This window comes from Onychomys torridus, chromosome 3, assembly GCF_903995425.1.
Source record: "Onychomys torridus chromosome 3, mOncTor1.1, whole genome shotgun sequence".
Taxonomy (NCBI): Eukaryota; Metazoa; Chordata; class Mammalia; order Rodentia; family Cricetidae; genus Onychomys; species Onychomys torridus.
The window spans coordinates 31,501,774-31,627,728 of NC_050445.1; the positions used below are offsets into that span (position 1 = coordinate 31,501,774).

Here is a 125,955-nt window from a genome sequence, read left to right on the forward strand (position 1 = left end):
CCCTGAGGGCACATGGACCCAGTCTTCTATGGATGGCACCAAGAGCTGAGTATGAATATGTACCCAGCAGTAGCAGGGGATAATAGTAGGGTTAGGATGAGCCCTCCGACTTCCTATGTACATTAGGGGAGAGAGAGAGAGAGAGAGAGAGAGAGAGAGAGAGAGAGAGATTTTGTATATCTTCCTCTTAAAAGCACTTTTTGTCCCAAAGATGAAAGTGTGCCTAGCCCCAGGGAAAAGTAGAGAATTTGTTTTAAAAGCCTTCACTCATAAAATAATGATCCGGGAGGTTTGGGATAGAGGAAGATCCACAGACTGAATCACCAGAATAGCCCAAGGTGAAGGGCACTCAGCTGGGTCAGATGCTCCCAGAGGTTGAGCGGAAGTGTCAGGGCCCAGACTGGAAAGAGCATGAGTGAGTTCCTAGGGCCTCTGAGGGGATGGCTCTGCAGGGCAGGCAGAGGCGAGGGCTTTCAGTACCCACACGTGAAGGGGAGGGCGTCTGAGTCCTAAAGACATTAGACCCGTGCCTGAAAACTGCATTCGCTTTGGGTGGGAGGATGGAAAACGGAGCTTCGGACCAAAGAATGAATGGCCTCTCTCAGGACTCACGTAAGTTCTGGGATCCTTGTATAATTCCCGGAACACAGGCAGCCCTGCAAATGGATTCATGGTGAAGCTACACACCCTCGTAAGAATTGAACGAACATAATTTGGGGGAAAGGAGGTGGCATTTCTTACGCCTAAATCATGTCCGGGAAAGCACATTACTACCCACGGCTGACCTTTGAGATCCTGTCCATCAAAGAGATCATAACAATGCTGCAATGAGAAAGGAAGTAGATAGGACTCAGCTAGCAGAGTTCGTCTCCAAAGCTACTCCCTAAGGTGAGGGGTTGCATTTCAAAGTCAGGCAGATGTCAGGGAGGGCATTTGAACCAGTTGGGATTTCTCAGCTCTCACCTGAAAAAAGCAGATGAACACCCAGCCACACAGACGGCCCCTCCTCTCCGTGCAAGAAGCTGCCCGAAAGAAAGACTCAAGACTAGACTGAGAAATCAAGAGAGATGAGGAGCCCAGGACACCAAGCATACAGGAGAGAAGAAAGACACAGGCCCTTCAGGCGGATCCAGTCCACGAAACCAGCCTGGCTTTCGGTGATGGCTTTCATCACAGATTAAAGGGCCCAGCAATCCAAGTCCATGCGGGAGGGAGGCTGGCCAGGAGCCATGAGGGGACGATTAGCAGTTGTTGGCCAGGCTTCAGAGTGTGGCTAGGAACTTCAGAAGGGCCTAGGTGGGAAGAGGGGCCTCGAATCTGGGCTGAAGCCAGGGAAGGAGGGAGAGCAGCCTGCTTGTGGGGCTGGATGGGGAAGCAACTACTCACACATCCACACTGAAGGGCCCAGCGCCTCCCAGCCTGGCTCCTACTCATGTTGCCTCAGAGTCTTGGCAGCAGGTGGCCTGGGGCAGGCAAGGGTGCCCTGTCTGAGGGGATGGGACTAGCTGTTGTATCTCCATCTTGGCCAGTACTGGAAAAGCATGCTGGACTCTTGCGCTTAAGAGAGCTCGCATATACTACTCTCCCCCAAATGCCGCCACCAATCCCTGAGGACCTGGTTCCTCCAGAATCTGTGGCTACTCCCCCTCTGTCTTGAACCACATTGTGCGGCTGCCAATACGTTTGATTAACCCATTGTTCCTACCATTGTCGTGACTCCCTGGTGACACACTCTGTGCCCTTCTATTAGACCTTTGCAAGGTGACTTGAGGTAGGAAACCCCCTGCCTAATGAATGGCTGATTTATTTCACAAGAGGACTATATCCCCATCCTTGGTGAGCCCTCTGCCCACAAGATGTTCCTAGGACATATGTCTCCTCCCCCAGACTCTGACACTATATACCCGGCCAGCCTGTCAGAAAAAGCCTCCTATAACCCGTGATGTGAGGAGGGGGCTGCTTCCCGTGCCTTGTGTCCCCCTGGTTGGACTGTAGGACTTTGTTCCTCCTGAGTCTTTTGGACCTACCTGGTCCTAACTCGATCTTTCTAAGCATTGAACCTCAGACCCAGAAAGATCGGCTGCGACTGGGGACATTAATCCACGGTACAGGGAAGAGTCAGCGGTGCACCTATCAGCTATGATCCCACCTTCCAGGAGACTGGGGATCCAAAAGGGGTGCTCAGTCAGCTTTGGGGCACTATGGCAGAATATCTGAGAGAGAAAAAAAAATGAATTGAGAGATGTTAAGGTTGAAGGGAGAGCTGGACAGTGGAGAAGATAAGATTCCCCCCCTGGGGTATGAGAGAGTTAAGCCAGCCGAGATGGGAGGGAGGAGAGGGGTGAGGAAAAACAACAGCACAGCCAGTCTAGACAGGTTCTGGTGGGCACTCACAACCCACTCACTGAGAGGTACTACACTCTACTTAGCTTTCCCCGCGTCTAAGAGAGGGACCATCTGGGGTACCAGGGGCCAGAGGAGGGGAATTGATGGATCAAGAGTTGTAAGCTGGGGACTGGGGACATGGCTCAGTGGTTAAGACCACTGATTCTTCTTCCAGACAGTGCCCAGAGTTCAATTCCCAGCACTCACACAGTGGCTTTGCGAGCGTCAATAACTCCAGTTCTGGGGGATCTGATGTCTTTGTCTGCCTTCCTTGAGCACTGAATGCACAGGATACACAGGCTTACATGCAGACAAAACACCCATACAAATAAAATGAATGAATGAAAGTTTGTTGTTGTTTTTTTTTTTTTTTTTTAAAGAGGTGTAAGCCAAACACTAGAGAGAGAGGCGCTGGTCCACGCCCCACCCTGGGAAGTGATCTTTGTTTTTGCTTGCTTACCTACTAAAAACAAACTGGGAGTACTCGCTTGGCCTACCTGTACCCTGGCGTGAGCTCTCCCTCCAGAGCATGAGATCCCAGCAGCTGGGGTCAGAAGGAATTTGGGCAGAGGGATCTCCCCACCCAAAGCAGAGGACGATTCTAATGGTTCCTGTCCAGGACTGGCAGGTAGGCGATAGAAGACTGTGGCCAAAGGTGCTGCTCACCTCCTGACAGCTGAGGAGGTGAGGAGGGACAGGGCAAATAGTACTCTTCCAAGGGTAGTCCCCAGTGACCTGTTTCCTCCAGCCAGGCCCATCTCCTTAGAGCCCATTCCAGTAGGCACTCACCAATGGATGAACCCATTGATAAGGTTAGCACTCCAGGGACCTAATCACCATTTAATGGCACCTTTAGCACATGAACCTTCTTGGAGGCCACTTCATAAGGCAACCATAACAGGGGTGGGGCTTCCAACAAGGGTGATGCATGTTCTAACATTTAGATGACTCAGGGAGGTGTTTCTCCTTCTGTGTGTGGCTCTTCTCCAGCAGCAAGGGTCCATGCACACAGCAGGAATGTTTTCTAAAGCCCATGGCTGCCTCATCAGCACGCCTGGTGGGAAGCCACCTTTTGGGTCTCCGCCAGAGACTCACTCTTCTCCACAAGGCCCAGCCCAGCTGCGGGTGGGTCCTTTACTAAATAAGAGTTGCCTTATGGCTCCCAATTAAGAACAAACACCCCGAGAGTTACAGGAGCTAAGCACAGGAGGCCTGGGCTTAAAGGAACTTGAAAGTGAAGGCTGATCTGCTGAGGGGCTAGCCAGGACCTCTCCTCCATACCAGCCCAGGACCTGCAGAAACCAGATCAGCCAGCATGAGGATGGCATGCCTGGGAAGCAGGGGGACTGGGTGCTGGCATCTGTTTGGCACCTGCTCCTTTTGCTGCGTCACGATATGGTGGAGAGTTCCCCATGGTAAGACCAGGAAAGCATGCAAACCAGAGCTTGGTTTTTATAACAACGCCACTCCTGGGAGAAGCCATCAACCCACAAGTGGGTTTAAATTAAAATGTTTTCAATCTATTTTATCCTTTTATGTGTATGCCTGCTTTGCTTGTATATGTTTAAGTGCTCCATGTGCATACCTGGTGCCTGGGAAGGTCAGAAGAGAATGTCAGATCCCCTGGTACTGGAGTTACAGATGGTTGTGAGCTGCCATGTGGGTGCAGGAGATGGAGCCTGTGTCCTCTGCAAGAGCAGCCAGTTTTCTTAACCTCTGAGCCATCTCTCCAGCTCCAGTGAGTGGATTTAGCCATTCTGACTGAGGGTTCCTGCCTGATCATCTCCCCAAAGCCCCATCTCCAAAATACCAAGAATTTGGAACCTGGGGAGTATGTTTCCCACACGTGAATTTGGGATTCAAACCATTGAAAGGACTTTCTGGTGTTATTGCAAAGAGTAAATGGACCCAATGGCTGGATGGGGTGTGGCACCTTTGAAGGGAACCAGGTTTGAAAAGCACTGAAATAAGTTAACCACGGTCTCTAGTGTGGGGACACTGTTGTGAGAAGAGAATGGTGCCGGTGCTTTGAAGGAGGGAGCTTCAGAAGGCTTTCCCTCCCCATCAAGAACATCAGAGAGCCCGTTTGCATGGAAACAGACAAACAAAACAGGTATTATGAAATCCAAGCTGCAGGATCTAGGTGGGAGGTATATTTTGGCTGGTGTATTCATACTGAGAAAATACATAACTAAAGCTATGGGAGGAAGGGAGGGACAGAGGGAGGAAGAGAGGGAGGGAGGGAGGGAGGAAGGAGAGAGGGAGGGAGGGAGGGAGGGAGGAGAGAGGGAGGGAGGGGACACTGATTTGGGCTCATACTTTGAGGACACAGTCCATTTTGGTGGTGAAATGAATAGCAGTAGGAACCTGAGGCAGCTGGTCACACTGTGTTCAGAGTCAGGAAGCCGAGAGCAGTGGATGCCGGTGCTCATTCCTTCAGTTTCTGCTCTTATTCAGTCCAGGACCCCAGCCCATGGGATGGTGCCACCACACTTAGGGCAGGTCTTCCCCAGAGTTAAACCTCTCTGGAGAAACCAGGGGTGTATCCCCACGGTGACTCTAAGATTCAGTCAAATTGACAATGAAGAATAGTTACAATATTTTGTATTTTTTCCACTTTCCTTAATGTTTAAATTTTGTCAAGTAAAAACTAGGAGAGAAAGAATAAATGAGACATGGTATGCCAAGCACCCTGCCCGATGCCTTAGTTTGGCATTATTTATTAGCAAATATTCACTGAACCACTGGGTGACATCATCCCAGAAGCAGAATGGGCGTGTCAGACCTGGATCTCAGACACAGCAAGTCCTTCTAGAGAACCAGAGACTAGCATTAAATGAGCATGCTGGCCACTCACATTGCTCAGAGTTGTCCAGAATGAGATGAGGGTTAGGGGTCACACTAGCATGGATGTCTCCAAACCTCTGAGCAATAAAGGAACCACCCACTTGTCCTGTGGCCCTAGAAAGGCCTAGGATGCCCCAGGGAGGCAACATAGCCACAAATTCAAGTGGTCAGGTTTGTTCCTCTATGGGGAATCCAGCTGAGGTACCACACACAGCTCTTCTGTCTAAGCAGACAAGCCAGATACCATCAGGCTTCCTTGACCAGTGAACTCTGTGGTGTGACCAGGGTTCCCGCTGGGCCACTTCCTGGAACCAGCTAGTGATCTGGAACTGGCACTAGGTGATCTCAGTGGCCCTTCAGCCAGGTAATGAGGCTGGCCCAGACAAGTCTCAGGAACACCATTAGCAAATGAAAAGACATTCAACCTCACACTCATGCATAATTAAAGAAATGCACATTGAAATCCAATCTTTTCACCTATCTGCTGTTTAAAAGCTAACGAGATTGATTACATGGGGCCCTGGTGAGGCTGCAGGGAACAACCCTTAGAGACCTGTTTGCCCAACCATCACATTTGAAATTGTGACCAGCCTTCAGCTCAGCTGTTTCACTTGACTGAATCTAGGCTGAGATAGAGACATGCTCTTTCGAAAACGCAGTACAAGAATGGTAATGGTGCCGGGCGGTGGTGGCGCACACCTTTAACCCCAGCACTCAGGACACAGAGGCAGGCAGATCTCTGTGAGTTCGAGGCCAGTCTGGACTCCAAAGCGAGTTCCAGGACAGGCGCAAAGCTACACAGAGAAATCCTGTCTCAAAAAAAAAAAAAAAAAAAAATGGAGTTACACCCACAGCTTGGGCAGCTCGGATGGATTTTCACAGTAACAGTTCAAATGTTCACCAGCAGGGGCAGAGTATTAAAAAGAAAGCCGTGTGTAGCTACAACCGAGAGCAGTTGACATCACCCAGGAGACTGCAGCATCAACATCACTCATGATGAGAACAAGAGACAGAAACTGGACAGGCAGCTGGGGCAGGGCCCAGAAGCAGCAGCTTCATTGCCCTTGGCTCTCTGGTCTTACCAAGGGAGAGCTCTGGTTTCTTATCTCCTGAATGAGCGTCCCTGCTTTGAGGCTATACGCAAGGGTCTGACTTTAGTGCAGACACTAATACCCAGAAATCGTGAAATTTAATCTCTAGATTTTCATGATGGAAATGGATTCTATCTATTCCCCAATTTCAGCCTATCTCCTAAATGATGTTAGACTAACCTCTTTAGAAAGGAAGATGTTATGGTAGCCTTGATCAGGCTCTACTGAAACCCACTAAGGGAAATCTATTTCTTCCTGTCAAAAGAATGGACTCCATCTCTAGCTTTGGGTGGAGACCTAACATTCCAAGCTATCAAAAACATAAGAGTTAATCCATTGACTTATCAATCATCTGGCCAAGGGACCACCCCTCAGAACAGCTGACTCACCTTAGGCCATGCTAAAGAAATGGGAAAAATAATTATTCCCTTAAATGAAATAATGTGCTTTTCCTTCCCAGAAGCCCCAGTCCTTTGAACGATCAATACAGAACCAGAGGCTATGTTAGAGCTGACCCCTTGAATGAGTCTTGACTCAGAAAGATGCAACTTCCTCCTTGTCTTCTTTTCTGTCTCTTCCTGATGCTGGCCAGAGCCCAAGTACACTTCCCCATGGACTTTGGGCCTTTCATTCTTTCTCTGATGCTACACCAACACCTCTCTCTGTGTGTCTCTCTGTCTGTCTCTCTCTGTCTCTCTGTCTCTCTGTCTCTCTCTCTTTCTCTCTACACACACACACACACACACACACACACACACACACACACGCACATACAATGGTTGTTTGCCAAACCTCAGGGAGAGAGAGAAGAAGAAGAAGGAAGGACCACAGTGGATATTTGTCCTTCTGTCTAGCATCTGACCCATCTCCTCAAGAGATCTGGGTAACTCACCTAGCTTAGGGTGTTCCACCAAGGAGTTGGAAATGGCCTTCTGGCACCAGGGCTATTGTGACACCAAAGTTTAGCTCTTATTTCAAAGGGACAAGAAGACTTGGTAGGACTTGGGCTTTCAGCCATTTGCATTTGAGTAAAGGATATGCTACCTTTGATGACATGTTAACCTGACAAAATTACCTAGAATTACCTAGGATGAGTCTTAATTGAGGAACTATGTAGATCAGGTTAGCCTGTGGGGATATGTGTGGGGAAATGTCTTGATTAGCAATTGATGTGGAAAGACTCAGCCCACTGTGGGTGGCATTATTCCCTAAGCAGGGAGTTCTGAACTGTATAGGAGAAGTCAAGCTAAGCCCAAGCAAACAAAGAACATAAACACATGTATTTCTCTCTGCTCTAGACTGTGGATGTGATGTGACTAGCTGCTTTGATTTCCTGCCTTGACTTCTCTTCAGTGATGGACTGTAACCTGGAATAAACTTTCTCCTCTAAGTTGCTTTTTGTCATTTTATCACAGCAATTGAAATGAAACTAGAACACTAAAGTGCAGCAAAAGGAAAGGATACACATAAGAAAGATACACAGTGATACACATGAGGATACACAGTGATACACATGGGAAGGATACACAGTGATACACATGGGAAGGATACATAGAGATACACACAGGAAGGATACACAGTGATACACATGAAAAGGATACACAGTGATACACATGGGAAGGATACACAGTGATACACATGAGAAGGATACACAGTGATACACATGGGAAGGATACACAGTGATACACATGGGAAGGATACACAGTGATACACATGGGAAGGATACACAGTGATACACATGGGAAGGATACACAGTGATACACATGGGAAGGATACACAGTGATACACATGGGAAGGATACATAGAGATACACACAGGAAGGATACACAGTGATACACATGAAAAGGATACACAGTGATGCACATGAGAAGGATACACAGTGATACACATGAGAAGGATACACAGTGATACACATGAGAAGGATACACAGTGATACACATGGGAAGGATACACAGTGATACACATGGGAAGGATACACAGTGATACACAGGAAAAGGATACACAGTGATACACATGGGAAGGATACACAGTGATACACATGGGAAGGATACACAGTGATACACATGGGAAGGATACACAGTGATACACATGAGAAGGATACACAGTGATACACATGAGAAGGATACACAGTGATACACATGGGAAGGATACACAGTGATACACAGGAAAAGGATACACAGTGATACACAGGAAAAGGATACACAGTGATACACATGAGAAGGATACACAGTGTCTCATGAAGCCCAGAATTGAACTCATGAGATCAGGGGCCCAGTTGAAACCAGGAACCTGGAGACTGGGGCAGTGTTTGTAGAACTGCTCCCTGGAGCTGCTCCCCCTTTGTTTCTGACTCTTCAGCTCTGTCCTTCTCACATCAATTTCTCACAATCTCACATCAGATTCCTGCAAAGGAGCATGTCACAGGCACCTGCCACAAACATGCTGTGCCGACCACCCAGGGTTGCAGAGCCCTCCCAGGAAGACAGCTTACTAGGTCAGGAGGGCTGCCAGGGCAGTCCCACAGACTGAGTGGCTTCAATTATCCCCTCAATTCTGAAGACCAGAAGTTCGAGATCACAGTATCAGGAGGGTTCGTTTCAGAAAGCATCTACTCTTTGCCCTTTTAGCTTTCTGGAATCCCTCATAATTGATTTGGTGTGTTTGTCTGTCTGTCTGTCTTCTGTGTGCACTATCCTGATCTCTGCCTTCAAGCTCTGGCATTTTTCTCTGTACACAGGTCTCTGTGTACATAAATGTCTTCTTTTTCTGGAGACACCAGCTATATAGTGTTAGTATGGGCTCCTCTCAGCTAAATGACCCTGTTTTCAGCTAAGGTCCTTGGAGAGAAGACTTCAATATATAAATTTGTTGGGTGGGAAACAGTTTCCACTGAAAAATGAAAAATGGGGGGAAGCTGGGGCAGCAGAGCCAAATGAGAGGAGGGAACCCAGTTGGCTTTGGTGTTGGCAAAGGTGTGAGCGAGAGGGATTCTGCCCGGGTGTAGTGATGCTGTTTGACCCTACCTAGCACCTTTGTCACCGTCAACCTTCTCTAACAGATCTGTCCCCACACGCTGCCTCTGTTCATGTCCCAAGTACATTTCAAACTACTGCTGCCTTTTCTGTCCTTTCTACCTTGCCAAAACATTCCTTGTAAAGGGCCATCCCTTCGTCACCAATTCCAGCAGGTGCTGTTCGTACATTGTGTCCCTTAGAAGCCTTTGATGGTTTTGACACCCGCCTCTTTCATCATTTCCTCCTCCTTTTCCTGTGTTTTGATTTATTAGGTTTTAGGTTTTGTTTTTGGTTTTTTCAAGACAAGGTCTTTCTGTATAGTCTTGGCTGTCTTGGAACTCGCTCTGTAGACCAGGCTGGCCTTAAATTCATAGGGATCCACCTGCCTCTGCCTCCTATAGAATATTATTTTAAAATGTGTTACATTTGTTTTTGCTGTGGAATATTTGTTTAATGATGCAAACATGTGTTGCAGTCTTTTACATTACATCTGTTTAACTCTGTGAAGCTGTGTTACTGTGCCTGTCTAAAACACCTGATAGTCTAGTAAAGAGCTGAATAGTCAATAGGCTGCCAGGAAGAGAGAATAAATAGGAGGAGAAATCTGGGGAAAGAAAGATCAAGGAATGAGAGAGAAAGGAGGAGGACTTCAGGGGCCAGCCACCCAGCCAGACACAGAGTAAGAAGGGAAGAAAAGGTATAGGAATGGAGAGATATAAAAGCCCCGAGGCCAAAGATAGACGGGATAATTTAAATTAGGAAAAGCTGGCAAGAAACAAGCCAAGCTAAGGCTGGGCATTTATAATTAAGAATAAGCCTCCATGTGTGATTTATTTGGAAGCTGGGTGGCGGGGGCCCCCAAAAGAGCAGAAACCACCACCAACAGCTTCCTGAGTGCTGGGATTAAGGGAGTGCACCACCATAGCCCAGCTGTTTTGTGTGGTCTTTGTTGTTGTTGTTGTTGTTGTTGTAGAAAGAGTTTTTCCTTGAAATCTATGCAGATGAAGATGGTTTTAAACTCCTGATCCTGCTGCCTCCACCTCTCAGCACTGGGATTACAGGCATTGGCCACCCCATGCCCCACCTGGAAATCACAGTTCCAAGCCTTTTAAGATGCATTTTCATGGTGTTAGGGAGAAAATAGCTCAGCTGGCAAGGTGCCCATCACACAAACATGAGACTTGAGTTTGACCTGCAGAAGGAACATGTCTTGCTCACCAGAAGTCAGATTTAACTGAATCATCTCTCTTAGCTGATAACCCTACCCTAGAGCACTGGTTAAAATAGTAGTGGCCTCCTCAAGCCTCTGCAGACTCGGGAGGTGTGGAAGGAACCTCCAAGGTATCTGTATTTTAAACGGCTATTCAGGAGCTGGAGAGATGGTTCAACAGTAAGAACTTGCTGCTGTATCATGAGGAATCGAGTTCAAATCCCAACACTAACATCAGGCAGTTCACAAATATCTGTAACTCCAGGTTCAGTATACCCGAGCTTCAAGAGAGCGCCATAGGCAACCTGCCACACACACTTGAATGCTAAAAGAAAATCCACACTAGTAAACACCATATGCAGACCAAACGTGGTGGTGCATGCCTTTAGTCCCAGCACTCAGTGCCTCTGTGGTTCTGTAGTTTGAGGCTAGCCTGATCTACTTGGCAAATTCAAGATAGCCAGGACCTAGAGAGATTGCCTCAAAAAACAAAGGCAGAACAAAATAAAAACCCAACAACAACAAAAACACAAAACAAACGAAAAACCCCACCAAACTATTTAGACCATGCTACCTCACTAGGATGGTGGAGTGCCCAACACTTCATGGGAGTATGAGCATTCACTCCTCGTTTCTTTTTGTTACTGTTGTTGTTTGTTTTGGTGAGACAGGGTTTCGCTATAAAACCCTGGCTGTCCTGGAATGCGCTTTGTAGACCAGGCTGGCCTTAAACTCACAGAGATGACTCAGCCTCTAGAGTGATGGGATTAAAGGCATGGGCCGAGGCTCATTCCTCATTCTCCAAATGTCTACTAGTAGTCAAGCTCCCAGACTTGGAATCAGCCTTTCCCCCTCTTCCAAATTGTGCAACCAGTGACCCTCTGCTACTGTTTAGAAGAACATCCCTTTCCTTTGCTCTGATACTTCTGAAGTTTTGTCTATGAGGATTTAGCCAATCGCTTCCCGCTCAATCTACAACAGCAATCTACAACAGAACCCACGCGCGGTACCGTGCCAACACTGGGAACGGGTGGGGCCCGGGATGAAGGAGAGGGAAGAATCTGCAAGTCTCTGGTTCCCAGGGCTGCTTTTAGAGCCACCCCACCCTATCTATGACTCGCTCAGCCCGCCCCTCCCAGCAACCTGTGCCACGGAAAGGCGGGGCTGGAGCTCCGAGAGGCGTGGCCAATCCGTAGCCACAGCCAATCACAGAGGGGTCCTCTAGTGAAGGGTGCGGTTGACAACCTCAGGCATGCGAAGCTTTGGGGACTCCGCCTAGTACGGCGCTCAGCGAGTCTCGGGGGGCGGGGGTGCTCGGCGCACGGGATGGAGCGGACCCGGGAAGCTTCTGGGGGAGGCCAGGCCGAAGCCAGGTCCCCAGAAGAGTCCTTGGCAAGCCCGGAAACGGAGCAGCCGCAGATCCCCGTGGAGGCTCCGCAAGCCGGGGTTCCCGACGGCAACCCGAGGCCGGAGCGGACCGGGAGGGAGGCGGCGGACGCGGAGCTGCAGGTACTCTCGGAGGAGAAGCCGCAGCCTCCGGCTCTGTCCGGGTCCCCGCGCTTGCCGCCGCTCAGCCTGGGCTATGGCGCTTTCCGCCGCCTGGGCTCATGCAGCCGCGAGCTACCGTCGCCGAGCCCCTCGTGGGCCGAGCAGCCCCCGGACGGCGGGGTCGAGCCGCAGCCCTGGGCGGCGTCAGGAGAGCCCACGCCCGGGTCCTGGGCGCCCGTGGAGCTGCAGGTAGACGTGCGCGTTAAACCCGTGGGCGCGGCGGGAGCCAGCCGCGCGCCCTCGCCCGCGCCGTCCACGCGCTTCCTCACCGTGCCGGTGCCGGAATCGCCCGCCTTCGCCCGCCGCTCGGCGCCCACGCTCCCGCGCCTGCCACGCGCCCCGTCGCCGGGCTCCACGTGGGGCCGTGGATCGCCGCTTGCCGCGCCCCCGACCGAGCGCATCGGCCCCACCGAGGGCAGCGCGGTCGCCCCGGGCTCGCCCACTTGCCGCTGTCGCTGCCGCTGCCAGGAGCCCGGGCTGACCAAAGAAGACGCCGCGCTGCTGCAGCGCGCAGGCGTGGACAGCAAGAAACTGCCGCGGGCCATCACGCTCATAGGTGAGTGCTCAGCGGTGGTGCCGGGTGTCCCGCCCCTGAACTAGACTAACCAGGAGCCCACTTAGCTGCCCCCAAGCCCATACTCCTTCTCCGACTCAGAATTGTTACAAAACAAAACAGGGCCTGCCCCTCCCCTGGGGAACTTTCTCATTCCTTCTCAGCATCTTGGAGAAGTGGTGGAAGGAACTTCGGATGAGGGGAAGTGATTCAGAATCACGTGGCAGTGGTGGCCTGGGTACACATCCTAGGACTCCTTTCTTTCCACCTAGAGGAGGGTCACCCATCTGCACACAACTGAGCTGGCCCGGTGCCAGACGGCTGGGGTGTGCGTGTGTGTTTTGCTTTGCTTGTGAAGGAGGGGCGGGTGGAGCGTTGAAGAAAGTTTGCTTTAGTTTGCTAAACTGTTAGTTCGCTTTCTCTTACTGTGATAAAACACAAAAAACAACTTGGGGAAGAAAGGGTTTGTTTAGCTTACAGTTCATCATCAAGGGAAGCCAGGGCAGGAACCTGTAAGCAAGAACTGAAGCCAAACCACAGAGGAAGGCTGCTTCCTGGCTTGCTTTCTTAACTGCCCCGCCGCCGTCTGCACCTCCAACCCACCCCCGTGGTACCGCCCACGGTAGACTGGGGCCTTCCCACATCTGTCATTAGTTAAGAAAATGCCCAACAGACTTGCCTACAGGCCATCCTAATGGAGACATTTTCTCAAGGGAGGTTCCTCTTTTCCAGGACCCTAGCTTGTCTCAAGTTGACAAAACACTAAGCAGCACAGCCCCTAAAGGTTGTAAGTCCCACTGAGTGAGGAATGGCTCTGTTGTGGTTGGTTTACTGCGCCACCCTGGGTTGGGGGTGGTGAAGGTTCATTAGAGACTGTCAAGAACAGAGGCCTGCCTGAAGGGGCTAGTGCCTTGCCCAGCAGGCAAACTGCCCAAGTTCAGGGCAATGGAAGGGTAGTCCTCAGATAGAGAGAGGGCACCAATACTTAAAATGATCGCTAACACCTTTGAGAATCCTGTTGTAAGTTTCCCACACACTCCGGGCCTCTTGCTGATACAAATGTATCTTACAGCGTGAACATCTGAGGTCCGACTGGGCTCCCTAGTCTCTAAGGTGGTGGTATCAGCAGGGCTGTGCCTCTCACTCAGGCTCCTGGGGCAGGCCCCTTACTTTGCCTGAGTGCTAGATCCTCTGCTCTCAGCCCCAGTTTTGTCAGGCTGGGTTATTCTGCCCCCCAGCTTTGCCTCCCTCCTCTTGGGTAAGGACCCTCACGATCCTGCTGCCAGGACAGTCTCCATTTCAGGGTCAACTGATCAGCAACCTCACCTCCGTCTGGACCTTAATTCCTCTTTGCTAAATGGCCTAGAATATTATTGGTTCTAAGGATCTAGGGACATCTTTGGAGTGATGGTATACCAGCCTCTAGCGTTTTACCAAGTTCTTTCATGTTAATTTTATGTGTATGAGTGTCTGCATGTACGTCTGTGTATCACTCACATTCCTGGTGCCTACAGAGGCCAGAAAAGGCTATTAGATCCCCTGGAACTGGCATTACAGGCAGTTGTAAGCCCTACCTTGTGGGTGCTGCAACCCACCTCAGGCCCTCTGCAAGAGTAGCCAGTGAGCTCTAACCACTGAGCCATCTCTCCAGCTCCTCTGTCAGCTTCTTTAAAAATCTGTGACTTAGGAACCGGTGCTGAAGTGACACTATTGGATTTGTTCTGGGAATTAAGCTCTGTCTGGTGGAGGAAGGCTGAGGAGGCCCTAGGCCGAGAAGGACAGGATTTATGGTAGAGGATGGGGCTCAGGAGGCAGAGTCAGTAATCAGGACCACACACAGGTGGGATACAGCTAGGCTACAAGGATGGAGATCTGTCCCAGGTTTCTGACTATCTGGATGGTCGCTTTTCCACAAAGAACAACGTGAGAAGAGATGGAGAAATAAACAAAGATGTGCCTTGGTCTGCAGGATCCTGCTTGGATAAGGAAACTCTCCTGATTCACGAGAGGCCATGTAAGCAAGACTCAGTGACTTGCTGGCCAGCTGCTTCTCGGTCCTGTGTGAACTTGGAAGGAGCCAGCCCCTGGGGAGAGGGTTTGGAATATCACTGCTTTGTCTCATCCCTTGTTTCTTTGGGCAGGTGCCCTGAAGGAGCTGTCTAGCTGTTAGTGAAGGTACCGAAGGCTGGAGACATATTTTAAGACAAGGTCTCATGTGTGCTAGCTAGGCTGGCCTCCAACTCACTAGGTAGTCGAAGAGTGACCTTGAACTTCTGATTCTCTTGCCTCTGTCCTCAAAGTGCTGGAGTTACAGAGATACGCCACCACACCTGGTTTATGTGGTGCTGGAGATCAAACCTGGGGCTTCAGGTATGATAGGCAAGTACTGTGCCAACTGTTCAGGCAGCCAGCAGGAGAGAGAGGGGTTTGTAAAGCGGTGAAGGACTGTAGCCTCATGTGGTGAGTGCTTCTCCCTCAGCTCTTGGCTTGGACTTACCTTCTCTTATCCCCCAGGCAACTTAGGGATCTCTATCTTACCCTCTCCTTTGGATTGACTTCATTATCCCAGGATTCTCCACCCAGGCTATGATTGCTTCCTAAGTATCTCCTGGGGGGCGGGGGGAGGGGGGGAGAGGTAGACGCACGGACTTGCCCACATCTCAGTACCGGGCACATCAGTGGTTTCTCAGTCTATTTGTACAAGTCAGAACTTATTATTCCCTGGATCCCTCTGGGGAGAAGATGGAGCGTTTGATCTCGGTGGTTGTCTTGCAGTTGACACATCTCTTAAGGAGAAGGATCGCCCCACCCAGCCCCTGGCCTCCAGGAGTCCATACTGCCAGGTAGCCGCCTGTCCCCCATATTGTCCATGCAGTGGGGAACATTCACAAAGTGAAAGCAGTCTGAGTGTAGTGTAGAGGACAGGGAGGCTGTTGGCAATGAGGCAGGGGGATGAGAGCTCTTGGAGAAGGTGAGACAGAATTAGGATGGCAAAGATGATCCAGGTTTGACGGGTCTCGGTAGAGTGGTTAGGATTTTGAAGCTCAGTCAGAGGAAGACAGCAGTGCCACATGAAGAGGAGCAGAGGCCCTGAGCAGAAGATGTGACTGCTAAGCCTCACACTGGCATAAGCCCTGATGCTCTTTTGGGGACATATGTCCCTTTAGCAGTAACTGCAGGGCTGGGGGAAGGGAGAAGACATGTTAAGGGAACCCAGATGTGTCTGTGTTTTTGCAAGCTGAGTCTGTATAGAGTGTATTTGTGTAACTTGTGTGACCACAAGTTGTCCTGCAGCCCAGCAAGGTGGCTCACCCCTGCCATCCCAGCACTCAGGAAGCTGAAGGAGGGGACTAAGAGCTTTTGTCCACCCTGGGCTACATGTTGAGACCCCATCTTTAAAAAAAACAAAACAAAACAAAACAAAAACGTGGCATGTGTGGTGAAGCCCATAATCCCAGCTTGCAAGATTGTTGCAAGTTCACAGGTAGCCTGGACCAGAATCCTCCAGGCCAGCTGCTCTATACAGACCCTATTTTCAAAAACTAAAACAGGGGCTGGAGAGATGGCTCAGAGGTTAAGAGAACTGACTGTTCTTCCAGAGGTCCTGAGTTCAATTCCCAGCAACCACATGGTGGCTCACAACCATCTGTAATGAGATCTGGCATCCTCTTCTGTGTACATAATAAATAAATAAATCTTTGAAATCTAGATGGGTCCCCGACCTGGTTTGAGAGAACTTACTCACCCACTGGGCTTCTGCCATGCTTTCTGAAGGTCAGAGCTAAACAAAGGTTCAGCCACAAGAATTACAGTGACTGGTGAGTTTATCTTCCTTGTCTTGGCCGAGCTTTCCAGTTCTGCTTTTATTATTTGCGAGCCATACTTTAGGGCTGGGACATAGCTCAATGGTAGAGCACTTGTCTAGCATGAACAAGACCCTGGTAGTTCAATGCCTTGTGGGAAAAAAAATCATAAATCTTAGTTTATACATATTTTTGGTAGTGGGTTCTTAAAATGTGTGTGAGTGGGCTGGAGAGATGGCTCAGAGGTTAAGAGCACTGACTGTTCTTCCAGAGGTCCTGAGTTCAATTCCCAGCAACCACATGGTGGCTCACAACCATCTATAATGAGATCTGGCACCCTCTTCTGTATACTAAATAAATAAACCTTTAAAAAAGTGTGTGTGAGTGTTTGGCCTACATTTATGTCTGTGCATCATGTGCCTGGTGCCTGCAGAGGCCAGAAGAGGGTGTCTGATGCCTTGGAATTGGAATTAAACAAAATTGTGAGTCACTGTGTGGGTGCTGGGAATTGAACTCGGGGATCCTCTGGAAGAGCAGCCAGTGAGAATGTGTGTGTATGTGTGTGTGTTCTTAAGATAAGGTCTAGCTGTATAGCTCTGGCTGACCTGGAACTTGCTATGTTAAACCAAGCTTTTTCAAGTTCCCCCTTCTTTTGGTAACAGGTATATCAAGATATATCAAGATGCAATTCATATACCATACAAGGCACCATCTTACAGTGTAATATTCAAGGAGTGTTGCATACTCAGTGTTGTGTTCATGCTGAAAACAAACCTTCCACCCCCAGACCCCACCAGTCTCTTGTCTCTAAACACTGTCCTCTGGACACCCATGTCCCTGGGTTCATATAACACGAACTCTTTCGTCTGGCTTCTTTCTGTTTTGTTTGTTGACAAGGTTTTGCCATGTAGTTCAGGCAGGCCTGAAACTCTTTTTTCTAATTAATTTACTTTTATGTGTATGAATGTCTGCCAGGTGTGTGCCTAGGGCCCAGAATAGGGCTTGTGATCCTTTGAGACTGGAGTTGTGAGCTGCCATGTGGGTACTGGGAATTGAAGGCCCTCTGGAAAGGGAGCCACTGTTCTTAATTCTTGAGCCATCTCTCAAGCCCCTGGCCTGAAACTCTTAATGCCCCTGCCTCAGCCTCCTGAATGCTGGGGCGAAAGGCCTATGCCACCACACTTGACTGCCTGACTTCTTTGGCTTAACCTGTTTTCAAAGTTTTTTATGCTGTAGCATGAACTTGGCATTTCATTCTTTTTTGCTGGATAGTATTCCATGGCATGAATATATTGTTTCGATTATCTATCACTTGATAGAAATCTTGGAAAATACCTTTAAAAGTGTGTGTTTAAAAATTCCACAGGGGCTGGAAAGATGGCTCAGCACTTGTGTTTCCAGCACCCACAGCGAGATGCTCACAATCACCTCTAACTCCAGTCTGTGGGATCCAGCACCTTCTTCTGGCCTCCGAGGGCATATGCAAACACACACACACACACATGGCCATAGTTAAAAATAAATCTGAAAAAAAATATATCTCAGGGCTGTATTTAGGACTTAATGGATGAACACCCAGCATGCTTGAGGGTCTGGGTTGGTTCCCTAGCACCAAACTAAAAAAATAAAAATCTGAATAGGTTACAGTGTTTAATCCCCCGACCCCTACCCTTTTTTTTTTTTTTTTCCCCCCTAAGACAAGGTTTCCCTGTGAAGTTCTCTGCCTGTCTGGAACTAACTCTGTAGCCCAGGCTGGCCTCAAACTCAGAGATCTACCTGCCTCTGCCTCCCAGATGCTCAGATTAAAGGCGTGTGCCACCACCACCTGGCTTCATACATCTCTTTGACAGATTTCTGATCGCTGAAGCAAGTGTTTTCTCCAATGCAAATGAAAAAATGGGAGTTTGAAAAGTTCCTGAGACTTTGAAGTTGAGCGACAGTGAATGTGTTCTATTAAAATCTTGAAAACTCATCTCTCTGTGTAGACACTTAGCATTCATATATGAGTGTACGTACATTCTGCTACACGAATTCTTTCTCAGTTTTTTGTTTTTCTGTTTTTTTTTTTTTTTTTTTTTTTTTGAGGCAGTTTTTCTACATAGTCCTGGCTGGCCTTGAACTCACTATGTAGAACCAGGCTGGCCTGGAACTCACAAAGATCTGCCTGCCTCTTCTTCCCGAGTCCTGGGATCAAAGGTGTGCGCCAGCAAGCCAGGCACAATTATTCATTTCAAATAAAATCCTGCTGCAGTATAATCTTTTGTTTTCCTTGCGGTTTCCGCCCTCACCCTTCCTCCCATGACTACACTCAACTGCTGCCCCTCATCCCTGAGAAGTGACGATCCCGAGGGCATGGAAGCCAGGTTCGAGGAGGGGGCACTCCTCTTTGCTATAACCCGTCAAGCTTCTGTGTCCAGAGAGATCTGGTTTCGGAGGGTGTCATGGCTTCAGAGGGGTGAGCACCGGTGCTGTTGTGACTCTGCTGATGCACTTACATCGATGCTGCTGCTGCTGCTGCTGCTGCTGCTGCTGTTCATTGTGACCTCTCCATCTGCCACTCCACCTTTCCAGGTGTGATGGCTAATGGGATTTGTCAGCTTGACGGGATCTAGACTCAGGCAGGGAGATGGGCCTCCCGGCAGGCAGCCTCTGGGACTACCTTGATTGTGTTTGTTGATGTGGGAAGTCCTGTCTCAGTTATGGGCAGAACAATTCCCTATGCTGTGGACCTTGGACTGTATAAAGGGGATGCAAAACTGTATGCTAGCATGCATTCATTCCTCACTGTTTCCTTGTTGTGGAAGTGATGTGACCTATGGCTTCAGGCTCCTGCCGCCCCGATTCCCCGCCATGATGGACTGTACACTTGAACTGTGAACCAGAACAAACCTTTCTCCCCTGAGTTGCTTTTGTCAGAGTATTTATCACAGCAACAGGAAAAGCAACTAAGATACCTTGGTACTCACTATCAGGGTCATTCAGCATTTAAAAGTGTGCCTTGGGCCAGGCATGATAATTGCTTCTTAAAAATTACATTTCTATTTCTTTTTATTGGTGGTAGGTATCGTGCATGCAGCACAGCATGTGTGTGAAGGTCAGGGGACAACTTGTGAGAGTTGATTTTTCTCCTTCTGCCAGGAGGGTTCCAGAGATCAAGCATCAGGCTTGGTGGCTCGCCTGTGAACCCTCTGCCAGCCTTGGTCACAGCCTGTAATCCCAGCTTCTCGAGGGGCTGAGGCGGGAGGGTCACATGAGTGTGGGATACATACTGAGACCCTGTCTCAAAACAGAAGGATAGCTGGACGGTGGTGGCGCACGCCTTTAATCCCAGCACTCAGGAGGCAGAGCCAAGCGGATCTCTCTGAGTTCGAGGCCAGCCTGGGCTACAGAGGAAGATCCAGGACAGTCAGGACTACATAGAGCAGCGATTCTCAACCTGTGAGTCACAACCCCTTTCACAGGGGTCCCCTAAGACCATCGGAAAACACAGATATTTATACTATGATTCATAACAGTGATAAAATTATAGTTATAAAGTAGCAACATGAGAAACTGTATTGAAGGGTCGCAGCATTAGGAAGTTTGAGAACCACTAACAGAGAGACCCTATTTCAAACAACCAAACCCATGAGGATAGGATAACAGGAAACAGGTGGGTGTGTCCTGTCTCCTGTCCCTCACACTCATTTCCTGCCTGCAGCCTCCCCAACTACCTGGTGCCCTTGGCCTTTGAGCCATAGACAAGGCCCGTGGCTGATGACTACCCACGGCTGTGGAGAACTGCGTCTGCCCCCTGTCTTCAGTCATGGCAAAGGCCTGGAGAGACTAGAGAGACCACTGAGAGTTTGAGGAGAAAATGTGCAGAGTCAGGACTTGACCTTCATTGACTTTGACCTTGTAGAGCTGCAGTCTGGTCCCTGCTCTTTCTCCCGTGGCATGTTGCCCACGGTGTCCTGGATTCTCTGTCACCTGCTGCCTGAAGGCCCCTTGCCCACATCTGTGGCAGCGACACTGTCTGGCACACGGGTACACCATGCACGGTGTGCGGCACATTGCTTGCTGTGTCTCATGGAGCCCTTATCTTCTAGCCATGTGAGAAAAAAGCAGAGCGTATTCTAGCAGGTCTCCTAAATAAGAAGTTCGGATCTAACCTGGGTGCTTGAGCCAAGATGACCTTGGAGCTGGTGTGGGGGCAGGGTGAGGGGAGTGGAGGCCAGGGTGGTGCCGGGTTGAACGCAGTTCGGGTGATCTCTTCCAACTTGTCTCTGTTTTCTTCTCTCCAGGGCTGCCCCTGTACATGAAGTCCCTGCGCTGGGCTCTGGTGGTCATGGCTGTGTTCCTGGCTGTCTGCACTGTGGCCATCGTGGCACTGGCCTCTAGAGGTGGTATAGTATCTCGTCCCTATTCCGTGTACTTAGGACACCTCTGAGACTCATAGCATGAAGACACGGGCCTTGCTTAGCAAAGAGGAGAAAGCTTGACCCTAGCCTCCCTTCAGTCAGTTTGTGACTTGACTGGTAATGCAAATACCAGCCCCTCTCCAGGAGAACTTTGCACAGTGCAGGCTGTACGACCTAGGGCTCTCTCTGCCCATCATCCTTCCCACCTGGATGCTTGTGAGCTCCCTACCCATAGATTCACCCCCTCAGCCAGGGTCATGGCTGGGTTTTGTTTTTACAGTATTCATGCATAGCCCCTTAGAATTGCCCCAACTCACAGATCTCTTCTTTCAGGAGCCAGGTGCCAGCCATGCCCTCAGGGCTGGTTGTGGTCTCAGGAACACTGTTACTACCTCTCCGAAGAAGCTCAAGACTGGGAGGGCAGCCAGGCATTCTGCTCAACCCACCATGCCACACTGCCCCTGCTGAGCCACACCCAGGTGAGAAAGGCTGGCTAGGAGAGGGTGTGTATCACCCTAGATCCTTGAACTTAGCCCTGGAAGGACTCTCTAGATCAAGTCCTTCACACTGTGGGAGTCACCAAAGCCCAAAGGAATACAGTGACATGCACAGGGACCAGCTATCAGGTGTTCAGGGGTTTATTCTAAGAAGAAGGTAGAGCTAAAATGGTGCCATCCAACCTGAGTTACTCAGTTAGCAGTGGAGCCAGGCCTGCTGGGAGAGACCCACGAGTCCTCCCAGGATGTGGTGGAGACAATACAGCATGTTTAGTGTATGTAAGTGTCAGGTAATGGCTGTAGGTGCTGGGGAACAAAGCGTCTCAGAAATTACTTAGTGCCTTGGGGCCAGAAGTACTTCTCTCTTTTTCTTTCCTTCTTTTCTCTTTTCTAAGACAGCCTCACTGTGTTGTCTTGGCTGGCCTGAAACTCACAGAGATCCACCTGCCTCTGCCTCCTGGGTGCCAAAATTCACCACCACACTCCGCTTAAAATATTTCTTATTTATGTGTGAGTGTGTCTGCACATGGAGGCTTAAATGGTCAAAGTCCCCGGAGCTGGAATTATAGTTGGTTGTGAGCCACCTGATATAGATTCTGGGAACCAAATTCAGGTCCTCTGAAAAAGCAAGTGCAAAGCCACCCATCTCTCCAACCATGTGATTAACTGGTGTGTGTGTGTGTGTGTGTGTGTGTGTGTGTGTGTGTGTGTGTGTGTTAAGAGTTTCTACTGCTGTGATAAAATACCATGACCAAAGGCAACTTGGGGAGGAAAGAAAAAGTTTATTTCATTTTACAGTTTGTACACCATCCATGGAAGTCAGGGCAGAAACCTAGAAACCTTGGGGTGGAAACCGAGGCAGAAGCCACAGAGGAGTGCTGTTTACTGGTTTGCTCTTTATGGCTTGCCTGCTTTTATGCTATCCAGAACCATTTGCCCAGGGTAGTACCACCTACAGGGGGCTGGGCCCTTCCACATCAATCATTAAGTCAAGAGAATACCCTGGAGGCAGAGGTCGGTGGATCTCTGTGAATTCAAAGCCAGCATGGTCTACATAATAAATTTCAGGCCAGCCAGGGGTAAGTAGCAAGACCCTGTCTTAAAAACAAAACAAAACATCAACAAAAGATACCCCTTTATCCAGATATGCCTAGGTGTGTGTCAGGTTGACAAAACAATCAGCACAATCGACCCCTCATCAACTTGACACACAAACGTACCACTTATTAACTCAGAACCTTTCCTTGTTCATCCCCAAAGGCTCGTATTAATATAAATACCACAATACATTATACCAAGAAGAAAGAATCAGGGCACAGTCACAATTTGAACAAAGCAAAACGCAACCCCAACAGCGAAAATAAGTATGTTCAATGTCTAGGATTCCCTCACAGTCTGGGCTCCAAAGGGCTTGGACAGTCCACTCCGCTGGCTCTGCCTTTCACAGCACACACACTTGTCTCCTAGGCTAAGGCCAGCTCCTCTCCACAGCTGCTGCTGCCCTTGGTGGTCAGCCCCCGGTACTGACATCTCCAAAATGTTGGGGTCTCCACTGCAACAGGGCTGTACCTTCAGCTAGCTTCTCCTGGGCTGTCTTCAGGGACTCTGACCCTGACACATGTGTCAAGCTCAACTTCTCTCCACGGGCCTTTCAACCCTTTGGCTTTTACTTCAGCTGAGGCTGCACATTCACCAACGGCCTCTTCTCTGTCATGATGCCAAGCCTCAGCTGCTCTCCATGACCTCTTCATGGCTTCAAAACTAGTACCACCTGGGAAACTTTTACACATTACTAAATTTGGTGGCCAGCACAAGGCAAAGCCTTAGCACCTTCTGGACCACAGCCTCTGTGCTGACCCTGAGGAAACACTTCCCAGTAGATTTTGCCTCTGTGATGCTGGTCTCTTCTTAATCACAGCCCTTGTTGACCAGTATCAATTGTCCCAGCAAAGCAAAGGTTCACTATATTGGTTCTTTTATATATAGATTTATTTCACATGCATTGGTGTTGGCCTTCATGTATGTCTGTGTGAGGGTGTCGGGTCCCCTGGAAGTGCAGTCACAGCTATGAGCTGCCACGGGGTGCTGGGAATTGAGCCCGACTCCTCTGGAAGAGCAGCAGCCAGTGCTCCTAACTGCTGAGCCCTCTCTCCAGCCTCCACTACAGTAGTTCTTAATTCAAAATGTCAGATGTCTCTGACAGTCTTTATGGGGCCCTCAGACTTCTCAAATTTCTCAAGCCAGACCTCTATCACCTGATCTACCTGCTTTCAGCATTATCTTCTGAGGTCATGTTCCCACAGTTCTTTGAGCTCTGAGCACTCTGGCTTCTCCAGCCAACAGCTTGCCACCATCCTCCCAAAACCACACAGTTAGATCTGCCAGCAATCATCAACAATCTGGTGCCAATTTATGTCTAGTTAGGGTTTCTGTTGCTGTGATAAAACACCATGACCAAAAGCTTCTTGTGGCCAGGTGGTGGTGGCACACACCTTTAATCCCAGTACTCGGGAGGCAGAGGCAGGCGGATCTCTGTGAGTTCAAGGCCAGCCTGGTCTACAGAGTGAGTTCCAGGACAGGCTCCAAAGCTACACAGAAAAACCCTGTCTTGAAAAAACAAAAAAGAAAAAGCTATTTGTGGAGGAGAGGGTTTATTTCACCTTACAGCTTGTAATCCATCTTCCCAGGAAGGCAGGACAGGAACTCAAGACATGAGCTTGGAGACAGGAACTGATGCAGAGGCCATGGAGGAATGCTTACTGGCTTGCTCCTCTCATGGTTTGCTCAGCCTGTTTTTTCTTTTCTTTTTCTTTTTCAAATTTGTTTATTTTTATTTCACATGTTTACCTGTCTGTATGAGGGTGTCAGATCCCCTGGAACTGGAGTTACAGACGACAGCTGTGATCTGCCATGTGGTGCTGGGAACTGAACCCAGGTCCTCTGGAGGAGCAGACAGTGCTCTTAACCACTGACTCATTTCTCTAGCCCTTCAGCCTGCTTTCTTTCTTCCTTTTTTTTTTTTTTTTTTTAAGATTTATTTATTTAGTACACAGAAGAGGGCACCAGATCTCATTATAGATGGTTGTGAGCCACCATGTGGTTGCTGGGAATTGAACTCAGGACCTCTGGAAGAACAGTCAGTGCTCTTAACCTCTGAGCCATCTCTCCAGTCCCAGCCTGCTTTCTTATAGGCCTGTGTTAGAGTTCTCTTGAGTAAGAGAACTTACAGAATGAATTATACACGCGTATGTGTGTGCGCACACACACACATGCTCACCAAAAAGGAAAGGGAGAAGGGTCACAAGGTCCCTGCTTCCTGCTTCCTGGCGTGATCAGACTGCCAGGTAGATTCACTCCAGATCAGAACAGAGGACAACTTCAGCTGTTTACTCAGTTCTGTATATCTTAATAAATCCCATTAAATAGACTCACATGGATTGATCCTAACAAAAGGGGATTTATTAGAGTGGTTTACAGACTGTGGTCCAGCTAATCCAGCAGTGTCTTCCAAAGGAAGGTCCAGGAATCCCAGAGTTTAGTCCACAAGGTTGGATGTCCCAACTGGTCTTCAGTATATGCTGGAATCCTGACAAAGTAGGCTGTAATGCCAGTGAAGGAATGGATTTGCTGTCAAGAGCAAACAGGCGAAGATACAGATTATAAGTGGTATTTTTATTTATTTATTTATTTTTATTTATTTATTTATTTAGGTTTGGTTTTTGAGACAGGGTTTCTCTGTAGCTTTGGAGCCTGGCCTGGAACTCACTTTGTAGACCAGGCTGGCCTCGAACTCACAGGGATCTGCCTGCCTCTGCCTCCCGAGTGCTGGGATTACAGGCATGCACCACCACCGCCAGGATGGTTTTTCTTTAAATGATTTCATTAAGAAAAATCCCCTCACAGGTGTGCCCAGCCATTTGGGTTTTAGTTCATTTCAGATGTCAAGCTGACAACCAAGAATAGCCATCACAAGGCCCATCGTTAATCAAGGAAACACCCCTGCAGACTTGCCTGCAGGCCAATCCTTTTTTTGGGTTTTTTGTTTGTTTGTTTTTCAAGACAGGGCTTCTCTGTGTAGCATTGTGCCTTTCCTGCTGCAGGCCAATCTTATGGCAGCATCTTCTCAATTAAGATTCCCTCTCCCCAGGAATGTCTGTTTGTGTCAAACTGACATAAATCACGTGTGTAGTTGTACATATGGATGCTTATCCGTAGGCATGCTCTTGCATGTGGAGCTGTTCCTCAGAAGCCACTTGAAACAAGGTTTCATTGGGACCTGGGGCACACCAATCTCAGTGGGCCGAATGGCCTGTGAGCCCCAGACATCTACCTGTCTGCCTCACTAGCACTCAGGTTACAGGTGCATACCCCTAAGTCTGGGGATCAAATTGAGGTTCTTATGTTTGTGTGGCAAGCACTTTACCAATTGAGCCATTTCTTTACCACCGTGGCTAACTATATGAAGAGGAAACATTCACTTAGCTCAGCTCTGAAACTTTAAAGGCTTGGTGCCCATCGGCTTAGTTCTTGTACCGGTGGCAGGTGGTGGGCAGGAGTGAGGGGTTATATTATGAACCAGGAAGCAGAGATAAACTTAGTTTCTTCAAGGGCACACCCCTAGGGACCCAAGGACCTGGGTTCAGTCCTTAGCACTGCACTCATGGAGAAATTAGAGTTAGAACAGTCTATGCAGAGAAACTAGCCCAGTTCCCTGCTTCAAAGACCCTCCCAGCCTGGTTGTAAAATAAAGAACAGTGAGGATGTGGTGGACCAGAGATGGATCCCTAGAGAGTGTGTGAGGCTGGGGCAAGGCCAGCAAGTGAGGATCTGCTAGCTAAGCATTATTCTAATGCCTCCAGAAACAAAGCCATCCATTGTTGCAACGACCACCAGGAAGCCTGGCCCCTTCCCTCAGACGTATCAGACACATTTAACCCACAGTGACCTTGAACCTGGGCAGAACAACACTCTTCCATTTTGGGACAGAGATGGGTTTAACTATCCAGTTTGGAAATAGCTGGAGATCAAATCTAACTGCAGAGGATCAGTGCTCTGAAAGACAAATCATAGAATGACTTCTTTATGATTGGGTTTTGGCTTGTTCTTTTTCCACATGCACAAGTACAAACATACATAAAACACATAAAATCCTTAAGTGTGTGTTTTTTTCTTTTTTTAAATAATGTATTTTTATTTATGTACATTGGTGTTTTGCCTACATGTATGTCTGTGTTGTAAGAGGTTCAGATATTGGAGTTACAGACAGTTGTGAGCTGCCATGTGGGTACTGGAAATTGAATCCACATCCTCTGGAAGAGCAGTCAGTGCTCTTAACTGCTGAGCCATCTCTCCAGCCCTCTTTTCTTCTTCTTTTCTTCTTCTTCCTCTTCTTCTCCTCCTCCTCCTCTTCTTCCTCTCCTCCTCCTCTTCTTCTTCCTTCCTCTCCTCCCCTCTTCCCCTCTCTCCTCCTCCTCCTCTTCTTCTTCGACATGGCTTCTCTGTAGCCCCAGCTGTCCTGGGACTCACTCTGTATACCAGACTAGCCTTGAACTCAGAAATCCACCTGCCTCTGCCTCCAGGGGTGATGGGATTGAAGGTGTGAACCACCACTGCCCAGTTCTTTGTTTCTTATTGCTAAGGTCATGCCACGATTTTAGTACCTTATGGGGGGCGGGGGGCGGCACATCTTTGCATACACCACAATGCGTGTGTGGAGGTCAGAGGGCAGTTTTGAGGAGCTGGTTCTGTCCTTCCACACTGTGTGTCTGGTATTGGACTTGGCTCATCAGGCTTGACAGCAAGCCTTTTTAACTTGCTGAGCCATCTCCAGCCCCATACTCCCCTCTCTAACGGCTTTAATACTATTGAACCAGTGCGAGATCCTTTTGTTCCTGTAGGAACGGCACCATTAATCTGCCCCATACCGCCTCCATACCTTAGTCAATCCCTGCCCCCACCATGTGCCAACCATTCTGGCTATTGGCTACCACCTGGGTATGCCTAGGAGCCTCCCAACTTGGCCCAGGCCCCACCCTCTGCTCTGAGCTGCTTTATTCTCTCATTGTGTGGTGACTGTCACATCCTCTTGAGATGGCACCCATCTCATTTCCGGTCCCCAAGCCTAAGCACAGTGCCAGCCCACCAGTGAGCTTCCAGGTCCACTTCTCTAATTCCAGGTATTTTGCAAGCTCTTGGAGCTGATTCCTTCCTGGAGAGGCATTCTGGAATCCTGCAGAAGCCTCATGAAAAATGGATGCCCTAGTAAGCCATGATGTGCAAAGAAATGTGCTTGTTTTTCTCCTTCAGGACTTCCTAAGAAAATACCAGATCACCAAAGGCTTCTGGGTGGGGGCCCAACGAGGCCCTGAAGGCTGGCACTGGACTGATGGGGTCCCTTTGCCACCCCAACTGTGAGTAACTGGGTTCTCTCCTCCTCTGCTGTGCTATAGCCTCCTTTTGCCCCACCCAACCTTCAGTACCAATAGGAGACTCATTCCACACCCAGCCAAGGGGGGCTAGCGTGCCTCATCCTTGTCCCTCCATCCCTGATGTGAGTCCCCAGCACATTCACCCAGGCAGAACTGTCATGTTGGCTTTTCAGATACAAGGTTTGTGGTTTAGAAATTCGGTGGGTCCGCCATGTAGCTGACCAGTGTAAGACACTGCCAGGGTTCTTTCCAGATATTTATTCCCTGCCCATGTGCAGTGACTGGTACAGAGCCTGGCTTGTACAGGAGCAGAGGGAGGCCCTGCAGTCTGAGCATCCTCTCTCACCTCACCCCACCCCAGGTTCCCAAAGGACAGTGAGGACCACCCAGACTTCAGCTGCGGGGGTTTGGAAGAAGGCCAGCTCGTGGCTCTGGACTGTAGCTCTCCCAGACCCTGGGTCTGTGCCAGGGGGGCCAAGTGACTTAGTGTCCTGTGCCAGACCTGTCTGGAGCTGCGCTCGTTGCTTTGCTTTGGTGTGACCTGACAGACAACTTCAAGGAGGCATGAGTTACCAGACTTGCACTTTTAGAGGCGCTGCACCTAACGGAGCTGCCCAGTCCACAGCAGCAGGAGCATATGGCTGCAGTCACCTTACCAGAAGCAGAGGGAGTGCCAAAGCCAGGGGTGGAACAACCTTCAAAGGCCTGTCACTGTTGACATACCTCCTAAAGCTCCCACAGTCCCCAGATCCAGCACTACCAGCTGGGAACAAGCTGGTGGAGGATATTTCAGATTCAAACCAGAGCATTCCTGTAACAAATTTCATGAAGACTTATGACTATCTTGTTTAGAGACAGGATCTCTATGTAACCCTGGTTGGGCTGGAACTTACTGTGTGGTCCAGCGTGGCCTTAAGTTCTTGGACAATCCTCCCGAGTACAGAGAGTATATGCCACCACACCCAGCCTATGGCCAACTCATTCTGCAAAATACATTCAGTCCAACTTCAAGAGTCTCTATAGTCTTAACAGTTCCAGCACTGTTCAAAAGTCCAAGGACGCCGGGTGGTGATGGCGCACGCCTTTAATCCCAGCACTCGGGAGGCAGAGGCAGGAGGATCTTTGTGAGTTTGAGGCCAGCCTGGTCTCCAAAGCGAGTTCCAGGAAAGGCGCAAAGCTACACAGAGAAACCCTGTCTCAAAAAAAAAAAAAAAAAAAAGTCCAAGGACTTCTCCAAGATGCCAAGCAAAGGTTTAGCTTAAGACACGTGATATCTCTATTTCTAAGATGCTATGACACAGTAAAATTCTCATCCCAAGAGGGCTGATAGGAAAGTAGGCCGGGAAGATTAGATCAATGCAAGACTGAAATCCATCAGAGCAAATCTGAAATTCTACAGCTCCATGCCCACCATGGGATGTTATGGGCATTTTGATTGCCCGGTGACACTCGGGACTGTTAAATAAAGTTTACCTTGAATCAGGGGGCATCAGCTAGTAACTAGCTGACTAGAACGCCATAGAGATGTCAGCAATTTGGATAGAAAAGATGCACAGGAAGGGAAGGGCTGATTCACCTTATTAATGGCTTTTAAATCTGAAAACATTCTCTATTTTCCAGTTTTCTTTTTAATGACAAATATAGGAGAATCCAAGGACTGGTCGATTCTATAGTTGAGTATTTAGCTGCTCCTGAACCGGCTAGCACAGTGCCTGTAATTTTTCTGATGTCAAAGGTCACTGTTCCATGCACAGGTTTGTCAGTTAACAAAGGTAGGTTTTCACACGAGAAAGAGAGGGAGGGAGAGGTGGAAAGACCCACTCACTCTAAATGCAATTGGCACCGCTCCATGGCTAGGGTCCTGGGTGAAGGAAGAGAATGAGCTGAGCACCAGCTCTCTCCGTGGCTCCTGACAGCAGATGCAATGTGAGTGGAAGCCTCACACTCCTCCACTTCCCCACCAGCTCCCCCACGTCTTCCTCTGAGCTGCTTCTGTCAAGATATTTCGCTGCGGCGATGAGAAAAGTAGGTAATGTATTAAACACTGTCACAGACTGACGCTGCCATGTCCTGCTCCCTGCTGTGACAGTGACTGTGAAGGACTGAGCTCCACCAGCTCCCTAATGTCTTCCACAAGCTGCTCAGTGTTCCTGTCACTAGGTACCCTCCCCTGAGGTTCCTCTGGAGAAGGACTTGAGGTGTATCATTCTGAATTCATTCTTTTTAAAACTGTTTCGGCTTCCTATCCTTGTTGCTCACAGGTATATTTGGGGACGATGCAGCTGCATTATCCTGGCATCCCTACACTAGAAGTCTTCTACTGTGTGTATCAGTCTGTTCAGCCAGCCAGCATCCATTGAGAGAGCCAGAGCAATGGGAAAGTCCTGAGCAAGAGGAAGAACTAGGGAATCCATGTCTTTACAGACCATTAACATGGCTTTTTGAGCCTTCACTTTACAAGCTGTAGGGTGAGCAGCTTGTAAATGAAGCCAGCAGCCCTATAATCAGAATTGTGCCTCTTGACTGAACGGGATCAGTTCCTAAACTGTGGAAAGTCTAATTCCCAGTATCTGTAATGTGACCTGTTTGGGCACAAACAGGTAAAAATAAGGGCATTTGTGTGGCTAACCAAATATGTCTGGTGTCTTTAAAGAAGAAAAATTCGGTGGCTGGCAAGATAGCTTAGTGGACAAAAGCACTTGCTGCACAGATGTCCCCAGTTCTCAGGGTCTTAAAGGTATACTTTAGTCCCTGTCAAAGTTCTGACCAGCAGTGGACACCTATGCTTTGGAGAAAGGCTCATCACGAACTGCAAAGGCATTTTCCCATAATGCACATGAATCTGAGGGTTAAGGTATGTGTGTAGAAGTCCAAGGACACCCCAGGAAGAGTGGGGGCTGCCAACTGCAATACTATGTATGCAATTCCAGCCTGGAAAACCATCCATCTTCTTCCATTACCAATCAGCTCCAGTGCTCTATCTAGTGTACATGTCTGCATTAGCACGTCTAATTCCCACCATGACCTAGTGACCTAGTAGTTAAGCTGGACTCCTAACTATAAACAACAAGAAAACCAAGTCTAAAAAGCCCAAGCCGAAAAGGAATTGGAGAAGCTTCTCTCTACATGGCTGCCTTCCTTCTTTCTCCTTCTGGACCACTAAAGTAACAGTCACCAAGAGTGCGTCACTAACCTGTCCTGATAGCTGACCTAAGCTGGAAGCTTCTAGTCACAAGAAAGGTCTCTGGCCAGTTTAGCAGGCTCAAGCGCCACCTCTGGATTGCTGGACTGTGGCCAGGAGTGAAGTCAGACGGCAACTCAGGTGAAAGCTTCCACACCCGCTGACTACTGACATGAGTGTCTGGAACAGGACAGCAGCAATCTCCCAGGCTTGTGCTACTCCCGTATTCTAAAGCTGAGACTCAAAGAGGATAAGATAAAGGACTTATTTACAGGGCAACAGAGGGGAGGTTATGAGTACTGACCCTGGAGATGTATTCCTGGCTGTCCTGAAAAATCACTATTTTTGTATGTGCGTGCAAGCATGTACGCTGTTTGTGCACATACATGAATACAGGTGGGAGTGTGACACAGTGTGCATGTGGAGGTCAGAGGGCAATCTTGGGTGTCAGTCGTCACCTCCCTCCTTGTTTGGCTAAGGGATCCATTGTTCATTGTTGCACATACCATTAGCTGGCTGTCACACTTCTGGGGTTTCTCCTATTTGCTCCTTTCTCATGGCAGGAGCCACCATACCAGGCTTTATATAAATTCTAAGGATTTAAATTCAGACCTTCACATTTGTATGGCAAGCACTGTTCCACTGCACTGTAAATAGCTATTGATGCACACAACACAGATAAACCTCCAGCGGGCAGCCAGATTTGAAAGTGCCTTTTGGTAACTCCACCTGTCATATTCAGGAGGAGACAGAACTAGTTTGAGAATGGAAAATTTTTGCCAGAAACCAGAGAAGGCAGACCTTTTCAACTGTGGGATAAACTTGTAAGGGTATGTAGAATTGCTGGATGTCACTGGGTGCAAACCCCATCTCAAAGTTTTTGTTAAAGAAGTAGACTTTTAACCCCGCCCTCCCAAGATAGGGTTTCTTTATGAACTAGCTAGAACTACTAGCTCTGTAGACCAGGCTGGCCTCGAACTCAAGAGATTCCCCTGCCTCTGCCTCCTGAGCGCTGGGATTAAGGGTGTGTGCCACCACCACCCAGCTCTTTTAGGCATCTTGATCATACAATCTGTCATTAAATAAACTTGGAAAAAATAGAGTTGAAGGCTCAGAGTCAGTCTGAACTGAATTCAAATCACCCAGTGTGGTCACTGATTCCCTCAACAGCTTTTTTAGTTCCTTAAACCTAAAAATCTGAGAAAGTGCATGCAACTTGTCAGCTCACAGGTGTGCTAGACCGGCAGAGGCACCGTGGACAGTTCTTAGTGTGGGGGCTGTTACTTAGTATGGCTCAGTATGTGTTCACATAGCTAATATGTGGTAGAACTGGGGTTCCAGAGTCAGCCAGCCCCCATGCTCCTACCCAGCTAGCATTGCTTTTAATACTTGTAAGCTACCCAACATGTTTCTGATGGTGCTCTGTGGCTTCCCTTGTGAAACACATTCATCAGCAGGCAAGCAGAAGTGTCTAGGAGAAAACCCATGTTCTGCTCTAATGCACTAAGAACAAAGAAGGAAGCAAGATGCTCCAGAGCTACAGGTCTATTTTGACAGGCAAGACAGATGAAGAGCTCACGAGCCTTCAAGGAGTTTTGGCCTCTCATCTACAACTAATGTCTTTCTATAAAACAGAAGGCAGGGCTGGAGAGATGGCTCAGAGGTTAAAAGCACCGACTGCTCTCCCAGAGGTCCTGAGTTCAATTCCCAGCAACCACATGGTGGCTCACAACCATCTGTAATGAGATCTGGTGCCCTCTTCTGTATACATAATAAATAAATCTTTAAAAAAAAAAATGACATAGCCCACTGTCTATATGGAAAAATTAATTCTCTGAACAACTTCTCAGAGTTGTTCCAGGGCTTTCCCATCCAAGGCTTGGTTTAAAACTCACAACTAATATGCAAGATTGTAAAACATCAGAAGCGGGGGTTGGGGATTTAGCTCAGTGGTAGAGCGCTTGCCTAGCAAGCACAAGGCCAAGGGAGAAGAGGGGGTCAAGATCATGATGGGGAAACCCAGAGACAGCTGACCGGTGCTAGTTGGAGCTCACTAACTCTGGACTGACAGCTCGGGAACCTGCATGAGACCGAACTAGGCCCACTGAATGTGGGTGACAGTTGTATGGCTTGATCTGTTTGTGGGGTCCCTGGCAGTGGGACCAGGACTTATCCCAGGTGCATGAACTGGCTTTTTGGAGCCCATTCCCTGTGGTGGGATACCTTGCTCAGCCTTGATACAATGGGGAGGGGCTAGGCTCTCCTTCAACTTGGTGTGCCAGCCTTTGTTGACTACCATGGGAGGCCTTACCCACTCTGAGGAGTGGATGGGGCAGAGTGGGAGGGAGTTAAGGAGGCGGGAGAAGGGGAGGGAGGGGGAACTGGGGTTGGTATGTAAAATGGAAAAATTTTTAATAAATATATATAAAAATATTTCACAGCTGATGCTGTCATTCATCATTACATATCCCATAGGCCAGTCTAGAAGCTCCTGACAAACCCCAGGGCAGCAGCTCTGCTCATCTGGCTTGTCTCAAGTGCTACCTGAGGTAATGCAACTCACTTTCCCCTAACTCCTGGTTCTGTGTTGAGACTCAAGACTGAGTTACCCTCTCTCTAGGTGCTTCTGACCGACCAGACCATTTTTTGTTGTTTGGGTGGTTGGATGTAACCCAGAAACTCAAGCTAGGCAACTGCTCAAGCCCCAGAAACATTTACTCAAGATTAGAGACCATATTACTACTTGTTTTAAAAAGCCTGTATGTGGGCCAGTGAGATGACTCAGTGGATATTGTCACTAGCCTGAGGACCAGACCTGTGTCTGATCCTCACACTGTAAGAGACTCAAATCCCTCAGGTTACCTACACACGTACCCTGTGACACATGCATGCATACAGTCAATAGATGTAGTAAAAATTTGATAGGAAGGGAAAACATTAAAAATATTGTAAATTTTTTTTCAAGGGGTTAAAAAAAATTTAAGCCTGTTTTAAATCTACTGAGGTATGACTTCCACAAAATAGTGTATCTCAGAAGCCATTTTTGACAAGACCTCATTATATAGCCCAGTCTGGCCTTACAGGCATGTACTACCATGCCCAGCACATGGGAGTAGCTTCTACAATGTAGGCAGCACATGAACACTGCCACTGAAGGTACAGAAATCTTCCAATACCCTAAAAGGCTCACTGCTCAGCAGCTAGTCCTGAGGCAAAGCTTATCAGCTACATCTGTCTGTTCTAGTTCACATGAAGAGAACAGTACAGTGTCCTCTTCTGGGTCTGGCTCCTTCAGCTGGGTATATTAGGTTACTCATTGCTACTTATACTAACAACTATTTCCCTTGTGTGCATGTATCACAACTTGTCTAATTTCTAATTGATGGGTATTTCAAATATTTGTAGTTTGTGGTTACTATGAACTTAACTGCTACATGCATTCAAATACAAACCTGTGTGGACCCAAGTTTTTGTTTCCCTGGGTACGAAGATTGCAACTGAAATGTGGGTGGGAAGGACACGCCTAATCCACATTAGCTGCTGAGCCTCCTTTGCTGCAGCAGCTGTACCATTTTCAGTCCTGCTGACAGTTCCAGTTGTTTGTCGTCTCCACACACTGCTCTCTTTTTCTGTGGGTTATTCCAGTGGGTATGCAGTGTGCCTCATGACTGATGACGACCTTGGGCATTTTGTGTGATTCTGATAATGTTCAGAGATTAAATCTTGAGAAATCTTGCTTAAAAGCCCATGAATGGGGGCTGGAGAGATGGCTCAGGTTAAGAGCACTGACTGCTCTTCCAGAGGTCCTGAGTTCAATTCCCAGCACCACATGGTGGCTCACAAGCATCTGTAATGGGATCTGGTGCCCTCTTCTGGTGCGCAGCTGTACATGCAGGCAGAACACTATATATAATAAGTCTTAAAAAAAAAAAAAAAAAAGTTCTTTCCAGTCCATACAATCTCCCAGTTTCTCTTTTTACCTTATATTGGGGCAAGGTCTTTCTATTGTAGCACAGGTTGGCCTCAAAATAATTGCAATTCTCCTGCCTCCCATGTGTGGATTACAGGCATAAGCCATCATAATTGATCGGGTCTACCCCAATGTCTGGCTTTCAGCTTAACTCCTACCACACCAGCTATTGAAACTAGGCTGATCCTCAGACATGGTTGTAGTAGCCAAGCTGCTACATCTTGGTTACATGCAGACATGGCAAAGCTCAGAAATATCTCTGGCCCTGGCATTGTTCATTGATAGAGCCCCTAACTCTACCAACAGAATGCTTTTCTCTAAGCCCTCACCACCTATTTTAACTCCCAAAGACAACTACTGTCTCAAACAACAGGTGAAAGAAGAAAAAAAAAATATTGAAGAGACTTTGTATTGTCTCACTAGTATCCTGAGAAATACTTTCACCAGGTATGGTGGTACATGGCTATAATCCTTAATTTGAGCAGTAAAGACCAGAGAACCAGGAGTTCAGGGTCATCTCTGACTTACAGTGAGTTGGAGGTCAGCTTGGCTTCAAAAGATGGGGAGAAGAACCTGGATCAGGTTAAGAAGGCACTTACTTTTTAAGTGCATGAGAACCCAAGTTCAGCCCCCCAGCAAAAAGTTCATGCCTGTAATTCCTGTGCTGTGATACAAAGGGCTCACTGTCCAGAAAAATCTAACCTAATTTGTGAGCTCCAGGTCAGTAAGACCCCCGCCTCAAAGGAGATTACAGCATTCCTCTAAATTATACCCTTAAAAAGGAAAACAAAACAACCAGGCAGAATCAACTCATGATGCAAATGGCTTTAAGCTCTCAAGCTTATCTCAAACTGGACTTGAACCTGTGACAACCCCTCCTTCCTCAGCTCCCCAGTGCTGGGATCATAAACAAGTGGAAACCTTCGCACTCAGCTTGTTTTGAAAATAAATTAAGGCAATTTACCAATGTTATAGCACATAAGATGCTGATGGGGGGGGGGGGGTTAAAGAAACTCACAAGAGCAGCTGATTACCAGATGGAGGAATGTGTTTCAATGGTTTATAAGTCTACCCACAACAGCAGATTGTCTTCCTCAGCAAGCTGTATTTTTTTTCAGCTGTGAAATATTTTTATTGTTGTTTTTCAAGACAGGGTTTCTGTGTAGTCCTGACTGTCCTGAAACTTGTTCCTTTTTGCTGTTTAAAAAAAAAAAAAGTTTAAGCCACACCTGGTGGACTGTGCCTATATAGTCCCAACCCTTAGGAGGCTGAGGCAGAAGTTTGCAATTCAAAGCCAGCCAAGGATACCTAGCAAGATCTCATCTCTAAAACTCAGAACAATCTAGTAATCACATAGATGGGCATTAGTTTTCCGCTTTTTCACATTCACAAAGGGCCAAATTACTATCACCAAATTTTTGGAACTGCCCTGCCTCCAAAAGAGGTTTTTGAAAAGTGATCTAAACTGGGTTTGGTTGTACACATCTATAATCTTAGCACTGAGGCAAAGGCACAGGGTCAGGAGTTTAAGGTCAGTCTCAGCTACAGAATGAATTCTAGGTCAGCTTGGACTACGTGAGACCATACCCTTAGGCCGCAAAAAGTGATCTTATGTATACAATTTTACTATATATTGTTTCTCCTATATTCTAGAAGGACAAAAGGTATTTGTTAACTACTAGGTAATTTATTAGTAGACACTTAGCTCTTTAATGCAGAAACTGCTGGTTTCATTATATTGGTTACATATTGATTTTATTCAGGCTTGTCAATTAAGAAACACAAACAAGAGACTCTTAGTTACTTCTACAGGTCCAATCTTTCCTTACAGAAGCTGTTAAGCACAGCTCTGAAGTAGTGGAGTATAGTCAGTAAGAGAATTGGGTGGAGCAACAGTTCATCTGAAATCCACAATTATATATTTACTTCCTTTGGTGCCTTGTACAGTAAGGCACTGTTAAGGATGTTACAGAATAGAGGAAAATACCACAGCAAATAGTTCTAGCGACAACTTACTAAACAAGTTACAGTGTAATGATGGTGGTGATGATTGTTTCTTTTCATTTTATTATTATTTTTTACAATAAGAGTATAGCCTTTATACTCCACGCTCACACACAAAATAAAACAAGTGCTTATTATGAAACAGTCCCTGCCCCATCCCCCCTCAATATACTGAACACAGCAATTTAGTAAAACAGAAAAATCAAGACAAGTCTGATTTCAAATTTTCAATAAAAAAGCAAAAGTAATGAAACAGCTGTTCAACTTCCAACTCTTAATCGGCCCCAAACAAAAGAGCCCTGTATAAGTCTCTCTGGCACACAATCCAGTAGAAATGCTCAACTGTAATCAACTAGTAACTGATGTGACCAGAACCTTAGAACAGAAGTTATATTGCGTCCCTGCCCCCTTTTCTCTTACAGTTGGAGGCACGGGTATTAGGAGATACAAAAGTCAAAGGAAGAAGAATTATAAAGAAAAGTTCCCCAAAGCTGCTGCTGTTTGGAATAGAAAGGAAGACAGTATTTTACAAATGTTCAAAAACTGCAAGCATTAACACAATTCATTCACTATCACTCCTACTTGAAAGACTAGAGGGTCAGTGTCCTACTATATAAAACTGTACTGTATGTTCAGAATTGTAGTATGGGTTCACCAGAAACTATGGATGTAGTTTAGGCTTTGTCAAGGAAACCAGGTTCAGTTCAGATCATTAGACACTAAGTATATATCTATTCATCTAGCCTGGATCAGTATCTGGAAGCTGAAGGACTGAGGAGGATAGACCCAGACAGAGCTAATTAGGCCTCCCCTGCTTCCCGCTCCCCAGAGCTCCTCCTGTCTTCTGACCTGCCATTAGCACTCTCATAGGACCGCTTCTTATCTTTCCGATCCCGGTCACGAGGTGATCTGTCTCTTGAACTCCTGTCTCTGTCACGGGATGCTAAGTCTTGGTCTCTGAATCTTTCTTTTGAGGATCTGAAAAATATTAATGTAAGGAGCAAAGTATGTTGGGAGACCCAAAATCCAATGAAAGAACAGGACCAATGTTAAGTTTCTGATAGCTGAAGAAACAGATTAGAACACATCTGAGCAGAGTGTCTGAGAGAAGAAGCACTATGATAGTGGATGGGGCACCAAAGCAAGATTGGTGGCAACAAACAGCTACAGGTAAAAAGCCTAAACTAAACATGACCTATAAATAGTCTTAGTATTTGAGACAACCACGAAGTTTCTCCAATTAATAAAGAGATATTTAATATAAAAATAATGTATAGGTAATATTTAGCTTTTAAAAGTGAAAAGTATCAGATTCCAAATTGGATGGAAATCAATGAATTAGTACAGAGGTCTTACTTATCCTTTGGGCCAAATGGACTGACAATAAGGATTTGAAGTGTTGTAAATTACACACAATCTCAGGATGTTAAGAGTCTTTCTTTTCTATCAACTTTTAAAATGTAAAAATGCAGAACCATCCATAGCTTGCTGGCTGTACAAAAACCGGCTTCAGCCACATTTGTTCTATAAGCAGCACTTCGCAAACCTAGGTAACAGAACTACTCAATACTATGGCTTTAAATAACCATTTGCTAATCTAAAAATCTGCTTTACTTGAGTGAATTCATTAAAACCAAAATGGAAGGTATCAAAAACTGGTTATACCATAATAAAATACTAACTGCTCCTAATACTATCTCCATTCCCACAGCCATCTTCAAAAAAAGGTACATAAACAAAACACCCTCATAGCAGAAATGCAAATTGAAAAAAACCAACAAAACGCAAAGACATTACATAGGATCTAACTATATTGGTTAGCATAGAATATACACTTTCAACACCTATAATGAATTAACAACAAATATTACATTTATTTTGTTTTTTACAGGTGATACAGAATGTTTATACATAATTTATCTCAACCAAGGTTTAAAATTATGATCAGAGGCACTGCCAAGTCCTACATAATACTTTTCTTTTGTTAAGAGTTGGGCGTTTAAAAATGCTACTAGCCCTGAAAAAGCAGTACTTTCAGAAAAACATAAGGCAAGATAAAAATACTACTGTAACCAGTTTTAAAGGAGAACATTGTAGTTTAGATATAAAACAGTTCAAAAGGCTCATGTACTGCTGACTTGAAACTGGTAGGTGGTACTACAGAAAACTGATGAGGTCATGAAGATGGTACAATCAATGAATTAACCCACTCTAAGTTCATAACTAACCAGCCATTATGAGGTGGAGTATCTTACTATATCTTGTGTCTAATACCTTGTTCTCTATTTCTTCTGCCAAAGGTGAACGAACCACTTTACTCCATTACAGGCTCCCTGCCCTGGCATTCTGGTTCACCAGGCATGGGCCCAGAAACAATTCAAAAGTCGCCATGAACTGAAATCTCAGAAACGTGAGCTGAAAAAATCCTTCCTTTCATAAATTGTTTTCAAGTCCTTTGTCATAATACAAAGATATGGTAACACAGATGATTAAAATAAAAGTTTGAAAAATTAACGCCAATTTAGAGCATACTACTTTATGAGATTTTATAAGCCTTTCACCCCCTTTAGTTTTGTTTTCTGAGTCAAGGTCTTTCTCCCTAGCCCAAACTGGCCTTAATTTGTGGCAAGACTCCTGACTCAGCCCGAGTCTTAGCATTACAGGAGCTCTTGCTTAATAAGCATTTAAAAAATAACATGCTTAAAAGACAAAAAGTCACATTCCAAGTCTACACAAGCCATCTCCAAAGCCTCTATTAATGATGATAGAAATGATCAAAAGAACAATGACATTTGATGCTGGCAAGTCCCTGAGGTCAGTGATAGTAACTGAAAACTAAAGATGAATTCATGTTTGTATAAGATCACAAATACTCTACATGAAGACAGTTTCTTATGTGTTGCTAATGAAAGCCTAATAAGCCAAATATTCCTATTAACTATTTAATGAAACAGAGAAAAACAACAGAATATAATTAAATTATTGAGCAAAGACTACCTGACAGAACACCCCAAAAAACACAAGGTTGCTGAAGGTCTTCACTGACCTATGGGAACTGTTGCCAAGACAAGGTTCATACAGGTAACTCACTTGTAGCAGAGACCAGTACTTCACAGCATGGGCAAGAAAACAGCAAAATGTCAAGAATTTTAATGGACTCTTTTTACCATCAAAAACTAAACTCACATATATACCAATAATTTGATGTTTTATATATATGAAATAACAAGTAGCAATTAGTTGCTTTTTTGTTAAAAAACAATGTTGTTTTAAAAGTAATTTGAATTCCAGGATATGAAATACTCTTGAAAAAGCAAAATTTTAATAGTTTTACAAAAATAATCCTCTTTTGAACGTGCTGAGCATGGTGGGAGGTTTTCCTATATAAATACACTTCACAAGTGCAGGAAGCATCAAGATGACACAATGATAGGACACGACTGCCCACACCCCTCCCATTTCCACCACCAATAGACATGGAAAATAAACACTAGAAAAAGGACAGCTGGGCAGGTCAACACAGAATCATCCAGATCCTTTACCACCTAGCCGCATAATTCTCAGATTAGTGTACAGATTTCAAATCATCAAGATCATTAAGAAAATGTTTATTTCTGAACACTGCACTGAGGACAGCCTCTAAATTCCAGTTTCAAAGTGTGAGAAAGAGACCTACAGGTATTTTCCTACTTGTTTAATTACAACCATTTATTCAAGACTGAACCATATCTGAAACCATTTTTAAAAATCATTATGAAATTTTCACTATCTAGATTTATATAATTTGCCCTATGATATCCAGTTTAGCACTTTATAATCTGTGGTCAAGTATGTTCGTTCCCACACAGAAAACTCCTTAGAGCAACATGAATATGGTTGTTTACAAACACTATTATTTCTTTGCTACTTTTTAAACTAAGCCTAGCACAGAGGAAAGTTATCTAATTCTTAAAGCTAGGCAGTGTTATACACCTATAATCCCAGCACTCAAGATGAAGCTTAGAAAAAAGGATTATGAATCTGAGGCCAGTTTGGGCTACATAAGTAAGACCTTGTCTCCCCCGACCATTCCCCCAAAATCATCCCTCCCCCCACAAATAAACTAGTTAGAATCACTTCAAGGGCTACTTAGAACAAGGACAGAAACATATCAAATAAAGTATTGATTGAAAGCCTATTAAGAAAGTGAGCTTGTGATTTCAGAGAATGGGTAATTCAGCCTAAAACAAAGATTCTGCCAGCTTTCTGTGGATTCAACTATGAACTTTATGTGGTGTAAGCCACAGAAAGCCTAAGACTAGTAACTAGGCACACTCCGAGTGTTTCTCCTATATAAACCTAAGCATGGTTGTTGGGGGGGGAAAGTAATTGTAAGTATAATTTATGTTCCATAGGACTATCATGTGACCTGAGTTTTGGGAGTTTAACAGCTGCACTACATTCTAACCCTTAGTCTGCTCTCATTGCATATTTTGAGGTTTCCTGCTATACTAACAAGTGCTGTAGCTTCTCAAAACTCAGAATCTTCCCATCACACTAAAGATGAACACAAAAATGTATGTTTCATACTGCAGATTAAACAACACAGTAGAATATGTTTGCTCTTTAGAAGTGCACCAGCTCCAAGTTTGGAAAACAAGCAAACAAAGCTAAATAATTCTTTTAATGAAAGGACTTCACAGAGCCCCTAATTTGTTAATACATATTGAAAAACAAACAAACAAACATCCCCAAAACCTGATGAGTACCTAAAATTATTTGCCTGTAAAGAAGGTTTATAAGCATCCCTCCCACCTCCCCAACATCCCAAGTAAAGAAAAGCAATAACCTCTGCACATACTGGCTCCAATTTCTTACTCTGGCTCACACGGATCTCTGCATGAACTACCCATACAATCAGGAAAAAATGCATACACCTACAATTGAGTACATATCAATACCAGGTGCAAGTTTCAAACCAATAATCTAAGCATAAGTAACATAAGTAAACAAAAGGCTAAACATAAAGGTAGCTCCGCATCCTCTGATCGGCACTTCAGTACCTCCTCTTGGATCGCTCTCTGCTCCTATCTCTAGAGCTGTGTCGACTTCTCTGGTGGCTGCGGCTGCGGCTGCGGCTACTGGAACGGGACCTGTGGCGATGTCGTTTCTCCCGAGACTTGGATCGAGTCCTCCTCTTGCGTTCTCGTGACATGGAGCGAGATCGGTGTCTGCGATGTTCTCTGGATCTAGATCTACAAGAAAATAATTTATTTCACTGTTAGTGCTACAAGTTTTTCTTTTAAAACGAAGCTGGGTTTTTTTTCCTTTATAAGTGATGTGTGGCCAGGCAATGGTGGTTTGTGCCTTCAAACCCAGCACTTGGGAGGCAGAGGCAGGCAGATCTGAGTTCCAGGATAGCCAGGGCTACACAAAGAAACCCTGTCTTGAAAAACCAAACCAAAACAAACCAAAAACAAACAAAAATGATGTATGTACTCATGGGCATATCACAGGACATAAGGAGAGATTAGAGGACAAACTTTTATGAGTCTCTCTCCACAATGTGAATCCCAGGAAATGAACTCAGGTTATCAGGCTAGGTGGCAGGTACTTTAACCAGCTGGGCCATCTTGCCAAGACTTCAGTAGCGGTATTTGATTGCAATTCTATTCTAAATAAACTACATGAACAATGGAAATACATTGTTAGTATGTTAATGACTAGATACTAGAATTTCAAAATAGAAAACTAGAGCATCAATTCCCAGAAGTACCAATACTATATAAATTTATGCCAGTTAACTAGGGATGTAGTGAAAGGGGAAAGGGAGATATAATATAGAAATGACAAAAGGATGGATTGATGAATCTACTTTTAAACAACTACAGATCTCAGATATTTTACATTGGTATGGATCTTTGTATACTGATACAAATTTGGGGTTATTTTTGTTATACTCTATATGTTTCTACTCTTATTTCAAGTACTGTACCTATGCAGCTCATTTTAAAAGGTTATGTAATGTTTTAGTCTTTGAAAGCTATTTAGAATATTAAAGAAATGCAGGTTAGGAGTTAGTCATCTCTAACAATCAAACTTAAAGTTATGTTACAAATGGTTTCAAGGTCAGAGATATAATTTTATTTTAATTTTTTTATTATTTGTGTGTGTGTGTGTGTGTGTGTGTGTGTGTGTGTGTGTGTGTGTGGTTTTTTCGAGACAAGGTTTCTCTGTAGCTCTGGAGCCTGTCCTGGAACTCGCTTTGTAGATCAGGCTGGCCTGGAACTCAGAGATCCACCTGCCTCTGCCTCCCGAGTGCTGGGATTACAGGCGTGCACCACCACTGCCCGGCCAGAGATATATTTTAAATGGATGGTCTTCAAACACTACAAAGATCTGTTTTAATAACATAAGGCTTTTCATGACAATGAGACACGTCTGCTCCTGGCAAAACCAATCTACTTGATAAAAGGATAATGAGCATTGAAGAAGCTCCTTATAGTTTGCTTTTTTTAAGTTATTATTATTATATTTGTGTTTTGCTTTTTTTAAATTATTATTATTATCATATTTGTGTTTTAATTTTACACATCAGTCATGGGTTCCCCTGTCCTCCCCCCTCCCATCCCCACTTCCTAGTTTACTTTCTTTATGACAAAAATTGCCTTTGCCTAGACTGCTGACAGTATGCTGTTCAAACCGGACAAGCAGGATACAACAGGAAGTGAATACCAAACTTTGCCAAGACAAGGTAAGGCAGTCCTTCAAAATTCCTGCAGGCCAAAGATGGATGCCTCAATGTTACAGAGGAGTCTTGGGTGACTGTACAGGTAGCCAGATGTCTCTGTCATTTCTATAGTTTTGGAAGTTGTTTGTCTACACTTCCTGTTGACTCAAGTACTATTTTATCCTTTTTGGGTCTCTAATGGAGTTGAAGACAAGATAGTTATAGTTACAGATTTCTTTATTACCTAATTTAAAAAAAAAACTTATCAAAGAGATGTAAAATATATAGGTTGAGAAACATAAAAGCTTAAGCTGTGTATCTAAAAAGATGTTTTAAGATCTAAAAAGATATTTTCAGGATGGCAATACAAGTTATGATAAAAAAAAAAAAAAAACAGCTTAAAACTTTGGAACATGTAATTCTTATTTTTCCCCCCGGAGCTGAGGACCAAAGCCAGGGCCTAGTACTCTACCACTGAGCTAAATTCCCAACCACTAGAACATGTACTCCCCTCCCGCCCCCCAGACAGGGTTCCTCTGTAGCTTTGGAGCCTGTCCTGGACTAGCTCTGTAGACCAGGCTGGCCTTGAACTCACAGAGATCCACCTGCCTCTGCCTCAGAGTGATGGGATTACAGGCATTCGCCACCACCACCCAGCTGGAACATGTAATTCTTAATCTGATAAATGTTCTTACTGGATATTTTATTGTGTTAAGAGTTAAAACCTTCCCTCTTCTGACTTCCACACCACACATACATGCACACACACACAAGCAAAATACATACACACATAAAAATAGTAATAAAAAAGATTTATCAGGGGAAATTGTGGTGGCACACTGAATTTGAGGCCAGCCAGGGCCTCACTACATACACAAAGTGAGACTCTAAATAAGCTATATCAGGGGCTGGAGAGATGGCTTAGCTGTTAAGAGCACAGGCTGCTCTTCCAAAGGTCCTGATGAGTTTAATATCCAACAACCAGATGGTGGCTCACAAACATCTACAATGGGATCTGATATCCACGCCTGGCATTCAGGCATACGTGTAAACAAAGCACTCATACTTAAAAATTTTTTAAAGCTGTATCAGGAATATGAAAGAAAAACAAAGGCAATAATCAGTATTACTACTCCACGCCAATTTTTAGATTTTTTTTTGCATACTTAAGAAATATGGGGGGGGGGGGGGGCCTAGAGGTTTGGCTCAACAATACACGCTGCTCTTCCATAATCAAGTTCAATTCCTAACATGTACATGAGGAGGCTTACAATCACTTATAATTCTAGTTCCAAGGAACCTAACATGCTCTTCTGGCTTCCAAGGCCATCCCCTCTACACACATGGCATATACTCACAAATAAAAATAAATCTTGCCGGGCGTTGGTGGCTCATGCCTGTAATCCCAGCACTTGGGAGGCAGAGGCAGGTGGATCTCTGTGAGTTCCAGGCCAGCCTGGTCTACAGAGCTAGTCCAAGACAGGCTCCAAAGCTACAGCGAAACCTTGTCTCAAAAAATGAAAAAAATAAAATAAAAAATTAAAAAAAAAAATCTTAAAAAACCAAAACCACCACCAACAACAAAAAAACTCCTGCCCACCAAAAACAAACAAACAAAAAGAAAACCCACCAAGGAAAGAAATTAAATGTATGGGATGCATATGAAATACAGAAGGAATGATAATAAAGAATATTTACAGATAAACCATCCTTTATTTGAATTGTATTTTGACCACTGAATTTTTGAATGCCCATAGTAAGCCAAAAATTACAATGTAAACAAACAAATATAATTTGGGCGTTTTACCAAAACACGTGGGTGGTGAGGTATGTGTGTGTGTGTGTGTGTGTGTGTGTGTGTGTGTAATGAGGATGGAGATAGCATGGAAAGAACAGAAACTTGTGAGGGAACACAAGAAGATGAAAAGTACACTGTTTGTTTAAAGTCAATTTAAGATTGAGAGAAGGGATGATGTGAGTGATGCATGTTTGTAATCTCTGCATTTAGGTGGAGGAAGTAAGAGGATAGTAAGTTCATGGGCAGCCTAGGACACTACAGTACATGTCAAAAAAACAAAAACAAAAATAAACGAAAAAACCTCCAAAACATCAAAATGTTTTAAGCTGGATTGTGTTGATAATTCTGCAAACAGCTCCTCACAAACTTAAAATGGACAAATCTTACGGCATCTAAATTGTACTTCAGTAATATGGTTAAAAATATTTCAAATTACCATATTATTTTCTCATAACTTCAAAAGTGTAATAATTATGTGGTAGTTTGTTTTTAAATGAATATTTTAGGTTCTTTGGTTTTTTAATTTGATACAGTCTCACCATGTACCAGGCTGGTCTTGGACTCTCAGAGATCTGCCTGTCTCTGTCTCCCAAGTGCTGAGACTGAAGGTGTGAGCTACCATACCTGGCTACAGAAGAATTTTCATTTAAAAAAATAAAATAAAATAAAATAAAATAAAAAAAAAATATATATATATATATATATGAGAGAGAGAAAGAGCGAGAGAGAGAGATTCATTTCATTTGTATGTGTATGAGTGCTTTGCTTGAATGTCTGTGTACTACATGCATGCCTGGTATACACCAAGGTCAAAAGAGAGCACTGGATCCCCAATAGCTGGAATTAGGGTTGGTGGAAATAGAATCTGGGTCTTCTGCAAGAACAAATGGCCTTAAGAACTGAGTCACTTCTCTAACTCCTATAGAAGAATTTTAAAAGCATTTAGCTCCATTCTGTATTACAGTCAAATAAAGGTACATATCATACACTTCATATCTAAACACAATTGAATAGTTTCTTCAATTAAACACAGTATTTCTCATATAGCCAATGGTGGCTCAAACTTGCTCTGTGTAGCTGTGGATGACCTTGATTTGAACTCCTGGATCTCCTGCTTCTGCCCCTTGAGCACTGAAAATACAGGCAAATACTGAGTTTATAGGAATGTGCTATGACACCTGGCTTTGAAGAGCATATTTCTAAAAAGGGACACAGGAAGGTTGTCTATCTGTCTGCCCATGCATCCATCATGAAAGGTCAACCTATTTACCTATATATCTGTCAGTCTGTCTGTCTGTATCTACCTACTTACCTATCTACCTACCTATCAACCTCTCTACTTACCTACCTAGCTATCTCATGAGATGAAAAACCTCATGAGATGATGAAGCAACAGGAATGACGGTACATGTCTTAATTGGCACTTGGGAGGCACAGGTAGGCAGACTGCTATGAGTCTGAGATTAATCTTGTCTACATGATGAGACCAGACAGGGCTACATAGTGACACCCTGTCTCCAAAGTAAAATAGAGATTAGAGAAGTGGTTTAATGATCAAGAGCACTGGCTGCTCTCAAAGAAAACCCAGGTGCAATTCCTAACACCAACATGGTGGCTCACAACCATTTGTAATTCCAATGTCAGGTGAACTGGACACACTTTTCTAAATTCTGTGGGTACTAGGCATACACGTGGTGCACATGCATACATGGAGACAAAATAATCTAAAAGAAAAATTACAGTCTACTCAAAAGAAGGTTTATCAAATGGTACTAACCATTCATTTTGACCTAGTTAACCTATTTCATCTAATACATAATTTAATGCAACTTTTTAAAATGTCTAGATAATAATTATTCATGCAAAATATACTTACTAGGTACGTAGCCCATTGCACCTTTTTAGTTACTAGGGAAAAGAAATAGTAAAATAAAATCAAGTCCCTAAACTGTTGGAGATCATAATCTATAAACAAGTCTCTAGAGATCTACCTCTAGTAAAGAAATAAGTAAATAGAGAAATGGGTAGGAATAGTTTACATAATGCAAGCAGACAAGGATTTTCTGACAGGATGGCATTTGAGCAAAGACTGAAAAAGAGAAGAAGCAAATCAGCCAGCATAGCGAAGAGCACCAGGTATAAAATCCTGGAATGAGAGCAAGTTGAAGGCACAACAGAAGAAACCTGCTTGGCTACAATGAAGTAAGTAAAGAAGAGCAAAACTGTAGTCTGACAAACATCAAGATCAGTATTTTATCATTCCACCAGGAAGCTCTAAGGGGCGTATTACACAAAGTGAATGGGGGAAGAAGTATTATTCGTGACAACAAATATAAACAACTATCTCAGGGTATGTAGAATCACATACATAGACACTCCACTAAGGATATAGTGCCAGATGTGGTGGTACACAGCTATAATCTCATCATTAAGGAATATAGAGGTAGAAGGATAATGAATTCAAGCAAGACCCTGCCTGGAAAAACAACTAACTAGGTATGCTGACACATGCCTGTAATCCTTCCTAACAGTACCAGAAGACAAACTGGAACCAAGCAGGGCTACACAGTCTCAAAAACAAAACAAAACAAAACCCACACAATAACAACAACAAAATCCCCAGCTAGCTGGCAAATCTATTTGTATTTCCAACACATATGTTAAAACATTGTTTCTTAAATGGACCACTCAAATTGATTATTTTTTTCAAACTGCCTTTAAAAAAGAAAAGAAAATCCTGGGCTGGAAAGATGGCTCAGCAATTAAGAGCATTGGCTGCTCTCTGGAGAATCCTGATTCAATACCCAGCTTTACATAGCAGCTCACAACTATGTGTAACTCCAATATCTGACACCCTCACATAGACATACATGTAGGTAAAACACCACATTAAATAAAAATTAAAAAGGCTGGGTGGTGGTGGCGCACGGCTTTAAACCCAGCACTCCAGAGGCAGAGCCAGGCGGATCTCTGTAAGTTCAAGGCCAGCCTGGGCTACCAAGCGAGTTCAAGGAAAGGAGCAAAGCTACACAGAGAAACCCTCTGTGTGTGTGTGTGGGGGGGGGGGAGATCCTGTCATATATTTACTGAATTTCTAGAAGATTTTTAAAGAAATAGCTCGGCTGTCTGTAGGCACCATGTCAAACCGAGAGGGTGGCAAAAGAAGCCCCTGAAACAGCACAAGAAGCAGGCCAAGGAGATAGACAAGGAAGATAAGGCTTTCAAGCAGAAACAAAAAGAGCAGAAGACCCGGGTGGTGATGGTGGCAGTGGTGGTGGTGGCAGCAGTGGTGGCGCATGCCTTTAATCCCAGCACTTGGGAGGCAGAGGCAGGCGGAACTCTGTGAGTTCGAGGACAGCCTGGATTACAGAGTGAGTTCCAGGAAAGGCGCCAAAGCTACATACATAAAGAAACCCTGTCTCAAAAAAAAAACAAAAGAGCAGAAGAAACTTGGGGAGCTAAAAGCCAAGACCATGGAAAGGGACCCCTGGCCACAAGTGGAAATAAGAAATCTGAAAAAAAGTAAGAGATTCCTCATATCTGAGATGATGGTAACCCTCTCCCATTCTTATTTAAACATCTGGATTCCCTGCCATAACATCTTTGCCACCTACAGCATGAATGAAGTGTTATCCTGGAGCCTGTTAAACATCTGGATTCCCCACTATAACATCTTTGCCACCTATAGTCAGAATGAAGTATTATCCTGGAGCTGATTGTACATTGTAATAAACTTTTGCAATAAATAAATAAATAGATAGATAGATAGATAGATAAACAGATAAATAAATATGATAAATAATACAATGGCTCATCGTCTCTAGTGTTCAGCAATTGCTACCTCAGCTATAAATTTAAACCCAGTCTGAAATTCTACCAGAGCCTGCAGTTTCATCTTTGTAGTACTCTGAACTCTGTATCACTTTGAATTAAACCAATTCATTAAGGCAAAAAAAAAAATAAATAAAAAAAATAAAAAAAAAATAAAAAAAAAAAAGCTCAAATCTGACCTAACAAAAAGTCAATGAATGATAACCTTTTTTGTTTTTTCTCTCCAAGACAGGGTTTTTTCTCTGTGTAGCCCTGGCTGTTCTGCAACTCACTCTGTAGACCAGGCTAGCCTTGAACTCAGAGTCACACCTGGTGCCTGCCTCCCAAGTGCTGGGAATAAAGTTATGTGCTACCACTGCTCACTCAGTCAGTAATAATTTATTGATTCTCATTAAAATTGACAAGATATATAACCTAAAAACCACACATTTGAAAAACACAGCTTCACTATTTTATCCATCTTCTACAGTACCTACCTTTTGGGATTCTTGCTATGTGAGCGGGACCTAAAAAAAGAATATCTACTTTTAGAGAAATGACTATATAATTTTTTGCGGGGGTGAGGGGGTTTCAAGACAGAGATTCTCTGTGTAGCTTTGTGCCTTTCCTGGGACTCACTTGGTAGCCCAGGCTAGCCTCGAACTCACAGAGACCCACCTGGCTCTGCCTCCCGAGTGCTGGGATTAAAGGCATGCGCCACCACCACCCAGCGAAATAATTAACTATATAATTTTTTAAGCTGGCACAATGTGCTGGTAAATGATATTCTTCCTGAGTTCTGACTTTCACTTCTATAAAAACAAGTCATGTACGTATCAATCCTCATACCCTCCCAGCAAAAAAACCTCTATAGAATTCTGCTTAAAAAAGTATATACTTAGAAAAGAATATACTTCTGGAGACTGAAACTATGTGCTTATCACAAAAACAGTTCTCCAGAAACCATTTCCTAAACTACAACAACAGAAAAAAAAAAAAACAAACAAATAACAAGCAAGGCTTTTTTTGGTTTAGCTTTTTTTCTATAGCTTTCACAGTGTTTTTGTCTTCTATGAACAAAAGAGAATGACTCAAGATCTAAAATGCCCATTTTGAACCTACCACCTCATACTATAGTCCCAGAAAAAACAACTTTATATCTTTATACATTTACATGAATTATATTCTTTAAAAAATTATTTTTGAGTGTGTGTGTGTGTGTGTGTGTGTGTGTACACATGTGAATCTGGGTGTGCATGACTCAGCAGGCTAGATGCATTGAATCCCCTGGAGCTGGAGTCACAGGAAATTGACATTTACCTAATGTGTATGCTGGCAACTGGACTCAGGTCCTCTGGAAGAGGAATGCATGTTCTTAATCACTAAACTATCTCTCCAGCCCAAAAATTATTATTTTATTCCTTTTTTAAAAAGTGTGTGTTTGTCTGCATGACTGAAGTCAGAAGAGGCTGGATCCCCAGAACTGGAGATATGGATAGCTGTAAGCCACCATGTGGATGTTGCTTTTAACTGCCAAGCCCCCATAGTCGCCGGCGGTGGTGGCGCACGCCTTTAATCCCAGCACTTGGGGGACAGAGCCAGGTGGATCTCTGTGAGTTCGAGGCCAGCCTGGTCTCCAAAGTGAGTTCCAGGAAAGGCGCAAAACTACGCAGAGAAACCCTGTCTCGAAAAAACAAAAAAAAAAATAAACCAAAACAAAAAAACTGCCAAGCCATCTCTCCAACTTCCAAATGATCCAGCCCCAGATTAAAATCTTATATAACACAACTTCTCACATTTCCCAGTATAGCATTAGTATTCAATAAACAAACAATTCCAATTCCAAACATTTCATGGGTGCATATATAATATCAAATATATTTTAAAGTATGGTTTGGGTTGTATTAACTATGGTTCTATCCATTCACTCTCTGTGCAACCAGGGGAAAGTTATACATCCTCCCTTAGTTTAATCTATCATTTGAAAGACAGGAACAGCAATATAAATGTCATTAGGTATAAAAAGTCCCCCAAAAGTTAATGTGCTGATGATCTGGTCACTAACTGGTATATCTAATCATCCAGAGTCCATCATAAGGGCTATTATCCAATCAATGGATAATCTACATTTTTTAAAAAAATGTGTGCATGTATACCCCATACACCTGGATACCTGTGGAAGCCAGAAGGTGTTGGATCCCATGGAGCTGGGAGTTACAAGCAGTTGTGCACTGTTCAATGTGTCTGCTGGGAACTGAAAATTTTCCTGAAAGAGGGGCAAGCACCCTTAGCCATTTCTCCAGCCCCTAATGACAGGTTCTTAGTTTGATAGTACTGTTAGGTTATAGAAATCTCTAGGTGAGACCTAGTTCAAAGAAATGGGTACTTTGAAGGGAGGATCTTATGTCTGGACCTGCCCTGTCAACTTATTGTGCTTGCCAACCTTGCACTAAGCAGCTTTTCTCTACCACGACCCTTTGTATCTTTCAGTCATCATGATGTTCTGCCTCAACCATAGGCCCACAGCAATGGAGCCAGTAGACCAGGTGCTAAAACTTCTGAATTCATGAGTCAAAATAAATGTTTCTTCTTTTAAACTGTTTCTCAAGTATTTTCTAACAGCAATGAAAACCTAATACAGATAAACTAAGGCAAATTTCTTAACACAGAGCCTGGCATACACCTAGCTAGTAAATGACATAAGTTTTTAGTTGATTATATCAGAAGAAACTAAAAACCAGCTTGTGTAATTTTATACTATTTTATAACTTTATCTTATGAACATATTTACAGTACTTCCTCAATTCCACAGCACTTAAAGGAGAAAACTGCTTCAACTTTTGTTTTCTTTGAGGCAATCTTACACTGCAGGCCAGGTTGGCTTTGAACTAGGTATTCTACTAAATGATAAAATTAGAGATATGAACCACTACACTTGCTTTGTTTGTTTTGGGGGGATGAGGACTCACTATGTAACTTAGGCTGGTTCCATACTCTACACAGCCTAAGCTAGCCTCAAGGTTGCAGGTCCTTCTACTTCAGATTCCTGTGTGCTGGGATTATAGGTATGTACCACCACCATGCCACCAAATTCATCCAACAGAGTTATAATTTGTAATCAAAAGGAGTAAGAGGTGATCGACTTTCTCACCATCTACAAACATTACAGTCCTATAAAAAGAAACTATGAGGTAGCCAAGTGGTGGTGGTACTTGGGAGGCAGAGGCAGGTGAATGAATTTGAAGCCAGCCTGGTCTACAGAGCAAGTTGTAGGACAGCCTGGACTACACAGAGAAACCCTGTCTCAAAAAAAAAAAAAAAAAAAAAACAAAAAACAAACACAAACAAAAATAAAAACAACAAAAATGAGATCATTTGGGGGTTGGGGATTTAGCTCAGTAGTAGAGCACTTGCCTAGCAAGCGCAAGGCCCTGGGTTTAATCCTCAGCTCTGGCACAAAAAAAAAAAAAAAAAAAAAAAATCACCTGACTTTTTCAGTTGAATCTTAAATTGATAATCCTAACACTATATAAAATGCTTATCTACACTATTATAAATAATGCAATACTGAACAACATCCTTAGAAAAAACAGCCTAGGATTGAGCATAGTGACAGAGTGTTTGAAATCTCTGCACTCAGGCAGTTGGCCTGGGTTGCACAACAAGACCAAGGCTTAACAACCAAATCAGCTAGATATGGTGGTATGCACACTTTAAAGAGGCAGGCAGCTCCCTTTGAGTTCATGACCAGTCTGCTCTACAGAGGTCCAGGATAGCTAGACATACACAGAGACCTTGTCTCAATAATAATAATAAAGCAAACCAACAAGAGACTTTGTTTAAAAAGGTGAAAGGCAAGAACCAATTCCAGAAAACTTCCTCTGACTTACACACACACACACACACACACACACACACACACACACCCCACATTGGAGAGGTACTGACATACCACCACCCCCAACAGAAAAACTTGGGGGTGTATATAATAACCTCAACATACACTAAAAACAAAGAGGCTAAGTTCTGAAATAAAACTTGTTAAATGGAAAACATAGGGAGAGAGAAATGGTGAAGGGGGTCAGACAGTAAGAGAAATAGAGCAAGAGATAGACAAAAAATTTCTCAAGACAGATGACACAGCATTGTACTGTTTCGTCCTTAAAATTAAAAAAGGCTGCCAGCTAAAAGCCAGTGAAATGGCTCAGTAAGAGTTCAGCTCCCATGGTGAAAGTCTGGACCTCCACTATACAGTGTGACACACGTGTGCCTGCCATGTGTGTGAGCAAGTACACACATGCACACACAGCTATGTAACACAAAATAAAATTCACCTAAATTGAGAATAATATGCTCAGAGCTTTTGAGTTAGCATGATCAGTAATTATCTTAGGTATTATCTTACAGTATCTCTGAGAGAAGGTATTTAATTCCAAAGACATAATGCAATCAGGAGAACTATAAATTTCTTTATGGCATGACTGTCTATTATAAAGTGCTCAAAGTTCTGAACATGTTGCCAATGAGTAACAAAGACTTACAAAGATGTTCAAAACACTCCAAATATGAAAATACTAAATTTACCAGTTAATACAAGCAGACTTGCTATATCAAGTTAATGAATTTTTATAATTTATGGCTAAGCTGGAAAGGGTGGCATAGGGGAGGCAGAGGCCAGTCTGGGTACAGAACAAGTTTCAGGACAGCCAAAACTACACAGAGAAACTCTGTCTTGAAAAACAGACAAAAACCAAAAGAAAAGAAAATAATTTATGGCTCCTACAATTGAGAAGATAGTAATAGCTTAATATAAAAACAGAAACTCGGAGCTGGAGAGAAGGCTCAGAGGTTAAGAGCACTGACTGCTCTTCCAGAGGTCTTGAGTTCAATTCCCAGCACCCACATGGTGGCTCACAACCATCTGTAATAAGATCTGACACCCTCTTCTGTGTACATAATAAATAAATAAATAAATCTTAAAAAAAAAAAAAAAAAAAAAAACCCAGAAACTCCCAAATCTTTCTTCAAAACATATAAAAGGTGGCATGTTAGAGTGCTTGCATGTACTAAGCCCTGGGCTCAAGGCCTAAAACCACAAAAAAAAAAAAAAAAAGAGAGAGAGAGAGAGAGAGAAAAGGCCACAGTTCTATGCTAAGAAGGTACAAATCAAAATTTAACCCAGTATTAAAAAAAAAAAAATCAATGTAGCAAGAGGTTTTACTGTAACTCATTCAACCTAAAAGACACAAGACTTTGCCTTTCTACAATCTTGAAAGAAATCACAATAGCTCAGTTAAATGGCTAAGAGCTGTTAAAGGCTGAATGAACACTCCCAGCATGAAAATGTGAAGTCCAGACATGATACACAAAAACTAGGATTTCTGGATCTTCATATTTTAAATTAGAGATGCTAAACAAGTAATGCTTGTTTATTCAGACTCTCCAATTCAGAAACTTCAAATTTTGCAACATTTCTGGTTTAAAGCATTTTAGATAAATACAAGCTATTGAATCTGTATTATTTCTATTAAAATGGTCTTGCATGGTAATTTTTTGTTTGCTTGTCTTTTTTTTTTTTTTTTTTTCGAGACAGTGTTTCTCTGTGTAGCATTGGCTGTCCTAGAACTCATTATGTAGCCCAGGCTGGCCTCAAACTCAGAGATGACCTGCCTCTGCCTCCCAAGTACAGGGATTAAATGAGTACATCACACAGCCTAGTCCTACTAATCCTTTGATTGCCTTTTATCTAAAATGTGTTTGACCATCTTATTCTATCCTCATGTCACTTAATATCTGTAATTTTTTTCAACTATTAATTTTAATTTATCTTGTGCGCCCCCATGTGCCACAGTATGCCATGCTATTAGAGGTCAGAGGACAACCTTTGGGAACTGGTTTTTGACTTCTACCTTGTGGGTCTCTGGGACTGACTGCCACCATGCCTGGCTTGCATGGTAACATTCTTTTTATTGTTTATTTTTTGGAGCTGAGGATCAAACCCCTGGCCTTTGCGCTCAATCACTGAGCTAAATCCCCCACCCCCATGGTAACATTCTTTAAAGGCAAAAATTTCAAAATTCCTATGGCCAGAACCACTTTAATAGCATCTTCAAGTCATATTTCCTTCAGGCTGGAGACTGAGCCTCAAACACATGCACTATTTCTGATGCCATTCATACCTCCTCAGTTTCTCCCGTTCTTCTCTCTCCCTCTCTTCTCTTCGTTTCAGACGTTCCTGGTTTCTTTTCTCCTGCTTCTCAGCTACAACTCTCTGTAAAATAATAATAATTTAAAAATCAGTTGTAAATTTATTGGGCAAATCTTTAAGAATCTTTACCTTAAACTATATGTTTTTCCATATAGTACAATTAACACAACTGAAAAATTTTGTCAGGTACAATTATTAGACTTCCAAGATGGCTTTCCATAATTGTGGAAAACATGTAAAACTTCACGATTCACCATTACTTGTTTTTTTCCAAGCATGCTACCACTGAGCTCCAGCCCCACCCCCAACATTCCTTAATGACATTTAAAAAAAAAAAAAAATCACATCTACAGGCTGGAGAAATGGTCCAGAGGTTAAGAGCACTGACTACTCCTCCAAAGTTCCAGAATTCAATTCCCAACAACCACATAATGGCTCATCACCTACTATAAAAAGATCTGATGCCAAGCCAGGCAGTAGTGGCACATGGCTTTAGTCCCAGCACTCAGGAGGCTGGTGGATCTCTGTGAATTTGAGGCCAGCCTGGTCTACAAAGTGAGTTCTAGGACACGCACCAAAGCTACACAAAGGAACCCTGTCTGGAGAAAACCAAAAAAATAAAAGATCTGATGCCTTATTCTGGCATGCAAGCAAACAGAACACTGTATACATAATAAATCATTTTAAAAAATTGCATCTATATGATCTTCCCTCTGTTTCTCACCATTATAATGCATTTTAAAGTCTCAATACTGTTGAATCAGAATAAACACTACTATTCAAAAACTAACTGTAATTACAGTAGTAGGCAGGCTAAGACAAGAATGTCAGTAGTTCAAGACCAACTAGAACCACACAGCAAGGCCTTGTCAATGAAATCAAAAGAAAACGGACAGAGTAAATAGAGTGAGGGATATTAATTTACACAATGTACCTTTAATTCTTCGAGTTTCTCTCTTATTTCAATAAATCCCAGGTGCAGTTTACCCCCAAAATGATCAGCAAGTCGCCTGTCATTATCATGAAGACCTAAATATGCAGAACAGACTTCACAGACTCGAAGTTTCTGCTGCTGGAAACTGGAAGCTGGCATAGAATTTCGATAAACTTCCTAAACAAAAGTGAGAAAAACAATGACCATACAAATGTCCTTAAAATTTCTCTAAGAAAATATACTATATATACATATAAAACATTGTTCCAATAACTCCTTTGAAAGAGAGCTCTGTTGAAGGTCAAAGCTTCACCTATTTTACTTCCCCCATTAACAAGACAACCGATGAATTGTTAATCTTCATCACAATGCCGATGACTTGTTCCCAAACATTACATGGTGTTCATAAATGAACAATACAGAGTAGTAAATTTATCAATCTACTATCCTCTTTTCCTTTACTAAGGTAATTCTGTTTTCCACATGTGTCTATATACATGAATGTGGATCAATATGTCAGAGTTATGTATTTATGTACACAGGTATACACACACACACACACACACACACACACACACACACACACACACCTACGAATTTAAATATATTATAAAGGTGGCACACACCTTTAATCCCAGCACTCGGGAGACAGAGCCAGGCAGATCTGTGAGTTCAAGGCCAGCCTGGTCTACAGAGCAAGATCCAGAAAAGGCTTCAAAAGCTACAGAGAAGCCCTGTGGAGGAGGAGGGAGGGTGCCAGGATGGATTATAAAGGGGATGGAGAGGTGGCTTAGTAGTTAAAAAGCACTGGCTACTCTTCCAGAGGAACTGGGTTCTATGCTTAGCAGCTAAATGGCAGCTTACAACTATCATAACTCCAACCCCAAGGTATATACATACTACCTTCTTCCAGCCTCTGGGAATCAGGTATGTACAAAGTGCATACATATATAAATAGGCAAAATACCCATATACATTAAAAAAATTAAGACTTTTTTAAGGGGGAGGGTAATTTCAAAAGTGTAAATAAGATACTTACTAGTCACAAAATAAAAATACTTCACAATGGGGAAATTGATACCATGATCACAAATTGCACAAACTACAGAGACAGGGATATCACAAGCTCAAGAATACACTGAGCAGTTTCAAGGCCCTCTTGTTTTAACAGGAAAAATTTAAAAGGTAAAAATTAATCAGGCAGTGGTGGCGCACACCTTTATTCTCAGCATGGGAGGCAGAGGCAGGCAAATCTCTTGAGTTCAAGGCCAGCCTACAGAACGAGTTCCCAAACAACCAGTGCTACACAGATAAACCATGTCTCAAAAAAATCAAAACAGAAAAAAAGGGGGGAGGGGTCAGTGGAGGGGAGAGGATATAAGCTCAGTGATTGAATGTTTGCCTTGTCTACTTGCATGAAGCCCCAGGTTCAACCCTAAGAGAAAGGAATTATGTGAAAATAACTAACATGTATTCAATGCAGTAGGCCTTTGTCTTTCTCCAGCTAATATTTTCTTGATGTCTTAGGGCCACCACTATGATATGGGTATTATAAAGGTGCTGTAAGGAACAATGAGTTTTTCCTTTTATCCTTCTTCCTCTCAATTTGTCTTCTTCTGGTTCTAAATACTAACATTGAGACTATAAGTATACTAAAGAAGAAGCTACTAAAATTGTTTCTTTTCTGCTTTTCCACACCAGTATGAAGAACAGAAGTAGTAGAACAGAATAGAAAAAGAGAAGAGAAAACAGTATGTACCCAATGTGGAGACACAAATTACTCAGGACCAGAGAATTTCTGAGCTTACTTTACCTAGCAGGGCTGCATAAGGAGATGATTTGGTCAGAGGTGTGTTTACCAGGTGTTTGGAAGGGTCTACACTTGGCTATACACTGTGCTTTGATCTTGCAAGGGGGAAGTCTTTTGCCTCTACCCTTGGCATGTTACAAAAAGCCCTTTTCAATAAAGGATGAGGCTGTTGGGTATTGATCCAGACCCTCCTGAAGCTATCCTGTGTTTCTTTCTTCTCTATCTGGTATTTCTTCACTCCTCTCTCCTCCACCAAAGAACCCTTTAAAAAGCAGGAGCTGGACTCCCACAACCCAACATCAGTTTGAATGACAGGGCTTCCTTTTTAATCTGGTCACAACAGAACCAGCCATCTTTTTCTTTATTTCAAGACAGGGTCTCAATAGATAGGTTGGTTACAAATTTATGATCCTCTTACTCAAGTTTTCCAACTGCTAGGATTGTAGGTGGGAGTCACTTCACCTACAACTATGTACTTCAAATATATCTGAATTTCTACATATCAAGGGGTAGGTACACCAACCCATCAAAACAGAATTTGTTTAAATGATGTTAGATTTTAGGCTTTAGATTTCTATCATAACATGAAATGAGAGAAGGCCCCCAAGGAATTAGCAGATTATAACTGCTATAGTAAGTAAAACTGATGAGGAAAAGGGTACATAGCACAGTGTATATAGGTTTTTTTTTTTTAATGTGGATAATTGGTTTAATTACATTTATGAGTTATAAATTTCAATATAGCCATGACACCAATTTTCTAAAACCACTTTAAAACAGAACCCAACATTATAACAGCAATTACTTAAATATTCCTAAACTGATTTAATTTTCTTGAATAAAATTTTGAATAATTTCCAGTTAAACATAAATTTACCAATATTAAGAACATATCTCTTGCTGGGAGGCACAAGCCTTTAATCCAAATACTTGGGAGGCGGAGCCAGGTGGATCTCTGTGAGTTCAAGGTCAGCCTTTCTAGACAGTGAGATCCAAGACAGAAACCAAAACTACACAGAGAAACCCTGTCTTAAAAAAAAAACCAACCCCCACTCCCAAAGAACTTATCTCTTTCCAAGACACCTGGGTCTCAAAACAGAACAAAAAAAAAAAAAGAAAGAAAGAAAGAAAGAAAGAAAGAAAGAAAGAGAGAGAGAAAGAGAAAGGTAATTTTACCTCTGCTTCTCTTTTCTTTGCCCGTGCTTTCTCTACTTCATCCATGACTTTTTGAGATTCTTCCACATTTCCTTCAGCTCCTAGTTGTTCCACTTTGGCCAACAATTTACCTATTTCTTCATTTAACTCATGAACACGCTCTGCCTAGGAAAACAAAAGAGAAGATCATTAATGAAAAGCTAAAAAGATGACTCAGCAGTTAAGACCACTGGCTGCAATTCTAGAGAACCTGGATTCAATTCCCACCACCCACATTGTAGTTAACAGCCATCTGTAACACTAGTTCCAGGGAACCCAATGCCCTATTCTGGCCTCCACAGGTACCAGGCCCGTGTATGGTGCACAGACATATATGCAGTCAAAACATGCATATACATTAAAAAAAAAAAAAAAAAATCAGGGGGCTGGAGAGATGGCTCAGAGGTTAAGAGCACCAACTGCTCTTCCAGAGGTCCTGAGTTCAATTCCCAGCAACCACATGGTGGCTCACAACCATCTGTAATGGGATCTGGTGCCTTCTTCTGGCCTGTTGTCAAACATCCTGTATACATAATAAATAAATAAATAAATAAATCCTTTAAAAAAAAAAAAAAAGGAGCATAACAATGTATTTCAGAAACTCATAAAAAGTCCCAATGAAGATCCGTTTATGAAGCCAGACAAGTCTTGCTACAGTCTAGGCTGGACTCTGTTCCTAATTGTCCTTCTTATGCCCAAGTACAAATATATATCACCACACTCAGAAATGAAACATTAACTTAACAGAAACTTACAATCTTAACAAAGTAGTATTCCAGTAATATTTACTTCTTAAAGTGTCCCCAATGCAAGACATCCCTTTTCTCAAGGGTTCCAACTCTTTTATGACTATTCTTTTATCAAAGTGTTTTCTTTAAATCATTGGAAGATTGTATTAATAGCCAAAGATCAATCTTCCTGCATCTGCTCCCTTACAATTGTACTTTGATTCTAAACCTACACACACATTTGCTTTGATTATGGCAACGGAGGAGAACAAGCATGTCCGAAGAAACAGCTTAAAAAACAATGCATAACTGTGTATGATGCTTCTGCCTCTCTTCAACCACTAAAAGAACATGATTAGCCTAGCCCTCAAGGAATAGCTCAGTAATCTCTAAGATGGCTGAAGCAATTCTACATACAAAAATAAAAGCCTCAGTGACCCATTTAAAAAAAAAAAAAAAAAGAGGGCCAGGCGGTGGTGGTGCACGCCTTTAATCTCAGCACTTGGGAGGCAGAGCCAGACAGATCTCTGTGAGTTCGAGGCCAGACTGGTCTACAGAGCAAGATCTAGGAAAGGCACAAAGCTACACAGAGAAAAACCCTGTCTCAAAAACCAAAAAAGAAAAGAAAAGAAAACAAAACATGATTAGCCTAACCCTCAAAGAATGGCTCAGTAGCCTCCAGCTGACTATAAAACATGTGGGCTAGGCGGTGGTGGCGCACGCCTGCCTGTAATCCCAACACTCGGGAGGCCGAGGAAGGTGGATCTCTGTGAGTTCAAGGCCAGCCTGATCTACAGAGCTAGTCCAGGACAGGCTCCAAAGCCACAGAGAAACCCTGCCCCCCACCTCGCCTCCCCCCAATGATGGACATGTGCCAGGACATCCCTGCTGAGACAAGAGTACTGTGCAATCTAACTGATCTATTACATGCAGTAACATAAGTCATTGAATTTGAGGTCATTAGTTATCTAGCTCTTCTGTAGTGAATGGATGACCAATGTAATACTGCACAACCAATAGTCTGTAGAACCTAATTACTTGTAGATGGCTTAACCATGAGATACAAGATTCCTTATATCAGCGGTTCTCAACCCTCCTAATGCTGCCTGTCACCCTTTAATACAGTTCCTCATATTGTGGTGACTCCCAAATGTGAAAGTATTTTCATTGCTACTTCAGTACCTTAAACTATTAGCTACACAAGCTTATGTGTGTTAAAAACAAAAGAATCAGGGACCGGAGCGATAGTTCAGTGGTTCAGAGCTTTTGCTGCACTTATAGAGGACTCAGATCCAGTACCTAGCATCCCTATCAGAGGGTCCACAGCTGTAACTCCAGTTTCAGGGGTTCTGATTCACTCACTTAGAACTGCATGGGTACCAGGTATGAACATGTTGTACACACAAAACCAAAGCAATAAACACTCACGCACATAAAAATAAGTCTTTAAAAAAAAAAAAAAAGACAAGCAGTGGTAGCACATGCCTTTAATCCAAGCACTTGGGAGGCAGAGGCAGGGGGTTATCTTTGAGTTCAAGGCTAGCCTGGTGTACAGAACTAGTTCCAGGACAGCTAGACAGAGAAATCTTGTCTCGAAAACTAAATAAAGGAGCTATACATATATTTATTATATGCAAATGACTGCATGCATGATCAGCAAATTCTGAATAAAATATAATTATCAATATTACTTTGTTGTATTAGTTGTTAACATTTGAGTAGATAAAGATAATTCCATAGAATTGAGGTAGATCACTGACTCTACTCTGATAAAGAGAAAATTAGAATAAATGGGTAGATCATTGAATCTATTCTAAAAAGAAAAGAGGAAAGATATAAAACTGACAAAAGTTAGAATATTGAATCTATTGTGAAAAGAAAAAAGAGAGAATATGGATATAAGATTTAAAAAGGAGACTATTGAATATATTTTTTAAATGGAACTACTTGTTTTACATAAGATAAGTAACAAAAATTTTTTGTCTGAGTTTATCAAATATTACTGTACTAGACATTGTGAATGTATATAATGAAGTTTTTTGTCTGTATCTGTCAAATGTTAATGGACTAGACATTGTTAATGTAATTCTTGACTAGATATATTGTATAGTTATTGGATAGTTTGTCTTGCATTAGTTATAAGCTTTTTAAAATTATAGACAAAAAGGGGAAATGAGGTAGTGTTGGTCCCCAAAATATTGTGCACCCTAATAATCTTATCTGGGGTCAAAGAACAGAACAGCCACTAGATACAGAGGTTAGAAAATGGTGGCACTCACATCTTTAATCCTATCATTCCAGAGACAGAAATCCCTCTGGATCTCTGTTGAGTTCAAGGCCACATTGGAAACTGCCAGGCTAGGTGACACATGCCTTTAATCCCAGGAAGTGATGGCAGAAAGCAGAAAGAAATGTAAGAAGCTTCCAGTCTGAGGAAACAGGATCACCTGAGGAACTGGCGAGGTGAGGTAGCTGTGGCTTGTTCTGCTTCTCTTATCTTCCAGCATTCACCCCAATAACTGGCCTCAGGTTCGATTTTTATTAATAAGACTCTTTAAGATTCCTGCTACAGGTTTACAATCTAATTATTGAAAAATCAAAAAGCTGGAATGAGCCAGGCATGGTGGCATATGGTTTTATTAATCCTAGCACTCAGAGGCAGAGTCAAGTAGATTTCCGTGAATTCAAGACCAGCATGGCCATACACAGTAAGTTCCAAGCTAGCAAGGGGTTACACAGTGAGACCCCGACTCAAAAACACCAAAAAGTAGGGGAAAAATTGGAGTGAATAAAAACATACTTTATGGGCTAGAGAGATGGCTCAGAGGTTAAGAGTACTGGCTCTTCCAACGGTCCTGAGTTCAATTCCCAGCACCCATCTGTAATGAAATCTGGTGCCCTCTTTTGACCTGCAGACATACACTCGGGAGACAGAGGCAGGTGGATCTTTGTGAGTTTGAGGATAGCTTGGTCTACAGAGTGAGTTCCAAGACAGCCAGGAATGTTTCACAGAGAAACGTTGTCTCAAAAAAATAAAAAAATAAAGAAAGAAAAAAAAAGAAAAAAGAAAAACCACACTTTATAATCCTAGCACTCATGAAGCAATAGGCAGAAGTAGGCAGGTCTCTGTGAGTTCAAAGCTAGTCTAGTCTACAGAGTGAGCTCCAGAACATCCAGGGCTACAAAGACAGACCCTATCTCAAACAATAACAACAAAAACAAAACAAAAAAACTTATGTTTTGAACTAATGAAATGACTAAAATTCTTACCTTTGCTGCCACTTCAGCACTTATCTCTTCTTGAGTTTCTGCTAATCTTTTCTTAGACACTTCTGTTCTTCGATCACAATCTGCGATGAATGACTGCAGATGATCCATGGCCTAGAAAATTTAATATAAAACAATTACTGCCACAAAGTCGATGTATCCAGAACTGTCTTCACTAAACACTATTTTTGGTTGGGGAGGAAGCCCTCAGTACAGAAGCGCCGGGTTCCATCGGCTATACTCCTCTCTGCAGCCCACCCTAAAACACGAAAAATACAAAGCTAAGGAATTGTTAGTGACAGAACATTTGCCTAGCATGTGTGAGGGCCTAGTTTTCAAGTAATTATAAAAAAATAAATTAAAAGAAGTCCAGAGGAAAGAATCTTTTGAAACTTCAAAACAATAATTAAAAAATTTTTCATTCTTAAAAATGTTATTGAAGAGCAGTGGTGGCACACGCCTTTAATCCCAGCACCAGGGAGGCAGAGGCTGGCGGATCTCTGTGAGGCCAGCCTGGTCTCCAGAACAAGTTGAAAGACAACCAGGGCTACACAGCGAAACATTGGTTCCTAGTATCCACATACAGCTCACAACTATCTATAACAGTAATGCTAGATCTGATGCTGTTTTCTGGCCTCCATGGATACCAGGTATGTGCCTTGTAAATACACATACACACACACACACACACACACACACACACACACACACTCTCTCTCTCTCTCTCTCTCACTCACTCACTCTCTCCATACATATAAAATAAATCAAAAAATTAAAAATATATAGAAGAAACCATAGATGAGAACTATTTTCATGTCAAAATAGAAAAGATCTTTCAAACTTAAAATAGGTATTATAAGCACTCATTAGAGAGTATAACTAAAAATACTATCTAAAGACAAAAGTCATCTGAAAAAAAAATAGAAAAGTATATTTATAGCATACTTGAGGGAAAGGACCAATTTTCATAATGTTTAAGAAGCTAATGTAAGTCAACTAGAAAACTAGTAACACTCAAGTTTAGTCAACTCAGAACAGCTACCATTATACATGATCTTAAATACAATCAGAGCATTCACTTACTTCATCCATAAAAAATGCAAATTGAAACTCCATTCATAGTCTACATTTTGTTTATCAACAGCGACTAAAATCGTCTTGATAACACCATGTAGCCCACAGGAGGAAAGTCCAATGTATTGCGTAAAAATAGTTAAAACTTTCAAAAACAGCAATTAAACATTATCTGTAAAAATTACCTCTTGGCTTAGCTACTTTTCACCAATAATGTAGAAAGACTGAAAATTTCCTCAATATCCAACCACAATGTTCAACAGTTCTATTGTACCTTATGCCCAGATAGTATTAAAGTATTTTTATAGGTAATTTTCATTTCCATAAGCAAAAGTCCTTAGATGTTCAAGAAAATCAGAAGGGCCTATTTACTGCTATCTTCAACTAAATAAAATTACCTAATTTCACTGATAAAGAGCACCATTAGACTTTTATTGATCATTATTCTTATATACATGTATTTCATAAAAATGCAAAAAGTTTGAAAGATGGTATGTTCTTTAAAACATTTTATATAATTTAGTTTATTTTTTAAGCTATTTATTTCATATGAATGCTTTGCCTGCATATATCTATATGTGTACCATGTGTATGCATGGTGCCTGCAAGTATCAGGAGAGGGCATAATACAGCCAAAACTGGAATTATGCTTTGTAAGTCAAAATGTGAGTGATGGGAGTTGTACTTGGGTTCTCTGCAAAAACAAGTGCTCTTAACCACTGAGCAATCTCTTCAGTTTCAAGTTTCTCTATTTTTATACAAGAAAAGCTTCTATATAAGAACAATATTAAATCACATTTATAACTCAGATACCTAAACAGTATTTTCTATTTCTTTTACTATTTTACATTAAAAACATGGTCCTGAGGCTGCAGGAGTATCCTGACAATATACAGTGCTTGCCAACTAAGAATAAGGCCCTGTATTTCATCCTGAACTAAAGAGATCTTGCTAGTGATCTATTAATACAGTAGAAGTATCTATTAATGGAAAAACTCAAGAATTACTTCTTTACAAAGACTTTAAATACAACAAAAATGGGTGGCTTACATTTGTTGAAACTGCTATTTTATTTTATTTTAAAGATTTATTTATTTATTTATTTATTTATTTATTTATTTATTTATTTATTATGTATACAGCATGTATGACTGCAGGCCAGAAGAGGGCACCAGATCTCCTTACAGATGGTTGTGAACCACCATGTGGTTGCTGGGAATTGAACTCAGGTCCTTTGGAAGAGCAGTCAATGCTCTTAACCTCTGAACCATCATCTCTGCAGTCCTGAAACTACATTTTCTTAATCATTTTTACTTCTGTTGGGAAAAATATGCTGATCAACAGAATCTTTTTTACCTAGGTGTGGTAGCATATGTCTTTAATCCCAGCACTTGGAAGGCAGAGGCAAGTTAGATCTCTGTAAATCTGAGGCCAGTCTGGAGTTCCAGAACATCAAGAACTAAGTAACAGAGAGACCCTGTCTCAAAAATAAATAATTTTTTTTATTTAATAAAAGCAAATCTCTTTTATACATTTTCATTAATATTCAATATCTTATATATTGAAAATTGGGAGTCAAGGCTAGGTTGGTAGTAAAGTGTTTGTCTACTAAGTTTAAAGCCTTAGCTTTTAATACTTAGTACTACATACTGGGGGAAAGTGTATTATCTCATTCATGTATTAACCATCATAGAATCACAAAAATACCTTCCTAAGTCTCTACTCCTAAGAGATATTAATTCATGCTCAAAATATTTTTACTACAATGTAACATGAAAGCAAAATCACATACATCAAGTTCAAAGAAAAAGTCCTGTTCTTTGGATGCAATTTCATAATCTGCTCTTAAAGCCAGGTCATGGACTTTCAGGCATTCTCCAAGATCCATTCTCTAGGAAAGAAAAGAAGACATTACATTGAAAATATACATAATAAAAATTCATCAATATCACAGTTCTCTTCAGAATGTATCTTAAGTCATATATAGAACATTTCTCCATTTAATGGACCTTCAAATTATAAATCAGACAATTAGGGCTGAGGAGTTAATTTGGTTGCAGAGTGTTTATCTGGCGTGTACAAAGTCGTGGGTTCAATCCCTTAGCTCTCCACAAACTGGATATAGTGGTACAGACCTGTAATACTAGTACTCTGTAGATTGAGGTAGAGGATTGGAAATTCAAGGCCAGACAAGTTCAAGATCAGCCTGAGCTCATACATGAGAATATCTCACAGGGGGAAAAAAAAAAAAAAAAAGGCTATGAAAAACAGCAAGTCTTAATAAATTAGTAATACTACCAATACACACTACATGGGAGGTTCTCTGGAATGAGATAGCCAGAAGAAGAACACTTGCCCTGGTGCATATGTGGAAGGTAGAGAATAACGTGTGGGAAATAGTTCCGGTCCTTCCATCAATCCTGAGGATTGAACTCAGATTGTCACTGAGCCATCTTACCAGCCCAGAAAAATGTTTCTCATGAGAATGCATTTAAACTGGACTTAAAGAGTAAGAAGGAATGCTAGGTATGGCAGCAAGTACTTGTAATCCTAGTATCTCAAGAGTCTCGGTTAGATGGGTGGGTGGGTGGGTGGGTGGTGGTGGTGGCGCACATCTTTGATCCCAGCTCTCGGGAGGCAGACACAGGCGGAACTCTGTGAGTTCTGGTCTACAGAATAAGTTCCAGGACAAGCTCCAAAGCTACATACACAATGAAACCCTGTCTCTAAAAGCGATCACCCCCTGCCCAAAAAAAAGTCTCAGGGTGGGGCTGGAGTGAGAGTAAGACACCACCTGCTCTTCCACAGGACTTGGGTTCCATTTCCAACACCTACATGGCAGCTAACAACCATCAGGAAATCCAGTTCCAGGGGATTTGACATCCTTTTCTGGCTTCTTGGGCACTAGGCATGCAGACAAACTACTCATCAAATAAAAATGAAACTTAAAAATAAAAGTCTCAAGCTGAAGGATCTCATCACAAACAAATGATCAATTAAGTAGACAGACAGAAAAAATAAGATTGGGGGGGGGGGGGGAAGACCGGGGATGAGGGGACAGAATTGTTACAACCTCACACAGTGGGACAGTCCTGCAAGTTCCTACAATCACAGCATCTGAAATGCTGAGATAGGAAGATTCCAAGTTTGAGGCCAATGTTTGACCCACATTACCACCAAAAGCAAAACAAAAACCAGCTAACAAAACAAAATCCCATATAAAACAGCTAATATTGCTCAGTCGTAGGAAGTTTCTACAGCGAAGAGTATTATAGTATCTATAATCTGATCACCAGTCTTAGGTTTATATACAGACTCTAAATTGACTCAGCCAATCTTGCTTTTCTTTCATTTTTGCCAAATAACCTCTACATGTATGAAACAAAGTTATGAACAATCATTCTGTATAATATCCCAAACTAAAGACAGTACATTTAGCAGATCAAGACTTTGAAGGATTTTTAAAAAAGATTTAAAAGGCTATAGAGTGGGTAAAATTTAAATAAATATGAAGTCACAGCATATTTACAAAAACAAATAATTAGGTATGAACAGAAAATTAGAGAAATTTTAAAGCTAGTCAAAAGAAAGTGTCATGGCCAGGTGTGGTGGACAGACCTTTATAACCCCAGGGCTTGGGAGGCAGAGGCCAGAGGCAAGTAGATCTTTGTACATTTGAACCTGACCTACACAGTGAGTTCCACGCTACACAGAGAAACTGTCTCAAAAAGAGCCACACAGAGGATGCTGTAATCCTAGGACTTGGGAAGCTGAGTCAGGATGATCAAGTTCAGGGTTTCTTAAACTACATAAATAAAATTTAAAACAAACAAACAACAACAACAAAAAAAAACCACTGCCTCAAAAAATTAAGGTAAGAGGCTAGAAAAATGGCTCAGCTGTTTAGAATACTTGCTCCTTTTCCCAGTTCCGTTCCTACCATCCATGTCAGACAGCTCACAGCAGCCTGTAATTCTAGCTCCAAAGGATATGACACCTCTACAGGCACCTGCATAAACCTGGCATCCATACAAAGATATAAACATGCCCTAAAAATAAATAAATGAATAAATAAATAAATAAATGAGGGTGCATGTTTTACAGTATGACATGACAATAAATCTAAGTGACCTACAACTAATTTTAAAACTGCACTGTAGAATCTCTTTTAACAAATATATTTTTGTTTATAATGATAAGTTGTTTATTTTATAGTTAACTTTACATCTTGATTTTTCTCTTCTGATTGCCTCTTTATCTGGATTCTCTGCATGTTTTAGTCTTAAGATACATGGTCTCAATCAAAATGTGCTTCTTAGGTCAGGATTTGCTCTAAAGTAAAATTTTAAACATTAGTTTGTGTGTGTGTGTGTGTGTGTGTGTGTGTGTGTGTGTGTGTGTGTGTGTGTAAAGGGATGTCACAGGATGCCCATGGAGGCCAAAGAACAACCATGTGTAGTCTGTTCCCTCCCTCTACATTCACAGGGGTTCTGAGGATGGCACTCTAGCTGCCAAACTTGCATAGCAAATGCTTTTACTGATAGCCATCTTTGCCAGACCAGGGTTTGTTTTTAAAGCCTGCCTTCTGAAATTGGGGATTTAGCTCAGTGGTACAGCATTTACTTAACAAATGCAAGGCCCTGAGTTTAGTACTCAGTCGAAAACAAATATAACCCCAAAACAACAAAAACCCAAGGCAACTAAAACTAGTCTTAACAGATTTCTATTTTACTTAAGTTGTTTTAAAATTAGCTATAATGGCTGGACTGTGATGTAATCCCAGCACTCAGGAGGCAGAGCCAGGTGGATCTCTGTGAGTTGAGGCCAGCCTGGTCTACAGAGCGAAATCCAGGCACCAAAACTACAGAGAAACCGTCTCGAAGGGGAAAAGGAAAAAAAAAAAAAAAAGCTATAATGAGGTATACCCCCAACCCAATATCATCAATGTCAACCTCATCTCTCCAGGGACTTAGCAGAACAGGTATTATAAGGCAGTTTCTCTGAATTCTAGAAACCAGTCATCTGTTTTCTCTCTCCATACAACGGCGACTAAGTATCTGCTTTGACATGGTATCAGGCATGGCATGAAAAAAGCAAACAAGCCCAAAAAGAAACTCCCAACAACTACCTGACATTGTAAAAGTCAATCCAAGGGAAATTATAAATTGATTAACAAATTTTCATGATCCTAGCCTCCTAACTAACAAGAAGCCACTAGAGAGGAAACATAAGGAATATGAAACAATTTTCCAGAGCCTCTGTTTCTCTTAAAATCCATTCTGAGACCACACTTAATGGAGCCCTACTGCTTCCAATAACGAGTGATCTAACAATGGCCACTGCTGTTGGTACTTCTCTTTATAAAGTTAATGAAACAAAATAAAATGTTTGGTTTACTGCTTCCAAATGACTATTATAAGGAAGAGTTTCTTTAAAAAATAACGAATAATAAGCCAGGCGGATCTCTGTGAGTTCGAGGCCAGCCTGGTCTACAGAGCAAGATCCAGGAAAGGCGCAAAGCTACACAGAGAAACCCTGTCTGGGGGAGAGGGGGAAACATGATTAAAAAAATTAACATTAACACAAGTAGGATGAGTTGAGAAGCACAACCTAGAAAAAACACAACAGTCACTGGTTATTAATTTAAAATAATTCTACTTGTCTTTCTATCTTTTCCTACACTGTTCTAAAAGTCTCCAAAGGAAGAAGGAAAGACACTAAGTAATTCAGGTAAAGTACAAACATAACAAGTCATCTGAAAGTAGATGACCACAGGCAGGACAAAGTGAAACCAAGACAAAACAAAGACCACACACTTCAGGCTTACCATGCACAGCTTCCCATCTACCACTCTGCTAGATAAACACCACTTTCTAGAGCAAAAAGCACAAGAATCTTGCCCCTTGAATTTTGAACCTTCAGTCCCTTCCTTTGTTATATTTGTAAAATGATTTGCCATCCAAATTCAATGCTTGCTTCAAAATTCAGCTTGAGAATAAGAGAAAGCCTAGCATGACATGAAAAGAGCAGACAGGAGCCTTGAAATAACAAGACATGGGTCTGAATTTCAATTATACCACTGCAGCTTAAAGTAAAGATTTTTCCCTTCCTAATTCCAATCCTAACACTCAAAATTGACATTTTCTATAAAAGGGTATTTTTATTCTTTGGCAATTTTATTCATGCATGCAATGTGTGCCCACAATGACTCCATTTTGAATCTGGAATCCATCTTGATGTACAGGTCAAAAGAGTTTAGGCTTGTTTGTTCCTTTGTGTTGAAAGTCATGAGAATGCTTTGATTAAGCCATTGGGGGAAAACATGCTATTGAGCTAAATGTGCAATTTTAGGCTGATGATGCTTATAAGAGGTATATTGTGGGAGATTATGAAACTACTTGTTTGACTCAAGGTCAGAACAGGGATATGGTATTGTTCTGCTTCTGCCTTTTAGTCTGTATATAAGCAGGGTGAGAAATAAACTTGCTGCTTGAGTAATGATGGAGAGCCCTTCCAACTCTGTCCCATCTCCTTTCTTTTTCTTTAGTCCTCATAGCCCTCCCTACTCAGGTATCCCAGTTGACTCTTTGATGGGTTCCAACAGCAATGTATCTTGATCATATCCAACCCCAATTCTCCCTTCTACCCCACCCATATTTACTAAAACTTCCCTTCCCATGTTCCCACTAAATCCAATTAGTACAGCCTACATGTACATGGGTATGGAGTCATCCATCTAAGGGTAACTTAGCAACAAATTAACAATCTTAAACTTGAGTATTTGTGAAGGGGAACAAAAAAGCAGTCCTATTTTTCTACCCCTTACTAATTTACTTACACATATGTCTGCAAGACAGGCTCTCACTGGACAAACTGGCCTCAAACTCAAAAAATCCTCAACCTCCCAAGTGCTGGCAATACAGGCAAGGCAGTACAACCACACTCAGATCTTAGCATTTTATCTTTTAAATATTGTTTGTTTTGAGACAGGGTCTCTCTACATAGCCCTGGCTCTCCTAGAACTTACTGTGTAGACCAGGCTGGCCTTGAACTCAGAGATCTGCCTGCCTCTGCTTCCTACGTGCTAGAATTAAGTTTTTTCTTAATTTTAAGACTATCTTGTTATTGTTTTGTATGTAACCCTATCTAAATGCAAAGACAGCTTGAAAAGACTAAAAGAATCACCTTGCCTCTAAAAGATTAATCTGATTGGAAAAAGAGAAAACATATACATAAAAGGGCCTATTCTGTAGTACAGAGAGCAGGTATATTATAATGGGATTCAGAAGCTAAACTACTATGCTAAATCATGTATGATAAGCTTGACAAGTTACCAATGAATAGACAATGGCTATTACACGTAGAGGAAAAGAGATGTATAAATGAGAAACATGCAATGAAAAAAAAATGACAAAAATACAAACCACTGATTTATTCAGGTGAAAGGTAGGGAGAGCTAAGGATTTTTTTTTTTTTTTTTTTACTATATACAGCACATGGGAAAAGCCCACGTTTTAAATGCAGAAATAATATATTGCACGAGGTGTGGTGGCACAAAACTGTAATCCCAGCAGTGAAGAGGCAAGAGAACTGATACAACTTCCAGACTAGCCTGTTTTGCATATCAAGGCCAGGCAGGGCTACACAGTGAGTCCATCTATACAAATTATATACAGAACAACAAACTATACTACTAATAATAAAATTTTTAACATTTAAACTATACAATTACATTGTTTTATATTTAGGACTTTAGAGATCCTTCCCCCACCCCACCCCCCACACACACTTTTTTGTTTGATCTTCCTGTCCCAACCTTGGGAGTATTGGAATCATTAGCATCTATTACCATGCATGGCTACAGATAACATTTCTAAAATAAAATACTTAAGAGTTTGCTTTACTTTTTCCATTACACCCTCCCTAACCTGGATCAATCCTTACCCCTCCTCTCAATTTCTTCCTCTACTTATCCAGTATTACTTAAATTTCATTACTCCAACATTATTAAAATCAACATAATAAAGAATATAAAAATCCATCTCAATTTGTAAGCTTTACAAATTACACATTTGAATTAATTTATTAACTTATATTATTAATTTGTATATGTGTGTGTGTATTTTGCCTAAACACCAAAAAAGATTCTTAGAATCTTTTGTATACATAATAAATAAATAAATCTTTTTTGCCCTTTTTTTCTTTTTAAAGATTTATTTATTTATTATGTACACAGTGTTCTGTATGCACATATCCCTGCAGACCAGAAGAGGGCACCAGATCTCATTACAGATGGTTGTGAGCCACCATGTGGTTGCTGGGAATTGAACTCAGGACCTCTGGAAGTGGAAGAGCAGCTATCTCTCCAGCCCATAAATAAATCTTTAAAAAAAAAAAAAAAAAAAATTGAAGCCCCGTCTCCTCATGTAGTCCTGGATGGCCTGGAATTTGGTATGTTACCCAGGCTGGTTCCAAACCTGTAATCTTCTAAAATACTAGAATTACAGGAATAGAGGACTGGATTGATCAGTGGTTAAATGTACTTGATGCTCTTCCAAATTAAAAAACTGAGTTCCCAGCACCCATATCAGGTAGCTCCCAACCATTTGCAACTCCAACTCCAGGGGATCTGATGACTCTCACCTCAAGCACCCGCACTTATGTGCACATGCACACTTTCGAGACAGACAGACAGACACACAGACAGACACACACACACACACACACACACAGTTTAAAATAAATCCTTTAAAAAAAAAAAAAGTGCTACTATATCCACTCAAAAGGCTGCAATTCTATAAAGGTCAAACACACTAAGTGCCTTTAAAAGTTATGTTTTCTTTAAAATAAAAATCGTTATGGGATAGGTCGTGCAAATGCTGTCTGCCTATCTGTCTATAAATAAACCACATGTTCTGTGCCTCCAAGGCCCAGAAGGTGTTGGATCTCCTGAGACTGGAGTTAGAGAGGGTTGTGAGCTGTCATGTGTGGGTCCTGGGGATTGAACCTAGGCCCTCTAGAAGCACAACCAATACTCTTAACCACTGAGCCATCACACCAGCCACTTAAAGATATCTCAGTTTGGCCTGGTTGGTCAGACCAGTCATCTCAACTGCTCAAAGATTGAAGAAGGATTTTAAGAACAAGGCCTGTCTGGACAATGGGTTAAGTTTCAGGGTAAGCCAGTGAGATCTTTTCTCCCCCCCAAAAAAAAATGCAAAAAGAGGGCTAGACATGCAACTCTGTACAGAGAGCTCTTTCCCTGCATTCCCACATAAGACCCAAGATTCAATTCCCGTATACATCCACACAGGCCCAAAGATCCCTTCATGAACAGAAATCAAAGTTCTGAAAGGATTAGACTGGGCTGGGAGTAGTAGTAAATACCTTTAATCCCAACACATGGGAAGCACAGGCAGGTGGGATCTCTGTGAGTTTAAGACCAGTCTGGTCTACATAGTAAGACCATCTTCCCTAACCTCCCCCTCACCTAAAGGATTTTATTAACTCATTCTTTTTGCACTGTGTTTTTAAAAATAGCTGAACGAGGGGTTGGGGATTTAGCTCAGTGCAAGGCCCTGGGTTTGGTCCTCAGCTCCAGAAAAAAAAAAAAAAATAGCTGAATGATGAAGAACCTCAAAGTGTTTGATGTTTGTGGCTAACCAACTGTATGTTTAAAAATAACTACTTCAAGTTTTTATTAGCATGTGTTTGATCTGCTCCACAATTAAATGGTACATTTGTAACTCTTTTTGGATAGCCTCAAAGAATACAGTAGTTTCCTTAGACTTTTTTTTTTTTTGGGGGGGGGGGGACATTTCAAGATAGGGTTTCTCTGTTTAGTCCTTGATGTCCTGGAACTCACTTTGTATACCAGCCTGGCCTCAAACTCAGAGATCCCTGTTTCTGCCTCCCGAGTGTTGGGATTAAAGGCGTGCACCATCACTGTCCGATATTTTTTTTTTTTTTGGTTTTTTGAGACAGGGTTTCTCTGTGTAGCTTTGCACCTTTCCTGAACTCACTCTGTAGCTCAGGTGGGCCTCAAACTCAGAGACCCGCCTGGCTCCTGCCTCCTGAATGCTGGGATTAAAGGCGTGCGCCCCACCACCACCAATCTATTGAAATGGTGTACAGGGCTGAGGGGAAAATTCTTGGTCTCTCTGTAGTAAACACTTAATGATCACCTGGGACTTTTGACCTGCTATAGTTCATCCCTTCCCTCAAGCCCCAAACCCCCAATCTCATACTGATGCTAAAGTTGGTATGGATACCTATGGTGGTTTGAATGACATTGACTCTCACAGCCTCATATATATGCATGCTTAATTCCCAGCTGGTAAACTCTCTAGGTTTCACTGGGAGTGGCTTGGAGGTTTCAAAAGCATGCAGCCAGGCTCTGTGTGTGTGTGTGTGTGTGTGTGTGTGTGTGTGTGTGTGTGTGTGTCTGTCTGTCTCCCCCCCCCCCAGCATCATGCTTTCCTGTTTATCTCCTTGCCATGCCAATAATGGTCTAATCCTCTGAAACTATAAGCAAGCCCTGTTCCTTTTAAGAGTTGCCTTGGTACATGCAGTCTCTTCATGGTAGGAACAGAAACTAAGACAATAGCCAATTGTCAACACCACTCAGTCCAGCACCACTAATCTCTTGCACCACATAAAACCAGATGTGTCTCCACATGCCTGTTAAGGAGACAGACCAAAGGATCTGAAGTACAAGGCCATTCTCCAATACAAAGGGAATTTGAGGCAAGCTTGCGGTGCATACACAAGACCCCATCTCCCAAAAATCTAAAGAATGTTCATTTAAAAAAAAAAAAATTAGTCAGGCGGCACACTCCTTTAATCTTAGCACTCCGGAGGCAGAGACAGATGGATCTCTATGAGTTTGAGGCCAGCCTGGTCTACATAGCAAGTTCTAGGACAGCCAGGGCTACACAGAAAAACCTACCTCGAAAAACCAGGCCCTGTCTTGGAGGGGAAAAAACTTATTGAAAGGGCCTGAAGAGATAGCTAAGTGATTAAAAGCACTGGTTGCACTTCTAGAGAACCCAAGTTAGATTCCTAGCACCCACCAGTAGGCAGTTCCTAACTATCTGGAATCCACATGGTAGAAGAAAAAACTGACTCCTGCAAGTTGTTCTCTGATATCTATACATATGCAGTGACATAAACATATGCATCATGCAAATACACACAACAATGAACTTTTAAAAATTTCAGGCTTAGGACATTCAAGAATGTTTAAAAGGGTATGTATCTGGCTGGAGATGGCTCAGTGGTTATAAGCACTTGTTCTTGCAGAGGAAGTGTATTTGATTTCCAGCACCCATATGGTGGTCTACAACCACCTGTAACTCCAGTTCTAGTGGATCCAACACCTTTTTCTGACCTTCATTGGCACTAGACTCACAGGTGGTGCACAAACATACACACACCTGTATGGGTACAGGTAGAAAGATCTGTAGTTCAAGGTCATCAATGGCTACAGAACCAGTTCAAAGACAGGCAATATTACACAGTATCCTGTCTCAAAATAAAGAAAAAGAAATAAGTAACAATGAATTCTATCATTTTGTTGCTCTTATTTTCTATGTTCATCAAAAGTGATGATTTGTCCACTAAATAAAGTCATTTTGGTGGCTAGGGAGAATTCTAGGTAAAGTGCTTCTTTTACAAATATGAGGACCTGAGGATGAGCCTCAGTGTCTCAGGGTTATAATTGCTGTGATGAAACACTGTGGCCAAAAACAACTTGAGAGGACAGAATTCATTTTACTCACAGTTCCATATAACAGTTCATCATCAAAAGCAGAGAGGGCAGGAACTCAAGCATGGCAGGACAGGATCCTGAAGGTAGGAACTGTCGTAGAGTCCATAGAGGAGTGCTGTTTGCTGACATGCTCCTCATGGCTTGCTCAGCCTGCTTTCATATAGAACCCAGGACTACCAGCCTAGGGATGGCACCACTCTCAATGGGCTAGGCCCTCCCCTATCAATTAATGCCCTTTCTTCTTGCCTACAGCCTGATTTTATTTATGGAGGATTTTCCCCAATTGAGGCTTTCTCCTCTTCCGATGACATCAGCTGTGTCAAATTGACAAAACTAGTCAGCACACCCAGCACCCATGGAAAATGGCAGACATGGTAATCTCAGTGCTGAGAACATTCAAGCAGGAGGTTTCCTGGACTCACTGGCCAGCAAGTTTAGCTGTATCAATAAGCTCCAGGCAAAATCCTATCACAAAGAAGGTGAGTAGTGTTTCTGAGGACAACCAAAGTTCTCTTTTGCCCTCCACATTCGAGTGAACAATGCAAACACAACCCAAAACAAACATACGCAACAAAAACTTTAACCATCTAATTTTCTGCAACAAAAAAATCTAACCATCTAATTTCCTACAACACCAAATGTGGGAAACCTCTAGGGCTGAAGAGATAGTTCAGCAATTAAGAGCACTGATTGTTCTTCCAGAGGACCAGGGTTTGACTCTTATAACCTACATGGCAATTCACAACCATCTAGAACTCCAATCCTAGAGTATCCAATACCCTCTTCTGGCCTCCCATATATCAGGCACATAGAAATAACGCAGGCGAAACACTCCTAAACATAATATGAATAAGTGATTTAAATGTGGAAAATACCAGAGTATTCTACAGATGAGAGGTATATTACAGATACAAATGTATTAATACAGTAGAAAATGTTTAAAAGCTATGAAATGGTGCATGCCTAATCCCTGCAATCAGGATTATAAACAAAATTAAAAATGGAAGTACTTACAGAAACACTAAACAATTAGTTTATTACCTGTTAATTCTTGTCAAAGTCCTAATTCAAGGGTTGAACTTGCCCATAAACTAAATTTCCTACTATGTTGTATTATACTTAAAACTTTTTTCAGGCTCTTTTTCAAGGTCTCACTAAGTAGCTCAAACTGGCCTCAAACTTCAGATTATGTCATCAGGCTGACAACGTGCTGGAATTCCACATTTAGGTCACCACACCTAAACTGCATTTCCCACTAAGAAATGACAAAAATGTTTTCTATTGCATGTGTCTTCTTGATATTTTTATGTTTGGGGGATATCCTTAATTTCACTAAAAAAGAAACCATTCATTTGGGTGTCTGTGGCTAAGAGCACTCACTCCTTATGGAAAAGTAATCTGGAAATCTTTCTTCAGTCTAGATATTTCTGGCAAATAAAATGAGGTCAAGATTTAGCCCCTAACAGTTCCCCATCAACAAATATATCTGTGAAGGGAAATTATTCATTACAATTTCAATCAAATTTAAAAAGTTAAAGATCAAATCCTCTGTGTCACTTAAAAGATAAGGGATGGCGCCGGGTGGTGCACGCCTTTAATCCCAGCACTCAGGAAGCAAAGCCAGGCGAATCTCTGTGAGTTTGAGGCCAGCCTGAGCTACCAAGTGAGTTCCAGGAAAAGCGCAAAGCTACACAGAGAAACCCTGTCACAAAAAAAAAAAAAAAAAAAAAAAAAAAAAACCAAACAAAAACAAACAAACAAAAAAACAAAAAAACCATAAGGGATGGCAGGGCCTTTACAAGCAACAGTGATCACCTCCCTTCTGACCACTGCCCTGTGAGAACATGCCTCTTGCAAAAGATTTCCTTCATCCCTCTTCAGAAGAGAAGAAGAAGTAAGAAAAAGCACTTGGAACAGAGCCCCAATTCCTACTTAGTAAGTGTAAAACACCCAAGATGCTGTAAAATCACCCTGGCCTTTAGCCATGCACAAACAATTGTCTTGCATGTTGGCTGCTGCACTGTCCTCTCTCTGTCAGCCTACAGGCAGAAAAGAAAGGCTTACAGAAGGATGCTCCTTCAGGAGAAAGTGGCACTAAAAGCACCCTGAATCCCAAAGCCCTACGTAGGGAAACCATCCCAATATACACGTTTGGGATAAAAATTAAATAAAAGGGGAAGAAAACAAACAAACAAAAAAACTGCTTGTAGCCCAGCTTCCTGATATATATCTATGATTCCAGAACTTTGGGAGGGTGAAGGCCAAGAAGATCTCAAGTTCAAGGTTACCAGTTTGAAACAGATACTGCCTCAAAAAAACAAAAAACAGTCGATAGGGGGAAACCCAGCATTGAAAAACCAAAAAATAATCCCAAGGGGGGGGGGGGGGGGGATGGAGAGATTGTTCAGTGGTTAAGAGCACTGGCTGCTCTTATGGAGGACCCAGGTTCAATTCCCAGCAACTACATGGTGGCTCACAACCATCTATAATAAGATCTGGTGCCCTCTTCTGGTCTGCTGGCATACATACAGACATGCAGAGTAATGTATACATAATAAATAAATCTTTTACTAAAAAAGAAAAAAAGAAAAAAAAAAAAAAAAAAACCCACCAACCACCACCGTAACAACAAAAAATAGTAGAGAACCTGTCTCAGTGGTTAAGTTGTGCTTAGCATGTGCAAAGTTCTGTGTTCATCTCCAGGACCAGAAGAAAAGAGAAATCAAACAAGAATGACAAAACCAATAGAAGAATGGTGAAAAATATATGAAAACAAGACAAATAGTTCTGTAAGGAAATCCATTATTAAAAATCTAAATTGCCAGGCAGTGGTGGCGCATGCCTTTAATCCCAGCACTCGGGAGGCAGATCCAGACAGATCGAGGCCAGCCTGGGCTACCAAGTGAGTTCCAGAAAAGGAACAAAGCTACACAGAGAAACCCTGTCTCGAAAAACAAAACAAAACAAAAACAACAACAAAAAAATCTAAATTATTGGGGCTGGAGATATGGCTCAGTGGTTAGGAGCACTGACTGCTCTCCCAGAGGACCTGGGTTCAAGACCTAGCACCCACATGGCAGCTCACAACTGTCTGTAATTCCAAGATCTGACACCTTCACACAGTCATACATGCAGCAAAACACCAATGCAAATAAAATAAAAATAAAAAAATTATATTTTAGAAATTTAAATTATAGGGCTGGACAGATGGCTCAGAGGTTAAGAGCACTGGCTGCTCTTCCAGAGGTCCAGCAACCACATGGTGGCTCACAACCATCTATAATGAGATCTGGTGCCCTCTTCTGGTGTGCAGGCATATATACAAACAGAACACTGTGTACATAATAAATAGATAGATAGATAGATCTAAAAAAATTAAATTATCAGTGGGAATAAACAATGAAAGGGATGCAAATCTTTTTTAACACTGTTAAAAAACAATAACAAATAATCTGGCAAAAAAAAATTAAGACTTTACCAAGAACTTCATTTTTGTAGCACACTAGTAATGAAACAACTTAATAACTACGTACAGTTCCAGAAAGGACATCATGGGGACAACAGTTGAGAAGGTGGCTCTTGCATACTCTGTCATCGCTGAATTTGATTCTTTGTCGAGTAGTATCTCCTGTAATATAGAAAAGTTAATAATATTCAAGGTTAGACAACTAGACAATGTTTATATTTTGAAAGTCCTAGTTACCACTAGCTTTTGGTGTCTGACTATCTATATACAGACACTTATAAATCAACCCAGGAGGGATTAGTTTTTTATATACCATCCTATAGAAAAACTATTTTAGACAACATGCAATTGCAGTATATGTACTGCAAATGTAATTCAATTATAGTCAAAGTGGGAAAGCAAAGCATTCTGTTAAGTAAAAGTACTTCAGAAAAGCATAGGATTTTAGAGCAGGAATGGACTTTGTAGGTTATCAAGTCCAACTCCTTCATACTGCAGATGAGGAAAATGAGGCCCCAAGAGGTTAAGCAACTTGCAGCAGACCCACCAAGAGTTTCTACTGGTATACAATGGTCTCTTGACAATAAGCACTAATTTATTCTGTAATTATTTACATTAATTTAAAAACATAAAAAGTAATCTTTCAAACATTGCATACACACTGCGAATCCCCACTGAACCCCAGACGCCATTTCTTCCACTATTTTGTTCCAGTTGAAGTGTCTCCCTTTTGCTGCTGGGAGGAGTTAGAGGGTAGAATAAGGTGTTTAAGAGCGTACAAACCTGGAAGAAGGACTTACACACCAGTCAGACAAAGGCACATTGCCTAATGAAATGTTAACTTTAATACCTCCAAAGATTCCACACTTCCAAGTTTTATGTGGTCTGTGCTATATTGCCAAACTAAGCAATATAAAATATATTCTGTGCTCATATTAAAAAAAAAAAAAAAAAAAACAACTCCTAAACAGAAGCAACCAACCTGCTTATCGAATAAAGCTATTTACTCAAAAGGTAAAGAGTCTAAGAAAAGGAAAAGTAACTAGCTAGAGTAACAAAGTACAAATGTTAGTTACAACTTTTTTTGCTTAGACTCTCTGAAGAAAATAAAAGAAAAACTCACAAGGTCGTTTCCTCTATGCAGAACGATAAGCCCTAAAAAATGTGGTATAGCCTTAAGTTGATATCACTGATAAATGAAAACCTACTGGTGAATTACTGAAGCGAAAACTGTTGAAACAAACCGAAAGAGATTGTAAATACCTCTGCAGTTCACATGATACCTACAGCACTCCAAACATTTCAACTAGGAAGCAATTCTTAAATTAAGTTCTGTATTTTCACATGTGAATATCAAACAAACAAAAAAAAAGTTCAAACTTTACCCCTTTTAAGTGGTCTTATATTGAAGAGCTTAACTTAAAGTCTACTAAACACTGTGGGGTAAGATTTTGTTCAAATTGTTTTAACTTGGTTAAGAAGATGTAAAGAACATTCTGATTTGCAACTAGGACACATACATTTTTAAGAAAGATAATTTGCTAAAACCATAGCTTCAGAGCAGTTCAACAATAGGTTTTCTGAGGCTTATCTCTAGTAGGTTATTTGTGACACAATTTGGAATAATCCATTTAGTGTTCAAGCCTGCTACTATAATGTTACTTTGATGGACTTTTATTTCCTTTTCAACACAACTGCTTCTGTTCCACATTCATTAACACATCTGAAAAGTTAGTGATAACTCACGGCTCGGCGAATGCGGGGCCTTTCTGAAACTCCCTTGCAGATTGAAGTAGGCAGGCATAGATACATTGAACCTTTACAAATAAAACAAGGGGCCAGATTGTTCAGTTTGTATAGAATAGACTCTGCCAGCAAGTTCAATACAGCACCTAGAAGTACATGTTGACTGTAAAGATTCTTGTATATGAAAACAAAAGTGAACAAAATCAGAGTGTTCGTTTTTTGTTGTTGCTTTTACAATACTGACTTAATAAGTATAAGCCCAGAGAGAAACGTGACTGAAGATAACGAAAGCCCAAGACTGTAGCTATACCAGTGGCCCTTGGGCTACTCGAGAAATGTTTCTTTAAAAGTATGTTTCAGTGAAGACTAGTGAGTGCCTCAAGCTCACATGAGAACCAAACTACCATAAGTTTACATCAGGAATCTACAACTACAGTAGAAGCCTTTTGATCCTAGAAAGACTTTGTTTGAAACTCTACTGTAATTAAGTTACAAATTTAAAAAGTGACAAATTTTTAGGGACAAAGGGTACTTAAAGATCTCGGAATCACCCTGCTACAACTATCTAAGCTTTTTGGTAATGAAACAGCAATGTCAGTTCAAGGCTCACCAGGTAGAAGGGGTCTAATAAGTGAGGTCTTAGAATAAAGCTAAGATTTACAGATGTTTTAATTAATCATACATCTCATCTAATAGGGTACCCATTTTTGCTTAAGAAATCACGTTAAGTACATGAACAAGGGATCCATGCCCTGAAGACACTATCAGATAAAACATGAGCAATTACAAATATAAACATAGTAACAGTAGCCCTGGTGAGCTTTAAAATAATGAAGGAATCAATTTCTATAAATGCCTCCAAAAAAGCATCTAAAATACTTTACTACAAATAAGCAGGTATTCCATAAACATTTGATAACTATAGCAAAAATATCAAATACAGCTTTCAAATATTAGCCATTATAAAAATCTTTTTACTGAAATAATAAAACTAGTAATTCAACATAAACAATACTCTGAGAAGGACATGTAAGTGAGGATCTGTCTATTGATATTTTAAAAGTTCCACTTAGGGGAACTTTATGGTTAATATTTTGGACTTTATGGTTAATATTTTAAAACAATTTGGCCACAAAATTACAAAATCATGCAGCATTTGAGTATATTTGGGCTTATGACATAAGTATAATTCAACTACACAATTTTAAAACAGAAATGATTTTAACTTTTATCTTTGTCACAACATCTGGCCCAAACCATGTTTTTCAAAAGAAACCAGATAAAATAGAACCCACTTACTTAACAGAAAAAAAAAGTAAAGGAAAAAAAAAAAAAAAAAGACTACAAACGGAATGAATATGAACAAAATATTCTTCTAATACAAGATTTTATCAATTCAACATGCTTTATATATTTGTGTTTCCTAGTCAATGAATCACACATACACTAAAAAAATCTCAGTTAATCTAATAAATTCTCACACGTGTTTCAAAACTAATAATAAATTATGGAGGGCACTGCCCTTTCACAATGATACTAGATCCTAATCATTGAATCAAACCTACTAGTGACTCTATCCTCTGTGCTACAAAATAGAGTAACAGAGCTTACGACAAATGTTCTGCTCCCAAGGAGCCCACATTTTCACTAGAGAAATAGGAAATATAAATAAAAATAACACAAAATAACATGACCCAAGTGTCAAAGGGATGTTTTAAACATACTAGAACTACCACCAAAAGGCTGGAGAAACTGGGAAAGGCTTCATGGATTTAAGTAGAAGCCAAAATCCAAAAACTACAGACAAGACTTAGAAGAAAGACAAACATTCCAGACCAGAATAGTACCTTTGACAAAGTTTACAAAGGACTGAAGGTGTGGGGAACAGTAAGTAAACTATACTCAGCTTTGGCAAATGGCTGAGTATGTCTGGGAATACAGAGATTTGCAATCAATGGTACAATTTTTAGAGGGTGAATTTTGGTTCCTAAAATCTTTCTTCAATCCATATTTACTGTATATGAATGAACTTTAAGAAATTTTTGAGGGTTGGGGATTTAGCTCAGTGGTAGAGCGCTTGCCTAGCAAGTGCAAGGCCCTGGGTTCGATCCTCAGCTCAAAAAAAAAAAGGAAAGAAAAGAAAAGAAATTTTTGAGCTGGGCAGTGGTGGCACATGCCTTTAAATCCCAGCATTTGAGAGGCAGAAGCAGGCAGATCTCTGCAAGGCCAGCCTGGTATACAGTTCCATTGTGGCCAGGGCTATATAGAAAATTCAAACCCTATCTCAAAAAAGAAAAAAAAATCTTAAATGATGCAGTGATTAGATCAGGCATAGTCAACAACAAATACAAATTATTTTATCTATAAAATCATGTCTCTCTGCCCTATGACCTCCACAAAAATTAATTAAGCTTTATGTATAATCACAATGCAAGGTTTTAGAATGAGGAATTGGGCCTTTTTTATTTTTAAAGCAGGGTCTCATGTAGCTCAAGTTGTCTTTAAATTCAATATAGATAAAAAAAAACCACAATCCTGATGCTCCTGCCTCTACCTCTCAAATTCTGGAATTATATATAGGCCTGTACCACTAGGTCCAGTGAGGAATCTCATTTAGAATTTTGGGTGGCCACTAATTTTCATTTGAATAGAAGCACCAAAAGTTCCATTAATAATGTCCACCAAACAACTATCTTCAGAATTACAACTTTAATGCCTTCTTTTGTCCAATCCCTTCTTGGGTGTCATAAATTGTAACACTTGAGAACAGTGGGGTCACAAGTATACAATAAAAACTAAAATGCACATATATATAACTATCCACTAACTGAAACTAAGGTGGTACTGAGGCATCAGTTTCACTGGATATGAAAGAGCCTCCACTAAAGCCAGGGTTCCCTGAACCCTGAACTCAACACTGCTATCAAAATTCCCTTCAATCTGCTATGAAGAAAAACAAACCCCGTTGTAATAATACCCAATATGGAATTATGAACCTACAACTTGATAGAAATTTTATCAGTAGCACATAAAACCTTGACCTAAGTGGTATCTGACATTGTACACAGTGCATGCTATTTTCCCAAAACCCACCCCTCCCCCTCAATTTCTCCCACCCTCCCTCCCTCACAAACAATAAGCCAAATCAACTTCCATAAATTTAGGTGCTATTTTAAAAACATCAAAATTTTACTTTACCCATTCTCTCCGATGCTCCCTGTATTTTTTTAAGCTGTGAGTGGATGACCATGCTATGTGATCAACAACTGTGAAGTTAGCAAAAGTGAACTGAGTTTAGTATGGTAATTTCAAAAGAACCTTAAAGTTGTAATACTTGACATATTTAATGGTATGCAGAATCCTATCTTACTGTATATCATCAGGCATTAATGGCAAGCAATTTATAAATAAAAGCAGTCAATATTTCTTTGTACAGATTTAGCTCAGAGCTCAGCTTAGGGAAAACAAAGAGTAGAGCAGGAAATGCATCAGCATACAAAGCAATGCAAGTATTCCATGTTTATTAATGAAGTCAGGGACAAGAAAGTTCTCCCACATTTTCTAGTATGACAAGCCAAGTGTCCACCATCACCATCTGTAGGTGTGTTTAGGACCTTTTATCACTCAGTTAGCTTGGGACGCAACAGGCTCCTTCCCTCTGAAATAAGACCTACACCCCTTCAGGGATAGGAAAGTTAGAGCTAGAAAGAAGTATAGAATTGAAAATGAGTAGCTTCCAGTTTGCCTAATCCCCAAATACAAAGACAAGCTATTAATACCTTTTCTTCCAATATAAGCTGCACATCCACATAATAGTGTAGGAATTACATAAAAACCTGTGGCCAGTTTCTTGCCTATTCCAGGGCATGGAGATAATTTAAGAAGTGCACAATTAAAGCCTTGTGTCTTCACATGAACCAAGATGACTACTATACTGAGGAGTCAACCAACCTGACCACTTTTTCTTTCTTTTTTTTTTTTTTTTTTCCTTTTTTATTTTTGGTTTCTCTGTGTAGCTTTGCACCTTTCCTGGAACTCGCTTTGGAGACCAGGCTGGCCTCAAACTCACAGAGATCCACCTGGCTCTGCCTCCTGAGTGCTGGGATTAAAGGCATGCGCCATCAACGCCCGGCCCTGACCACTCTTATAATACAGTCCTCCTTGCACCTTACTTGTCTCATTTATCTTTGTAAGTCCTTTAAATTCATCTATATAAACCTTTTTGCTACTAGTTTTTGCTTTTGAGACAGAGAAGCTGGCTTAGTGCCTCCATGATCCTTCTGCCACAGCCTCTCCAAGTGCTGGGATTATAGGTATAAAGCACCACACCCAGCTTATAATTACCTGTGCTTTTACTTTTATGAATTTTGCCTACATGTATATATGTGTATCATACTTGTGCCTGGTGCTCTCAGAGGTGAGAAGAGGTCACAGAACCCCTGGAACTGGAGTACAGACAGTTGTGAGCTGTCAAGTGAGTCTGGAAACTGATACAAGAGCAGCGAGTGCTCTTAACCAGAGTCACCTTTCCAGCCCCTAAATTACTTTTATTGGGGCGAAGAGGGGACGACACAGTCTCCTGTAGCCCAGTATGCCTAGAACTCATTATGTAGCCAGAATACTTTGAATTTCTGCTCTTTCTGCTTTCACCTGCCAAGTGTTGGGATTACAGTATGCATCACCATGCCCATTTTTTTGTAGTTATTTTAAAATACTTATTTATTTCCCCCTTCATGCTACCTTAATAAATATACTCAGATTGATCCACTGCATATTTAAGCAATTTACATTATATTTTATAAAAGGACTCACAATATCTTAATAATATAATCAGATATTTATATACAAAAGCCAATAGTTATGAGTCTTCCAATGGAATGCCAAAATATTTCTGAATGTATAAATCACACTTAGTAGTAGCAGTTTTCTCTCTCTTCAGAATATGTAAACATAGGGCTATTTACACAGTTTAGAAAACGATATTTATTTATAGTCCTTTGATTAATACAGTCCCATACTTTAATAATCACTAAATGGCTACTAGTATAATTCCAACCATAATCCTCTTGATAAGATTAAAAACTTTTAAATAAAATGCTTATTTTAGGAAGAAAAAAAAGTAAATAGTGGGGGGGGGGGGGTGGCAGTGGCAGTGGCGCCTCACGCCTGTAATCCCAGCACTCGGAAGGCAGAGGCAAGCAGATCTCTATGAGTTTGAGGCCAGCCTGGTCTACAGAGTTAGTCCAGGACAGGCACAAAACTACACAGAGAAACCCTGTCTCGAAAAACCAAAAAACAAAAATAAAAAAAGTAAGTAATTTCAGGGGTTGAAGGGGAGGATCAAGGGTTGGAAGCCCTTTATTTAACTAATGCAGCCCTGGCTGATCTCAAACTCACTCTCTTTCTGCCCTAGTCTTCCAACTTCTAGAATTACAAGTATGTACCACACCAGCTAATAATTTCAGTGCTGCTGTATATGATCAAAAACTATTGATGTTTTACAAAATTTTAAAATCTAAATCACTTATGTATGAAAACTCGTAACAAAATTATTTTAAAAAAGGACACTGGAAAAAAGGTTTACAACAACTTTAAGACCAGAAATTCTGAAGAAACTAAATTCCAAGGCTACATTTCACCTACTGTTCCAACCTAGACTTCTCTCATTATACAAAGCAAAGGATCTTGACAAATAACAAAAATTAGTGCCATTATATTCTTGGGGACATCTACTGTAGGAGTTTTTTTTTAATCAGCATACTTCTCAGATTTAAGAGAGACATTACAAAAGCCTGAATTGTTACCTAAGAATTAAACTGCCAAGTAGCTTTACACAAAGCCAGGCATAATGCCTCATATCTGCAGCCTCAGAATTTGGGAGGCTGAGGTAGTAGGATTGCCATTAGCTTGAACACAGTGATAACATACAGTGAGTTCTAAAGCAGAATAAGGAGCTACAAAGTGAGACCTTATCTCAAAATAGTTTTAATAAGGTTATACAGAATTTAGCACTTATGTCAAAAGTTCCAGCCTACTAAACTTTATTTCCAGAGTTGCTGCTCATTTCTGATACAGTATCACTTGTACTCTATTATTTTATTCCTTCTATCTAGAATTTTCTACATACAAAATTAGAAGCAATGGAAGTTATCTTTTCCTCCCATTTTTATTTTTTTCTTTTGAGACAGGGAATCTCACCATGTAGACCAGGTTAGCTAGAACTTATGATTCTTCTGCCTCAGCTTCTCAGCTGCTGGAATTACGGGTGTATAGCACTACATCCAAATTAAAGGCAATCTTTGAAGAAATAGCTGAAAATAACCAAAGATGATGTGATTGGCTGATTTATGCATTAAAAAGACCCTCAAAGAGCTAGGTGTGGTGGGGCTCACCTCTAATCTCAGAACTCCTGAGGGTGTCCCAGGCTATCAGGGCTACTTTTGAAACCCTGTCTCAAAAAACAATCGAGTCCCCAATTGTTCAAAATAAATACAAACATCAAGAAAAAAAATCTCCATATCAAAATTCAACAAAGGAAAGAAAAAACAGTACTGAAAAACAAGTGACAATCTAATGACGATTTAAAATGAAAAATACAGCACCAGGAAGGAGAGGTGAGCCTTGAACCTACAGAATCGTTTATCAGAAAAACCGTGAACATACACCACAGTCACAATGGTTGTCTCTGGGAACTCTGCTATTCTTTTTAAAACATGACCAAAATATACAAAACTACTGCTTGTTTATTCATATAGGTGTCTGTTTCCAGAATTAGCCACAATCACTATAAAAAATTTGTCACTTAAACATAAGTGTTTGTAAATATTTACATATTAGATTTTTGGCCTCTCTTGGATTACAAGTAGCTCATGCCTATGATCCAAGCACTCAGGAGGCAGAGGCAGGAGGATCACCTAAATTCAAGGCCAGCTTAGGTAAGACAAAGACAAGACCGGGGAAAGAAATGAAGCAACTACACCTCAAATTTCTAAGAAAAAGAATAATTTGGGAGATAGAAGCGGGCAGGTCTTTGTGATTTTGAGGCCAGCTTGATCTACATAGGGATTTTCAGGGCAGCCAAAACTTCACAGAGAAACCCTATCTCAAAACAAAACAAAAACTAAAGCGAACTTGGGAATACCAAGGAAAGTAATTGCGATTCTACTGCTATGAATGAATTATAACCTAAAGTTTGTCAAACAATCAATCAGAACACTACTGTGGGGCTGGAAATATAGCCAACAGTTAACTAGATGCTCCTGCGCAGGCCCTACGCTTGATTTCCCACACCCCACATGAGGCTGGTCACAACTGCCTGTGACTCCAGTTCCAGGGAATCCAATGACCTTTTCTGCCCTCCCCTGGCACATACAAACAGGGATACATACACAAATATTTTAAAAACAAAGAACAAAACAAAAATCAAAAATCAAGTCATAAATATTCTAATACTACAAGTTAAATTGTGACACAGATTCATCATACTATTAAGTTTCTAGTGCCTAAGATAAATCATCTCTTTCCTAACAAGTAAGTATAGTATGTCCCTCTCTGTCTCCTTCCATAAATCAGAATCATGCTCTCCTTGAGATTTCTATTGCTGTGTTCCTATTTCACACGGCCACTGTATTAGTGACATCTTGTAGAACCAGTGACTCTCATGAACCAAAATACTAAAGAAAACAATGAGAAGGCAAGCTAAATAAAGTAATTCATTCTGCAGGTCTAGATGACCTCCCTATAGAGATGACTGAAAACTCTCCCTTTCACAAGTTATAACTTCTTATATGAATACCAAGAACAGTATTTTCCAAAATACAGAATTGGCACAAGATGATTTGGTACATCATTCCATTTCATCAACAAGATACCACACAGTAAGAAACATTAACTCATGAAAGATGTTTCCACTTGGCAATATTATTCTATTTAATATCCCTGACAAATTCTAACCTTTAGCATATGGAATTCTAAGTGACAAGATTAGTTAATAAACTGGGCATAGTGATGTAACCCCTTAATCCCAGCACTTCAGAGCCAGAGGTTTTGCAGATCTCTGTGTTGAGGCCAGCTTGTTCTATATTGAGAGTTCCAGTCCAGCAAGGACTACATCGTGAAACTTTGTCTCAAAAAAACAAACAAGGGGTTGGGGATTTAGCTCAGTGGTAGAGTGCTTGCCTAGCAAGCGCAAGGCCCTGGGTTCGGTCCTCAGCTCCAGATTTTAAAAAAAAAAAAAAAAGAAAAACAAAAGCAGAGTCTAGTTGTATTATAACAATACCTTTCTATCTGTATTTATTTTTATGGCAATACAAATGTCTTTTTTTCCTCCCTTTTTTTTTCTGTGACAAATGTCTTTCTAAAATTAACTTAATTGAGCAGGGCTTTGAGGCACAGGCATGTAATGCCAACTGCTTAAAGAAACAGGACCAAGGGGCTGGAGAGATGGCTCAGTGGTTAAGAGCACTGGCTGCTCTTCAAGAGGATCCAAACTCAATTCCCAGCACCCACGTGGCAGCTCACAATTGTCTGTAACTCCAGTTCTAGGGGATTCAACACCCTCACACAGACATACATGCAGGCCAAACACTAATGCACATAAAATAAAAATAAATCTTTAAAAACAAAATAAATCTTTAAAAAAAAAAATTTAAGCCAGGCAGTGGCTTTAATCCCAGCACTCGGGAAGCAGAGCCAGGCAGATCTCTTTAAGTTTGAGGCCAGCCTAGTCAACAGAGTGAGATCGAGGACAGGCACCAAAGCTACACGGAGAAACCCTGCCTCTAAAAACCGGAGGGAAAAAAAAAAACCAACCAAGTGCTGAAATGTAGTATAGCACAAGTAGTGGAGTCTTGCCTAGCTTTGCAGAAGGCCATGGGTCTGATCCCCAGCACCACCCCACCAAATGCTTGCAAGCACACATACACAAAACTTAAAATTTTTAGAAAGTTAGTTGACAAAGAAAAAGTACTAAGTCAGGTGGTGGTGCACATCTTTAATCTCAACACTCAGGAGGTAGAGGCAGGCAGATCTCTCTGAGTTCAAGGCCAGCCTGGTCTACAGAGGAAGTTTCAGGACAGCCAGGGCTACAAAGAGACAATCTGTCTTGAAAAAACAGAAAGAAAAAACATTAAAACGAAACAAAACAGAACAAAAAAAAAAACAAAAAAAAACAGTTAAGGGTGGGGAAATTTATCTATAACAGGGTTTTGTGAACTTTTGGTTGCATCAAAACTGTAAGGGCCAGGCATGTGTCTGTCTCATGCCTTTAATCTCAGCACTCAGGACATAGGGAGAGTTGGATCTCTGTTCTAGGCCAACCTAGTTTACATACATAAGGAGTTCCATGGTCACACAGACTTAGTCTCAAATACAAACAAACAAACCCAAAAAAATCATTGTAAAATATTTTAAACATAGATTGCTAGCCTCCACCTCAAAAATAAGAATTTGAGAGCACGCCTTTAATCCCAGCAACTGGGGAGACAGAGTCAGACAGATCTCTGTGAGTTCCAGGCCAGCCTGGCCTACAAAGCAAGATCTAGGACAGGCACCAAAACTACACAGAGAAACCCTGTCTCAAACCACCCCCCCCCAAAAAAAAGAAGAGTAAGAATTTGAGCTGGGCAGTGGTGTCATGTGCCTTTAATCCCAGCAGAGGCAGGCAGCTCTCTAAGAGTTCAAGGCCAGCCTGGTCTACAGAGTGGGACACACTGTGACCCAGAACAATAGTAGCCTATAAAATGTTTCTGATGGGGGGAGAGGGGATTGGAGTATTTTAGACAGTCTCATTCTGTAGCCCAGGCTGACCTCAAACACAGAAATTCTCCTGCTCAGCCTCCCAGTAGGCAGGATTACAGGTATGAGCCATTATATCTGGCCAAATGAGTGTTTACCTGTAAAGTGCTTGCCAAGAATGCATGAAGCCCTTAGTTTGATACCCAGCACCACATAAAACTGGCTATGATAGTCCATACATATAATTCCAGCATTCTGAAGTCAGAGGCAGGAAGATCAGAAGTTCAAGGTCATCATGGGTTATAAGAATTCCTACTTCTAAAAATAAGTAAGTTTATAAAAAGCAGGAAGCCATAGAACTAACCCTTTACTTAAAACATCTTCAAGCACTAACTGCAAAGGGCATAATATATAGACAGCAGGACAGAATATAACACAAAACTTGGTATAGTATGCACCCTCCATAAATATCCACCCTCCCTACTGAAAGGCAAAGCTTTGGATAATTTAACTCTAAAATATAAAATTGAGGCCTACAGAAATCTGAGGTCTCAAGAAAATAAAAACAAACAATTTACCATATTCTTGAGACAGGACAAAAGATTCAGCAAGGGCAGCTGGTTAAATTCTTTTCACGATGAGTCAAATAGGTCAAACATCAGTTGTACATGGTTCACAACTAAATTAGAACATATGGGTCAATAGAGTGTTTTCTACAAAAAAAAAAAGTTAGGTTCTTTTTCTGGCCAATGTTAACAAAATATGACATTTAATCAATTGACTGAACTGTATGTAACTAACATTAAGTTATTCAGCTAAATCAAAAACATGATGTAAACTTTAATTTTTAAGAAACTACTTTCCTCTATATCCTCAATAATCCTACAAAATTAATCTATTTTAGCCTTGCCTTCCCATTTCTACCCAAGTAGCTGCTAGTAAATGATCATTTAAACCCAAAAGAACAAGAGTAGACCAATAGCACATGCCTGTAGTCCCAGCTATTTGGGAAGCTAAGATTACAGGACTGCCTGAATCTAGGCGTCCCAACAAACAGCTGGAGCATAACTTCATGGCTAAAGTGCTTTTCTTACAAGCACAAGTCTGATCCCTAGAATCCATGTAAAAAGAAAGAAGTTATCCACAGTGGTATACACTTGTAAATGCCAACCTGCCTAGAGAGACACAGACAGGTAGATCTCAGGTCAATGGTCAGGGTGACGACACCAGAAGTGTTCTCTGACCTCTACACATACATACCTGAATGCACACATGCATGCACAGACACATACCCACCCACAACCAAAAAGGAACAGATTGTGTGTGTGTGTGTATGTGTGTGTGTGTGTGTGTGTGTGTGTGTGTGTGTGTGAGAGAGAGAGAGAGAGAGAGAGAGAGAGAGAGAGAGAGAGAGAGGCGGGCAAGTGGGGATGCTAAAGCCATTTAGATTCCTGTCAGAAACTTACCCTGTTTCTCTCCCTCATTTTTTTCCAACAAGATGTTCCAACTTCTTTCATCTTCTTAGTCTACAATTTCTTCGTAAACTGATTAGGGTGAGTAGAACTGTTTGTTTCCTCAAAAGCAGCAGCACTGACCTGCTTCAGGTATCTTTTTTATTTGTAACCTAGGCTAACCTCAAACTTACCATCTTCCTGCTTTAGTCCCCCAAGTGGTAGAGGATTACAAATGTAATCCTTCCATGTTTAAAATTTCACCTTTAATTATTTTTTGGGGGGTGGGGGGTGACAGGCTCTCACTCTGTAGCCCAGCCTGGAATTCTAGGCACTCCTCCTGCAGCCCCTCAAGTGATGATGGGATTACTGGTACGTGTCACTACATCCAGCTGGAAGCCCATCTATCTCATTTTCCTAGTCTTGCCACACTTACTGACCTTCATTTAGTGTTAAGCCATCTCTGTGTGTTCAGTCCTAGGGCTTGTCTGAACCCTCAGCAACTTCAAGTTTCACTGTAAGAAGCATGTTACTGAACAATGATTCAATAAACCTGAGCATGACTATAACACGTACTTGCTTTTGTAGTCCCCTTCCTAAACACTTTATATCCTTAGGTAACATCCTTCTTTACCTAGAAACACACTTGTCACTTACAGTGCTTGCACATACACACCCAATTATTTTTCTTCTAGTTTTCTTTTTTACCTGAAATATTGTCTCAGAATCATAGGCTTACTTGAAGAGTGCTAAACAACTGCAGAGATTCCAAGACAACAGGGTTCTATGAAGTGAGATTTTTATTGTTTTCTGGGCTGCTCTGTAGATAGAAATATTATTTAGAGTTCAAAATGCAAAATGAGGGGGGAAACTAAGTGATTCACTATCCAAGTGCTAATAGAGCTTACAATGTTTTGGAGACTCCTGAACACTGACAAAATCAAGAAGTTACAGACACAGGAAAACTGTTTAGCCTTAGGTTTGCTAAAATTTCTTATGTTAATGAATGTACATTCTCTAGACTATGACATATCCTATTATTGTGCTTTTTAAAATGTGTATTTGTACATTAAAGGCTATACTTTTACTTGAAATGAACCAAGTGTAATAAAAAGATGGCTTACAACTGACCAAGATATTAATCATTAAGATGAGAAAAAATTAAGAGAATATGTGTTGATGACAAAAGAAACACAAATTACAATAAAGATGATTTTACGGTGAAGATAATCCATGGGGAAAAAACACTACAAATTTTTGATTCAATAATTTTTCAGAAAGGCAGTAATGTTCTACATAGAGGTAGATGTATTAGTTAAGTTTTATTAAACTTGTGTTAGAAACAGGTAAATTATTTTCTGAACTGCATTTTCCTTTCAATTTTATAGTATCACATATTATATAACTGGTTAGCAGTTAAGATTAGCATCCTGTAATAACTGAGGAAGTATTATCATACAGCTTAGTAAAATTACTACCCCAAGTAGCTAAGATTCCTAAAAAAATTTTGGTGCTTTGTTGATTCAGCTTTTTGAGATGATGTCTCATGAAGCCTAGGGCAGCCTCAAATTAACTATGTAGCGGAGTCTGGGACACTCTTGATCCTCTTGCTTCTACCTCCCAAATGCTAGGATCAAAGAAGAGCTCCATGAACAGCAATAAGGGTCTAACTACTCCAGGAACATTGACTGACACACCTGATAGGCAAAGCAAAGCCCTGCTTGAGACACAGAGCTACTTTTGCCCCCCAGGAGAGACAGAAAGGAAGGCTGTAGTACTCAAGATTGAATCTATGGGTCGTTGCACATGCTAAGAAAGTGCTCTACCACTGAGATACTTCTCCAGCTGTAGGCAATTGAGTCTGACCAAAACAGCCCATCATCATGGATGATACCACACAATTTTATTTCTATGATCTACACTTTTGGGTCTATAGGTTGGCTTCCAAGGCACATCTGATGATACACCATCATTCTTGGTTCATTTTAACCTTTATGAAATGGTTTGTGCTCCCATTTAAAGCAATTTTAAAACATGGTACTTTCAGAACAACCTTCTGTAACTTCATACTTCTATATTTAGGATGTAATCTAGGCACAGGTCCTAGGTCTAAGGGTACAGTTCAGTGGTTCAGAGCTTCCCTAGCATAGGCAAGGCCCAGAGTTTGATCCCTACCACTGGGGGTGAGGGTGTTCCTGTCCACCCCAATTTTGTTTAGTTCACATTAGTTTTACCTTCCTAAGTCTTTCTGGAATCATGGCCAGAGACTTATACAAAACTATGTGCTCACAAAGAGGGTTTATGCCAAGGGTCATTCTTGCAATTAATCCAACTGACCAGGGTCTTCTAAGGGCACTGAACTGCTTTCTCTCAACTGACACAAAAACAATTCTCAAAATGTTTCTTTAAATTTCCTATGTGGTCCTTCCTGCTATTATCTGAAATATGTTCAGAAAAAAACAAATTATCTCTCTCTTTTCTAAGACAGAGATTTTTTAAAATTTAATTAATTTTAAAATTGAGATAAAATACTAGTGATGGGTATCTACTTGTGATTCTTAAAAAAACTATATTTAGTCAACATTTTTAGTATTAACATAGGAAATTATATGGCTTCCCATATAACAAATTATAGACTTAACTTGATTGAAGCAAAAAGGTTATGTGACTTACCCAAGCTTCTAATTAGAAACCAGGTCTCCTGAATCTCAGCCCAGTGTTCTTTTCCTTAACTTACGATGTCTTATTAGAATATTCCAAATATAGACAGACCCCCAGTTACATGGGTTTGAGTTACACTGATTCACATATACAAACTTTATATAGTGTGACCAATGTTTCAACTCACGCGGTACCCTGCTTCCATTTATGCAGTATGCCAGGCATCGGCACGATTTTCAGTGGCACACAGGCGGTTGCCACCACCAGGGCCCTAGGCAAAATTGCAAAGAAGGCAAAGTTTGTCTTTGGCCCTCCCATCTCCCTTATGCATCTCTCCCACCTCCTTGGTCATCCCCCTGCCCAACCTCCCAATTCCACCATGCTGCCCTTCTGACTGTCCAAATCCCCCCACTCACCAAGGACTATCCTTTCTTCAAGTGCCCAATAATCCGAGGCACCTTATTTTCCTACCACCGTAATTCCTATTCCTAAGGATTCTAATGAGTCTCCTGAGAGATAGCTGATTGAAGTGACTGAACAAAGATGCACTTAACCAAGAGTCTTAGATCTCCAAGCAATTTAAAAAGGAATTAAAACTCTTTTAGGAAAGTGAGGGGGAAGTAATCTTTGGAAAGGGGGAGCAACATTTTCCCAGAGACCCAGGATTCCTTTACAATTTCAGATTCCTTCACAAATTCAACACTAAAGGATAAGAGGGTAATTGCAACCTTAGGCACCACCACCCAAAAGAACCTTTTTCTAGTTAGTCTACAAGGACAAACAAACAAACAAAAACCAAAGCTCCTTTAAATACCCACCCTCACCTACCTTTTCCATCTCTCTCCCACTTTCTGGGTCCCCATTTCCACCTCTTAAAGCCAAACACACAACAGCATTTTTGGTAAGCTGTCCATGTGTGTAACACAAGGTTTCCCATTATATAGTTCAAATGACATGGTACTATTCAGTGATATACCTATGCTTCCCTATCCTTAGATAACTTTAAATTTACTGTATGCAAAAAAAAAAAAATAATAATAATTCTGATTTTATTTCAAGGTCCTGAATTACAAATCCATTAAACATGTAATAAGAAGGAAATGTACTATATTATCTTACATATACAAAAGAATAAGGGTATCTAAAAAAGTCTTTTCTGTTTTATTGGGCTAAAGTCTCACTGCACTACCATACCTGGCTAAACAATCAATCATTTCTTTCAACTTTTCCGTACATGTAGTTGTTCCTTTTCTGTTGTTGCTGAGGCAGGGTCTTGCCCTAATTCAGACTAGCCTGTAACTATATAGCCTAGGCTAGCCTTGAACTCACTGAAATCCTCCTGCCTCAGGTTCCCACCAGGCCAGAATTAATGTTTCTTCTGAATCAATACAGCACTGAAAATGGAATCATTTCAACGAAATACTATTGTCTACTCATAAACGTAAGTTCATCCATAAATTCACTGGTCTGGAGGGCAAAATATATATACAGGGACAGAGACACAAATATAAATTTAAATACAGTGAATGTTAAGAATTCAGCTTCCTGCTAAGACTACACATAAGGAAATTTATACATATACATATTGTAATAGTTCAGTTTTGCAATGCTATGGGGACTGTTTATCAGAGAATTGTTACCTTGACAGGTCATAGCTTGATCCAACTACACTCTGGAGAAATATAAGGGAATCCTATCTATGCAAAAGATACCAATAATGGCATCCATCCAAATTAAAAATGACTGCATAAAGTAAGCCTCAAAGTTTCTAAAATGTTATTACAAAGCTGAACTGTTAAGATCCTGTATGAAGGCCCTTCTAAATACCCTCACTCATGATGAAAAGGAACACGTTAAGACATGCTGCAATTATAAATATCCTACCCAAATATGAAAAGTTAGGTTACCCCAGTGGTATTTTTAATTAATGTTAACTTTCAAGGGATTACTTACTTACTACAAACAAATCTTATGTTTTTTTCAATTTTTCCCTCCTCTATATAGAATAAATCTGTTATCCACCCCATTCATCTTAATGTTCTATTAAGAAAAGCTCCCAGTGAGTTTTTATTAAAACTTAACCACTCACTGAAAGCTGTATAAGAATTGCTAAAAAGATCTGAAATAGGTTTTACCTTCTCCAGTATTTTTCGGCAAAGCACTCAACAAATGTATGTATGTCTTTTCTAGTAAGTAAAACAACTTATCAAAAAAATGTTTTAAATCGCTAAGAAACTTGCCTAAACGAGTTTTTACAAGCCAGGATTTGGATTGGTTTTCAAGTACTGAACTTTATTTTGAAAGTACAATATTAATTATCCCCCAAAAGCAACATTTCATCACTTTAGAAATTATCTAAAACAAAGGATAATCCAACACGTAGATAACTCTAAGAAATCTAATCTAACTGCATTTTTAAAAGCCCTTTGTTTCCTTCAATTCTATTCCAGTGGGCATCAAATTTCCAAAATAGTTCTGGTTAGGGTACATGTAAAATTAGTCAATATTTACCAAGAAAGCCTCTATTAGGTTGTCTAACAAAATGGAGGTCTCTCGGGGAAAAAATAGGCCTAAACACTTTTCAACTTACAAAATGGGGTCAAACACACCCACTTTAAGAAACCATGGTTTGGGTCAGATTTTCCACCAAAAAAAAAAAGGTTGATTCTGTAGGGTTCGACGAAGTGTCCCTGGAACTGGGGGTTTTTAGTGAAGGTTTCAAAACCCAGGAGGGAGGGGGTGCTTCTCTCCACACTCTAGAGGGCGGCGACGAGGGGTAATCCGAAAGCCCGGGGTAAGGGAGCTAGAGCTGGGGGGCGGAGGCCTCAGCGCTCCGCGGGTTCCTAGCCAACAGTCAAAACTGACCGCCCCACTACGCAAGACAGCCTTGGGATCTCCCAAACCCGGCCAAGTCAACAGCAAAAAAGCACAAACTCTCCTTTCTGCTTCCAGGCCCCGCCTCGCCCCATTGGCAGCCGTTCCCGCCAATCCGCACAGTCACCGCCCCCAAGCCCGACTGCCAAGCCCTGATTGGACTGGATGGGAGCCCGGGACCTCGTGTTACCAATCTGGGAGCCCCTTACTCAACCGCACGCGCGCGCCCAGGTGCTCCCTCGGAGGCCTTCCCCTCACCGGCCGCGTCCCCTCCCCCACCCCCAGGGCTCTGGCAGCGACTTACCGTCCCGGGAGGTGCCCATTAGCTGGTCCAGCATCGCGCGCATCTGGGCCTGCGCCGACATGGCGGCGGCGTAGCGGGCGGGCGGGCGAGTGAGGGAGCGAGCGAGCGGACGGGGGTGGGGCGCCGACCGGGCCCTGGCGGGCGGGGGACGAGGGGAAGGGGTGGGGGAGGTGCGGCGCTGTCTCGGTGGCCGCCGCGGCCTCGAGGCCTCCGAGTGGGGGAGTCGGAGGGGTCGCGGGACAGTCCGGGCTGCGCTCCTCACGACGGCGTGGACGTGGAAGACGGCAGCCCCTTCAAGAGCGAGCCCTCGTGTCCTCACTCTCCGTCGGGTTCCAGAGACAGACGCGACACGGGCTAGCCGACTCTCGCCTCCTCTTGACACCGACACCCGCCAGAAGCCGTCAACCCCCCCTAGCGAGCTCTGACGCCGCTCGCCACCGCCGCCACCGCGACGGGAGCGCGCACGCTGCTCGCGCCGAGTCGTTTCCCGTGGCGGGTTCGGCCAATCGTCATCCAGCTGGCTTCGCCCCGCCCTGCCCCTCCCGCGAAGGGTTCCGCCCTAACGGCTCCTGGGCGCGTGCACGCGCGCTGGCCCCGCCCCCTCCGGGCCCAGGTCTCGCGAGAATGTCGCTCTTTTCGCCTACTCCGGAGCCTGGTGGGCCCCGGGCGCCCAGCCCTGCGCCGCTGCAAACTGCAGGTCATGTAGGCCCTCTCTGCTTGCTGCGCTGGCGGCCCAGCCCCAAATTAGCAAGTGCCAAGCTTAGAGCGAGTCGGAGTAAGTAGTTCGGCGGAAGTTCGCAGGGTTGATGCTGGCGGAATCGCGAGCCAGTAGGAAGGCCCAGCCCGAGCCGAGGACGCCTAACCCTTTTATCCTCAGGCTTTTTGCCACTGCCCCTCGTCTGTGTCCTAGCCGGGACACGTTAGGTTCAAGAAATAACACGCGACATCAGCTCACTGGAAAGCAGGCGTCCTGACGCTTTTGCTACGTTTAGGACCGCTGGAAGCTGCTAGTCTAAGTTCGAGTCTGTGCAGTGAGAACTGGGGGTGGGCCGTGTTCCACAGCGGCGTGTCCGGGGCAGGGCCCACCCATCAGCCTCCTAGCTCCTTGGCAGGCTGTCTCCCTGCACTCCTACGCCTTGCTAACTGCGATAGTAGTTGATTTCTTAATCTCACGGCTGGTGGGGGTGACAGAATAACTCACCGTCGTAAGGCCCAAGAGAGCCAACTGGAAATACCTAGGCCACGGCTGCATACTGGTTTTCCAAACTGGGGGGAAAAAAAAAAAAAAAGATACGGTGATTCTTTTAAGCTGAAACATCGCTACTTTCTCCGTACTTGGAAGGGAAATGGAGTTTTTGTTTTCTGTTTCATTGCAATTGAACACTCATTGAACAATTTAAGTTCATACTGGACCAATACAAACGTTAGTAGTTTGCAGAAAACTATCAATTATTGAGAGAACTATTCTGAGATAGGGTGCCACTGTTGTGAGAAAAAAATGGCCCTCGTTAAATAACTTGAGAGTGCTGGAGACTCAGCGAGCATAGGAATGAGACATTTTTCAGTTCTGCAGAAGTCTGGGTGGGCGTCACCCTGACACAAAAGGCAAAATAGTTGAGGTGCGGATTTGACGTAAAACTTTTTTGTTTTGGGTTCTTGTTTGTTTTTTTTTTTTTTAATTCCCTAGTTGCATGTCTCTCCACTCTTTAGTTTTTATTGGCTGAATTCTTTAGGGACATAAAAATCTTCCTAAATTTTAATATTCCCCTACCTCAAATTCCTCACTCTTTTGGTTCAAGACACAAAACATCCAGCCGGTCAGTGGTGATGGACGCCTTTAATCCCAGCACTCGGGAGGCAGAGGCCGGTGAATCTCTGAGTTCAAGGCCAGCAGCCTGAGCTACAGAGTGAATTCCAGGACAGGCTTCAAAGACACACAGAGAAACCCTGTCTCAAAAAACAAACAACAAAAAAAGACAAAACATCCAGTGAATATCTTGGGGCCCAAAATTCCCTCTTCTGATTTCTGAGCCCAGTCAGGTAGTTGACCGACTAATTTTTCAGCCCTTGGATCAACTAAGAGGGCCTAGATAGGACGGGCAGCCAGCTGCCAGCTAGGGAATATAGGGGCCAGTGCCGCCTGCTTATCCATGATTCTATAACAAGCTTTATCTCAATGTAGCTCATACTGACAATGGACCAAGTGACTTATTTCTTACACTGTGTAGCTCAATCAAGCCGCCTTGAAACTTGCGATCCAGCCTTAGCTGCACTACGATTAAGCAGATACCACAATGTCTGGTTCAAAAACTCTAAATTCTAAACAACTCCAAATGCTTGCAGATGTCATTTGAAAATTGTACAAGAGGAGCTGGAGAGGCTTTAGCGGTTTGAAGCACTGGCTGCGGGGCGGTGGTGGCACACGCCTTTAATCCCAGCACTCGGGGAGGCAGAGCCAGGCAGATCTCTGTGAGTCCAGGCCAGCCTGGTCTACAGAGCAAGATCCAGGACAGGCACCAAAGCTACAGAGAGAAACCCTGTCTCGAAAAACCAATAACACTAACTCCAATGCCAGAGGATCTGATATTCTCTTCTGGCCTCCAAAGGCACCATGAATACATATGCACATACATACATTGAGTTAAAACTCATATGCGTACAAAATTCTTTAAAGGAAATTGATGTCCAATAGTAGAAAACTGTACAAATTAAATATATTCTAGAGAGATGCACTATTACAAATACAGTATTATCCTGAAAAACACATCCTTAGAAAAATACACTAAAATACTGAGTAATTGTTTGAGGGGTTTTTTTGGTTTTTGTTTGTTTGAGACAGTGCCTCACCATGTAACTGTGGCTGGCCTAAAACTGACTTAGTCCAAGCTGGCCTATAACTCAAAGAGATCTGCCTATCTATGCCTTGTTACCAGGTGTTTTGTTTGTAGGGTTTAATCCAATTTAAAAAACATTTTAACAACCCAACAACTAGAAACATTTATTTTGCTATAGTGTGAGTGTAGGGGTCAGAGGGCAACTTTCAGAGCTGATTATCCACTACCATGTGAATCAGGAAACAAAGCTAGGTTGTCAGGCTTGGTGGCAAGTGTCTATCTGTTGAGCCATCTTACCACCCCCAATCCAGGGTCTTGAGCATGCTAAACAAACCTTCTGTCATTGAGCTGTTTCCAACCAAGTTTTTGGGATTTTGTTGTTGTTGTTTTTCTGAGACAGGGATTCTCTGTGTAGCTTTGTGCCTTTCCTGGAACTCACTTTGTAGACCAGGCTGGCCTCAAACTCACAGAGATTCACCTGCCTCTGCTTTCTGAGTGCTGGGATTAAAGGCGTGCGCCACCACCGCCCAGCTTCCATCCAAGTTTCAACATTCAGTGTCCATATATTCACTACTTTCCTTTTCATTCCTTCTGACACCTCTGCCTTTCCATTCGGGATCATTTTGTTTTTGTTTGAAATTTTCTTTAGGTTCTGCAAACTGAAGCCCAGAAACTGAATCTACACCACTGCCTTGTTTGGTTTGGGGTGGGGAGGAGTGTTGCTTTTTGGTTTGGTTGGTTGGCTGGTTTAGTTTAAAATAGGGTCTCACTATGTAACCGTAGCTGTCCTGGAACTCACTCTGTAGACCAGGCTTCCCTCAAACTCACAGAGATCCACCTGCCTCTGCTTCCCAGGTGCTGGGATTAAAGGTGGTCAATACTATGCCCAATTGTTTTTGGATTTTGTCAGCCGGGGTCCAGGCTGGCCTTAAACTTGCTGTGTAGCTGAAGATACCCTTCAATGGTCATCTTGCTCCATCTTTCAAGTGCTGAGATTACTGCTCAGCAGTACTGTTTTCTTAATCAAGTTTCTCTGGAATGCTTCCAGACTCACTCCTATCTACAGTTGTTTTGCCCTTTACCAAGAGTGGTTAGTTATAAGACGCTGTACTATATGACCTGCAAGTGTTCTTCTTTAGAGGAACTTACTTCCCCTACTTGAGTTTGCTTCTGTTTTAGCCTGCTAGTAAGATGTTTGCTCTGTTGCAGTAGCAGATTATTTTTCATTCCACTATTACCAAGAAGTCAGTTTTCAGTTTGTCCTCACTCCTTGATGTTAGCTACTTAAACTTTGGGGGTGTTGAGGTAGACATTTTTCTTCATTCTGCTAGGAGCTCAGTGGTAATTGTTCATTGACAACCCGTGAACCAAAAAAAAAAAAGGTGGGGGAGCAAGCAAGCAAGCAAACAGCCAATGCTGGTGACACATGTCTGTAGCATTGAGATTGAGAAGCAGCAGCATGAAGTCAAAGCCAGCCTTGGCCTCATAGTCCACCAACCCAAGTTACATGTGAACTTGCCTGAAAAAAATGACAATTTGTGTGGTGGTATCCTCACATCCCAGCTATTTGGGAGACTAAGGCAAGATAAACAGAAATCCAAAGTGCTCTGGCATCCTACTGAGTTAAGGGCCAGCCTGAACTAACAGGACTTGTGTTGAAGGTGAGCAAAGTGGCATAGTGGGTAAAGGTGCTTGTTGTGCAAGCCTAACAACCTGAGTTCAATCCCCAGAACCAACAGTTGGCCACTGACTCCCAGGTGCCCACATTTACACACACAAACATGAATACAATGAAAGTCTGGTGGTGGCAGCAGTAGTGGCACACGCCTTTAATCCAGCACTCAGGAGGCAGAGGCAGGCGGATCTCTGTGATTCAAATACAGGGCTGGTCTACAGAGCGAGATCTAGGACAGCCAGGGATATACAGAAAAACCCTGTCTAGAAAACCAAAAAAGGAGAAGAGAGAGCGAGAGAGCGAGAGTGAGTGCTGGGAGACGGTAGTGCACACCTTTACTCTCAGAGAGACCATGTTTCAAAATGGAAACAAAAGGGAAAGGCTAAAGCTTAGTGGTAGAGCCCTTGTTGAGTGCTGGTGAGGTCCTGGGTTCAATCCCCAGTACCACAATAGAAAAAAAACCAACGTATTTTACAAATTAGCCTAAATTAACTTGCTTATAGTTCAAAACTACATTGGTTTCTTTCCCAAGTTGTAGGAGGTGAACATCTGCTTCCTATTACATGGTTTTATCTGTAATTCAAACTCCCAACACCAAGAAAATTAACAGCAGCCTGGCAGTGGCGCACGCCTTTAATCCCAGCACTCAGGAAGCAGAGGCAGGCAGATCTCTGAGTTCCAGGACAGCCAGAGTTACACAGAGAAACCCTGTCTCAAAAAAAACCAAAAGAAAAAAAATTGTTAAAGAAATTCCCTTTCAATGGTTGTGTTGTTCTGATTATAATTCTACAGAGTAAACTAGATCATGCATTCAATAACACCAACTCAATACATGCTATGTGGGTAGAAAGTGCTTTGAAGAATACAAAGATGAGGGAGACATGGTCTTTGGTCTAAAAGTATGTCTACTTTCTTGAGGGTAGGGAATGCCCCTCTTATATACAAGAAGGCACAGCATAAATAAGAAGAGTTAGTGGTTTATAGAAATTAATTTTAGTTATGGAATTAAGGACATTTGAAGTAAAAGGATCATTTAGGATAGTTTAAAAGTTCCACCAAAAGATTATCAATGGTGCTTGCTTCTGTAGCACATAACGGTAAAATTGAACAATAGAGAGATGATTAGTATGGCCCTACACAAAGAGGACATGCGAACTTGTTAAGTGTTTCATATTTTTTTACTCAGGTAAAATTATATTTTAGTAGTTATATTTCTACACTTGACTAGAGTAAAATATTTCTTGGTGAATGCAAATTGCTATTTATAACATGGGAAATATCATGCAATTGTGTAAGTAATCATTTCTTCTATGAACTGTTCAGTCCACAAAAATTAAAAATTGTCTATTTTCCTGAAATGCTGAACTAGTTATCAGTTTCATTGGGATTAGTACTTGAAAGAAATATTAAACGTTAAAATTCCTCTCCATGTTGGAGGAAGGTTGAATTTTAAGATACTTTTAAGGCATTTTAACCTTCATGTGGCTTCTGAAAACTAGTAGAGCATAAGAACTTGAACTCAGTACCATTAAATTGATATGTTCCCATTACTGGTTCTGTTTAATCTTCTCTTTAACCTCTGAAAACACTGCATTGTAGTTCTTCAGTATTGGAGTAAAGAATTGTCAGTAAGCCGGGCGTACACCTGTAATCCCAGCACTCGGGAGGCAGAAGCAGGTGGATCTCTGTGAGTTCGAGGCCAGCCTGGGCTACAGAGCAAGATCCAGGACAGGATCCAAAGCTACAGAGAAAGCCTGTCTCGAAAAACCAAAAAAAAAAAAAAAAAAAAAAAGAATTGTCAGTAAATAGTTGTTCTTTTATCAGGAAAAAGAGATTTATCACTGTTTCCCTGGGGCAGCCAACGTGAAGACAGAGGAATAGGAAGCATAAACTCGCAGAAGCAGATTGTGGCAGAGTAAATATAGAGCAAGGAGAACAATACCAAGCAGAGGCCACGTTTTCTATCTTGCTAGCTGAATGCAGTAGAAGCGTTTGCTCAAATGCAGGTTAAAAGGTAGAGAAAGCTGACAGTAGTGGGGGCAGATGTTACGGAGCTCTTTGTCCCTCTTCCTGGACATCCTGCGGGCTGGAGTTCAGCTGTGGCTGTCATCCTTAGGAGCCCCTGCTTATCAGGCCTAAGGAAGTAATAGTACTATCTCCCACTGTTGTTAGCTTACTGCTTGACATGATTTAATTCATCCCACATCTTCATGTACCCCCTCAACCTTATTCCAACTATTTCCTGCCAGGACACATCACAGTTGGGTACTTTTATAAAAGTCACACTGGACCAGCAAGTAGGTAAAATCACTTGGAGCACAAGTCTAAGAACTTGAGTTCACCAGTGGTGGCGGCGGCAGCGGCGGCGGTGGCGGCGCACACCTTTAATCCCAGCACTCAGAAAGCAGAGGCAGTCGGATCTCTGTGAGTTTGAGGCCAGCCTGGTCTCCAAAGTGAGTTCCAGGAAAGGAGCAAAGCTACACAGAGAAACCCTGTCTCAAAAAACCAAAAATAAATAAATAAAATATAAAAAAATTAAAAAAGAACCTGAGTTCAAGTCCCTGGATTCTACTGTGGAAGGAGAAAGCTAAGTCCCTAAAATTGTCTTCTGACCTCTCTACCTGCATGATGGTACATAAACACCTGCACTCATACATATCATATGGTAAGAAAATAAAAATTTAAGATCCACACCCATATATTTAATTCTGTGTTTCTCTAGGCATAGGAGATATATAGAAAGATGCATAGTAAACTTTTTTTTTTTTTGGTTTTTCGAGACAGGGTTTCTCTGTAGCTTTGGAGCCTGTCCTGGACTAGCTCTGTAGACCAGGCTGGCCTCGAACTCACAGAGATCCACCTGCCAACGCCTCCTGAGTGCTGGGATTACAGGCATGCGCCACCATCACCTGGCACATAGTAAACTTTGTAATGCTTTCCACATGTAATAGAAATGGAAGAAGAGAGAAGGGATAAATATGGGTATTACATTTATGGCATTAAAATTCCTTAAGACACTAGGCTTGCATTACTTATTATTTGTATATTTTAAAATATTTATGTTCAAAGGTTGGCATGGTGGCACTTTATTTCCAGCACTCTGGAGACAAAGGCTGGCAGGTCTCTGAGTTCAAGGTCCCACTGGCCTACATAGCAAATTCCAGGCCAGTCAGAACTACATCGTGAGACCCTATCTCAAAAATAAGCAAAAGCAAAACAATTTGTTTTTTTAATTATGTATATGTGTGTATGTATGTGCACATAAGTGAAGGTGCCTGCAGAGAGCAGAGGTGCTAGATCCCTTGAAACTAGAGTTAAAAATGGAGGTTGTCAGCTCCCTGATGTGGGTGCTGGGAACCAAACTCAGATCCTCTGCAAGACAAGTACACACACTCCTGACCACTGAGCCATCTCTCCATTATTACTTTTTAAAAAGAAAGAAAAAAGAAAAAGACTCTAGGTTATAAATTAGACCAAGCACTTCAGGGACTAGGGTTAGACCCACTTGTTAAAGTTTGCACAGACCCCTAGCACCCTCATAAATAGTGCATGTTTCTAACCCCCAAGCTGGGGAACAAAGACAGAAGGTCCTGGGGACTTCTTAGTACTCAGTTCAGTGAGAGATACTGTGTCAAAAAATAAGGCAGAGAGGTACTTGAGGAAGGCACCCTTGTGTCCCCCTGCCTCCACACAAACCTGCATGTGCAAGAGCACTGACACCCAAGAACAGGAAGTAATCCGATTAAAAAATTCAGCAGATTCACTTGCAGCCCCCTCCGGTGTTATTTCCCTAACCACTCAGTCAACAAAAGACACACAACAAAACAACAAGCTTCACTTTACAAAATATTTAATAAATACATAGTGGTAGAAATGGCTGGATTCTTGAAGGAAGGGGCATCTGAGGACTCTCCATCACGGCTCCCAGCCCTTCCCTCCAGGCTGATGGGGCAACTGGAGGCCCACCAAACCAGCAGACTCCTCCACTGAACGCTCACCCTTGCCATGAAATTCCTGATGAAGGGCCACATGTTGCCGAATGCTTCGCAAGAGGCAGAGATAGGTGGCGGCTTGGAAATGAAGCTCATGCTGGGCTCTGCACAGCTTCTCACTGGTGACCTAAAAAACGTCATTAACAAAGTCAGACGGCCTGGTAACACCCCAAGTATCCACATGCCCCCAGAGGAAGATCTGATAAATGAGCTTCCTCTACAAAGTAACAGAATGCAGACACTCCGGTTTGATGTTCTGTCACATAAAGATCCATACATACCTAGCATCTGCTTCCTACCACAGGTTTTATTTGTAATTCAAACTCCCAACACCAAGAAAACTAACTAGCAGCAGCCTGGTGGTGGAGGCCCACACCTTTAATGCCAATAATCAAGGAGGCAGAGGCAGAAGCAGGTTGACCTCTAGTTCAAGCCCAGGGAAACCTGGTGTAGAAGTTTAAAAAAAAAAAAAAAAAGACATGCTTTTCCTCCCTTTAAACAAATTAAGGTTCTGCTTTGTTTCCATGACTTGAACATGGCATACACCTTTAGTATGGGGGTGGGGAGTATATTAAAGAAATCACTGAAATGGCCACTCCATAGTGTGGTTTGTTGGTTTGGGTTTTGTTGTTGTTTGGAGACAGGGTTCCTCTGTGTAGCCCTAGATGTCCTGAAATTTGCTCTGTAGACCAGGCTATCATGAAACTCACAGGCCTGCCTCTGCAGCTATGTGCCACCGCCACCCCCAGGCTCATGGTGTGGTTTTTATTGTGAATAGGAGAAAATATCCAGAGGCATCTGGAAGAGTCCACAGCAGAAAGAAAAAGATGCAGTAGACTGAACATGGCCAGGGCCATGACAGTAAGAGATAGTGGATTTTAAGGAAAATGAATAGGTGGGGAGCAGGAGTAGAGTGAGCTGGAACAGCCTGGGAGTTGGGGTGGTGGTGGTGTATAATGGGGCCAGGATGCTAGTGTAGGGGGTTTGAAATGTGTAACAAGAACTTATGAGTAGGGACTGTGAGAGCCCAGAGGCTAGCATGGACTCTGATGTACAACCACAGATGAATTCAACAGACAGCTAGGTCTTTTCTGGCAGGAGTAACGGGAAATGACTCCTTTGTGGGGTAGAAACCCGTTTCACAAGTTCCTGAGGAGTACTGGCTCTTTTATAACCTCCAGAAATCCTTACGTAGTCCAGCTTGAGCTCATTTCTGGATATATGGACTTCCTGAAACCTAACACCTTACACTCCAAAATCAGAAACTTATCTCAAAAATAAAGGTGTTGTTCTCAATAGTAGTAACATGAAAATCATATGTATGTATGAATGTATGTATGTATGTGTGTGTGTGTGTGTGTGAAATAAGTACGTTTTCATATTACTTAAACTTGTTTATACAATTTAACCGTCGGGAAAGTCTGGATTCTAATGACTTTACAAACGAGAAAGTCCATGTCAATGTCCAGACTAACTCCAAATCATGGCTGTTCTTCATAACACTTGATTTGAGTACTCTGCCCTCAACTATTTTGGGATTCCAAGGTTGTGGAAAAGGAACAGGAACATGAGGAATTCTGTATGGATGGGGATGTGTTTCACCCCTAGCACCACTGTATGCATAATTCCTTTTCTCAATCTGAAAATTCGAGCATATAATATTTAATGTAATACCAACAGCACTCACCTGCTGGAATCAAAACTTTTTTAGAGACAAGGTCTTACTATGTAGCATGGACTGGCCTGTAATTCAGTCTTCTTACCTTGGTTTTACAATGCTGAGATTTATAGGTATGTGACACCACAATCATACCTCGGTCAAACTTAGTATGTGTGTGTTTGGGGGGGGGGGGCTGCTCTTTGAGAAAATGGTCTCACTTTGTATCCTAGCTGGCTTGAAAGTCACTGTCAGTAGGTAAGGACACTTGCTGCAAAACTTGATGCTCTGAGTTCAATCCCCCAGAACCCCTCAGTAGAGAAAGAGAATTGACTCCCCTACAGATTGTCCCCCAACCCCCACGTTTGGCATGCACACAACCCCAAAAAGTATATATAAGGATAGATAGATTAAAAAATGAGCCGGGTGGTGGTGCACGCCTTTAATCCTTGAGAGGCAGAGGCAGGTGGATCTTCGTGAATTCGAGGCCAGCCTGGGCTACAGAGTGAGTTCCAGGACAGGCGCCAAAGCTGTACAGAGAAAAACCCTGTCTTGAAACACCACCACCCCCAAAAAAAGATGTCCTATTGGGTTGGGTTGCCTTGCCTAGCCTTGATGTGAGGGTTTGTGCCTAATTTTATTGTATCTTGTGCTGTGTTCAGCTGATGTCCCTGGGAGTCCTGCTCTTTACTTTGAGAAGACAAGGCTGGGAGTGGATCTGGCTGGCCTGTAATGTTCTTTATAGACCAGGTTGGCCTTAACTCAGGTATCTACCTGCCTATACTTCAGAAGTGTTGGGATTAAAGGTAAGGGTCAGCCCTAGAATTTTGGGCACGAATTCTGATGTTTTCCTGAAAAGTTTCTTTGCTGGTACTGTTTTGGGGGGTTATTTGTTTGTTTGTTTTATTTTGGGTGGGTTGTTTGTTTGTTTTGAGGCAAGGTTTCACTATGGAGCTCTGGCTGTCTTGGAATTCAACTCTAGACCAGGCAAGCCTCAAACTCAGAGTGATGTGATGAAAGGCATGTGCCACCACTGCCAGGTGCATCTTATTCTTGATATTTGGCCCAAGTTCTTAGTGCACACAGTCCCTAACATTATGACTTTTTAAAAGCTAAATGCATTTTAGTTGTAAGGTTTTGCATTACTCAAATCCAGCAGTTAAGATGATTGCTCAGGAACATTAGGATTCCTTCCCTAAATTCTAGTTCCCCTTACTCTTGTACAGGTACTGCCCTGAGCCTTAGCGGTCCCACTTGCATTTGGTCTTGTCCAAAGGGCAGAGAACTGATCACTACCCCCATTTGGGAAATGAACCATCTTCCATTCCCTTCTGACTAAGAGGGATTTCACAGTGGTACCTCCTAAGGTTCGCATGCCGTGTGTTCATGTTCGTTACAGCAGTACAACATGAAACCTGGGGCTAGAGATGGCTCAGAGGTTGCAAGCTCTGAACACTGGCTGTTCTTCCAGAAGTTCTGAGTTCAATTCCCAGCAACCACATGGAGGCTCACAATCATCTGTAATGAGATCTGGCTCCCTCTTCTGGCCTGCAGGGATACATGCAGACAGAACACTGTATACATAATAATCTTTGGAAAAAGATGTATCCTGTTAATATAGCAAGCTAATGATGCAGATGCGAGAGCAATCTCCTAATAGAATACAAGTCATTGCTTTTCTCAATGATGATATTACATAAATAATACAGTACCCATACTTGAAGAACTCTCCAATATTCCCCAATATCCTCCACTTCGTTGTCTTAAAAAAGAAGGGTTGGGGATTTAGCTCAGTGGTAGAGTGCTTGCCGAGCAAGCACAAGGTCCTGGGTTCTGTCCTCAGCTCTGGAAAACAAACAAAAACTGCTTTTGTCTGGCCTATGCCTTTAATCAGAGGCAATCTGACACCAGAGTTCAAGGTCAATCTCTGAATTCCTGGTCGGCCAACTTAATGGTGAAATTCTGTCTCCCCCCCCCACACACACACACACACTCCCCGCCGCACAAAAACATTGCTTCCTATAAAAACTTCAACGCGGAAAGTGTGGGGAGAGGGCGTGTAAGACCCCTAGGGCTACTTCACACAATGCCGGCCATACATACTTCATACAATGCCATTGCACACCCATGTGCCAGACAAACCAACGAACCCGTCAGGCAGCTCTACTCAAGTCCCTAAGAAGGTGCCCCCACGTGGCTTCTGGGCTAGTATGGGGGCTTGAGACCACAGGCTAGCCCTGGGCCTGGGCTGTGGTGAGGACCGCAGGTGGAAGACAGGTCTATGCAGGCATGTTTGCCCTACGACACCGCACTCCCCTGCCCAGACCACCCTCGTCTTCGCGACCCGAGACCGGGGCCCTGGACGCGGCTCCCGTACCCGATGTGCTCGGAAAGCCTTCACCAGGTACCGGTAGGCTGCTGTGTCGCGATACGGTCGCCCGGTGGCCGCGTTCAGGTAGCGCAGCTCCCGCAGAAGGCCTCTCAGAGTGCGCGCCGGGGGCCCCAGGGCCGCCATCTTCCCGTCCTGGCCGAGCCTGGTCCCACGGCCTGGCGCCCCGCCCCGGCTCCTGGGCGCTCCACAGCGCCGTCTACCGACGGCCCTGCCCGGGAAACGCCGAGGGGCGCCCTAGGGAACTGGAAGAAAGGCAAAGGTAGCCATGCTCCGACACCCTGCAGCCGCAGGGCCTTGGGACTGCCTCGCTTCCGACTTCCGTTAGCTGACGGCCGCCCAGACTCGGGAGAAAGTGCGGACGGCAGGAGAGTGTGGATTTGGCAAAGCTCATGCGACCATTTCTCCCAGGGGTGTCATTAAATTAAACGCATACCCGCAGCCCAGGGGACGAAAATGGACTCGAATCCTGGTGTGGCAAACCGCACCCCTCAGGCTCACACAGTTTCTTTAGTTTTAAAACAAAATGGCCGGGCGGTGGTGGCGCACGCCTGTAATCCCAGCACTCTGGGGGCAGAGGCAGGCCGATCTCTGTGAGTTCGAGACCAGTTTGGTCTCTACATAGTTTGTTCCAAGACAGCCAGAGATATGTGGAGAGACCCTGTCTCAAAAATAAATACACAAATGAAATTAGTAGATTTGACTCGCTTTTTATTTGGGGAAAAAAAGAACCACCCCAGATGGGACTCGAACCCACAATCCCTGGCTTAGGAGGCCAATGCCTTATCCATTAGGCCACTGGGGCTCTCTGAGCTAAGGCGCTCAAACACTATAATCAACTTGTTTCCTGTTTATTACGTCACCACCTAATTTTTTTTTTTATCCTATCTCGAAGAACCAAACCCATTATCTGTATGGAAACGGAGCCTGCTGGGAAATGTAGTTTAGAAACCAAGAGCCAACTGTTTTACCCTGCAAGCAGTAGCTGCAATGAGATCAGAACCGGCTCCTGCTTTTGCTTACGTGCTCTTGTTTCTGAGCGTAGTGGAACTGCGCCTGCGCAATAGAGGGCCTGCAGGGTTGCTGAACCAAACCCGCTGAGAAGTCTGGCCCGCTCTTCCTCGCTCTGATTCTATTCTCCGTCAAATTTTCACCGGAAAATCCAGGCCCCTTCCATTGGGCTAATTTTCAGGGTTTGCCTTTGCTCTAGCTGGTCTTTAGGTGGCGTTTGTGTAGTGGTCAGTTTCTGTTCCCGGTGGCAGTGCTGAGGCCATTTCCGCAGCCAGAAATGCGTTAAAATGGTTGTGTTTCGAATTTTCAAGCGGGCTATAAACACAAGACGGCGGGAAATTAGTAGTTACTATAGTAGGAATTAATTAGGAATAATTTGGAGTTTTTCAGCTGGGTTTGTTTCTAATTGTATGTACCTTGGGCAAACCCAGTTAGGGTCAATGACTCTATCCCTCCTCCCCCCTTTTTTTTTCTTTTTAAATGCGGACCAGACAGGATCACATGCAGGTTACTTGGAAGCCGAAAGTCAGCGGTGTTTCTGTGGGAGGTGAGTTCTGCAGGAACTCAAGGGTGAGGTAGCCCTTCATTTGGAGCGTATGATGCTTGTTGATAATTTGCAATCTGGTAGAGAGGACAACCCACCAGATCTCACCAGTGAGATCCAGATAGTTTGCTGGTGGTACAGCGTTGAAGGACGAGTACTTTCTCTCTGAGGGTGGGAGGGGGGAGCTTTTCTGGGTTACAGGGAACTGAGACTTCAGAGCAAGGTCCTGGATGCCCTGTGAGGCACATAGGTGTTGAGGACACTCTTGAACACATTAGGTTTTATAATACGGAGATTGGAGGCGGGGTCCGGGAGAAAAGAGAGAAAGGATAGTCCTTTCCATAGCTTGGTTTCTCTGTCTGTCTGTCCTTTCGTCCATCCCTCCCTCATCTGTCTCTGTCTCTCTCTGCTCACTTGCCCTCCCTCCCTCCCTCCCTCTCCCCTCCCTTCCTCTCTCTATTTCTCTGTCTCCCCCCCCCTCCATTTTCTAAGAGCAGTTCAGTCTACTTAGGTTGCTAAACTAGACACTGTCTCACTAGCTTCTTATATCTTAACCTTTGTCTAGCACCGACACTTCTTGTCACCCTCTGTTCAGGTATCTGAACTAGACTCTTCCCCAACCGACAGCCTACGTAATATTGACTTGCTGGGGTACATTTTAGAAGCTCCTCTAGGCCCTTATTCTTTATGTCACAAAGTTAAAATTACTTGCATTGCAAATGGTGGCGCCCTTTGGAGATTGAGGCAGGAGAATCTCTGAGTTGGAAGCAATCCTGGGTTACATAGTCCCAGCCTAAGTCTCAAATAACATTTTAAAAAAAAAAAAAAAAAGTTATTCACTTCTGTTAGAACCCAGTCCAAACACTGCTTAGTTCGTACCCATCTGGAACTGTGTCTCTATTGCCTGGTGGCTGGTTCTGTGTACTGGCCCCAAGCTAACAGACTCTAAGCCAGGGTTTCTCAACCAGTGTGTCACAACCCCCAACACAGGGTCGTCTAAGACTATGGAAAACACAGATTTTTACATTATGATTCATAACAGTAGCAAAATTACAGTTATAAAGTAGCAATTAAACAGCTTTATGGTGGGGGTCACCACACATGAGGAAGTGTATAAAGAGCCGAAGCATTAGGAAAGTTGAGAAGCACTGTTCTAAGCTGTGTGGAGCTACCAGTGATACACCGTATGATGGATACACATTAACTGAAGGGACTCCTCCTGCCTCTACATACTCCCCTACACACTCAAGATCACACCCACATCCTCCTCTCCCCATCACCTGGAGGGAGAGACAGTCTGGTAACAAGCCTGGACTGTGGAGTACTCATCAAGCTTTGATGTGGCACCCCACTGCCCCATTTTCTCTGAAATCTATTAGAAGGGATACCCACTGTGACATTTGGGTGTGAACTGTCCTTGGATTCCCTTCCACGCTGCAGACTGTCTGTGGGTTTGTGGCATTAATAAATTTCTTACCCAAAAAGAACTGTCTACCCCAGTGCCCCCCTTGAGGCCCAAACCATAAAGTTCCATCTCTTTGCTGGCTCCCTTTATTTTCCACATTTATGTCCTGCTGTAGCTGTTTGCTTCTTCCCATCTCCCCAAACCCTGTACCGAAGAGAAAGAAAGCTCTGCCGGGCCTCCCAGAAATGTAGTTTGAAGCCCCTTCAAGTGGCAGACACCGAAGGGCCTTCAGATTCAGTGCTCTGTGGCATCCGGGAGCTGGAGACCCCAAAGCGGGAACTGTGGTGGTGTACTCTACCTCACAGTCCTCCTCTTCAGCTGTCAGCAAGGAGACAACCAGGAACAAAAAACGCAAAACGCCCAGCTAGCCCCAAACGGACACGAGAAAGCTCCAGGAGCACTGGAGTGGGAACGGGCTACATTCCACAACAGATCAGACCGCCCTATGAATGATCATCTGTCGGAACCAGCAATGCCAGCCGCTCCAGAGTGAAGATAATCAGAATGGTGCTGGAGTTACCATTAGAAACCAGGAGAAACTTCTGGGCATAAACGCTCCCATCATACCTTTCTTCCGGTGGTGTGGGGTGAAGAGAAAAATGGGAACACATGTGACATTAGCCAGCCTGAAAGCGTGGGGCCCTGGGGGAGAGGGAGGTAGATATGAGCAAACACAAGAAGGGGATAGATAGGGGCAAGAAACAATGACAGATGTAGGAGACGTGCTGTAACAAAACCCATTACTTTATAACAAAAAAAGCAAAAGCAGAGCCTGGCCTGCCACCTGCAGCCCTGTCACTCAGGAGGAAACAGAGACAGGAAGATTGTCAAAACTCTGAGGCCAGCCTAGTCTATCAAATGGTTTCAGAGACCTGGTGTTTCAAAAACAAGAACAAAGCAAAGAGTGCACAGATGGTCAGTAGAAGAGGAAAGGGTCGTGTGAGCTTCTGGGGAAAGAAGGGATACTGTCGCCCTGTCTTACCTTTAGAAAAAAAGCTCCAGGTTCAGTTCCCAGCACCTACATGGCAGCCCACAACTGTCAATCACTCCAGGTCTAGAGGATCCAGGGCCCCTTCTGCCTCCAAGGGCATTGAGTGCACATGGTACACAGATACACATGCAAGTGAAACACCCACACACATGAAATAAAATAAAAATAAATCCTTACCAGAAAAGAAAAAAGCTCTTCAGAATAAATGTCAACAGCATTACATTACAATAAATATAAACAGTTATTTACTACAAAGGCTTGGTTTATCACGTGAGATTCTGTTCAAAGCTCAGTCCTTTTTTTTTTTTTTTTTTTTTTTTCAAGACAGGGTTTCTCTGTGTAGCTTTGCGCCTTTCCTGGAACTCCCTCTGTAGACCAGGCTGGCCTCGAACTCACAGAGATCTGCCTGCCTCTGCCTCCTGAGTGCTGGGATTACAGGTGTGTGCCACCACCACCCGGCCAAAGCTCATTCTTGTTGGACTTGGTGGAGCAGAACTGAATGTGCAAGAGACTGAGATTTGAAGGTCAAAATTTTGAGGCCAGCCTGAACAAATAAACTCAGGCCAGTCACAACTGCCTGGAACTCTAGCTCCATAGGATCTGATGCCCTTTTCTGGCCTCCCTGGGCACTGTACTCCTGTGCACAAACACATAAACATCTGTCTGTCTGTCTGTCTGTCTGTCTGTCTATCTATCATCTATCTATCTATTTTTAGTTAAATAACAAAAGATATAGAGAAAAGACGCAGTGTCAATCTTTCTCTTTAGCCCAGGCTGGACTGGAACTCCCTATCTCTGCTGAGGCTGACCTAGAACTCCTGACTCTCCTGCCTCCACCCCCATCTGCTGGGATTACAACTCTGTGCCCTCACTCTGGGTTAAATGTTTTTTTGTTTTGGTTTAGTTTTTGGTTTTTGGTGTGTTTGTTAATTTGTTTGTTTTTGGCATTTTTTCTTTTCCTTTTTTTTTTTTTTAAGATTTATTCATTTATTATGTATACAGCATGTATGACTGCAGACCAGAAGAGGGCACCAGATCCCATTACAGATGGTTGTGAGCCACCATGTAGTTGCTGGGATTTAAACTCAGGACCTTCGGAAGAGCAGCCAGTGCTCTTAACCTCTGAGCCATCTCTCCAGCCCCCGTCATTTTTCTTTTGTTTTGTTTCGGTTTTTGGTTTTTCAAGACAGGATTTCTCTGTGTAGCTCTGGCTGTCCTGGAACTCACTCTGTAGGCCAGACTGGCCTCAAATTCACAGAAATCTACCTGCCTCTGCCTCCTGGGTTTTGGGATTAAAGGAATGTGCCATCACCACTCAACGAGTTAATTTCCCTTAAGTGATTTATTTATTTACTTTTTGTTATTTTGATACATGATCTTGGTATAAAGCCTAGGCTGCCCTGGAACTCGCCATGTAGCCCAGGTAGTCTTTGGATTTGGTTTGCTTACATCAGCCCTCTAAGTACTGGGATGACAAGATAAATCCTCTGCTTAGCTCACTAATTTTGTTCTTACTGTCTGTATATAAACTATGTGGATCTATTGGTATCATTTTCTGACTGATTCTAATAAGTTTAGCAAGCCAGGCCAACCACTATGGCAGTTTTAGGCACGGAGGTGTTGACCACTTGAAACATAACCTGAATGTGGAAGACAGGACACTACATTTGGAGTTACTCTTGATGTGCAAACTATACTCATAAAAACACTGAGTTAAGGCGGGTGGGTTGGTGAACGTACATGAGCCCAGCACTTGGGAGGCAGAGGCAAAATGATCTCTAAGTTCCAGGACAGCCTGGCCTACAGAGTGAGTTCCAGAACAGCCAGGCTACACAGAGAAACCCTGTCCTGAAAAAACAAAGGAAACAAACAAAAAAACCCACTGATTTAAATATCCACTAACAGAAATGAGTAGAAAAACATAGGCTAGGGAGATGGCTCAGTGGGTAAAATGTTGGTTGCTCTTATGTGAAGACCTCAGTTTGGATCTTCAGTACCCATAACCCCAGCACTGGGGAGAAGTAGACAGGGAGATTTTTAGGCTTCACTGGCCAGATAGTCTAGCCGAAGCTACAAGCTTCAGGTTCAATGAGCAATCCTGTCTCAAAAGATAAGGTGTAGGAGATTCTCAAAGTCAACTTTGGACCTCCATTCATGCACACACAAATGAGCATACTGGCACACCCACATACCAACTTTTTTTTTTTTTTTTTTTTTTTGAGCTGAGGATCAAACCCCGGGCCTTGCACTTTCTAGGCAAGCTCTCTACCCTGAGCTAAATCCCCAACCCCTATACCAACATTTTTTGTTTGTTTGTTTTATTTTTGGTTTTTGAGACAGGTTTTCTGTGTAGCACTGGCTGTCCTGGAACTTGCTCTGTAGACCAGGCCGGCCTCAAACTCAGAGACTTTTCTGCCTGTCTCCCAAGTGCTGGCATTAAAGGCATATACCACCACCATCCAGCACACAAATCTTATTAAATAAAACAAACATGGAGTTGGACAGATGGCTCAGTTGTTAAGAGTACATACTGCTCTTCCAGAGGAGCTGAGTTTAGTTTCCAGCACACACATAAGGTGGCTCACAATCTCCCATTAACTCCAGCTTCAGAGGATCTGATTTGGGCACCTGCACTCACATGTACATACATCTAACATCTAACACATGCACAAATGCACACAATTAAATATAAATCAGCTGGGCATTGTGGCTCACGCCTTTAATCCCAGCACTCAGGAGGGAGAGTCAGCAGATCTCTGAGTTCAAGGACAGCTTGCTCTACAGTTGACTTCTAGGACTACATCCAGAACTACACAGAGAAACCCTTTCTCAAAAACAAACAAACAGAAAAATAAGTAAATCTGTCTTAGTTAGGGTCACTATTGTTGTGGTGAAACATCATGACCAAAGGAACTTAAGGAGAAAAGGGTACACTTGGCTTAACTTCCATGACATACTTCATCATCAAAGGAAGTCAGGACAGGAACCCAAACGAGACAGGAACCTGGAGGCAGGAGCTGATGCAGAGGCCACAGAAGAGTACTGTTTGCTGGTTTGCTCCTCTTAGCTTGCTCAGCCTGCTTTCTTGTAGAATTCTGGACCATCAGTCCAGGGATGGCACCACCCACCATGGACTGGGCCCTCCCACATCAATCACTAATTAAGGAAATGCCCTACAGGCTTACCCATAGCCTGATCTCATAGAGGCATTTTTTTTTTTTTTCACTTGAGACTCCTTCCTCTCTGGTGACTCTGTCATATCAAGTTGACATAAAACTAGCCAGTAAAAAAAAATCTTTAATCCCAGCACTCGGGAGGCAGAGGCAGGTGGATCTCAGTGAGTTTGAGGCCAGCCTGGTCTACAAAGTGAGTTCCAGGACAGACAGGACTGTTGTTACACAGAGAAACCCTGTCTCAAAACAAACAAACAAAACCCACATAAAACAAACAAACACACAAAATGTGGTATGTCCAGATGGTGGAATATTGCTTATCAATAAAAGGGACAAATAAGTGATTCTTGCAGAAACATGAATAGATATCAAAATCGCCACCCTGAGAAAAGCATGACACAAAACTTATAGACATGTGTGTAAGATGTAAATTAATCTGTGATGATAGGAGCCCAGTCAGATGACTCAGCAGGTAAAGGCATTGCTGCCAAGCTTAATGGCCTGTGTTTGAGCCCTGAGACTTACAGTGTGGAAGGAAGGAATAAACTCCAGCAAGTTGTCCTCCGACCTCCACACACGCATGGTGGCCCACATAAATCTTCTGTCTTAGCTGGTGTTCTATTGCTGTGAAGAGACACCATGACCACGGTGACTCTTAGAATAAAAATCATTTAACTGAGGGTTGTAGTGGATAGCCATCCCAGCATTGGCCTGGAAGTTTTAACCCTCAAGGTATAAGATATTATGGTAGACTGTCATATACATTAGTAAACAAATTTAGTAATATAGTAGCCTTTGCACTGTTATGAATTCTTATATGTTGATACAATTATAAACTTTTTACATTCCTATTTAAGATAATTTGTATATTGATTCAAATACAGAACTATGTTATATTGTACACATATTTTTACTTTTATGTGAAATATTTGTATATTGATACAAATGTGAATTTATATCTGTCATACTGTATGTATGTTCTACTTCTGTTTAAGATATTCTGTATACTGATATATATTTAGGATTATTATCATATTGCATATTGCACTATACATTCCTACCTCTGTTAAAGATATTTTGTGTATTGTCACAATTTAAAGTCATTGTCCTTTTACTGTACATTTGCTTACAGACTATTTGCCTTATTTATAGGAAGCTTAGTCCTTAGGTTGTTTAGGTAGATAAGACTTACATAGTTATTGTCACCTATGCTTGTCATCTCTATAATTATGTTAGTTAGGTTATCCAGATTTATAAATACATAGGTCAGATGGACAGGTAATCTTCAAACACTTCATGGACCTAGAAAACATGGCATTTAAATAACTTAGAATTCTGTTGACGTGAGACATAATTGCTCCTGGGAGCACCAATTTGATCCCGAGAGAATGTTGGGCTTCTAAGACATTTCCATTTGGAAGTTTGTCTTCTTGGCACAAAATGGCCTACTGGGCAAAGAACTGCCCTTGCCTCAACTGCTGACAGTACAAATGCTGTCCTTTCTGGACAAGCGGGACACAAGGAAAGCGACCACTGTACTCTGCCAAGACAGGGTAAGATGGTCTTTCAAAATTCCTGCTTCTGAAAATGGTCTGTCAGATACTCTAGGCCTGTAGCCAATTTGAATGCACCAACAATGCTGAGAAACATTAGGTGACTGTCCAGGCTGCTAGCTGTCTCTGTCTACTCTTGCAAGACTCCCAAAAGTTGCTTGCGTCCTTCTCCCATTTCTCAGGTATTATTATATTCCTTCTCAGGTCTTTGATGAGGTTGGAGATTATCAGTTATAGTTACAACTTAGTATATATACATATATAATATCTTAGATAAGATATATTAAGTATTAGACTCAGGTTCTTTAGGATAGGACACCTTTTGAAATGATCTTTGTAACACGCCACCTACCCATGCCGTAGACTTCCCTGGATTTTACTATGTGTTTTTTGCTTGATATTGTTTACACTTATTGTAATTCCAACTTATCTAGGTCATTATCCCTCATTACTCCTGGACAATATTTGATAACCATCTCTTTGTATATAGTCTTGTATTAGGTTAGAACTTTCTTATTTAGACAAAAGGGGGAGATGTAGTGGATAGCCATCCCAGCATTGGCCTGGAAGTTCCAACCCCCATTGAGGCTTCGGTAATGGTCACGCCCACAAGGCAGGGCAGAGGAGGAAGCAGAAGACCAAGGATCGGGAAGAGGTCACGCACTTGGTTCCCGGACTCTGGACGCTGGAGGTAGACCGAGCAGAGTTCTCCAGAGAACATGGCCGGACTGCACTATACCCTTGCCAGACCCTGTAACCTACCCCTTCATTTGTAAGTTACCCCACAAAATAAACCTCCCTTTTAACTACGTGGAGCGGCCTTAATAATTTCACCAATAGAGGGTTGCTTACAATTTCAGAGATTTAGTTCAATATCATTGTTGGGGATCTCCCCTCCAGACCCCACCCAAAGAAAGACCACCAAGCAGTGACTCCTCCCCTGGAGCTCCTCAAGACCACCTGTTGTTCAAATCTTAGATGGTCTTTTAATAAAAATCCTGGATCCAGATATTGGGGTGAAAGCTGAAAGATCAGAGAACCAGAGCAAGCCACAGCCAACCTCACCTCATCAACTCCTCAGCCAATCTTGTTTCCTCTGACTGAAAGCCTCTGAGTCCTCACCTGAAAGGGTCTCAGCTGAACTGCCTTAGTTCCTGTCTCGTCATGCCTTATACACCTTTCTCTGCCCATCCATGTCACTTCCTGGGATTAAAGGTGAGTGTGCTTCCCAGTACTGGAATTAAAGGTGTGTGCTACCACTGCCTGGGTCTGTTTCCAGTGTGGTTTTGAACTCACAGAGATCCAGACTGATCTCTGCCTCCCGAGTGATAGGATTAAAGGTGTGTGCCACCATTGTCTGGCCTCTATGTCTAATCTAGTGGCTGGCTCTGTCCTCTGACCCCAGGCAAGTTTATTGGGGTTCACAATATATCACTACAACCACCTACAGGTAATTTAAGACCTGACCCACAGACTTCCCCTAGTGGTTTCCCCTTGTGGTTTCTCCTCTTCCTCTGGGACCACCTGGAAATATTCGATTAAAACCTGGACTTTGGTTGGGGATTTAGCTCAGTGGTAGAACGCTTGCCTAGCAAGTGCAAGGCCCTACCTGGGTTTGGTCCTCAGCTCTGGCAAAAAACAAAAAACCAAAAAAACAAAAACAAAAGCCTGGACTTTAATTTGGCCAGATCTGATTTATTGCATTAGTGGAGAAACCCAATATCAAGGTGTGGAAACTTTTCAGTCATCATGGTGGGGACTGCAGTGGGTAGCTGTCTAGCTTTGACCTTGAAACACTGCCCCTAGAGTGACAGCAGGGAACTGCCACACCTGCCTATGACCTGCCCCTGTGGGGTGGATGAGAGGGAGAACACCTTACCCGAACCCCTTCTGGACACCTCCTGGTCCTGCAAGCTGGGTGGGAGACCAAGCCAGAGTTCTCTGCTGGGTGGTACCTCATCTCTCCCAGACCTATAACCAACCCTAGAAATAATCCTCTCTTGATTACCAGATAAATTACATGGATACCTCATTAATTATAGTTATAGGGGAGCATAGCAGCATGCAGGCAGGTACAGGAGCAATAAGCTGAGAGCTACATCCTGATCAGAAAGGACAGAGAGAGAGAGAGAGAGAGAGAGAGAGAGAGAGAGAGGAGACTGGGCCTGGTATGAACTTGTGAAACCTAAAAAAAAAAAAAAAAAAGCCCATCCCCAGTGACAAACTTCCTCCAACAAGGTCATGTGTTCCAATCCTTCTAATGTTTTCAGAGTTCCTTGTGGTGATATTTTGTGCTCTAACAAAGCTTGCCTAGAGATCAGAGGGCAGAGCTAGCCACTAGTTAGCCATAGAGGCCAGGCAGCAGTGGCACACGCCTTTACTCCCAGCACTAGGGATGTGGAGACAGGAAGTGATAGGGCTGGGCAGAGAGAGGGATATAGGGCTGGTCAGGGTGAGGAGTTGGCCAGGTAAGAGGTAGCTGTGGCTTGTTTCTTTGTCTCTCTGATCTTTCAGCATTTACCTCTATATCTGACTCCAGATTTTTATTATTAAGACCAATGAAACTTTGAGCTACATCTGACATCCAACTTTGGGGGCACAAATTCATGAAAAAGCCACTTTGCAGCCACGGGCACAGGCTAGAGCTGCATGCAGTTGGAGTCACTACGCTGCTGGTTAAGGTTTTCCTTTCTTTTCCTCAAGCCTCTGAGCGAGTTGGGATTTTTCTGTTGCAGCCTATCTGCAGCAAACTCCATAGGCCTTGGGGCTCCAAACACAGCAGGAGTTGACTGCTTTCATGTGTTCCCCTGTGCAGACAGCTGGTTCTTTGGCTTCTTCTTTCCCTGTAGGTTGTGGGCTTTCCCTGGAGCCCCTCCTCAGGCTGCTGCCACACTAGGTAGCTGCCTTGAAAACTGCTCAGGCTTCTACTGTTCTATGCAGAGCAGTCAGCCCCATACTTCCTCATCATCTGAATCGTCATCGTTGGCAGATTTGGTGAGAAAATTGGAAATCTTAAAGGGAGGAATTAGTTAAAAGAGAGAGTTTTTTCCCACATTAAAAAATGGGAAACACTATTACAATGGAGGGAGTTAGATCTTTGGATAAGACGCTGGACAGTTTGAAAATGGAGCAATTAAATTAGAAAATAATTAATTAAATTTGATTTATATAATGTCATTTATAAATATTATCTGTCTGATCATTTTTGTTTTATCATTAAAAAAGCTGGTTAATATGAGTGCCAAGATAAAAGTTTTAGAAAAACTTATTAAAACAGATCATAGAGTTATTCAGACTCAGACAGAGGAACTTAAAGGAGAACCAATCTCAGCATTGCATTAGAAGGTTAGAGAAGAACAGCTAAGGTTTTCAAACAGCCAACCTTAATTTATCTAGTAACCTTACAGGAACTGCCAAATGATAGATATCCCCAAGGCTGTGTAAGAGCTGAATGGACTCCTGTGCAAATGTTAGATCTGAGGAGACTCAAGGAAGTGATAGTCTCATATGGCATGCATTCACCTTTTGTGAAGCAGATGTTAAACTCATGGTCAGCTTGTAATAGAATTATCCCTCAAGACTCGAGAGACTTGGTTACAGCAGTCTTGGAGCCTGGTCCTCAATTACAGTGGAGGGCCTGGTGGAAAGATGAGGCTAAGACCATTGAACAATGAAGCAGGGGTAGAGGTATGGAAACCTCCTAAGACTAACTTCTTGTACAGGGATATTATGCTTAAGTAAAAAGGCAACTTCTACACACTGGATTTGTGCCTCACAGCAGACTTCAATGCTCGGGACAGAATTGAAGGAGTAGGAAAGAAAACTGAGTCATTTACTAAAGTTATACAGGGCCCCAAAGAAACCTTCACTGATTTCTTACAAAGATTGACTTCAGCAGTAAATAGAATGATACAAAATTCAGAAGCTAAACAAATGATAATTGAATCTCTAGCTTTTGAAAATGCAAATGCACAATGCAAATGGGTAATTAGGCCTTTAAAGGTAAGATCAACAACCTTAGAGGAATGAATATGAGGTACAATCAATACTGAGTCTCATAACCATGATGATAGGAGAGCTGATTTCCAGAGGTTTGAAGAAAAATTAAAATGTCAGGTATTCCAATTGTGGCAAACAAGGTCACCTAAAAAGGGATTGCAAACAAGGCATTCCTAGAAACAATGTTTTTTCTAAGAGTAATCCAAAAAAAGGCCCCTTCCTACTGGAGTATGCAAAAGGTGTGGCAAAGGCAGACGCTGGACCAATGAATGCAAATCAACAAAAGACAGACAGGGTAACCCTTTGGTAGTGGAAACCATTGAGAGGCCTCACAGATCCCCATGTCAAATTTGGTTTAGTCATTTCCTGTGACTGTAGGGGAAACTCCTTCCCAGAGCAATTAAAGAACTTAATGCCTATTGTAAAAAACCATACTGCTCTATATGATAGAACAGTTAGAAAATAAAGCAAAAATTTCAGGAGAAACCATAAATAAAAATTAGCTTTGAACAAGAGAAACCTCTTGATTAGTAGAGGTGATAGTTTATCAACCAGCTTGACCATTCAATCTAAATTAACTAGTAAGACTAACAAGTGCTTTTTATTTGATCAGATATAACTTGCCAAAAGGGAAACTCCCCAAAGTTAGGCTTGGGGCAGGTTTTGTTTTTGTCTTTGAAGGAAAATAAAAACAACCATCTTGAGAAATTTAAAGACCTCTAGACATATAAGCATCCAAAGAAGGGAGAACTGCCAGGTGGTGGTGGCGGCGCGCCTTTAATCCGGGCACTCGGGAGGCAGAGGCAGGCGGATCTCTGTGAGATCAAGGCCAGCCTGGTCTCCAAAGCGAGTTCCAGGAAAGGCACAAAGCTACACAGAGAAACCCTGTCTTGATTTTTTTCCCCCCGAGACAGGGTTCATCTTTGGAGTGACTCATAATTAATCTTTGTATTTCTCCTGGACTCTTTAAGACCAGCTAGACTACTTGTACCTCAGCTCTACCATCTTCTGATTGAGCTCATATGCGACTTTGCAGACTCAGAGCTTCCCACTATCATAGGTCTTCTGAGCTAGGTCCTTGTCAGATTATACTGGTTCTTGTTTAGTTATCTATGTCTTGTTCTTCCATTCCTTGTCTAGATTCCTGAATCTTTTTTATAAAGGATTTATTTTCGCTATATTCTCTCTCTCTCCCCATCCCTCCTTCCCCACCCCATCTGTCTTTGTGTGTGCGCGCGCGTGCGCACCTGAAAGAGAGAGAGAGAGAGAGAGAGAGAGAGAGAGAGAGAGAGAGAGCGCAAGCGAGCCCTGGCCTCTATGACTAACTAGTGATTGGCTCTGCCCTCTGATCTTCAGACAAGCTTTGTTAGAATACAGAATATCACCACATATGTGTGCATGTATATACATACAAGGCCAGACGAGGGTGGCAGACCCCCAGAGCTGAAGTTACAGGTGGTTGTGAGCAGCCTGACATGAGCAGTGGAACTCTGGTTGTAAAAGCAGCAAGCACCTTATTTTTTTTAAGATTTATTTATTTTATGTATGAATGCTCTATCTGCAAGTACACCTTTATTTCAGAAGAGGGCTCCAGATCTCATTACAGATGGTTGTGAGCCTCCATGTGGTTGCTGGGAAATGAACTCAGGACCTCTGGAAGAACCTTCAGTGTTCTTAACCTCTGAGTCATCTCTCCAGCCACCACCACCACCCACTTTTTAAAAAAAAAAGATTTATTTATTTACTATATATAGAGTGTTCTGCCAGAAGAGGGCACCAGACCTCCTTAAGGATGGCTGTGAGCCACCATGTGGGTGCTGGGAACTGAACTGAGGACCTCAGGAAGAGCAGCCAGTGCTTTTAACCACTGAGTCATCTCTCCAGCCCACAGCAAGCACCCTTAACAACTGAGCCAGTTCTCTAGCCCTTCACTTTCTAAAACAGGGACTCACTAAGTTGCCCAGTCAGGTCTTGAAATTTAAATCTTCCTGCCTTAGCTTCCCATGTGGCTGGGATTATAGGCTTTGACAGTAGTCCCAGCTAAATGCCCTTTACATGTTAGTAATCAGATAAAAACATTATCAAAACACTGGGAGTTTTGTTGGCAGTAGTTTTTGTTTTTGAGACAGGGTTTCATTCTGTTGCCCTGGCTTGTCTGAAATCATGTAGCCGAGTCTGGCCTGCAAGGCAAGGCTGGTTTAC

At 42.6% G+C, this 125,955-nt stretch overlaps 3 protein-coding genes, 2 non-coding genes and 1 pseudogene across 14 annotated transcripts; 3 read left to right on the forward strand and 3 right to left on the reverse strand.

Annotated features, from left to right (window-relative positions):
- Window positions 1-11,834: 11,834 nt before the first annotated feature.
- Window positions 11,835-28,887, forward strand: Klrg2 (killer cell lectin like receptor G2). The gene is made up of 5 exons (XM_036182912.1): window positions 11,835-12,651; window positions 20,735-20,833; window positions 21,185-21,330; window positions 27,655-27,758; window positions 28,138-28,887. The coding sequence occupies exons 1-5, from the start codon at window positions 11,874-11,876 to the stop codon at window positions 28,256-28,258; spliced, it is 1,248 nt and encodes a 415-aa protein (XP_036038805.1). The 5' UTR covers window positions 11,835-11,873; the 3' UTR covers window positions 28,259-28,887.
- Window positions 28,888-36,660: 7,773 nt separating this feature from the next.
- Window positions 36,661-98,944, reverse strand: LOC118579893 (putative RNA-binding protein Luc7-like 2). Of its 10 annotated transcripts, XM_036181673.1 has the most exons (13): window positions 95,480-95,521; window positions 91,759-91,859; window positions 84,644-84,711; window positions 81,446-81,516; window positions 79,767-79,861; window positions 66,256-66,354; window positions 63,393-63,503; window positions 59,377-59,520; window positions 56,391-56,567; window positions 55,428-55,519; window positions 49,746-49,775; window positions 41,974-42,165; window positions 36,661-37,909 (listed from the first exon to the last, which is right to left on the reverse strand). In XM_036181673.1, the coding sequence occupies exons 4-13, from the start codon at window positions 81,501-81,503 to the stop codon at window positions 37,732-37,734; spliced, it is 1,176 nt and encodes a 391-aa protein (XP_036037566.1). In that variant the 5' UTR covers window positions 81,504-81,516; window positions 84,644-84,711; window positions 91,759-91,859; window positions 95,480-95,521; the 3' UTR covers window positions 36,661-37,731. The 10 variants fall into 10 exon arrangements, with proteins under 10 accessions (XP_036037566.1, XP_036037564.1, XP_036037562.1 ...); XM_036181671.1 differs by lacking the exons at window positions 84,644-84,711; window positions 91,759-91,859 and adding an exon at window positions 98,471-98,527 and having other exon boundaries at window positions 95,480-95,563; XM_036181669.1 differs by lacking the exons at window positions 84,644-84,711; window positions 91,759-91,859 and adding an exon at window positions 80,362-80,435 and having other exon boundaries at window positions 95,480-95,556.
- LOC118579896 lies at window positions 78,078-78,331 on the forward strand (annotated as a pseudogene).
- A 5,107-nt stretch (window positions 98,945-104,051) lies between the features above and the next one.
- LOC118580938 lies at window positions 104,052-104,157 on the forward strand. Its single transcript, XR_004944596.1, has one exon. It is a non-coding gene; the product is annotated as a U6 spliceosomal RNA (small nuclear RNA).
- A 2,655-nt stretch (window positions 104,158-106,812) lies between these two features.
- Window positions 106,813-111,518, reverse strand: Fmc1 (formation of mitochondrial complex V assembly factor 1 homolog). The gene is made up of 2 exons (XM_036181679.1): window positions 111,006-111,518; window positions 106,813-107,098 (listed from the first exon to the last, which is right to left on the reverse strand). The coding sequence occupies exons 1-2, from the start codon at window positions 111,141-111,143 to the stop codon at window positions 106,895-106,897; spliced, it is 342 nt and encodes a 113-aa protein (XP_036037572.1). The 5' UTR covers window positions 111,144-111,518; the 3' UTR covers window positions 106,813-106,894.
- A 231-nt stretch (window positions 111,519-111,749) lies between these two features.
- Trnar-ccu lies at window positions 111,750-111,822 on the reverse strand. Its single transcript has one exon. It is a non-coding gene; the product is annotated as a tRNA-Arg (tRNA).
- Between the last annotated feature and the right edge of the window lie 14,133 nt (window positions 111,823-125,955).

What these genes read in the sequence shown, in the direction of transcription:
- Klrg2 (XM_036182912.1), top strand. Translation starts at nt 11,874, where the DNA reads ATGGAGCGGACCCGGGAAGCTTCTGGGGGAGGCCAGGCCGAAGCCAGG. An exon ending in CGTGGCACTGGCCTCTAGAG is followed by an intron (nt 20,834 to 21,184) that starts GTGGTATAGTAT and finishes CTCTTCTTTCAG; the next exon opens with GAGCCAGGTGCCAGCCATGC. An exon ending in CCCTGCTGAGCCACACCCAG is followed by an intron (nt 21,331 to 27,654) that starts GTGAGAAAGGCT and finishes TTTCTCCTTCAG; the next exon opens with GACTTCCTAAGAAAATACCA.
- LOC118579893 (XM_036181669.1), bottom strand. An exon ending in AGAAACTCGAAGAATTAAAG is followed by an intron (nt 55,520 to 56,390) that starts GTACATTGTGTA and finishes ATTATTTTACAG; the next exon opens with AGAGTTGTAGCTGAGAAGCA. An exon ending in GAACGGGAGAAACTGAGGAG is followed by an intron (nt 49,776 to 55,427) that starts GTATGAATGGCA and finishes TTCTTTTTTTAG; the next exon opens with GTCCCGCTCACATAGCAAGA.
- Fmc1 (XM_036181679.1), bottom strand. Translation starts at nt 111,143, where the DNA reads ATGGCGGCCCTGGGGCCCCCGGCGCGCACTCTGAGAGGCCTTCTGCGG. An exon ending in AGGCTTTCCGAGCACATCGG is followed by an intron (nt 107,099 to 111,005) that starts GTACGGGAGCCG and finishes GACGTTTTTTAG; the next exon opens with GTCACCAGTGAGAAGCTGTG.